General features: G+C 36.6%; 1 non-coding gene across 1 annotated transcript; it reads right to left on the minus strand.

Moving 5' to 3' along the window:
• Positions 1-110,255: 110,255 nt before the first annotated feature.
• On the minus strand, positions 110,256-110,328 carry TRNAK-UUU (transfer RNA lysine (anticodon UUU)). The gene has a single exon. It is a non-coding gene; the product is annotated as a tRNA-Lys (tRNA).
• Between the last annotated feature and the right edge of the window lie 33,851 nt (positions 110,329-144,179).

Raw genomic sequence — 144,179 nt, forward strand, 5'->3', positions numbered from 1 at the left:
GATGAAGTCTCGCCTTCCTTGCTTCTAATGGGCATTCTAACTGTACTTGTTCCAAGACAAATTTGTCCATTCTTCTGGCAGTCACAGTATATTCAAAGCTCTTGCCTACACCATAATTCAAAGGCTTCAGTTCTTCAGTCTTCCTTACTCATTGTCCAGTTTTCACATGTACATGAGGCAATTGAAAACACCATGGCTTGAAGGAACCATCCCCGAAGACAACTCATCAGACATGAAAGGGACTGGACAGTGGGTGGGAGAAAGATGCTGATGAAGAGTGAGCTAATTATATTAGGTGGACACTTGAGATTGTGTTGGCATCTCCTGTCTGGAGGGGGGATGGGAGGATAGAGAGAGTGGGAAGCTGGCAAAATTGTCACGAAAGGAGAGACTGGAAGGGCTGACTCATTAGGGGGAGAGCAAGTGGGAGTACGGAGTAAGATGTATGTAAACTTATATGTGACAGACTGACTTGAATTGTAAACGTTCACTTGAAGCTCAATAAAAGTTAATAATAATAATTAAAAAAAAACACCATGGCTTGAGCCAGATGCATCTTAGTCCTTAAAGTAACATCTTTTTTTTTTTTTAAACACTTTAAAGAGGTCTTTTGCAGCAGATTAGTTCAATGCAATGCTCATTTGATTTCTTGACTACTGCTTCCATGAGTGTTGATTGTGGGTCCAAGTAAAATGAAATCCTTGACAACTTGAATTTTTTCTCCATTTATCACAGTGTTGCTTGTTGATCCAATTGTGAGGATTTTTGTTTTCTTTATGTTGACGTCCACTTGACTTCAGCAATGATATCCCTTGTTCCATGTCCTCTTATGAATCCAGCTTGAATTTCTAGCAGTACTCTGTCCATGTACAACTGCAACTACTTTTGAATGAAGTCATGGGTTGAATTGTGTCCTACAAAAATATATGTCTGTGGGCAGGACTAAGATGGTGGAATAGAAAGACACATCCGGGAAGCCCTCTCACAACAAAGACCTGAGAAAACAAGTGAAATGAGTATATTTATGACAAGCTAGGAGCCCTGAACATCAAAGGCAAAGTTAGAAAACAAACTGAGTGGCAGGAGGCAGAAGAGATGGTTCAGAAGCAGAGAGGAGTCACTGGACCTGAATCACCAGGAGCCTTCAGGCACCATTCTTGGGAGCAGCTGCAGTGGGCCGATGCTAGCATTCAGCCACAGCTTCTTCATGGAGAAGTAGCCAGCCACACAGCCTACTCACACCTCTGGAACCAGAGAAGAATGGGACTCCAGGAAAAAGCTAAGGACTTGAGTATATTTTACCACACTCACCACCTCCAGACCAGTTTCAGTGGCTATTGATTTCCCTGGGCCTGAGATAGGCCCTGTTGAGCACCTAGAGCCATCTTTCAGGCCTTCAAGAAGACGTAAATCCACAATTGAGGGAAAAGAAAATTTGCCAGCTCCGCTAACCAGGGGAGCTCAGGACAGAAGCAGATCTTGGCCAGGCATAAATGGTCCATAGGCTTTGAGTAACTTTCCTCCCTGCATGGACCTGTATGGGCCTAATTCAGGAGAATAGGCCCCTGCTGGCAGACTACATCTGTTTCAGCTATGCAGTGGGTATTTGATGTTTGACACCACTTTACGTATTAAACAGGGTCCTCACCTACCCACATCAGGGGCCTAAGGACTGGTGACTCCACTCAGATCACCCAGCACCCGGAACAGGGGTCCAGGGATAACTGGTACCTCCCATTCCTTACAACCAAAAACATTGGGTGCCCATGGTCCATCTGCAGAACTCACTCACCTGTACGATCTAGGGAAAAGAGACATGCTTTCCTCAGAGACACTTGGGGGATGATTCTCAGTCTCCTGCCTTGTTCAGAGCCTGACCCCCTGCTGCAACCAGATACCAGTACCTACATAAATCACCCCTACCCCTCTAAGACTGTAGGACAAAGCCTGTACCACACACATGATGATTAGCTACCCGGACACCTGAGCTGAATTCATACAAGAAAAGTGAATGGACTCCTAGACTGATATACCTGATAACAGCTCCAGCCATCTGGGGACAGGATGTCAGAGCTCCAAAGGTGAAAATAACCAAGCTAGCTCACTCAAGCAACCCATTTGAGCATATCAAAAGAAAACAAAGCAAGAATCTATGACACAGTAAGCAAACATAAAATAAACTAATACAATAACTTATATATGGCTCAGAGACAACAGTTAATATCAAGTCACATAAAGAAACAGACCATGATTGCTTAAACAAGCTCTCAGAACAAAGAATCAAGGGATCTTCTAGGTGAAAGTGCCTTCCTGGAAATACCAGAGGCAGAATACAAAGGATTAACATACAGAACCCTTTGAGACATCAGGAAGGAAATCAGACAATATGCAGGACAAGCCAAGGAACACACAGATAAAGCAGTTGAAGAAATTAAAAAGATTATTCAGGAACATAATGAAAAAATTAATAAGCTGGAAAAATCCATAGTCAGACAGCAATCAGAATTCAGAAGATTAACAATAAAATTACAGAAGTAGACAACACAATAGAAAGTCAGAGAAGCAGAATTGAACAAGTGGAAGGCAGAATTTGTGAACTTGAAGATAAACCACTTGGTACCAATATATTTAAAGAAAAATCAGATAAAAGAATTTTAAAAAATGAAGAAACCTTAAGAATCATGTGGGACTCTATCAAGGGAAATGACCTACGAGTGACTGGGGTACCAGGACAGAGAGGGATAACAGAAAATACAGAGAGAATTGTTGAAGATTTGTTAGCTAAATAGTTCCCTGATACAGTGAAAGATGAGAAGATATTTACCCAAGATGCTCATCAAACTCTACATAAGGTAGATTTTAAAAGAAAGTCATCAAAACATATTGTAATCAAACTTGCCAAAACCAAAGATAAAGAGAAAATTTTAAGAGTGGCTAGGGATAAATGAAAAGTCACCTACAAAGGAGAGCCAATAAGAATAAGCCTGGACTACTCAGCAGAAACCATGCTGGCAAGAAGGCAATGTGATGACTTATATAAAAAATTGAAAGAAAAAAATTACCAGCCAAGAATCATATATCCAGCAAAAATGGCTCTCAAATATGAAGGTGAAATTACCACATTTCAAGGTAAACAGAAGTTTAGGGAATTTGTAAAAACCAAACCAAAACTACAAGAAATACTAGAGGGTGTTCTCTGGTTAGAAAATCAATAATATCAGGTATCAACCCAAGACTAGAACACTGGACAGAGCAATCAGATGCCAACCCAGACAGGGAAATCACAAAAATAAATCAAGATAAAAAAATGCTTGAAATAGGGAAAGTACGATGTTATTATGTAAAACAAGACAACATTAAAACAGTAAAGAGCGACTAAGAAATGTTGTCACAGATCTTTCATATGCAGAGGAAGACAAGTTGATACAAAGAAATTAAAGTTAGGTTTAAATTTAGAAAAATAGGAGTAAATATTAAAGTAACCACAAAGAAGACAAACTATCCTACACATCAAAATAAAGTACAAGAAAAAAAATAGAGACTCAGCAGAAACAAAAACAACAAATATGAGGAAAAGGCAATGTATAAACCACTAAGCACAAAAAATTAAGTGGGAAAAGAAACCATTAACAAAACACAAAAAAAAGACAACAAAATGATAGCACTAAATTCATACCTATCTGTAATTACTCTGAATGTAGATGGACTAAATGCACCAATAAAGAGACAGAGAGTGGCGGAATGAATTCCAAAAACATGAACCATCTATATGCTGCCTACAAGAGGCACACCTTAGACTTAAGGACACAAACTAAAACTAAAAAGATGGAAAAAAAAATATACCAAGCAAACAATAATCAAAAAAGAGCAGGAGTGGCAATATTAATTTCTGACAAAATGGACTTTAAAGTTAAATTTGTCTTAAAGGATAAGGAAGAACACTATATAATGATTAAAGGGACAATATACCTGGGGGGATATAACCATTTTAAATATTTATGAACCCAATGACAGGGCTGCAAAATACATAAAATAAACTATCAGCACTGAAAAGTGAGAAAGACAGCTCCACAATAATAGGAGGAGACTTCAACACACCACTTTCAGTGAAGGACAGGACATTCACAAAGAAACTAAATAAAGACAGAGAAAGAAGATCTAAATGCCACATTCAACCATCTTGACATCAAAGACATATACAGAACACTCCACCCAGCAGTAGCCATGTATATTTTCTTTTCTAGTGCACATGAACCATTCTCTAGAATAGATCACATATTACGTTATAAAGCAAGCCTTACCAGAATCCAAAGCATCAAAATATTACAAAGCATCTTCTCTAGTCATAAGGCCATAAATAGAAACGAATAAAACAAAAATCAGGGAAAAAATCAACACTTGGAAACTGAACAATATCCTGCTTAAAAAAGACTGGATTATAGAAGACATTACAGATGAAGTAAAGAAATTCATTGAATCCAATGAGAATGAAAACATTTCCTATCAGAATCTCTGGGACATAGCGAAAGCAGTGCTCAGAGGTCAATTTATATCAATAAGTGCACACATACAAGAAGAAGAAAGGCCAAATTAAAGAATTATACATACAACTTCAAAAAATAGAAAAAGAGCAAAAACAACAAAAAAAACCCTCAAGCACCAGAGGAAAGAAAATTAAAAAAATTAGAGCAGAAGTAAATGAAATAGAAAACAGAAAAACAATTGAAAGAATTAACAAGACCAAGAGCTGCTTCTTTGAAAAAATTAACAAAATTGATAAGCCATTTGCCAAAGTGACAAAAGAAAAAGAGGAGAGGAAACAAATAACCCAAATAAGGAATGAGATGGGCAATATTACAACAGACCCAAATGAAATTAAAAGAATCATATCGGATTATTATAAAAAATTGTACTCTAACAAATTTGAAAAACTAGAAGAAATGGATGAATTCCTAGAAGCACACTACCTACCTAAACTAACACAAACAGAGATAGAACTAAACAGATCCATAACAAAAGAAAAGATTCAAATGGTAATCAAAAATTTCCCAACAAAAAAGCCCTGGCCTGGATGGCTTCACTGCAGAGTTGTATCAAACTTTCAGAGAAGAGTTAACACCACTGCTGCTAAAGGTATTTAACAGCATAGAAAAGGAGGGAATACTCCCAACCTCACTCTATGAAGCCAGCAAATCCTTGATACCAAAACCAGGTAAAAAAAAAAAAAAAAAAAAAAGGTAAAGACACCACAAAAAAAAGATTACAGACCTATATCCCTCATGAACTTAGATGCAAAAATCCTCAACAAAATTCAAGCCAATAGAGTTCAGCAAAACATCAAAAAAATAATTCACCATGCCCAAGTGGGATTTATATCAGGTATGCAGGGATAGTTCAACATTAGAAAAACAATTGATGTAATCCATCATATAAATAAGACAAAAGACAAGAATCACATGATTGTACCAATTGATGCAGAAAAGGAATTTGACAAAGTTCAACACCCATTCATGATAAAAACTCTCAGGGAATAGGAATAGAAGGAAAATTCCTCAACATAATAAAGGGCATTTGTACAAAGCCAATAGCCAACATCATCCTAAATATAGAGACTGAAAGCATTCCCCTTGAGATTGGGAACCAGACCAGGATGCCCTTTATCACCGCTCTTATTCAACATTGTGCTGGGGGTCCTAGCCAGAGCAATTAGGCTAGATAAAGGAAAAAAGGGCATCCAGACTAGCAAGAAAGAAGTAAAAGTACTTCTATTTGCAAATGACATGATCTTATACACAGAAAACCCTAAGGAATCCTCAAGAAAACTGCTGAAACTAATAGAAGTGTGCAGCAGAGTATCAGGATACAAGATAAATGTACAAAAATCAGTTGGATTCCTCTACACCAACAAAAAACATTGAAGAGGGAATCACCAAATTAATACCATTTACAGTAGCCCTCAAGAAGATAAAATACTTAGGAATAAATCTTACCAGAGATGTAAAAGACCTATACAAAGAAAACTACAAAGCAATTTTGCAAGGAACCAAAAGAGATCTACATAAGTGGAAAAACATGCCTTGCTCATGGATACATACAATAGGAAGACTTAAAATTGTAAAAATGTCTATTCTACCAAAAGCAATCTATAGATTTAATGCAATTCTGATCCAAATTCCAAAGACATTGTTTAATGAGATGGAGAAACAGATCACCAATTTCATGTGGAAGGTAAAGAGGCCCCAGATAAATAAAGCACTACTGAAAAAAAAGAACAAAGTGGGAGGCCTCAGTCTACCTGATTTTAGAACCTATTATACTGCCACAGTAGTCAAAACAGCATGGTACCGGTGCAACAACAGATACGTAGACCGATGAAACAGAATTGAGAATCCAGACATACATACAACCACATATGAGCAGTTGATATTTGACAAAGGCCCCAAATCAGTTAAATGGGGAAAAGACAGTCTTTTTTACAAATGGTGCTGGCATAACTGGATATCTATCTGCGAAAAAATGAAACAAGACCCATACCTCACAACATGCACAAAAACTAACTCAAAATGGATCAAAGACCTACATATAAAATCTACAACGATAAAGATCATGGAAGAAAAAATAGGGACAACGTTAGGAGCCCTAATACATGGCATAAACAGTATAGTAAACATTACTAACAATGCAGAAGAAAAACTAGGAGCTCCTAAAAATCAAACACTTATGCTCATCCAAAGACTTCAACAAAAGAGTAAAAAGATTACCTACAGACTGGGAAAAAGTTTTTAGCTATTACGTTTCCCATCAGCAACTGATCTCTGAAATCTACATGATACTGCAAATACTCAACTACAAAAAGACAAATAGCCCAATTAGAAAATGGGCAAAAGATATGAAAAAACACTTCACTAAAGAAGGCATTCAGGTAGTTAACAGATGCATGAGGAAATGCTCATGATCATTAGCCATTATAGAAATGTAAATTAAAACTACAATGAGATTCCTTCTCACTCCAACAAGGCTGGCATTAATCAAAAATAATAATACTAATAAATGTTGGAGAGTCTGTGGAGAGTGGAACACTTATACACTGCTGCTGGGAATGTAAAATGATACAACCACTTTGGATATCGATTTGCTGCTTCCTTAAAAAGTTAGAAATAGAACTACCATATGATCCAGCAATCCCACTCCTCGGAATATATCCTAGAGAAATAAGAGCCTTTACACAAAGAGATACATGCACACCCATGTTTATTGCAGCACTGTTTACAATAGCAGAGGGGTGGAAGCAACCAAGGTGCCCATCAAAGGATGAATGGAGAAATAAATTATGGTATATTCACACAATGGGATACTACGCATCGATAAAGAACAGTGATGAATCTGTGAAACATTTCATAACATGGAGGAATCTGGAAGGCATTGCGCTGAGTGAAATTAGTCAGTTGCAAGAGGACAAAGATAAGACCACTATTATAAGAACTTGAGAAATAGTTTAAACAGAGAAGAAAATATTCTTTGATGGTTACGAGAAGGGGGAGGGAAGGAGGGTGGGAGAGAGGTATTCACTAATTAGATAGTAGATAAGAACTATGTTAGGTGAAGGGAAAGACAACACACAGTTTAGGAGAGGTCAACACAACTGGACTAAACCAAAAGCAAAGAAGTTTCCTGAATAAACTGAATGTTTCTAAGGCCAGGGTAGCAGGGAAGGGGATTTGGGGACCATGGTTTCAGGGACATCTGAGTCAATTGGCATAATAAAATCTACTAAGAAAACATTCTGCATCCCACTTTGGAGAGCGGTGTCTGAGGTCTTAAACGCTAGCAAGCAGCCATCTAAGATGCATCAATTGGTCTCAACCCACCTGGATCAAAGGAGAATGAAGAACACCAAGGACACAAGGTAATTACAAGCCCAAGAGACAGAAAGGGCCACATGAACCAGAGACTACATCATCCTGAGACCAGAAGAACTAGATGTTGCCCGGCTACAACCGATGACTGCCCTGACAGGTAACACAGCAGAGAACCCCTGAGGGAGCAGGAGAGCAGTGGGATGTAGATCCCACATTCTCGTAACAAGACCAGACTTAATGGTCTGACCGAGACTAGAAGGACCCCGGTGGTCACGGTCCCCACACCTTCTGTTAGCCCAAGACAGGAACTATTCCCAAAGCCAACTCTTCAGACAGGGATTGGGCTGGACAATGGGATAGAAAAAGATGCTGGTGAAGAATGAGCTTCTTGGATCAAGTAGACACCTGAGACTATGTTGGCATCTCCCATCTGGAGGGGAGATGAGAGGGCAGAGGGGGTCAGAAGCTGGTGGAATGGACAGGAAAAGAGAGAGTGGAGGGAAGAAGCGGGCTACCTCATTAGGGGGAGTGCACTTAGGAGTATGTGGCAAGGTGTATATAAATATTTGTATGAGAGACTGACTTGATTTGTAAACTTTCAGTTAAAGCACAATAAAAATTCAAAAGAAAAAAAAAATATATGTGTCAACTTGGTTAGGCCATGATTCCCAGTATTGTGTGGTCATCTTTCATTTTGTGATTGATATACTTTTCCTATACATTATAAATCCTAATCTCTCCCTGCAGTTAACGAGGCAAGTCTGGGTTATGTTGAAGAGGTTTAGGGTGGGATATAACACCCTTGCTCGGGTCACACCCCTGATCCAATGTAAAGGGAGCTCCCTAGGGTTTGGCCTGTACCACCTCTTATCTTAAAAGAGATGAAAGGAAAGAGGAGGCACTGGGTGGGGAAGGCTGGGGAGTAAAGGGGAGGGGGACCTCACACCACCAAGAAAGCAGAACCAGGTGCAGAATGTGTTCTTTTTCCTGAGGTTTCTGCATGGAGAAGCTCCTTGACCAGGTGAAGACTGATGACAAGAACCTTCCTCCGGCGCCAACAGAGAGAGAGAGAAAAGCTTCCCCTGGAGCTGATGCCCTGAAATTGGACTTCTAGCCTACTAGGCTCTGAGAGAATAAATGTTTGTTTGTTAAAGCCATCCACTTGTGGTATTTCTCTTTTAGCACCACTAGATGACTAAGACAAATTGCTCTTCAGCAAAATTTTACTTGTGTGTGACATTTGTATATAGCATATTTTTAGTCTTTTGAGTTCTGTAACTTACATTATCTTCTTTGATCTTCCAATGATATTATGAGGTAGCTTTTTTAGATGATTTCTAACGTGGAAAATATTCAAAGTGACATAAGAGTAAGTGATACAGTTCAGACTTGAAGTCAGAATTTTTAACTTGAAGTCTTTCCTTAATCTATGTTAAACATTAAAAAAAACCAAACCCACTGCCTTTGAGTCGATTCCTGACTCATAGCAACCCTAGAGAACAGAGTAGAACTCCCCCGTAGAGTTTCCAAGGAGCACCTGCTGGATTTGAACTGCTGACCTTTTATTAGCAGCCATAGCACTTAACCACTATACCACCAGGGTTTCCATTAGATAGCTAAATTCCTCTCTGGTTTGAGAATCACAGTCATTGTCTTTTTATTACGTTAAACAAGAAGGTGTTTCTAATAGCTCCTAAGGAACCAAAGTAAAAGCGGATTGGATTTTAATTTGTCTCTATCAGCTTGTAAGACATTAGCATATGCACATACAGATATTTAAAAATAATTAAAAGAGCATAGACTGAAATTTCATTTATCTTAGGATGCAAGTTGTCAGGATTTTAGCAATAAATATTGCTTGATTTTTTTTTAATGTGTTGAAGTTTGTCTTTTAATACTTATGCATTTTTCTTGCTTCTCTTTGTATTCCCATTTTCATAGGACCTTTGGTTGGCATAAACATTAGAGATAGTGGTTCAGTCGAAGTCTTGAAATTAGATCAAATGTAGACACATTTTCTTTTTTCAACTTTCAAATAGATGATCCTGTTCTGAGCTCAATTTCTGCTGATACTCCTTGTTTGCCAATATCTGGAGGTTGCTTAACTGAAGCTTGAATGATACTTGTACATGCTTAAAACTTCTTGCTTCACACTTGACTAGTTTCATTTATGCATCTTACTTATTACAAGAGTTCGTTGTACAATAAATATTGAGAAAACTAATTGCTACCCTAGAAAATTATAGGACTTTAGGGCCTGTGAAACTTCATCTTGTTCATTGCATAAGAAACATACAAATAAAAATCAGTGATATGTAACATGTTTATTAAAGTTTACTATTTCCTGAAAAGATTGTTAGTTTTAAAAAAACTCTATCAAAATTTGAGGGAAAGTCAGTTATCTAAGAATATTTTTTTTTTCTGTGATATCTCCAGTTCAAAACATATCCTTGAAGTCACTGTTTCAAGATGTGATGAAAGTGAAAAAAAATCCTGTCTACTGACTAGAAAAAAAAAAAAGGACACATATATAACCATTGTTATAAAATTGTTAAACTAAATGAAAAGCCATAGCTCTTAACCACTACTCCACCAGGGCTCCTTTCTATTGCTAGACATGGAAAAAAGGCTATAAAAATTAGAAAATTCACCTTAAATACTGAAGATATTATTCCTACTAAGTGCAACTTGTTAAGAATAATGTGTATTAAAATAGAAGTGATTTTGAAGTATTAATTCTGTCATTGAGTAGCTGGTGAAGAAATGTAATGAAAAAGACTACAAAGAATACATAAGTTTAAAAAAAAATTGTAACTCTCAGATTTTAGCCTGATATGTACACAACTTGGAAGCCATTAATTCCGTTCTCGGAACAAGGAAAAAACTTAACAAACTAAAAATCAACAACTCTTCATAGATCCATTGGAAAATTGAGGTCACGCAGCAAGCCACCACCCTGACAACTGTAGAGACAGGTGACTACAGAGAATAGAGCTTCCAGGGAGTGGAAGCCACTGTGGGAGCCGGGAACAAACACTTAAATGGTAATTGACTAATTACCAGAGAGGGAGTGGGGATTAGCTTCAGAGATAAAACTCCTAGCAGCCCAGCATTAGTAGGACTACCACACTTTGATGACTTTACCTCTAGGAGCACCACCAGGTTCTCACAGTAAAGGTCAGAGAAAAAGCCATTCATGTTTTCAGCAGGGTGGGGTGAAAAGTAACCATTTTTAAGTACACTCAGAGTCCTTTATTCTCCTTAACAAAGGCCTGTGCTCAAGGGAAACTATTTTGCCAGACCCCAGCCAAACAAGTAGAAGGGAAATACTCAAATCCAACCCCTTCTTGCCTCCCTGTCTTACCTAAATCAGGACAGAGGGGTATTGAGAAGCACTTGAAGGTCACAGCTCAAGCATGCAAGCCCATTAAAAGACTGACAATTAATTTTAGGATTATAGATTGCTCCCTATCCTCCCTTACCTTACCATCACATGAATAGGAATCCCATATAAGAAGAGGGGATTACAGCTAAAAGAACTGCAAGCCTCAGACCCAATTTAAGAGGGAGTCTCAATGGAAATACAAAAACAAGGGAGACAAAAATAGGAACACTACAGGAAATCATATCCTTTGATACTACAGCTACAACAAGCAGTAAACACAGTTTAACTCTCAGCCAGATAAATATGAAATGTCACATTCAAGTTCTATTTGCCTCATTTCTTTTTATCCAATACATTACATCCAGATTTCAACAAAAAAAATTCAAGGTGTGCTAAAAGGCACGAAACACAGTCCGAAGAGACAAAACAAGAATCAGAATCAGATATCACAGAGATTTGGAGTTTTCAGGTTGGGAATTTAAAATAACTATGATTAATATACTAAAGAACCTGATGGAAAAAAGTGGACAACATGAAAGAACAGATGGTAATGTAAGCAAATACATGGAAATTCTAAGAAAGAATCAGAAGGAAAGGCTATACATAAAAAGGCTGTAACAGAAATAATGAATTTCTTTGATGGGCTCATCAATAAACTGGGCATGGCTGAGAAATGTCTTGAAGAAAAGTCAAGAGAAGCTATCCAAGGTGAAGAACAAGGAGGGAAAAAAAATTAAAAAATAGGTTATCCAAAAATGTGGTGCAATTACAAAGGTGTAATGGCTGTATGAGAAAGAAAGAAAGGAACAAAAGAAATACTTGAAGTAATAATGTCTGAGAATATTCAAAAAATTAATGACAGACACCAAATCATAAATGCAAGAGAGTCAGGGGATGCCAAACAGGGAAATGCTAAAATATCTGCACCTAGGTATATCGTATTCCAATTGCAGCAAAAACAGTGACGTTGAATAAATATTGAAAGAAACCAGAGTGGGGTGGAGGGGACACCTTCAATATATAGAACATGGATAAGAATTACATCAGGCTTTTCTTCAAAAACCATATAAGTAAGGAGAAAATAGAGTGAAATAAAGTGTTAAAAGAAAAGAGAACCCAGCAACCTAGAATCCTCTACCCAGTGAAATTATTCTTCAAAAGAGAAAGAGATGTAAAGATATTCTCAGACAAATAAAAACTGAGAAAATTCATTACTAACAGACCTGTCTTGCAGGAAATGTATAAAGAAATTCTTCAGAGAAAAGAAAAATGATATAGCTCAAAAATTCAGCTTTACATAAAGGAAATTCAACTTTACATTAAAGGAAGAATAAATGAAGGTAAAATAAAATATTTTCTTACTCTTATCTACTCTAACAGGTAACCATTTCTTTAAAATAATAATAGAAAACAATGTGTTGGTTGATTATAGCTTATAGATAAGTGTAATAAATGACTTCAATGTTATAAGAGACAGAAGAAAAGTATCAGGAATATTATTTTATAAGGTACATGTGTACCTGTGAAAGGGAATAGTGTCATTACAATACTTTGTCTTCTCGAGCTGCCCATTAAAATCTTTTGTTCAACTCTTCACTTCATCATCTCTTCCTTTTGCTTTAGCTAGAATGTTGAGTAGTTAAAGCAAATGGAAGAAATGATGAACAAGAAAAGCTGAACAAAAGATTTCAAAGGCTGTCTTGAGGAGACAAAGTAAAGTATTGTAATGAAATGTGCAAAGACCTGCAGGTATAAAACCAAAAGGGAAGAACATGCTCAGCATTTCTCAAGCTGAAAGAACTAAAGAAAAAATTCAAGCCTTGAGTTGCAGTATTGAAGGATTCTGTGGGCTAAGGATTGAACGACACAGGAAGCACCAAAAAAAGATGAAAGGAATACATAGAGTTACTGCAACAAAAGGAATTTGTTGACATTCAACAATTTCACGAGATAGCATATGATCAAGAACCAATGAAGGAAGAAGCCCAAGCTGTACTGAAGGCATCGTTGAAAACAAGGTTCAGGAATTAATGGTATGCCAATTGAGATGTTTCAACAAACGAATGCAAAGCTGGAAGTGGTTACTCATCTATGTCCAGAATTTCGGTAGTTACCTAGCCAACTGACTGGAAAAGATCCAAATCTGTGCCCATTCCAAAGAAAGGTGGTTCAACAGAATGCAGAAACTAACAAATGATATCATTAATATCACACACAAGTAAAATTTTGCTGAACATCATTCAAAAACTGTTGCAACAGTACATAGACAGGGAGCTGCCAGAAATTCAAGCCGAATTCAGAAGAAGGCATGGAATGAGGGGATATATCATTGCTGATGTCGGACGGATCTTGGCTGAAAGCAGAGAACACCAGAAAGATGTTTACCTGTCTTTTATTGACTAAGCAAGGATGGCTAGACTTTGCCTCACATATTTTGGACATGTTATCAGGAGGGAACCGTCCCTAGAGAAGGTCATCATGCTTGGTAAAGCAGAGGATCAGCAAAAAGAGGAAAACTCTCAAAGAGATCAACTGATACAGTGGCTGCAACAATGGCCTCCGATATAGCAATAATTGTGAGGATGGCGAGGAATCAGGCAGTGTTTCGTTCTGTTGCACATAGGCTCAGTACGAGTTGGAAATGACTCCATGGCACCTAACAACAGCCACATGCCACACATCTAGGAAATGTCAAAGCTCAGATTTGAACACACCACTGATTGTCACCATGCCCCCTTAAACAAAATTTATTGTGATGAAATATATATAACAGAACACTTGCTGTTTGAAATATTTTTATGTGTATAGTACAATGACATTAGTTACATTCACCATGTTGCGCAGGAAAAAATAAAAAAGATGCTAGACATCTTGTGTAATTAGGAAATTGAAAATTAAAAAAAAAAAATGAGGTCACATTACTTACCTATTAGTACAGCTAGTGTGGTTGCCATAGAGTTGAATTTACCTCTTGATTACCCCATGTGCGTCAGAGTGGAACTGTGCACCATCGGATTTTGAGTGGTTGATTTTTTGGAAGTAGATCACCAGGCTTTTCTCCCAAAATGTCTTTGGATGGGCTCGAGCCTCTAATCTTTCAGTTAGCAGCTGTCTTAGTCATCTAGTTCTGCTATAACAGAAATGCCACAAGGGGATGTCTTTACCAGAAATTTCTTTTCTCACAGTTTAGGTTGCCAGAAGTCCAAATTCAGGGTGCCAGCTCTAGTGAAACAAGTTCTCTGATGGTTTTGAAGGAAGGTCCTTGTCTCCTTTCAGCGACTGTTGGCTGGGTGTTCCTTGGAGATCTCCATATGTTTTTGGCACAACATGTAACAATTCAGTATCAGAAAAGACTCAGAATATAGTCCTTCAATCAGGACAGCTTCTCAGCTATGCCTACAGGCAGGCCTTTCTCTCTCTCTGCCCTTGGCACCAGGATACTCCAGCACAGCCCAACCTCTGTCCTGCTCAGGGAAGTGTTAGAAAGCAATTCAAAACCACCAATAAGTTCCCAGGGGTAACCCACTCTGACAGAAAGCCTCAGTTCAAAGGTGCTCAGCTCTCTAGCTCCATGGGTCAGCAAGCCTAGCTCCACCAACAAATGCCTGGGAGCACCCCACTCTGCCACCAAGTCTCCTGTCTGAAAGCGCATTCTCATTCTGTGGGTTGGACAACCACTCCATATCCTGCTAGTCTCCTGGTTCTTCTGCTGCTGGTTCTCTGCTGCCATTTTTTGCCACTTTGTGCTGGCTCTGATGTTACAGCTTTCTGTCTCCTGGGTCTAGAAGGTTCTCGGCACAGGGATCCTGGTTCCAAAGGATGCGCTCTGCTCCAAGCTCTGCTTTCTTGGTGGTGGTGAGGTGCTCTGTTTCTGCTTGATTCTCTCTCCTTGTATCTCTTATAAGATAAAAAGTGTGACTCAACTAAAGATGTGACTTGGGTAAGGCTGTGATTCAAGATGCACACCACACTAATCCTGTCTCATTAACATATAGAGGTTTAATATTTACACCATATAAAATGGAGGATAATTACACAATACCACAAAAGGGAGGAAAAATTATACAATACTGGAAATCACGGCATAGGCAAGTTGACACATAATTTGGTGGGACGCAATTCAATTCATAACATAAGTCAACTATGTTAATGACAATTTACATCACCCAGGGACTCCACATACCTTTTAGAAACTAAAATCCAAAACACAAACATCAAATGCTGGTGAGGATGTGAGCAAACAGGAACTCTCATTCATTGCTTGTGGAAATGCAAAATGGTACATCCCGTTTTGAAGACATTTTTGCAATTTCTTACAAAGTTAAACCTAGCCTTATCATACAATCCAGCAACCACAATCTTAGCTATTAAACAAATGTATTGGAAACTTATTTCCACACAAAAACCTGCTCATGAATGTTTATAGCATGTTTATTCATAATTGCCAAACCTGGAAGCAACCAAGACGTCCTTCAAAAAGTGAATGCATAAACAAACTCTGGTATATCCATATAATTGAATATTATTTAGTGATTACAAGAAATGAGCAATGGAGCCACAAAAATGTATGGAGGAACCTTAAATGCATATTGCTATGTGAAAGAAGCTTCTCTGAAAAGGCTACAGGCTGTATGAATCCAACTGTATGATATTCAGGAATTGGCAAAACAATTAGAAAAAAATTCATTGCTGTCAAGTAGATTCCAACTAATATAAATCCTATATGACAGAGTAGAATTGCCCCGTAGAGTTTCCTAGGCTGTAACTTTCACGGGAGCAGATCACCAGGTCTTTTCTCCCAAGAAGCCACTGGTGGGTTTGAACCACTAAATTTTAGGTTTTTAGCCAAGTTCTTAACCACTGTACCACCATGACTCTTGGCAAAATTATTGAGACAGTAAAATCATCAGTGGTTGCCAGGAATTTGGGGGTGATGGGGTGAATAGGTAGAGCACAGGGGTTTTTTAAAGCAGTGTTATTTGTTGATTTGAGTCTCCTAAAAATATGTGTTCAAGTTCTGATCCCCTGTATCTGTGAATGTGACCTTATTTGAGAAGGACAGATTTACAAATGTAATTGGTTAATTAATATGAACTCAAAAAAAAAAATTTTTTTTTTACATACTCCTAAGCCTATATGACTGTTGTTCTTATAAGAAGGGAAGAGACAGAGAGAAAAACAGATGCAGGGGGAAGATAGCCATGTGAAGACAGAGGCAGATATTGGAGTATTGCTTTCACAAGTCATGGAACTCTTGGGGCTAACAGAAGCTGGAAGAAAACAAGAATGAATCTTCCCCTAGACCCTTCAGAAAGGAGTGTGGCCCTATGGACACCCTGAATTTGCAATTCTATCCTCAAGAATTGTGAGATAATAAATTTCTGTTGTTTTAAGCCACCCACTTTGTGGCATTTTGTTACAGAAGTCATAGGAAACTAATGTAGAAAATGAAACTTTTCTGTGTGATGCTCTAATGGTTGTTACATGACATTATGCTTTTGTGAAAACCGTTAGAACTGGACAATGGACAAGGCAAAGAGTGAATCCTAACGTAAATTATGGACTTTAGCTAATAACATGGTATCGATATTGTTTCACCATTTGTAATAACTGTACTGCAGGGATGCAAGGTGTCACTAAAGGGGAAACTGGGGAAGGCGCGGGGGAAGAAGAGATATATGGGAATTCTGCATTTCTGCACAATTTTTCTGTAAACTTAAAATTGCTCTAAAAATGAATTCTATTAGTTATTTCTTAATTTCAGTAATCTCTTAGTATTTCTTATGGTTTGAAATTTTTATCTAAAAGAGGAAAAAATGTATTTAGTTTCTGAAAGGAGACAGGGATCATTTAATGGTGCCTCAGTGAAATTAATACTAAAAGAACAAGAGCTTTCTATTAATGGACAAGAAGATACACATACAACAATAAAACCAGCATATATATATACTATACATGTATGTATATATATACATTTTCATACCTGTTACCCATTGCCATTGAGTCGATTCCCATTCATACCAACCCTATAGGACAGAGTAGAACTGCCCTATAGAGTTTCCAAGCACCTGGTGGATTCAAACTGCTGACATTTTGGTTAGCTGCCAGAGCACTTAACCACTATACCACCAGAGTTTCCACATTTTATCACAGACTTAAATATTTAAGGAGATAGATTAGATTATTTGCCAATGCTTTATCTATCAGAGTTTTAAAATATGCCTGTATATAGCTTCAAGTAACTTTCAAAAAAAAAAAAAAGGCAAAGGTATGATCAGCCTCTTAAAAACCTGTATTTTAGAAGCTGAGAGTCTTCTTCTACTCTGATTTTTGGGGTGCAGGTGGGGTATCATGGATGTTATTAAGGTACCTCTTAAAGGTAGGGTTTTCAAATCTGAGTTGTAATAGTGTTTACTATATCTTGGTAATGAGAAAGAGAATAAAATCATCTAGGAGTTCAAGCACTCTTTTATTTCTATTTCTCTATGTTTTGCTAGAAAAGGCTCTTGTAAAATGGCATTTTAGTTAGTGTTGAACAGTATTGGTTTTGGATTTAGAAAATGTTAGTAGAATTAAAGACTGTATCTTTATTTGTAAGAAAGGAATAATAACCTTCAAGTAATTGTGAAAATCCAGTGTCTGTGAAGAAATTGTTATGGTATTATATCAGTCAGAGTGCACCCAGGAAAACAGGAAATCTTCTTAAAATATGTAAAATAGAAAGAGCTGGTCACATTGGTAATGGAAGAGCCAGAAAGCTGAACTGGGGATGGTGAAATATTAGCAACAACAGGAAGATAATACAAGCTCAAAGTGACTTATAAAGTTGTTGGTGTTGACACTGGTCTCTAGGAACATAGGTGAACCAAAGGCTGTTGGAACCACTGAAGGCCTGTGTAGTCAGAGCTGTAGCAGAGGGAATGTAGGAACTACCAGAGACTGGAGGATAAATATCCTGGCTTCTCCCTTAGTCCCACCCTCAAGTGTTTCATTGTTGCTTCCTACGGCATAACCCAGCCACAAGTGAGCCGCCAGAAGAACCTGAAAAATGTGGCCTAGGGTTTGTCCCCTGTTGTATAGATCATAGAACCAAAAAGGTAAAGAACGAATTTGAGAAAACACACACACACTGGACTGGCTCATGGGTCACATAATATATGCTTTGTAAATGGCATATCTCTAACATCTTCCATTACTTAATCTAACCTCATTTACTTTCAAAATATTTATATATTCTCGTACATTCCAAAAAGTATATTCTTTGGTATGTTAGTTCCATAGAATGTTAATAGATTTAACATTAAGAAAAACATTTTTCTTCAAACAAGTGAGTTTAATAAAGTTAAATAGGATTCTCTACTCCAGAACTTTTCAGGATTTAATGTGTATTATGACTCTTGAAGTTTATTTGATATTTAGTCTCCCAAGCTTGTTTGAACTAAGAATCCTTTGTCCCAGGCAGAATATTTTTGTGGAACTGGAATTTTTCCTCTTTCTCTTATAAATCCCACTAAATTTATGCAATTCAGGACTTCTTTGCTTATGTTGATGCTACTCTTGAAATGGACCACAACTGAAAAGACAGAAAATAAATACTAGGATCAGAAAATAATTTAAAATCATATTCAAATTTTCAAATTCTCAAAGTAGTCACTGGTGTTCAATATCACTGTTTCAAAACAACTATAACTGACAAACTCGCATAAATTGTCCCTGGAATCATTGTGGGTACCAGAAAGTCAGATTTTGGTGTGAACTATTTTTACATAGGCAGATTTGAGTAGAAAGGAATCTGACATCTTATTGTTCCCATCTTATCACTTTCCAGTACTCCTCCGGAATTCCTCCCTTATCTTCATGCTCACCATTCTCCAAGGATTTTCCCTGTCCTAGTGACTTTGCATGCAGCACTCTCTCTGTTGGAATGTCAGGACATCCCTTTCTTTTCCACCTACCACAAGCCAAATAGTACTTGAATGTTCAATTCAGATGCCACTAGCTTTGTGAAATCTGTCCAGATGTCCTTTCATGCTAAACTAATTGCTCTTTCCCTTCAGTCGTGATTGTATTTGCTATGTTTCTCTATTATAGCAATGACCATAAAGATGGCACAGGACCAGGCAACATTTAGTTCTATTATACATAAAGTCATCATGAGTTGGAGCTGATTTGATGGCAACTAACAACATTATGCCACTTATCATATTGCATCATAGTTAGCTAAATAATTGTTTGCCTCCTCTGATACAGTGTAAAATCCTAAAGTTAGAAGTTACATTTTATGTTTGCCTGTGTCCTCAGTTCATGGCATAGTAACCAAACCTTTGTAGCCACTCAATGAATATTTATTAATTTGAGTACAAGTTTGGCTCATAAAAGTACACAAATAAAGAGAAAATAGTTTGTGAATTATTATTATGCTGTATTTTCTGAGAAACTACCTGACTTATGTAATTCACATTCTATGCGAAGGCATAACCTTGTCTGTACATCCTATTAAAATATTATTCCATGCGCAAACTCCTTTAGCCCTCAATATCCACTAAGCAAATTTGTTATGCTCCCCAGTACTTCTATTTTGGTATTCATCTAAGTATTTCCTCTCCTGTGTACAAATGGATAGCCCTTTATTTTACCCCCAAGGCATATTCAAGCTTGAAAAAAGCAGTAGTAATCCAAAAAGAGAAGTGTACGCTGTTCATTCCAGCAAACCATGACTATCAAAGAGAATGCCAAAGGGCATTATTCATTAAAAAATGAATTAACAAGGCTTTCTGCAATTTTGCAGCAGATTTTTCTTTTACAGAAGACTAAAAGAATGCATGATGCAGTGGATTCAAAAGCAAAAAATACATTCGGGCAACTATTCAAATGCAAATTTGCCTATGCTGAGTGTTCAGGTGACAGCCCAGGTGTTTATGTATTGTCTATCTTTGCAACAGTGAAGCACTCAGACAATCTAATTAGGTTATTAAAATTATCTGTTTGAGAGAGACTAGATTTCCCTGAAAAGCTTCTGTGTAAAGCTATTTTTGAATGGCAGAGGAAGGTGTACCAGGATCTTTTAGGTGAAGGGCAGTCCCACAAAAAAACAAAAAAATAACAATAATAATAATAAAATAAGAACAAACCAAAACGAATCAAAATTGGCAAAACAAAAACAAAAATACCAGGGAGATTATTAGGTCAAGCATTATGAACAATTTTTATATGATTATTTAATTGTGAGTTCAGATCGTCTCACATTAGCATACGCTACATTATGTTTCAAATTTATGAATCTCCTTTACTACACTTAGCAGTTTGAAACATTCTTATATTACCAACTCATGTGGTCTATCTTGTATAGCCCTTCCATTCTCCCTTCATTAGTTTTTAGTAGTTCATTGTTTGTCACTGCATATAATCACCTCTATTACAAACATCTCTAGAAATTTTAATGGTGTCAACAGAGTGGAACCACAATTTTATAAGGGATGGACACTGCCTGCCACCTGAATATCAGAGACTGTGAGTTACCATGAAACCTTAGTAAACTAATAAAAAAAAAAAAAAACCTTCCATATATTCCGCTAGGAGGCATGTCTAGTGACTTGACCCTGAGGTACTCAGCTGAATGAGCTTCGAATACAGTTTTACTCCTGTTACGATGGACCACTGGCTCAACCACACTTAAGGAATGTCTTCTCATATTCATCTCTTAATATTGCACAAACTGTGTGAGAGACAATATTGACCAACTGATACGTTATACTTAATTATTACAATGAAGATGCTTTATTTTGTTTCCAACCTAGGCAATGATGCATGCCAATAAGCAATGGACTGCCTGATCAGGTTTAAAGAGTCAGGAACAAGTGGAAGGAAAAAGCACCATATATTTAATCTAATGGAATTTGGAGAATGACAAGAATATAATATTTAGTGTGTTCTGTGCTTCCTTTTTCTTATTTTTTATGAGAAGAGACATATTGTAAAAAATATTTGTGTAAAACAAGTCTAAAACTAACCTTTTACTTGTTTATATGAGCTTGGTAGAATTATTTTGGCCTAGCTACATATACATATAGAATGACAGGAAAATTTGGAATTTATGGGTGTGAATGTAAGTGAAATAATTTTTGTGTGATTTATGCAAATTTTGGAGTAAATTGAATTCTGGATCAATATTTCTATTAAAAAATATGTATAATTTCAATAATTCCCATAGTAGGAGGCTGACATTTGCCATTGCACAATCTGCTCAAAAAATATTTCTTAAGTAGATGAGATTAAGCAAGACTGAATAATAAAAATATTAGCTTACTTAAGAAATATTCTTAACCTATGGGTAATCTTCATGCTGATATTCAAAACAAATTTCTTCAATATGGCCCAGTCTGTTCCTTCAGGCTTATCTCAGTTAGGAAACTGCATCTATTTTCTGTGCCTTAACCAACAGAGAGTACTTGGAATTTTCTGGACAAAGCATACATTTAATTACCTTTGTCATTTTGACCTTGCTATTTCTACATACCCTCTTTGCCATGTACTAGACAATATAGGATTGTTTATGTTTCAAGACATTTCAAAGGTTTATGCTTTCATTATGAAAAATGAAGGAAGCTTTTATATTTATTAATGGCATAAAAGTGTTATACCATTATAGCGATCAGCAGAGCTGGAAGGAAAAATGATAACCATTTTTATGTCTCACACACCCCAAGAAGAGATGAACCTCTACAATTAATGCTAGATGTTAGCTCCAAGTGTGTAGGAATCCGTTTTCTTCACTGATATTTACCAAGAGCGTAGAATTGTGCCTGACACATAATAGATTCTGAAACGCTTGAGGAATGAAAAAAGGAAGGACTCTCATTGCACTATTAAATGTACATACATATTTTGTTTTATATCCCAAAAGAGTTACTCTTGATATAGTGTTGCAAAAAGTCTATTCCTTTTCTTCCCAGAGTATTCCTCAAAGTATTCTATCAACAATATATAGCCTGAGAAGAAAATACGCAAAATATAAAAGAGGTTAATTGTAATATAGTTTGTAATTTAAAAAAATGGAAACAACATATGCATTCTTCCAAGGAGGAAATGATAAAAGAACAATGGTTTAATGATAAAGTCGAACACATTTTATCCATACAGAATTACATTGATTAAACCAGACTTCAGGAGAATCAATGTGGATAAATTCCCAAAACATAACATTGAAACAATATAGGAAAGTTATAAATCTAATTGTATTATAAAACATAGAAAAGCCAAATTCATTGCCTTCGAGCCATCTAGCTAATTCTGACTCACAGTGACCCTATCCGACAGGTTAGAAATGTCCCGTAGAGTTTCCAAGGAGCAGCTGGTGGATTCAAACTTGGACCTTTTGGTTAGCAGCAGAGCTCTTAACAACTACGCCACTAGGACTCCACTACAGAAATATACATATATAAATTTCTAAAACACATAAGGCAAGAGAATATAGAAATTTTAGATATATAATGACAAAAACTAAATGATATAATCAAATTCAGGGTAGTGGAAACTGAGGAAGGAGGATTCTATAAGGAGTGGAAGCCAGGACTTTAGTTTTTTTGTGTTAAATTTTGCATCAAGATAGAAATGTGCACAAACACACACACGCAGACAAAGAGAGGAAAAGCTGAAGCAATTATGCAGAATTGTTAATATCTATTTAAACTTTTAATGGGTGTATTGATATCTATTATTTTATTTTCAACTGCTTTTTCTGTAGTTCAACCCTAATGACAATGAGGAGCACATTGTACAACGTTCATCAAAGAAGCCTATTTATCGTCCTCAATTATAGTTTAAAAAGACTGTTTAACTACTGAGAAGATACAGTTAAGGAACCATCAAATCTTTTAGAAGCTCTATTATGTAAAAATAAAAGTAATATGCTGATTATCCATATTAGAAAGGTAATTATCAAATGATTCACAAAAGCAGCATAGAAGCATCTCCTTACTGCAGTCGGAAGTCTGCATTTTGGATCATTAACTATTTTCACCAGTTGAAGGGGAAAGGATCTTAAGATATAGTCAAGAAAAATCATGATAAAATGTAAGCAAAATATTTATATATTAATAATGAAATAAAATATTTAAATAATGTGATTTAAAATTAATTTGATGTTTATATATCCAGACTGCGTCTACTCCCAAATATCAATGCCTTTTTTTTTTTAACTGATAGGAATCTTGCTTAAGAGCTATAATTTAAACTATTTATTAAAAAAAAAAAAGTACTTAATAACAGAGATGGGAACATATTTAAAATTTTTAAAAAAATCTATTAGAAATTAGCATTTTCCATATATCACAAAAATGGTTACAGTATAGTAAAATAACTTCTCTATGACTAGAATAAATATCTGTAGTAACTCCAATATAAAATCCTAAACAGTAGTCTTTATTTTATTTACTATTTTGTAGCTTACTTTTTAAAGTATATTTTGAGATAGCAGAGCTGTATTCTTAAAAAAAAAATAGAGTACATGGCACAAGCTAATTTGTGTGACTCTGGAAGAAATTAGGTTCTTCAAGGAAACAAGATGAGTTAGCTCAATCCTCAAAAAAGATCACCAGATGTTTGACTTTATGTCCCCTGCATTATGCAAGAATAAAATCTGTGCAAATTCCCCAGATGACATGAGATCTTCAGACATTCAAGAATTGTGTAGTAAGACTCCAGTAAGTCTAAGATCCAGTCCATTTCTGTTCTCCTGAAATATACAGGGAAAGACATACCACCAAATCTGATTCTCCAACAATCTGACTTTCTCACTCCATATTCAGTTGCTTCAAGTTGGGTAAAAGGAATAACAGAACCATCAAAGATTATGTATCAATAATTTTTTTTATCCCTTCTTCATATTATGGTGTTTTTTTTTCTTTCTTTTTAAAGTTGTTTTAATATTTAAATTTTGAACTTATGCTCTCTCAGAATCCATTGAAAGATAATCTTTGTCACCCAAATGGATGATCTGACACATTATTTAACCTACGGTTTGTTGTTTATATTACGGAATTAATGACAGTACCCACCTCAAGTTATTTATTTATTCATGAACACTAAAACCAAAAACCAAACCCAGTGCCGTCGAGTTGCGTCCAACTCACAGCGACCCTATAGGACAGAGTGGAACTGCCCCACAGAGTTTCCAAGGAGCGCCTGATGGATTTGAACTGCCGACCGTTTGATTAGCAGCCGTAGCACTTAACCACTATGCCACCAGGGTTTCCTCATGAATACTACATGGTTAATATTTGTAAAATGCTTGGAAAAGTGCCTGTCACAGGGTAAAGCCTAAATTAATGTGTGCTGTTTACACAGATGAGAGGAGTGATGAGAATGTGTATCAACTTTTACAGCAAATGATGTTCAAAGTCTATTCTGTTAAGTAATATCTCAGAAAACTGAAACAGAGCAACATTTTCAAGGCTACACTCCATCGCTTCTGGAAGGTTTATGATTATTCAGTAGTGACGGATGGCAAAAATCCCAACTTCCTTCCCTATTTGACTCTATATTATATATACAGGTTAGTTAGTAATCTCCTGGCAGACACATGAAATTTTACCATTTATATAAAATGCCTTCATTTAATATTATTTTAAAATATAAATGTACCTGAAACTGGTATCACAAATTATTACTTCATAGAGAGTTGCTATGAGTCAGAATCCACTCAATAACAATGGATCTTTTTTTTTTTTTAATGTAAAGGAGTTTATGTAATATTTTTTTTTTTCTTTAAAATGTAGGATCTCACCATCTGTGAGATGTGCAATGACAGATAAAATAAAGAAAATGTTGTAAATTGAGACCTGGATGTTGCAAAAGAAAAAATGATTTTACAGTTTTATCAAGGAGTTTCGTCTTTCAAATTGCCCATGCAGTCAAGTCTACAAGAATGAGAAATAATGTTCCAAGCTCTGTGATCTATTGCTTAGTTTCACTGGGTGTTGGTTCCTCAAGGTCCATGACAAACACCATGAGGGAAATTGTTGAGCAGGAGTGGCTATTTGAAAACGAGTGCCAGGCTCTACTTCATACCCATCATTGGCCAAATCAAGCAGTTGGCAGAAACAAGTTGGATAACATATTTTTCTACCCCTTTTTTCCTCAGCCTCTAAATTATAACATTTTCTATATTGGACAACTTCACACACAAGTGATTTTTGATGAAGAAAAAATCTTCAAAATTGGCATATTAATTTATTATGATGTATGAATAAGAATTCTTGCAGTGAAAAAGATGTATGTCTGTGAGCAAATTAGGATTTCTTGTGGTTTTAGTATCCTTATGTATAAAATGGGAGGATAGAATGATATCGCAGGGTTCGTGTGAGTTCTGAAATTTTGATGATCCTGTGAGTCATTTTCTTATTGTTCACCTTTCAAGCAGAGCCCACAATGGCCTTAGAGATGGTCTAGAGTGTCAAGTTTTTCTTTCAAGAACCAGAGGTCACTACCATTGACATCAATAGAAATTGTCTGTGTCACCTGCATTGCTCAAATATCACATCTTCTGAATGATTCCAAGAACAGAAGGAACAGTTTGACGTGAACAAGAGGGTAAATGCTTGTGCCATAATTCTCAGACACCTGTCACAAAAACTGGAGACAGAGTTCATTGCAATCAGGGATGATTTCTGCAAAGGAATAATAAAGAGTTAGAAAAGCTGTCAGCAAAAGTGGTTTTGAATAAAGGAGAACCATAGAGGAAAGAGAGAAATATTATTTTGAAAATCTGACATTTTTTTCCTCCTGAAATTCCAGTTTATATTGGATGATTTTGTAGTTTACTTTGTTACATGTAGGCAGAATAATGAAAGCTATAATGTCAAGGACAAAAGAGAGGTACACATAAGACTGACATATCGTCATCATCATCAATTATATTGTTGAAAGCTTACAGGATGTATTACACTATGCTATGAATAATGAGCTCTTTTCTCCCCAGCTTAACTTGGAAAGTATTTCCCTGTTTCAGAAGAAAGAAAACTCTCAATCTATTTTCATTCCTGAGTATGTATTCCCTCAGATTATGGTGAATATAGCCTGAAAGTGACCTATGAGCCTAAGAAACACAGAGGTATATTTCTTTTTTCTCCCCGAGTGGTTATTTTGTGATATATGATTTTCTCCCTCCCTGTATATTGTGAATACAAGAAATCGTGACAAAGACCTATACAGATAACTTCCTTTCCCTTCTACGTGTGTAGGGCTTCTAGACTTGGATTTATAAAAACTCTACCCTGATATTTATGGCATGATATTTGTTATGGATTGAATTGTGTCCCCCCAAAATGCATGTCAACTTGGCTAGGCCACAATTCCCAGTATTGTGTGATTGTCGACCTTTTCGTCATATGACGTGATTTTCCTATGTGTTATAAATCCTACCTCTACAATGTTAATGAGGTGGAACTAGATGCAGTTATGTTAATGAGGCAGGATTCAATCTACAAGATTAGGTTGTGTCTTCAGTCAATCTCTTGCGATAAAAGGGAGAAACAAGCAGAGAGCTGGGCGGACCTCATACCACAAAGAAAGAAGGACTGGTATCATAGTGTGTCCTCTGAACCTGGGGTCCCTGTGCTTAGAAGCTCCTTGATCAGGAAAGATTGATGATAAGGACCTTCCTCTTGAGCCAACAGAGAGAGAAAGCCTTCCTCTGGAGCTGGCACCCTGAATTCAGATTTTTAGCCTCCTAAACTATTTAAACTATTAGAGAATAAATTGCTGTTTGTTAAAACCATTCGCTTGTGGTATTTCTATTACAGCAGCACTAGATAACTAAGATGATATCATATCAGTGATTCTGGTGTGAGTGAAAATCATCTCCAATTGTCAGTTAATCAATACTCATATTTCCACTCAGATTTATAGCTGAATCATAATGAGTAGAATAGTATAGGGGAGTACTTCAAAACTATGCTAGATTTAGAAGTTAGACATTGATTTAAATATTGTCCTTTCCATATACTATGAGCATTGGACAAGTTAGTTAACTCTTCAAACTTTATTTCTTTTTCTGGGGTATAAAGAGAACAATTTCTTCCACACAGGATCCTTATTAAGTAAAAAATTAGGTGAGACCATAAAGCTAAAATCGTCAAAACATAGGTAGTACCACTTGCATGATAGTAGTAGTTACACTTCATTGAGTAACTATTATGTGTCAGGAACTATACTTTGTAAGCTTCATTTAATTTACCTTCCTATTTAATTTTTAATTTGCTACCCCAAATGTATGATATATAGGTTGAGAGTCCCCATCTTATATGTGCTTGGCAAATATTAGATATTATTTTTAATGAGAACCTGCAATTTCTCACAAAATAAGTAATTGATTAGTTAGAGCTACTAAAACACTAAGAATATGTTCAGTCTGTCTAGTATTAACAATGTCAGAGATTGTTAACAAATTACTAAGCACTTTGGCCAAATCAATGACAAAAATGCATTGATTCTCTTCCAAGGTAACTCATAATAAGAACACAGCCTTTATGCAATTTTAGGGCTGAGATTCACGTTATTTTTGTTCTCCAAATGAATGTAAGCAAAGAATTTTGTTTGTAGTAATTCTGGGTTCTTAATGCATCCAGAAACCTGATAGAAGCAAAAAGCTATCTTCTCCAGGGAAATCCTTAAACCAGGCCTCAGAAGTTTCCAAAGATAAACTTTTATCAGTTACTAACTACAAGACAAAACACAAAGCATATAAAAAAAACAAGACACAATGATTGCCAGCAGAAAAATAAACAGGATGAGATTTCAAAATATTTTTGAACTATTAAACAATGAAAAAGGAAGACAAAAGAAGAATTGATGCATTTAAATTATAGGGTTGGGGAAGAATATTGAATATACCATGGACTTCTAGGAAAAATGAACAAATTTGTCTTAGAAGAAGTACAGCCAGAATGCTCCGTAGAAGCAAGGATCTTGAGACTTGTCTCACTTACTTTGTACATGTTATCAGGAGGGACTAGTCCCTGGAGAATGACATGCTTGGTAAAGTAGAACCTGTTGCCATGGAGTCAATTCCAACTCGTAGCAACTGTACAGGACAGAGTGGACCTGTCCCATAGAGTTTCCAAGGAGTACCTGTTGGATTCCAACTTCCTATCTTTTGGTTAGCAGCCATAGCACTTAGCCACTATGCCATCAGGGTTTCCTGGTAGAGGGACAGCAAAAAAGAGGAAGACTTTCAAGGAGATGGATTGACACAGTGGCTGCAACAAAGAACTCCAACATAGCAACAATTGTGAGGATGGTACAGAGCTGGACAGTGTTTCATTCTGTTATACATAGGGTCACTATGAGTTGGAACTGGCTCAATGGCACCTAACAGGAACAATAACAACAACAACTAGGCATGTTTAATAATTTTAATACACCTAAAGAAATAAAAAGAGGAGATTGAAACACAACAGGAGTGGGAAAAAAAAAAAAAGCTCTGAAAAGACCACATGGAAGTTGTAGAGCAAAAAAAAAAAAATCTAAAAGTAATATAAAATTTAAAATAAAAACTAGATTAAATAAAAATTAGATAAATCAAAGAGAGTAAAATTAGTCATCTAAAAGACAGACCTTAAGAAACATGAGAAAAAAAGATGAAAAGTATTGGTAGGTTTTAAAAACAATAGTTATGAGAATATAATTAATAGATAGTAAACCAATTTATAGAATTGGTGAAAGACATGATTTCTTTTATTCACTATTCAATACTAAGCAGGTTAACTAAAAATAAATTTACATCTAGATATCTAGTAGTGAAATTGCAAGAAAAAAGGTAAATAAATACCATACTTACATCAGAAACAGAAGACCAATTATCTACAAAGAAAGATATTTAAACTGACAGGCATCTTCTTGACATCAACAGGGGAAATTAAAAGTCAGTGGAATAATATCTCTAGTACTTGGGGGGAAATAACTGTAGATTTTGAATGGTGTAATAGTGAAACTATCCTTTAGAATAATGAATAAATTAAAAAAAAAAGTAAATAAACACAGTCTGAGTTACTCTTATTAGGAGTGCATTTCTTAAAACTGTTTTAATGATACCAAAAAGGTGGTCTAATACACACACACACACAAAAAAAAAAAAAAAATAGTAAGAGAACAAAGTGGTAAACATTCCTTTCTGGGTAACCTGAGCAAAATCTAAGCAAATTTGCATACATTACCCAAAATCCAGTACTGTTGAGTCGATTCCAACTCATACTTTATATAAAACAAAATAAAAAATCTCTAACATGTAGACTCAAGAGAAAATGATAACAAACTAGAAAATAATAGAATGTAAGGTAGGAAGAGGAGAAAGCATTCAGAGATAAAACACCACAAGATTTTTGTGTTCCTTCTGAGAAATAAGATATTGATTGAGAGGAATTTCTTCTGCCTAGAATTTAGAAGGCTAGAAATAGCATCACTCCAAACCTAACAACAAGAAAAAGCTCTCTGAAACCATCAAAGGGCTGAAATCACAGAACAACCAAGTATCTTGAAATCTAAGACCCTCCAAGAAGACAGCAGGCAGGCATAAGCATTGAGTACCAGATATAATATAAGGGGGTAATAAGAATTCAGCTAATTTTTTTTTTTTTTTTTTACAAATTGCTAAATCTAAGTGTAGGCTACAGTGAAAAACAGGAACTATGTGAGCCACATATACAAGAGGAGTTCACATCTACTTGAAAAACCTTCTGCACAGACCTCCCTCAAGTACTTATGAGAAAGTTTGGGAATAGGACAGGACACACGGGAAGGCTTCCCTTGGTGATATAGTCCTGGAGGATACATTAGGCACCAATTCAGGCAAGGGGTTAATTCTCACTGAAATCCTTTGTCCCAACATGGAAAATAAATAAAAGGTCTCTGGTCCTGGAAAGGGGCAGAAAACTTATTGTTCCCAAGGCACAAGGGAAGGTCCATTGCATATGGAGAATGGTAAAAGAAAAATTCCTGACCTTTTAAGGGAAGAAAACAGTCCTATGTGGAATCCTGTGTCAATGCCACTGAAGATATTTTATTATGGAGAGGGTAAGGAAGAGAAGGAAACTGTTTGCCACACATAACCCAACAATGACACCAATCAGAGTTTAGATTTCAAGGAGAGGAGGAGAAGGGCCACTAAAAACACAGAAAGAGAATCACAGGGTATGCCTATGACTTAGACTGTTTAAAAAAAAAAAAAAAAGCACTATGCCCTGCAACACCAGACAAGCAACAACAGTGGAGAGGAACCCTTGGACCCCTGAAGAAGCAGATGCACAGAGAAAGCAAGATGCTGAGTGTGGAGCTGGAGCACTGAGTAAAGCCCTCTGGCACCCCAGCTGCTAATAATGTAAGCCTACGACTAGAGGAATTTGAAGCTGATGGTACACTTAAGAGAACCATAACAGGACCAAAATCCAAATGCAGGTAAATTCCTAAGCAGATTGACTGAGCCCTCCTAAACACAAATGATCTAGTACAAGAAGTGGGCCCATCTTCAGGTATAAATATCATTTACCTTGGTCTCTACTGTTCCAGTCACTGTATATGATATCTGGTAAAGAATTATGAGACAAAAAAGAGCAAGGAAAAACAACACTATATCAAGAATCAAATCAATCAACAGATCCAGACTCAGAGATGGCTGAAATATCAGCACTATCAGACAGAGAATTAAAAAAAAAAAAAAGTTTAACATTTTTTATGTTAAAACTTGTGGAAAAAAACTGGTAACTAAATAGGAAATTGCAGAAGAAAGATGGAAACTATAAAGAAGAGTAAAATGGCACTTTTTGAAATAACAACATGTTAACAGGGACAAGGAATGCCTTTGATAGATTCACTAATAGACTTGATACAGCCAAGGAAAGAATTAGTGACCTTGAACAGAGATCAAAAGAAATTACCAATACTAAAACACACTAACACACAGACAAAAAGAATGAAAAATAGAACAGAAGAATCAAGAAAGGAGGGGAGAAGTCAAACTGTCTAAAATATGTATAAAAAGAATTCTAGAAGAAGAGGGAGAATGTGAGACAGAAAAAATAATACTGGAAGAGATAATAGCTAAGAATTTCTCCAAAATAATCTATTAAACCACAGATCCTAGAAGTTTATTGAATCTACAAATGGATTAACCTCTCTTCCTTAAAATTGATAACTAAAGATGGACACCAACATACACTTGTACACATGCAGCACTAGACACATCATATTCAAACTTCTGAAAATCAAATGTGAAGAGAAAAATTTTGAAGGCAGACAGAGGAAAAAAAAAAGCAAAGTCAAAAACAGGAAAGGGTGTAGAATTAAAGCAGACTTCTGATCAGAAACTATGCAAGCCAAAAGACAATGTATGACATACATTAAGTACTGAGAAAAATATTTTTAAAATTTTAAGTTTGGAATTATATACCCAGCAAAAATAAAAAAAGTAAAATGGGTATAGGCTTGAGGAATTTTGATACACTTTATAATAAGAGCCTAGATTGCCTTGATGAGATTTTTGGTAGAACTATGGACATTAAGGACAATTTTAATGAGGTTTCAGAAAGAACTGAGAGCTGTAGGGAAAGCAACAGAATGTTGGTAGAAATGTGGACATTGAATCTACTTCTGGTGAGACTTTAAAAGAAAATGATGAACATGTTTTAAGACACTAGAGGAAAAGTGATCCTTGTAATAAAGTGTCAAAAAATGTGTCTCACAGAGGAGAATCGGAGAAAAGAAGATTTAAATTTGGTTTTAGATAAGTCTTTTTCTAAGGAACAAGAATATTTCACATGGATTAATGACAACTCAACCAAGTTAACCAGAATATGGAACTACAAGGAAGCTGAGATGGATACCCCAGCAAATAACAATCAATGAGTTTAACTAGGTAGAAATGCTAGTTATCCAGAAGGCTAGATGAAACTGCCCTGGTTTCATAAGAACTATGGCTGTTACTCTAATATTCTCTATTAAAGACATAGCTAACAATTTATATTTACATAATTTTACAGGACTTCAGAGGATATTTAGTGGCATAGAGAGTTAGAAACAAAATGTTAAAAGAAATTCAAAGAAGAGAGGACAGTAAGTGATAAGAATTGAAAAGAAAAGCCTACTTAAGACCTTCATCAGTAAGTACTTCAACTCCTCTTCACTTTCTCAAGGAAGATTGTGTCATATGCATATCGTAGGTTGTTAATGAGCCTTCGTCTAATTCTAATGTCTCATTCTTCTTCATACAGCCCAGTTTCTCTGATTATCTACTCAGCATACAGATTGAATAAGTATGTTGAAAGGATAAAACGCTGACCCCCACCTTTCCTGATTTTAACCCATGCAGTATGCCCTTGTTCTGTTCAAACAAATTCCTCTTGGTCTATGTACAGGGTCTCATGAGCATAATTAAGTGCTCCATAAATCCCATTCTTCACAGTGTTATTCATAATTTGGTATGATCCACAAAGTTGAATGCCGTTGCATAGTCAATAAAACACAGGTAAACATCTTTCTGGTGTTTTCTGGTTTCAGTCAGGATCTATCTGACATCAGCAATGATATCCCTGGTTCCACATCCTCTTCTGAATCCGGCTTGAACTTCTCTGGCAGTTCCCTGTTGAGGTACAGCTGCAACCACTTTTGAATGCTCTTCAGCAAAATTTTACTGGCATGTGATATTAATGATATTGTTCAATAACTTCTGCATTCTGTTGGATCAGTTTTCTTTGATATGGGCACAAATATGAATGTCTTCCAGTTGGTTAGTCAGGATGCTGTCTTTCAAATTTCTTGACATAGACAAGTGAGCACCTCGACTGCTTCATCCCTTTGTCGAAACATCTCAGTTGGTACTCTGTCAATTGCTGGGCCTTTGTTTTTCATCATTCCCTTCAGCAGAGCTCAGAATTCTTTTTTTAGTATCATCAATTCTTGATCATATGCTACCTCCTGAAATGGCTGAATGTCAACAAACTTTTTTTTTGGTACATTGACTCTTTGTATTCCTTCTATCTTCTTTTGATGCTTTCTCTGTTGTTCAATATTTTCTGTGTAGAATACTTCAGTATTGCATTTTTTCTTCAGTTCTTTCGCATTTTTTCTTTCAGTTTTTCAGTTCTTTCAGCTTGAGAAATACCAAGCACGTCTTCTCTTTTGGTTTTCTAACTCTAGGTCTTTGCAGATTTCTTTGTAATCCTGTACTTTGTCTTTTTGAGCTACCCTTTGAAATCTTCTGTTCTACAGACTACATCCATTTTGGTCTTTTCTTTCTTCACTATCTTTTCAATGACCTTTTGCATTCTTCATGTATGATGTCCTTGGTATCATTCCACAACTTGTCTGGTAGTAATTGCATACCATATAACAAACAACAGAGTACTTGTAAGCACCAGACATTCATGAAATATTTTTGAAGTAGGTACTAGGAGAAAAAAATTTAAAAAAGAATTAATTAATGACATAAATATTACCTGTGGAAGACAATGTAATATTTGTCTCTTTTAAAATGATCTAGACTCGACGGCACTAGGGCTAGGTAGATAGCTTTGCTGTGATTTTCATTTTTTTTGTTGCTTTTCTCAGCTTTTTAAATGACTAATGCAATATCACTTTCACAGTCTGATTAAAATATTTATTGCTGTTAGGAAGACAAAATAATGTATTGGAACATATTATTTCTTATAGGGGTAAATGTGTTACTTATCCTTAATAATTACATTCTTTCTTATAATTCAAGCTTATAGAATTATGGTCACAGAATTTTTTTTATTTAATCAGTTTAACAAAAAACAGATGGTCAGTGAAATTGTCAGTCAAGCCAGCTGCTTTCTTAATTTGGTGAGTCGATTCCATTAAAATGGCCGTTCTACTACACAATTATTCATAGCATTACATTTGTAGCTGTAATCATAACAACTTAAAGCAAAAAAATTTACAGAATTTCAAGAATGAATGACTCTTTCTATATGAATGTAAAGTAATATTCTATTTACTTCTGATAAGACATTAATGAGTTCCTTTTTATATTACTGAGCTACCATATCTGCTATGATTCTGGTTGATGCATAATAGAGTACAATTTAATTCAATGCTCTTGGTTCTTGAAAGATAATTGTCAAAGCATAATATTATTCCAACGATTTTGAAGAGATAAATAATACATAGAATTTTAAATCAAGATAAAAAAAATGGCTTACATAGGCAGTTACTCTGCCTCAGTTAAATCAGTATTGCAGGCTCAGAAATTTGTGCTTGTGTGGATTGATGCCTCTTCAGATAAATGATCTAAGATGTCAGGAGAAACATTAGAGGGTCGTAGTTGTCAAGGAAAATGTGCCTGTGATTGCTCTCACACTGAGATCCTTGTTCATCTTTCTTATTGAAACAGTTTCTGAAGACCACCGACAAAAAACCAGTTATAGATAAGAATTCATAAAATCAAGAGAATTCTCCTTGGGTGCAACCACGTGGAAGGGGCTGTCTATGATATGAGTCGGTGAGAAGAAAATATCAGTGAGTGTACTTACACAGTACTTCTCCAAATGTTCTTGTAAAACACATCATGATGTCTCTACTCCTGGAGAAAAAGAGCAGTTGTGGAATAAAGACTTGCTCTTTCTATAACCAGACACCCATTTTCGCCTGAAATTTGGAATGCGAAAATGAAACAGATGGACTTTCCTGACCACTCTAGCTCCCTGTAGAGATGAGGAGATAATTATTTATCCTTTCATACTACTGTGTCCATTTTACCCAGGGCAAATTTGAAAACTCTTAGCTTTAAGGCTACTAGGGTTTTTTGTTCTATCGTTTGTTGCTGGTTATTATTATTATTTTTTTAATGAGCCTTACATTCGCTTTGCATTAAGCCAATTAGAAATGTGGAAAAATACATCACAAGTGATTAAATATTTTAGGTGTATTTCATAGCTTGGTTGTTATCCAAACTTATTAATGAACTTTTTTTATATATATAATTTGTTAACTGTGGTTTATTCTAGCAAGTTACTCTAAGTTTTATAAAAATTTGAATTTTTATGGAAAATATATTATCGATTCCTAAAAGCAATTTAAGTCAAAGATTAAATTAATTTGATCACTCAACCTATATTTATTGAATGTGCACAATGAACCAGGCACTATCTTAATTAAGACAAATGCCCTGTCCCCAGAAGCTTAATTACTGTGAAAAATTGATAAATGAACATATAATTGTAATATATTGTTATAAGCCTATTATCCTTATAGTAAAATGTTATTCAGAAGAGAGAGTAGCTAACTGCTTCAGGGAAAAAAGAAAAATCCAATAATGGGTTGTTGGGTGAACATAAGTCATGAGAATTCAAATAAATCTTAAAGAATATATGAAAGTTATCTTGAGGAAGACTAGAAATAGCATCCCATGGAAAAACTATCGTGAAGAGATAAGTAATAGATAGAGAGATAATAGATAGATGATAGATAGACAGACAAATGGATAGATGAATTTAGAAAAGAGGCTGCAAAGAGCAAGCTGTCCATGTTTAAGATGTTTAAGGTCATACAGCCAGTGGTACACTGGTGACTCCCTAAGTGATATGGTTTAGTCCAAAGCCCTTGAACTTCCCACTGAGAACTTGTTGTTATTCTTAATTGTCATGAAGTAGATTCTGACCCCATGTGGGTGTGTTTTGGGTGAAGGTAGAAGAGAAGACAAAAACCAGGAAATGATTTACAATTATTTTCTAGAAAATAGAAACTAATAGATATCTGACCAAGAAAATGGCGTAATCTGTTTTTCACTGGTTTGTTTTTTAGGCTGATGCTATAAACATCTAGGAGAGAAGAGAAAGAAGCAAAACCAACATTTAGGAGACGACATGAGATGATCATAACTGGAACAGAGAACTTGTGGTCATTATAGAAAGCAGAATATAAATTTTAGTGAATTTTCTGAGGTGCCCTTGAAAGAATTTAGTCATCTGTGTGATCTGGGGTGGTTGGGTGTCATAAGTTTGACTCAAAGAGGATCTGTGGGCACCATGGATTGTCTGTCAGGTGTGGCACGTGGAAGTGAGACTTACACAGGAAGACCAGAAAACAAATAGAATTTAGTACTCACAGTTCCCAGAGAGGAAACTACAGAGGAGATTTTATTCAGGGCCACACAGGAAGTTGCACCCAGGAACAAGGCAAAAAGCTGGGGCTCTAGGAGAATGTTTATGTATGGCAAGCAGAATGGGATTAGCTAGATTTTATGAGCTCCAAATGTTTCTTCATTACGTTTTCTATGCTGCTTTTCTGACTCTTTGAGGAGAGATATTTTTGTGTCTTTCAATCTTTATTCTATAATTTAGCATACTGCATATGAAATAGAATATATTCAATTTGTTGTGAATGAAATTTATTTATGTAAATAAATAAAGTTCATGAATGAGTGGCTTCAAAAATTAAATGGCAGTGATGTCATTATCTAAGATTAGGAGTAAAAACTGGTTGTGGGGGACATAGCTATTTATTTTTGTATGTGTTGAATTTATTTGAATATCAAAATAAATACTTCAGGTGGGGCCAAGATGGCAGAGTGGTCAGATGCTTCCAGTGGTCCCTCTTACAACAAAGACACGAAAAAACAAATGAATCAGTTATATATAATGATCTAGGAGCCCTGAACATCAAACACAAAGTTGAGGACTTGGACTCAGTGGCAAGGGGACAGAGAGATGGTTCAGAAGCAGTGAGGAGTTGCCAGACCTGACCCCGTGGGAACCAGCACCCTGCAAGCATGATCAGCTGGTATTTGCAGTGAGGTAAGCATTGGCATTCAATGCATTTTCCACATCAGGAGAGAACGAGTGACAGAGAGTCTATTCAAGCCTCCAGAGCAAGTGAAAAGTGGCACTCAATGGGCAAAAGATAAGTACATGTGTCTAACCTACCATGGATCAAAAAACACCCCGTTTGGGAAGAACCTCTCTCCCATTTACCTGCTCCCTTCCCTCTCTGCACCAGTCCTGGGCCTGCTTCAGTGATTGTCGCTTCCCCTGGGCTGGAAGTAGGACCTGTCATGTGTCCTAAACCATTCTCCCAGATGTGGAGAGGGAACAAATTGACAAACAGGAAAAAAATAACCTGTCAGCTCCCCTAAGCCAGGAACTCAGGGCAGGTACAGCTCCTCTGCCTAGGTACAGACATAAGGGGTCCACGGACTTTGCATACCTTTCATCCCTGCATAGACCTGTGTGGGCCCATTTCAACAGCAAAGGCCCTCATTAGCACAGTATAACAGTGTATATACTTGAAGCCTAACTTTGCTGTATGAGCTACATGGTGGAGTGGCAGGCTCATGATACTGTTCTGCCCATTAAGCAAGGTCCTCACCTACCCACATCAGGGGCCTAACGACTGGTGGCTCCACCCATGCCACCTAGCCACTGGTGACAGGGGTCCAAAAATAGGTGGTACCTCCCAGTCATTACAGTCAACAGCACTGAGTGCTCACAGTTCAGCTATGAAACCCACCCACCTACACAATCTAAGGAACAGGGACGTATTTTCCTCCCAGGAACTCAGGAGCAGCTGTCAACCCCAAGTGTTGCTCAGCACATGACTTCCTACTGTAGCCAGATACCTGTGCCTACTCCAGGCAACACTTCCCATCTAGGACTGTAGGTGAGAGCCTGCACCACACACTTGGTGACTGACTACCTAGAAACCTGAGCTGAATCCATGAAAGAATAGTGAATGGACTCCTGGGCTCACATACCTAGTAACAGTTCAAACCACCTGGTGACAGGATGTTAGCACTTCAAGGGTATGAATAATAAAACTAGCTCACACAAGCAGCCCATCTGGGCATATCACAGCAAAACAAAACTAGAAGCTAAGATACAGTAAGTAAACATAAAATAAATAAATATAATAACATATTGATGGCTCAGAGACAACCATTAATATTTAATCACGTAAAGAAGCAGACTATGATGGCTTCAGCAAGTTCCCAAAACAAAGAATCAAGAAATCTTCTGGAGGAAGATAATTTCCTGGATGTAGAATACAAAAGATTAATATACAGAACTCTTCAAGAGATCATGAAAGATGCAGTAAAGCCAAGGATCACACAGACAAAGCAATAGAGGAACTTAAGATTACAGAAAAGCACAGTGACAAATTTAACAGGCTGCAAGAATCCATAGAGAGACAGCAAATAGAAATCCAGAAGATTAACAACAAAATATCAGAATTAGACAACACTCAATAGAAAGTCCTAGGAGCAGAATTGAGGCAATGGGAGTCAGAATTAGTGAGATGTAAGATAAAGTGTTTGACACCAACTTTTGAGAAAAAAAGCAGATAAAAGAATTTTAAAAAATGAAGAAACCCTAAAAATTTTATGGGACTCTATCAAGATGAATAGCTTACAAGTGATTGGAGCACAAGAACAGGGGAGCTAATAGGAATACAGAGAGAGTTCCTGAAGATTTGTCAGCAGAAAACTTCCCTGATATCATGAAAGATGGGAAGATATCTATCCAAGATGCTCAACGAACCCTGTAATGGATTAAATTGTGTCCTTCCAAAATATGTGTCAACTTGGTTAGGCCATGTGTGGTTGTCCTCCATTTTGTGAGTTTCCTATATGTTATAAATCATAATCTCTGCCTGTGGTTAAAGATGATTAGGGTAACACCCTTCCTCAGGCTGCATCCCTGATCCAATGTGAAAGGATTTTCCCTGGGGTGTGGTCTGCACCACCTTTCATCTCTCAAGAGATAAAAGGAAAGGGAAGCAAGCAGAGAGTTGGGGACCTCATACCACCAAGGAAGCAGAACCAGGAACAGAGTATGTCCTTTGTACCTGAGAAGCTCCTTGACAAGGGAAGATTGAGGACAAGGACCTTCCTCCAGAGCCAACAAAGAGAGAAAGCCTTTCCCCGGAGCTGACACCCTGATTTTGGACTTGTAACCTACTAGATTGTGAGAAAATAAATTTCTCTTTGTTAAAGCCATCCACTTGTGGTACTTCTGTCATAGCAGTACTGGATAACTAAGAAAGAATTTAGATAACTAACACAGAATTTGATACTGAGAGACTGGGGTGTTGCTCTAACATACCTAAAATGTGGAAGCGGTTTTAAAACTGTGAATGGAAAGAGTTGCTGCAATGGCAGAGGACCAGCAGCAGCAGAGAACCAATGGCAGCAGAACCAGGAGACCAGCACCAGACAGCGCTGGAGCTGACCCACACAGTGAGAGAGATGAGTGTTGGGTGCAGGAGGCTTCCTGGTGGGGTGGGGTGCCTCCAGGCACTTATTGGCAGAGATACTTAGCTTTGGAACACTTGCCCCAGCAGGGTAGATGTGGTTATGAGGCCCGAGGAGCCAAGAGACCAAGAAACCAGGAAACAAGAAACCAGGAAGCTGAAGAGACAAGGAACACAAGAAGCTGAACTGCCTCAGTATCAAAAGGTATGGCCATGACCTCAGGGTTTTCAAAGTGTGGAGCCATGGCCTCTGGTATTTCTAAGGTTGGAGTTGCCACTCAGATAGGCTAGGAGACTGATGTGCATAAAGCCTTTGGAGCAGAGTTACTGTCCCAGTGGGCCTGGAAGAAGGGGCTGAAGCCCAGGGCCAAGGGGCCTCCAATAAGAATCCAGAGAATGTGGCTAATACCTAGGGGCTGGAGGGCAGGGTTATTGTGTAAATTGCTTGAGAAAACAGAGGATTATTTTCAAAGTTTTGAGGGCTAATGTAATGTGTTCTGCTGACTTGCTTGGTACCTGTTATCCCTTCTTTTCTCCAATTTCCACCATTTGTAGAGGAAATGTCTAGCTTGTGCCTGTTCTGCCATTGTACCTTTGAAAGCAGGTAACTAGTGTTCCAGATTTCACAGATGGAGAGGAATTTTTGCATTTTGGACTTGGGAGTTAAGACTTTTGCTATGACATGATGGGGTGAATATGTATTGCATGTTGCAAGGATGTGAATTTTGGAGGGCCAAAGGGTAAAGTGTAATGGATGGATTGTGTCCCCCCAAAATATATGTCAACTTGGTTAGGCCGTGTGTGGTTGTCCTCCATTTTGTGGTTTTCGTATGTATTATAAATCTTAATCTCTGCTTGTGGTTAAAGAGTATTGGGGTGGGATGTAACACCCTTGCTCAGGCCACATCCATGGTCCAGTGTAAAAGGATTTTCCCTGGGGTATGGTCTGAACCACCTTTTATCTCTTAAGATATAAAAGGAAAAGGAAGCAAGAAGAGAGTTGGGGACCTTATACCACTAAGAAAGCAGCACAAGGAGCAGAGTGCATCCTTTGGACATGGGGTCCCAGGGCCTGAGAATCTCCTTGACCAGGGGAAGTTTGAGGACAAGGACCTTCCTCTAGAGCTGAGAGAGAGAGAAAGCATTTCCCTGGAGCTGACACCCTGAATTTGGACTTGTAATCTACTAGACCGTGAGAAAATAAATTTCTCTTTGCTAAAGCCATCTACTTGTGGTATTTCTGTTATAGCAGCCCTGGATAACTAAGACAAACCCCACACAAGTTAGATCCCAGAAGAAAGTCACCAAGACATGTTATAAGCAAATTTGCCAAAAACCAAAGATAAAGAGGGAATTTTAAGAGCAGCTATGGATATAAAAAGTCGTCTACAAAGGAGAGTCAATAAGACTAAGCTTGAACTGCTCAGCAGAAACCTTGCAGGCAAGAAGGCAATGGGATGACATATATGAAGCCTTGAAGGAAAAAAAAAAAAATTGCCAGCTAAGACTTATATACCCAGCAAAACTGCCTCTCAAATATGATGGTGAAATTAAGGTATTTCCAGATAAACAGAAGTTTAGAGAATTTGCATAAACCAAACCAAAAATACAAGAAATACTAAAGTGAGTCCTCTAGTTAGGATACCAGTAACATCAGATAATAACCCAATACTAGAATGTGGAACAGAGTAACCAGGTGTGAACCCAGATAAAGAAGTCACAAAAAGAAATTAAAGCTAAAATGCTGAAAATAGGACACAGATATATCAATCAGTAAAAGATCACAAAATTTAAAACAAAAAAGGACAAAAAATGTAGTCACATAGATCTTTCACATGAAGAAGAAGTCAAGGAGATATAAAGAAATAAAGAATGATTTACACTTAGATAAACAGAGGTAAATATTAAGGTAACCACAAAGGAAACTACACACCAAAATAAAAAACATAAAGACTCAGCAAATATAAAAGCAACAACACTGAAAAAGAAGAAAAGAAAATACGTAAAGGAAGGACACTATGTAATGATTAAAGGGACAATATACCAGGAGGATATAACCGTATTAAATATTTATGCACCCAAGGACAGGGCTTCAAGATACATAAACTCCGACAGCATTGAAAAGTGAGATAGACAGCTCCACAGTAATAGTAAGAGACTTCAACACACCACATCCAGAAAGAAGCTCAATAAAGACATGGAAGATCTAAATACCACAATCAACCAACTTGACCTCATAGACATATACAGCACGCTCCACCCAAAAAACAGCAGCCAAATATACTTTTTTTCCAACGCACTTGGAACATTCTCCAGAATAGACCACAGATTAGGCCATAAAGCAGCTTTAACAGAATTCAAAGCATCAAAATATTACAATATGACCATAAATCCATACAAGTAGAAATCAATAACAGAAAAAGCAAGGAAAAAAAATCAAACACATATAAACTGAACAACACCTTGCTCAAAACCTACTGGGTTATAGAAGAAATTAAGGATGGAAGAAAGAAATTCACAGAATCAAATGAGAATGAAAACACATCTTACCAGAACCTTTGGAACACAGCAAACACAGTGCACAGAGGTCAATTTATAGCAATAAATGCAGACCTCCAAAAAGAAGAAAGGGCCAAAATCAAAGCATTAACCCTACAGCTCGAACAAATTGAGAGAGAGCAGAAAAGGAAGTCCTTGGACACCAGAGGAAAGCAAATAAAACATAGAGCAGAATTAAATGAAATAGAAAACAGAAAAACAATTGAAAGAGTTAACAAGACAAATAGTGGGTTCTTTGAAAAGATCAACACAATCAATAAACTATTGGCTAAGCTGACGAAAGAAAAACAGGAGAGGAAACAAATAACCTGAATAAGAAATGAATTGGGCGATATCACAACAGACCCAACTGAAATTAAAAGAATCGTAACAGAATACTATGAAAAACCATACTCTAACAAATTTGAAAACCTAGAGGAAATGAACAAATTTCTAGAAACACTCTACCTACCTAAACTAACACAAACAGAGGTAGAACAACTAAACAAACCTGTAACAAAAGAAAAGATTGAAAAGCTAATTTAAAAACCCCCAACAAAAAATCCCTGACCCTGACGGTTTCACTGGAGAATTCTACCAAACTTTTAGAAAAGTGTTAAAACCACTAGTACCAAAGGTATTTCAGAGTGTAGGAAAGGATAGAATACTCCCAAACTCATTCTGTGAACCCAACATAACGATGATACAAAAATCAGGTAAACACACTACAAAGAAAGAAAATTACAGACCAATATTCCTCATGGGTATAGAAGCAAAAATCCTCAACAATATTCTAGCCAATAGAATTCAACAATATATCAAAAAAAATAAATAAATAAAAATTCACCATGACCAAGTGGGATTTATACTAGTTATGCAGGGATGATGGTTCAACATTAGAAAAACAATCAGTGTAATCCATCACATAAATAAAACAAAAGACAAGAACCACATGATCTTATCAATTGATGCAGAAAAGGCATTTGACCAAGTTCAACACTCATTCATGATAAAAACTCTCAGCAAAATGGGAACAGAAAGAAAATTTCTCAACATACTAAAGTGCACTTATACAAAGCCAATAGCCAATATCATCCTAAATGGAGAGAGTCTGAAAAGCATTCCCCTTGAGAACAGGAACCAGACAAGGATGTCCTTTATCACCACTCTTGCTCAACATTGTGCTGGAGGTCCTAGTCAGAGTAATTAGGCTAGAAAAAGAAATAAAGGGCATCCTAATTCGATAGCACTATTTTTTTTTTTTTTAACTGGTAAGGAAGGAGTAAAAGTATCTCTATTTGCAGATGATATGATCTTAAACCCCAAAGAATCCACAAGAAAACTATTGGAACTAATAGAAGAGTTCAAAAAAATATCAGGATACAAGACAAACATACAAAAATCAGTTGGATTCCTCTACACCAACAGAGAGAATGTCAAAGAGGAAATCGTTAAATCAATACAATTTACTATAGCCCCCCAAGAAGATAAAATACTTAGGAATAAATCTAACCAGGGACATAAGAAACCAATTCAAAGAAAACTACAAGACACTACAGCAAGAAACAAAGAGACCTACATAAGTGGAAAAACATCTTGTTCATGGATAGGAAGACTCAACATTGTGAAAATGTCTGTTCTGCCCCAAGCAATCTCCAGATACAATGCAATCCTGATCCAAATCCCAAAGGCATTTTTTAATGAGATGGGGAAACAAATCACCAACTTTTATATGGAAAGGGAAGAGGCCCTGGATAAATAAAGTATTATTGAAGAAGAACAACATGGGAGGCCTCACATTACCTGATTTTAGAACCTATATACAGCCACAGTAGTCAAAACAGCCCGGTACTTGTCCAACAACAGACACATAGACCAATGGAACAGAATTTAGAATCTAGACATAAATTCCTCCACCTATAAGCAGTTGATATTTGACAATAGTCCAAAGTCCATTAAGTGGGGAAAAGACAATCTCTTTAACAAATGGTGCTGGCATAACTGGATATCCCTCTGCAAAAAAAAATGAAAGAAGACCCATACCTCACACCATGCACAAAAACTAACTCAAAATGGATCAAAGATCTAAATGTAAAATCTAAAATGATAAAGATCTTGGGAGAAAAAATCAGGACAATGCTCGGAGGCCTAATACATGACATAAACAGAATACAAACATTACTAACAATGCATAAACACCAGAAGAGAAACCAGATAACTGGGAGCTCCTAAAAATCAAACAGTTAGGTTCACCAAAAGACTACATTGAAAGAGTAAAAAGACATCCTACAGACTGGGAAAAAATATTTGGCTATGACAAATCCAATCAACAACTAATCTCTAAAATCTACAATATTCTGCAAAATCACAACATTGAAAAGACAAATAACCCAATTAAAAAATGGGCAAAGGTTATGAACAGGCACTTCACCAAGAAAGACATCCAGGAGGCTACCAGATACATGAGGAAATGTTCACGACCATTAGCCATTAGAGAAATGGAAGCAAAAACTTCATTGAGATACCATCTCACTCCAACAAGGCTAGCATTAATCTATAATAATAATAAATGTTGGAGAGGTTGCAGAGAGACTGGAACACTTACACACTGTCAGTGGGACTGGAAAATGGTACTCTGAAAATCAATTTGACGCTTCCTTAAAAAGCTGGAAAGAGAAGTACCGTACAATTCAGCAATCCCACTCTTTGGAATATATCCTAGAGAAATAAGAGCCCCCATACAAGTAGATATATGCACATCCATGTTCCCTGGAGCACTGTTCACAATAGCAAAAAGACGGAAACTTAGATGCCTATCAATGTTCGAATGGATAAACAAATTATGGTAAATTCACACAATGGAGTACTAAGCAAAGATAATGAACAAAGATGAATCTGGGAAACATCTCATAACATGGATAAATGTGGAAGGCATTATGCTGAGTGAAATTAGTCAATCAAAAAGGACAAATATTGTATAAAAGTCCGCTATTATAAGAACTCAAGAAAAGGCTTAAACACAGAAGAAAACATTCTTTGATGTTTATGAGGGTGGGGAGGGAGGAAGAGGGGTATTCACTAACTAGTTGGTAAACAAAAATTACCTTAGGTGAAGGAAAGAACAATACAGGAGAAATCAGCACAACTGGACTAAACCAAAAGCTAGGAAGTTTCCTGAGTACAACCAAACACTTTGAAGGACAGAGTAGCAGGGTGGGGGTCTAGGGACCATGGTTTCAGGGAACATCTAGGTCGATTGGCATAACAAAGCTTACTGAGAAAATGTTCTGTATCCCATTTTGGTGAATGGCATCTGGAGTCTTAAAAGCTATCAAGCAACCATCTAAGATACATCAATTGATCCCAACCTACATGGAGCAAAAGAGAATGAAGGACACCAAAGACACAAGGAAAATATGGGCTACATAAAACAGAGACTCCATCAGCCTGAGGCCAGAAGAACTAGATGGTGCCTGGCTACCACCAATGACCACCCTGACAGGGAACACAACAGAAAGTTCTTTGTAGAGCAGAAGAAAAGTGGGGTTCAGAGCTCAAATTCTGGTAAAAGGACCAGACTTAATAGTCTAACTGAGACTGGAGGGACCACAGAAGAGGCCCCCAGACTGACTGTTAGCCCAGAACTGAAACCATTCCAGAAGCCAACTCTTCAGACAAAGATTAGACTGGTCTGTAAGACATAAAGTGATACTCTTGAAGAGAGTGCTTCTTACCTCAAGTAGATACAGGAGACCAAATGGGCAGCTCCTGTCCAGAGGCGAGATGAGAAGGCAGAAAAGAACAGGAGCTGCTTGAATGGACACGGGAAATTCGCGTTGGAAGGGAGGAGTGTGCTGTCACTTGTAGGGAGAGCAACTGGGGTTGCATAGCAGTGTGTGTATAAATTTTTGTATGAGAGGCTGGCTTGAACTGTAAACTTTCACTTAAAACACAATAAAAAAAGAAAAAAATAAATCAAACACATAGTTGGGAATATCACTCTGGAGATTCAGAAAGGATTTAGAATGAGCACATAGATTTGGAAATCACCCATTTTAAGACAGTATTTAAATTCATGTGAATTAAATAAAATAACAAAGGGAGAACACATAAATCAACAAAATAGGAGAGCTATCAGCATTAGTTGGAATTGACTTGATGGTGGCTGGTTGATCACAACCTGAGAAAATCGGTACAATGAGATGGATAAAAGAGAAGATCCAGGAATTTAGAATGATGAACAGCAGTAAGTGAGACAAAGAAGGAGAATCAGGAAAGAATGTTGTCACGGAAGACAAGGTAAAAACAAAAAGAGATTCAGGAAAGAATATGTACTGTGACTTAAGGACAAAATATAGATACATGGATAGGTAGATAAATCCAAACCAAAAAAAAAAAAAAAATCAAATCCATTGCTGTCATGTCGATTCCAACTCCTAGCAGCTCTATAGAGAAAAACTGCCCCATAGGGTTTCCAAGAAGCGGCTGGTGGATTTGAACTGCCAACCTTTTGGTTAGCAGCTGAGCTCTTAACCACTATGCCACCAGGGCTCCAGATAGATAGATAGATATACCTCCTGTTATCAAAGAGCAGTGGAAGACATAAGAAAGCAAGGAATAAACCACAACACAATGTCAGAAGTTTTTATATAGTGATAGACAAATAATTTGAAGACAGACATTTACCAACTAGGTGGGTCATAGAAAACATTATCAAAGATGTGCTAAAGAATGACCAACAATTGTCCATGTAAATCTGGAAGTTTAAGCAGTGAAAGCCCTATGTGGAAAGACTAGAAATAAGAAAACCTGAGTTTAAGGACCCACAGATAATTCAGAATGAATGAATCTTTTTGTTTAAGAGAGGTGGTGGGTAGTGGAGAGGCTGAAAAATGAACAGAAGCCATGTTATGAAGAACCTTTTATGCTATGTTAGGGAATTTGGCTTTTGTCCTAACAGTTATGAGGAAATATTGGGAGATTTTATGCAGACTGGATAGAATCGCCATATTTTCGTTTTATACATACCAATATGTCATAATCATGAGAATTGAAAAAAAAAATGGAGGCAGGTCCCTACTTTAGGAGACTGGCTCATCTCTCAAGATATGAAATTGTGAGTTTTTGAACTAAACTGTTTAAGCATATGTAAAATAGTTTTTTCTATTTAAGCAGTACCAGCTTGTGAAGTCAAGGAAGAGAAAAGAAGCTGAAAGATTTTAAGGATTACTATAAAGCCAATAGCCCTGGTTGAGCAATGATTAAGAGCTACGGCTCCTAACCCAAAGATCAATAGCTCAGAACCAGCAGCCGCTCCTTGGAAACCCTATGGGGCAGTTCTACTCTGTCTGATAGGGCCGATATGAGTTGGAATCAACTCATAGGCAACGGGATTGGTTTTTGATATAGGTGTAGAGCCTATGAAAAATTCAATACCCTGGAGCTTGGGGCTTTGAGCCAAGCTGCGCCTCCTTTGTAAATAACTATTCTACTGTTGAGAAACAGCTTTTGGCTTGCTATTGGATCCTGATTGAGAATCTTAAATCTTTTAAACTGGGCCTTCTTTATGAACTGGGTATTAGCTAATTCATAAAGTTATAAACATCCCATCATCACGTAAAAGTAATATGTACAGGCAAGGATCACTTTGCATTATTCTGCTATGCACAAATTTCAGCTACTACTTCTTTCCAAATCTGTCTATGAATGGGCATTGTGCATCTGTTATTAAGTTCATGCACAGACAGCAAATCATTTTTTTTATGGGTTCCTTGTTTCTCAGTGTTAAATCTAAGTGACAATTTACAAAAATGGATAACTGAAAGAGGAAATGGCCAACAAGAGTGAAAGTGTGGCAAAGGAACAAAAAGTAGTAACATTGGAAAATGAAATTTGAGTCAAACGTAAATGGAGTTATAGAAGAAATAGCTGAATGCTGACATTGGTGCTGTTGGAGAGGTTCTAGATATGCTGCAGTGGACCACAGTGAAGGTGAACTTATAGATATAAGTAAGGAACATGATGAAAAGGATGGTGGTGTCCTTGAGGAAGTCCCACATTAAAGCAAATCTCAGATATGTTTTACAACATTGATAAAATGTCAGAAGCTGATACAAACTCAGAAAGGGGAATGACTATCAAGACATAAAAAAGATGTTCACTTCACATTGTAAGTTATAAGACAAGAAGGCAAGCACTATTCAACCTATTCTTGGTGAGTTTTTGCACAGAAATAAAATGCTTTAGTTATCACTGTTGTTAATATTTTAAATTACATTGTTGTTGTTGTTAGGTGCCATCCAGTCTCTTCTGACTAATAGTAAACCCATGTACAGCAGAACAAAACCCTGCCAGGTCATGTGCCATCCTCACAATCATTGCTATCTTTGAGTGTACTGTTGCAGCCACTGTGTCAATCCATCTTGTTGAGGGTCTTCCTCTTTTTTGCTGACCCTCTACTTTACCAAGCATGACATCCTTCTCCAGGGACTGATCCCTCCTGATAACATGTCCAAAGTCTGTGAGACAAATTCTCACCATCCTTGCTTCTAAGTAGCATTCTGGCTGTACTTCCAAGGCAGATTTGTTCATTCTTCTGTCAGTCCATGGTATATTCAATATTCTTCGCCAATGCCATAATTCAAATACATCAATTCTTCTTTGATATTCCTTATTTATTGTCTAGTTTTTGCATGCACATGAGGCAATTGAAAATACCATGGCTTGGGTCAGGTGCCCCCTAGTCCTCAAGGTGACACTTTTGTTTTGTAACACTTTGTAAAGTGTTACAAAGCAAATTACAGCATAATAAAAAAAATTAGTTTTACTCTTTTTTTTTTTTTTTAATTCCCTGTACACTTATAACTAACAGCAAGGAAGTTTTTAATGTTCTGGCAAAAATTTAAAGGTCACCAAATAATCATAACTTTTCAGTTTGATGGTATTAGCTTCAAATCGTTTTTACTGTACTGCACTACTATGCAAAGATCACAGTCTTCAGGAATAAAGTTTTGTCACTCCACCAGGTAAGCAACTTCAAGCAGCTGACGTTGCTTCAAAAGCAACATGAAATAAACAATGGAAGAATGGAGTTACAAACAACTATGGCCTCAGGGACAGTTAGAAAGTGTGGACTACAGCAACATATATCCAAAACCCAAACCCACTGCCTTTGAGCCGATTCCGACTCATAGCAACCCTATAGCAACATATATGTATTGTTAAATTCTTATTTTTCCTCCCCTTCCCCCCTCTTTTTTTAAAATTTTCATAAAGTTAATGCTGATGTTGGTTACCTTTGATTAGTTTGGGGGTTACAAAATGTTTAATTGCGATTGTGACTAAGCGATTGTGACTAAACAGGAGTTAGCTGAATACAGAGACTGATGTGACTTTGCATCTATCCTCCCTGGAAGTGAAAGATGGTGTCTTTATACAAGCAATAGTTGCATCATAAAGCACATTATTTTATTGTTATTGAATAAAATATAAAGTATAAAGAAGTGATGTGATTGAAAGAACTGGAGTAAATACATACTGAGTATTTGTGTGGGTTTATGGACTTTTTTTTTTTTTTTAATCTCTGTTCTGATTTTCTACTCTGCAAAACTATTGCATGGAATGGGCATGGAGAGTAATACTTTACTCCATTAGTAATGTGAATGACTTCATCTTTCTTTCTTTTGCTCCCCCAACTTTTCAAAACAATCTTGCCTCTACTTCCTCAACTTTTCCCAACAGCTTGGGCTCTGCTCTGTATTTGAAGGAGCTGGAATCCCACAAACCACATTTTTCAAGGTCTTTGCCAACTGGTTCCTGGTTCTATTCTGCCAATGGGAGGCTCTAACAAGAGATAAGAAATGTCAAAAGCAGGGAAACGTGATCCTGTATTTTTTCTTTGGGGTTTTGGAGAAGACTGTGGCATCTATGGTATAAGATTCCAAGTTTCCATTAAAGCAGCTCAGCAAATCTTGGCAGCAGGAGGAGAGGCTGGGGTCTCAGGCTCCAACAAAGCAAGTCTCAAATGCACTGGGTTTCTGGACTCTTTCTCAAATTTTTTCCCTTGTGCTCCTCCTCCATTATTTATCCAAGTAACTTAACTGTCCTATGTGTTTCCCTTCAACATTTTATTAATAATTTGTGTTTATAATTTTCTGTACTTGAAAGAGATACAGTGTTTTCCATTTTCTTGATAAAACAGGGCGAGAATTTCTTGAATATGGGACTTTGGGTATAGGAAAGATTTAATGATTGCAATAATCTTCTAGTTTAACAGATGTCTAAGTAGTGAATAATAGACTTATAAATGGAGGTGTTGTGTAATCTAGAATGTAAAATGCTGCCAATATTTCAAGTGGACTGAAGACTATAAGGAATCATTGCATTTGATAATTAGGTACTCGCTTTCTTTTTTTTTAGTATAGTTCACCTGAATTACCTTTATTATTAATTCAGTGTTCTTATTTTAAGAGGAAATCCTGAATTCAGTCATCGAGATTCTTGATATTTGTAAAATAAATTTGGGTAATATCTTTGCAAAATATAAACACAAATTAGTAGAAAAAGAAGTTGTGGGTCGCTCATAATTATATTATGGTGAAAGGAAGATATTTATAAGTACAGTAGTATCTTAACATCTTGCAGAATCTTATACATGTGCATATACATGTTTGTGTGCATCTATATATGTATTTATACATACATATATATATATATATACACATCCAACTACCGTAGAGTTGTTTCTGACTCTTGGCAACCTTATGTGTTTCAGAGTAGAACTGTGCTCCACAGGGTTTTCAGTAGATGATTTTTTGGTATTCTATAGCCAGGCCTTTCTTCTTATATATCTATTTATGCTGGTGATGGTAAATGCAGAAAAATAAGTAATGTTTGAAAGCATAAGTGAGAGGGAATAAACAAGAAGGGGAGAATCAAGATGCCAGCAGAAGGAGCAGGAGATTAATGGCCAATTCCTAAAGGAGAAAAGGACTAAGTGCAGTGATGGAGCCACTAACGTTGGCAAAGAAGAGGGTTACTCATTACTAGGAACTTCATGGAAAAGGGGAAGCAGAGATAGGATTCAAATGGGAGGTGGTGGGCTTAAAAGTTCATAAGAGATTAATTAAATCTCCCCATAAGAGATTAAATTAAATCAAATTTCTGTCCACACAAAACACTCAACTCAATCCTTATTGAAAAACAAGGGCAGAATAAATTGAAGTTAGAAAAGCATACATGAGAGTGAGAATGTTTGGGTTAAAAATCAAATGCAGTGACATTGAGAAGATTGAAGTTTCTAGGCCAAATAAATGAATCAGCTTTCACAAACTTTCTCAGTCATATATAAATAACGTATATGAATCTGGCTTTCATTAATTGGGGGCCGTATTCCTATATAACTCATTGCTGCAGAGTCGATTTCAACTAAGAGCAAACCTATAGGACAGAGTAGAACTGACTCGTAGAGTTTCCAAGGAGTGGCTGGTTGATTCCAACCTATCTTTTGATTAGCAGCCAAGCTCTTAACTGCTACATCATCAGGGCTCTTAGATTTTGTGTGTGTGTGTTCCTATATGCTCCTATACTGGACAGTGGTGGTATAGTGGTTAAGAGCTACAGCTGCTAACCAAAAGGTCAGCAGTTTGAATCTACCAGGCTCTCCTTGGAAACCCTATGGGGCAGTTCTACTCTGCCCTATAGGGTCGCTATAAGTTGGAATCGACTCAGTGGTGACGGGTTTGGTTATGGTTTGGTATATGCTCTTGTATGTCATATTATGTGTAATCTACATCATTTATCTACCGTATCCTAGTTTAGTTGTGCTTTCCAATAGGCAGGATAAAAGTTGTTAAGCATACGTTGTTGTGTATAACATTTTATAGAAGAACAATATTTTTTAAGTCTATCTTGTTCGTGTATATATACATAAGCCACACAATTGTAATTAAATTTAAAAGCATTTTTTAAATAATTTTTATTGTGCTTTAAGTGCAAGTTTACAAATCAAGGCAGTCTCTCACACAAAAACTTATATACACCTTGCTACATATATCCAATTACTCTCCCCCTAATAAGAAAGCCCACTCTGTCCCTCCACTCTCTCTTTTCGTGTCCACTCCACCAGCTTCTAACCCCCTCCAGCCTCTCATCTCTCCTCCAGGCAGGAGATGCCAACACAGCCTCAAGTGTCCACCTGATCCAAGAAGCTCACTCCTCACCAGCATCCCTCTCCAACCCATTGTCCAGTCCAAACCATGTCTGAAGAGTTGGCTTCGGGAATGGTTCCTGTCCTGGGACAACAGATCTGAGGGCCATGGCCACCGGGGTCCTTCTAGTCTGAGTCAGACCATTAAGTCTGATCTTTTGTGAGAATTTGGGGTCTGCTTCCCACTGCTTTCCTGCTCCCTCAGGGGTTCTCTGTTGTATTCCCTGTCAAGGCAGTCATCGGGTGTAGCCTGGCACCATCTAGTTCTTCTGGTCTAAGGACGATGTAGTCTCTGGTTCATGTGGCCCTTTCTGTCTCTTGGGCTCGTAATTGCCTTGTGTCCTTGGTGTTCTTCACTCTCCTTTGATCCAGGTGGGTTGAGACCAATTGATGCATCTTAGATGGCTGGTTGCTAGTGTTTAAGACCCCAGATGCCACTCTTCAAAGTGGGATGCAGAATGTTTTCTTAATAGATTTTATTATGCCAATTGACTTAGATGTCCCATGAAACCATGGTCCCCAAATCCCTGCTCCTGGCCTTTGAAGCATTCAGTTTATTCAGGAAACTTCTTTGCTTTTTGTTTAGTCCAGTTGTGCTGACCTCCCCTGTATTGTGTGTTGTCTTTCCCTTCACCTAAAGTAGTTCTAAAAGTATTTTTTAATGGTATGAGAGCAGTAGGTTGACAATCCATAGATTGAAAGTGCAGTTCCTGCTTGTCCTTATAAAGCTTTATGCAAATTATTTACTGTATTACTATCTTATTACTGCTAAAACAAATTACTACGAACTTCCAAAAACCGAACGAAACCCATTGCTGTCAAATCCATTCTGACTCATAGCTACCCCTGTAGGCCAGACGACAAACTTGTTGTTGTTAGATGCTGGCAAGTCAATTCCGACCCATAGAGACCTTATGCACAACACAACAAAACAGTCCTGGTTCTTCTCCATCCTCACAATTGCTGCTATGCTTGTGCGTATTGTTGCAGCCATATGTCAATCCATCTCATTGAGGGTCTTTCTCTTTTTCTCTGACCCTCTACTTTACCAAGCATGATGTCCTTCTCCAGAGACTGAGCCCTCCTGATAATATGTCCAAAATATGTGAGACATATTCTCGCCACCCTTGCTTCTTAGGAGTATTCTTGTTGTACTTCTTCCAAGATAGATTTGTTCATTCTTTTGGAAGTCCATGGTATATTCAATATTCTTCGCCAACACCACAATTCAAAGCCATCAGTTCTTCTTCAGTCTTCCTTATTCATTGTCCAGCTTTCCATGCATATTGAAAACACCATGGCTTGGGTCAGGTGCACCTTAGTCCTCAGGGTGACATCTTCGCTTTTCAACACTTTAAAGAGATCATTTGCAGCAGATTTGCTGAATGCAAATCGTCTTTTGATTTCTTGACTACTGCTTCCATGAGTGTTGATTGTGGATCCAAGTAAAATGAAATCCTTGACAACTTCAATCTTTTCTCCATTCATCACGATGTTACTTATTGGTCCAGTTGTGAGGATTTTTGTTTTCTTTATGTTGAGGTGTAATCCATACTGAAAGCTGTGGTCTTTGATCTTCATCAGTATGTGCTTCAAGTCCTTTTCACTTTCAGCAAGCAAGGTTGCATCATTTGAATATTGCAGGTTGTTAATGAGTCTTGCCCCAATCCTGATGCCCCATTCTTCTTCATGTAGTCCAGCTTCTTGGATTATTTGTTCAGCATACAAGTTGAATAGGTATGGTGAAAGGATAAAACTCTGACGCATGTCTTTCCTGACTTTAAACCATGCAGTATCCCCTTGTTCTGTTTGAACGACTGCTTCTTGATCCATGTACAGATTCCTCATGAGCACAATTAAGTGTTCTAGGATTCTCATCCTCCACAATGTTATGCACAATTTGTTATGATCCACACAGTTGAATGCCTTAGCATAGTCAATAAAACACAGGTAAACATCTTTCTGGTATTCTCTTCTTTCAGCCAGGATCCATCTGACATCAGCAATGATATCCCTGGTTCCACATCCTCTTCTAAATCTGGCTTGAATTTCTGGCAGTTCCCTGTGGATATACTGCTGCAGCTGCTTTTGAATGATCTTCAGCAAAATTTTGCTTGCATGTGATATTAATGATATTATTCTGTAATTTCTGCTTTTTGTTGGATCACCTTTCTTGGGGATAGGCATGAATCCCCAAAGACCACAAACTTAGTGGCTTAAATTACCACTAATTTATTATCTTACATATCTGGAGGTCAGAAGTCTGAAATGAGTTTCACTGGGCTAAAATCAAAATGTTCGTAGGACTGCATTCCTTCTTGTGGCTCTAGAGAAAAATCTATTCCCTTGCCTTTTCTGCTTCTTGAGACTGCCTGCATTCCTCAGCTTATACCCTCTTTTTCCATCTGCAAAGCCATCAATGACTGGTCGAGTCTTTCTCACAGGGCATCATTTTAACACTGACTCTTCTGGTTTTTCTCTTTCACTTATAAAGGACCCCTTTGATTACATTGGGTCCATTTGAATAAACAAAGATAATCTCCCCATTTCAAGATCTTTTACTTAGAAACCTCTGCAAAGTTTCTTTTGACTTCTAAGACAACCTATTTAAGGTTCCAGGAATTAGGATGTGGACATCTTTAAGTAGCATTAGTCTGTCTACAACATAAAAGTTCTCTGAACCTCTTTTTCCTCATCTGATAAAGTGGTATAAGCACATCAAAAGACATTAAGAATAAAATCACACATATACACACATACAAGATATTGAGGATATCGTCGATACCCAGTATTGAGGCCATTGTCTTAATCAGAAAATGTATTAAAACTTTAAGTTCTTACTTGGTTTTCCTTGGCCTTAGATTCCGCTAGGCAAAAGAGTTACTCCTTTTATTAAGAAGTCAAATCTCGGCTATAGCTTTGAAGAATTACAAGCATAAGGAAATATGAGCAACACACAAGGTCTGATGATCTCTAGACCATGAGTAATAGTCTTCATTCTCCATGAGGTGTAAACTGGTTGAGAAAGTTTCAGGCTGTGAATCATATTGTTCAATTGTGCATCAGTCATTCAAGAAGACTGGATTATAACAAAACATGCCATTGTAATTAGAAATGACAGAGGATGTTACTTTTTCCTCTTTATCTCCCCCTCCATTTCACTGTCTATAAGCAAACAGATACACAAAAAAAATTTACTATCTTTCAAGAATCCTTGTGAAAACAATCCCCAACATATTATGTAAAGTTCCCATGATTACTGGAATAATTGTTTAGAAATTTGAAATGTTTGACTAAATAATTTCAAAGGTGACAAAAATATAGTTGTCAGTTCACAGATAACGATTGCTTCAAATAACAACTAATCTTGACATTTTCTACAGCCTTTGAACATTTCACATTTAAGAATAATTGTAATATTAATAGAGGCTTACAATGTTCCAAGAATATAAATCAATCAACCATTTATTTATTTTAACCACAACAAGAGGAGGGAATTACTATTATTATTAGCATTTTACCAATGAAGAAATTGAAGCCGCAGATGTTAGGAAACTTGCTCACGATCTCACGTTATTCAGTGAAAGATCCAGAACTACATACAGCACATGTAGTCTAGCTTCAGACACGTGCTCTTAACAGCCTCTCCGTTGTTGCATAAATAACAGGGCGAAGGAAGATCACATGGTGCCCTATCTTAGTCTTGATTTATGATTCATATCAGTGTACTTCATTACTTTGTCTTGATAGTTAGATAAATAAGGTAGAGAATATTAACCACTGCTTTTTTGCACATTATTAGTAGACCAAAGGATAGAATTTGACTGTGAAATATCTGACTGTCCTCAATTTTCTAAATGACTTCAGAATAAACTTAGCATATATTGACTAACTGGAGGAGATCAATAGCAACTTTATAGTGCAGATTACACCATTCAACAACCCATGTTACATCAATATCTGCAAAAGAGTAAGGCAATGCTGTATACTATCTCAAAATTGTTCCGCCACAATCCTGGAACTGCTCTTTAACCAAATCGGCTGGGAACATGGAGTCAGCAGAGTTAGTAAATGGCTAACAAAATCTCCATCAGTAGATAACTTCGTGTAATATGCTGATGACACAGCAAAATTAGGAAAATAAATCCCACGCTAAAGCACAAGGTTCATGAAATTAGATTAAAAACTAAAATCCAAATAAATGCTTTGTCTGGGTAAGCTTGAAGAAATTGAACACAGATGTTTCTTTCTAACATTCTCTAATGATTCATAAAAATAAAATTAAGGAAAAATATTTAAAAACACTGAGTCAAGGTGAATACAAGAAGAAATGACAGTAGATGAGTAACGTTAATAAAATTAGCAACAGGCTATCAGTACCTGATTTGGAAAAGCAGAGAAGCCAAATCTAAGTGTATAGGGTTAAGAGTAGCACAGATCTTAGAAAAATGTTAGAATGTTTGGGAAAACTGGGGTGGGGGAGGGGAATCAGGTACAGAGAAAACTAGACAAATGAAAATAAGGGAATCATTAAAAAAAAAAAAATGCAACACCCAGGATAAAGATACTAGGCTTGAAGGCTAAGGACCATCTTCATCAATGTGTATAACATGATGCATAAAAACAATGTTCTATATCCTACTTTGGCAAGTAGCATCTGGGGTCTTAAAAGCTTGAGAGCAGCTAAGATACAAATAGTGGTCTCTTCCCATCTGGAGTAAAGTGAAGAAAACCAAAGATTCAAAGGACCAATTTGTCCAAAGGGCTAACAGGCCACGTATGCCTTAGCCTACATGACCCTAAGGTCCGAAGAATTAGATGGTGCCCGGCTACCACTAATGACCCCTCTGACCAGGATCCCAGTAGAGGGTACCAGATAGAACAGGAAAAAAATATAGAACAAAAAATCAAATTCATAAAAGAAGACAAGACTTACTGGCCTGAGAGAGACTGGAAGAATTCTCAAGAGCATGGCCCTAAGACACTCTTCTGACTTGGAACTGCAGCCATTCCCAGAAACTACCTTTCAGCCAAGCAATAGACAAGCCTATAAAATAAACAATAACACTCTAAAAGAACATGCTTCATAAAAAAAAGACGAAACAATTATACGAGACCAAAAGGGCAACATTTGCCCCAAAGTAAAGACAAGAAGGCAGAAAACCAAAGAAACCAAACCCATTGCCATCAAGTTGATTCTGACCCATAGCAACTCTATAAAACAGAGTACTTGTGCCCCTTAGGGTTTCCAAGGTGTTGCTGGTGGATCTGGACTGCCAACCTTTTGGTTAGCAGCTGAACACTTAACCGCTGAGTCACCAGGGCTCCAGGAAGAGGTAGGAAAACCAGAGAAAAAGAAATGAGGAACACAGGGTGAAAATAGGAAGAGTGTTGATATAGTATGGGAATTGCAACCAGTATCATGGAACACTTTGTGTACAATCTGTTGAATGAGAATTTAACTTGTTTTTTATACTTTCATCAAATACACAATAAAATATTAAAAAAAAAGAAGAGGAACAAAAGCTGTGATTGAAATTAAATGCTCAGTTTCAACTGATTATATCTTATAGAACCAGCTGAAAATAATAATCTTTATGCTTTAATGAATATTTTAAAGACAGTCTGAATTCCAGGAGCAAATAAATAAATCCTGCTTCTTTCCATTAAAAAAAAAAATATATATATATATATATATATAACTCCACCCACCGCCATCGAGTCGATTCCAACTCATACCGACCCTATAGGACAGTGTAGAACTGCCTCATAGAGTTTCCAAGGAGAGCCTGGAGGATTAGAACTGCGGACCTCTTGGTTAGCAGCCATAGCACTTAACCACTACACCACCAGGGTGACCCCATATATATATATATGCGTGTGTGTGTGCGTGTGTATATATATGCAAGAGCGAAAAAGGAAATTACAGTACAGTGCATGGATCATCTACAAAAAATGTTCACGTAATCATAATGATATAAAGATAGATGTGAACTTAAACAAAATGTGAAGTACAGGCAGTTCCCAGGTTATGAACATCCAACTTATGTACAACCTGTACTTACGAACCAACTCCCATAAGGCCTATTATACGTACCATGGTTCTTAATTAATACATCAGTTTTTGGAGAAGCTTTGTGCACAGCCCCATCCTGCCTTGCTCCGCAGCTTGACTTGCCCCAGATCCCTGACCCTTAGGGCTTCAGTCCTGACCTCCAACCTTCAGCCAGGCCTGGCCTCCTCCCCTCTGCGCCTATCCGTGGCCCACATCCACTCTGATAGGGCTGACTCTTCAACCCACCATTCCTGTGCCTTAGGCATTTGTTGCTCCAGGTGTTCCAAGGGACCCCATGGCTGAAGTCTCCGGGCTCACCGGGCTTGTGGTGGACCATCATCTTCATTTTATAGTCCTTTTTTATTGTTCTTTATTGTGTTCTATAGTGTACTACAGAATACCTATTTAAGACAAAAGTAGACAGTAATTAGAAGAACAAAAGATAAGACATGGACAACAAATGGCAAAATGACAAGAGGCCAAAGGTAGGAGTTTACAGTGATTCATGTGCATCAGGAAACATTGGTGGTATATTGGTTAAGAGCTACGGCTGCTAACCAAAAGGCTGGCAGTTGGGATCCACCAGGCACTCCTTGGAAACCCTGTGGGGAATTTTTACTCTGTCCTATAAGGCCGCTATGAGTCATAATCCATTCAATAGCAAACTAATGGGTTTTCATGTGCATCAATTCAATGTTTGTCTTAGTATGTAGTAAATAGAATAGTGCTTTTCTATGCATAAGAAACAATACAGAAACATTCATGCTCCCAACCTGGTCTGCACCTTGGGGCCTGTTGCCCCTGCAGCAGCAGCAGCCACTGCTTTTACTGCTTCTCCCTTCCCAGCCTGGTGAAAGGACAGGAAAGAAGATGGTGGCCCACCACAGACCACTCCACAGATTCTGTAAGCCCCAAGACTCCAGCCACAGGGTCCCTTGGAACCCTGGTGGTGTAGTGGTTAAGACCTACGGCTGCTAACCAAAAGGTCAACAGTTCGAATCCACCAGGTGCTCCTTGGATTATGTCAAGAGTATATCAGTTTTTCAAAGCCCCTATGGATATTTCATTCTCCAGTTTTCTTTTTAAGTTTGGTATTGGTTTTACAATTGTTTCCCTCAGCCACTGTCTACTGCCACAAGCATCTACAAGGTTAAATAATTGCCTCTAATTGTTTTTGGAAAATGACCCTGGAAAAGGCTGTTCATATTGAATGAGCTCCAAGTCAGGTAAAATAAATAAATACACTGATGCTAGCAATGTTTTGAAGGAAATACCAGACAGTTCACATAATGACAACTCTCTGGGAATGGAGCTGTGAATAATTTCTAACTCTATTCTACTCCCTCCAGTAGCTGGCAATTTGTTGATTTTTACCTTGGTTATGCGATGTTGGTTTTCAAGGCCATTGGAGAGTTGGGGAGGAGGGATGGAATTGTTTTTATTGTTAGTTGTCATTTAGTTGGCTCTGATGCATGGTGACTTTATGTATAACAGAGCAAAACGATGCCTGCTTCTGCACCATCCTCACAAGTGTTGGTATATTTGAGCCCACTGTTGCAGCTATTGTGTTAATCCATCCCATGGAGGGTTTTCCTCATTTTTGGTGACCCTTTCCTTTCCCAAACATGACGCCCTTTTCTAAGGATTGGTCTTTCCTGATGACATGTCCAAAGTACCATTATCACTTTTAAGAAGGATTCTGGCTATACTTCCTCCAAGATGGATTTGCTCATTCTTCTGGCTGTCCACAGAGCATGGTATATTCAACATTTTTTTGCCAACACCACAATTCGAATGCATCAATTCTTCTTTGAACTTTATTTTCCATTACCCAGCTTTCCCACACATATGTGGCAACCGAAAATACCGCAGGTTAGTCAGGTGCACCTTAATAATCTTTGATTTTTAATGTTTTAAAGAGGTATTTTACAGCAGATTTTCCCAATGCAATATGGCCTTAGATTTCTTGATTGCTCCTTCTGTTGGCACTGATTGTTCATCCGAATAGAATGAAATCCTTGATAAAGTCAAATTCTTTGCTATTTTTCAGATGAGTTGTGAGAATTTTCTCTTTTTTTATGCTCAGGGTAATCTATATTTAAGGCTGTAGTCTTTGACTTTCATCAGTAAGTGCTTCAAATTGTCTTCATTTTCGGCAAGCAAGGTGTGTCATCTGTATATCACAGGTTGTTAATGAGTCTTCCTCCATTCCTGATTTTATATTTTTATTTATATAGTCCAGTTTCTTGGATTTGTTTACTATAAAAAAATTTTTTTTTTTTTATAGTATAAAATAGTATAGACAAGGTAAAAGGATACAACCATGCCACACATCTTTTCTGATTTTAAGCCAAGTTGTACCCCCTTTTGAGAAAAGGAAGGAGTAAAAGAAAAAAACAAAAAAAAAGCTATGTAACTATTACTTTGACAAGCAAATTATTTTGTGGGCTGCAATTGATTATAAGCTAAATCCACAAAATCAGTAAAAGGTCACAAGTGTATGCATATCAGCAATTAGTGAGGTGACCAACTTTTTGATTAGAACGAGATATTTTCTAGGGAAAGGTAACAAAAAAACAAACCTGTTTCCTTTGAGTCAATTTTGACTCATGGTGATGCCACGTATTGCAGAGTGAAATGGCTCTAGGGGGGTTTTCTCGGCTGTAGTCTTCGTAAGGAGCCCTGAAGGCACAGTAGGTAAGAACTCAGCTGCTAACCAAAAGGTCAGCAGTTCAAACTCACCAGCCATCTTTACGGAAGGAGATCATCTTGTTTTGTGCTTGCAGCATTACTGGATGCGTTTGAATCACCAGCATCACTGGATGGGTTTGACTCACCAACCTTTAAGTTGATGGTCGAGTGGAAACCATTTGTGCCACCTTGACACCTGAGGGGGGAAGATAGGTTTCAAAAACACCTTGCATAGATATTTTTTAGTCATTTTCAATAATTTAGATACATTAAATATATAATAAAAGTATTTCTTGAGAACAGACTATGTATTAACACTACGTTGAAGTTATAAAAAATATGACCCACATGGTCCAAGGAAGACTACTAATGAATTTTATATATAATTACATAAAATTTATATGTATATATATTAATGTAAAACTACACAAGACATAGATATATAATAAATTTGATGAACTACAAAATAAAATGTAATATAAAATATATATGTTAAATATACATAAATTAAAGGTTGTTGTTGTTAGGTGTCATCGAGTCAAGTTGTTGTGCATAGCTAACCTATGTACAACAGAACAAAACACTGCCCAGCCCTATGCCATCCTTAAAATCATTGTTATGCTGGAGCCGATTGTTGCAGCCACTGTGACAATCCAACTCTTTAAGGGTCTCCTTCTTTTCCGCTGACCCTGTACTTTACCAAGCATGATGTCCTTCTCCAGGGACTGATACTCCTGACAACAGGTTCAAAGCATGTAAGACATAGTCTCTCCATTCTTGCTTTTAAGGAGCATTCTGGTTGTACTTGTTCCAAGACAGGTTTGTTTGTTCTTTTGGCAGTCTATGGTATATTCGATATTCTTCACAGATACCACAATTCAAAGGCATCAATTCTTTGGTCTTCCTCATTCATTGACCAGGTTTCACATGCATATGAAAAAAAAAAAAATTATTTTTATTTTTTTTTTTATATGAGGCGAATGAAAATACCATGGCTTGGGTCATGCGCACCTTAGACTTCAAGGTGACATCTTTGCTTTTCAACACTTTAAAGCGATCCTTTGCAGCAGATTTGCCCAATGCAATGCGTCTTTTGATTTCTTGACTGCTGCTTCCACGGGTGTTGATTGTGGATCCAAGTAAAATGAAATCCTTGACAACCTCAATCTTTTCTCCATTTATCCTGATGCTGTTTATTGGTCTAGTTGTGATGAATTTTGTTTTCTTTATGTTGAGGTGTAATCCAGCCTAAAGACTGTGATCTTTGATCTTCATCAGTAAGTGCTTCAAGTCCTCTTCACTTTCAGCAAGCAAGGTTGTGTCATCTGCATAATGCAGGTTGTTAATGAGTCTTCCTCCAATCCTGATGCCCTGTTCTTCTTCATATAGTCCAGCTTTTCATATTATTTGCTCAGCATACAGATTGAATAGGTATGGTGAAAGGACCTGACGCACACCTTTCTTGACTTTAAACCACTCAGTATCCCCTTGTTCTGTCCAAACAACTGTGTCTTGATCTATGTACAGGTTCCTCATGAGCACAATTAAGTGTTCAGGAATTCCCATTCTTCACAATGTTATCCATAATTTGTTATGATCCACACAGTAAAATGCCTTTGCATAGTCAATAATAAACAGATAAACATCCTTCTGGTATCCTTTGCTTGCAGCCAGGAACCATCTGACATCAGCAATAATATGCTTGGTTCCACGTCCTCTTCTGAATCCTGCCTGAATTCCTGGTTGTTCCATGTGGATATACTGCTACAGCTGCTTTTGAATGATCTTCAGCAAAATTTTGCTTGCATGTGATATTAATATAAATTAAATATATGTGATATCTATATTGTATAAAATAAATGTATACATAAACACACCTTGTATATACATATATATGTATATAAATATACTATTTAAGTTACCGTCGAGGGAACGGAGGCCCTCCGTACTCAATGGGTCCTTGTCTTTCTCTTGTAAGAATACAGAGAGGAGACAATTTTGGGATCAGCTCCAGCAGATTTATTTTACTTGTGACTAGTAAAAGGAGTGAGTGGGGGCTTATGCCTGTCCAAAAGACTGACTAGAAAAGGGAAGCAAGAATAGGGCTTTTATGGGCTCTGTGTAGACAATAGAGTAATGAGTATTTAGTGGGTTTCTTTCAAGGGGCGTTACTTCTCAGAATGGCAGTGCATGCTAATCAGGTTGCCCGCATCTGAAATCCAAGATGGAACCTGCTGATATTCAAGATGGAGTCCTCTCAGCAGCCCATGGCATCATTTATTATGTGATATAGCACAAGCACACTGATCTTTGCCAGCGCATCATCATCTTCAGTGGGCTAAGGAAGGTTAAACAGCAGTCACACTTTGTTCTTCTACACATATGGAGCCTGTAAAGGGGTAAGGGACTAGAAAAACGCTAAGAATGAGATAGTAATTCAAGGGTTGTTTAAATCTTATCTCATGTTGACAGGGTGTGGTTCCTGTTTGCCCAGCTTCTAGATGGTAATCTTTTAACAGCTCTTTTTTTTTTCTGCCAGCCCAGTTAACCCTATCTGTCTCATTTATTTGAAAAGTGGCTAGTTTTTTAATAATACTCAATAAATGAGAGGTCAAAATTGAGATCTTTAGCTTGGCTATTTCACTTTTTTTTTACTTTGAGTACCTGGAGTGCTGAAACTTTTATTGTTGTTTGCATTTGAGATATGTTTGTGTTTTGAAAAATCATGCATATTCTTTACAGAAAAGAATTTTAAAATTTGATAACTTCTGATACACATTTCTATATGAGAAAGGTAAATCGAAGACAAAGGTTAACAAATGACTTTTCTTGAATCATTCAGTTATTTATATTAAAAAAAAAACTATCCTGAGTCATCTTTTTAGGTCACCCAAGTAATGAAAAAGATGACTGTGAACAAATTTCTACCCTTGGGGATCTCATCAGGAGGTGGGGCATGAATATAGATAAAATATGACATTATAAGTGCAAACAGTGAGGTATAAAGTGCTAAGAAGTATCAGGTCAGTTTCAACTGGGCAGAATCTCAAGAAGTATCGAGTCTAAACTAGATTTCAACTCAAATTTGAATAAAGAGTTAAATCTTAACAGGCAGAGCAATAGAAATAACATTTTAAAAGAAGGAATAAGAGAAGAAGGGAGAAAATGCGAACACAGGTTAGTTGTGGCATGGGCTGACTAGAACATTAGTCCACACAAAGAGAATTTAAAGATAATTGCTGAAATGTTTGTGAACGCCAAACTGAAAGGACCTTGAAAGCCGTAGCAAACAATTTAAAATTCATAACATAATAATTTATGTGATTACTACTTTAATAATGAGTAAATTTTATCCTGCATTCTTGAGAAAGTTTTGTTGGGTTGATGGCATTCATGATTTCAGTCCTTTACCTCTTCCTGGAGCCATGCCCTTTGCTGTATAATTTTTGTGTGTCACCGTTTGAATTCCCTGGAAAGTAGACTCTGGGGTGAAGATTACCGACAGGAAGTGAATTAGGGATGTTCTTGGGCTCAAAAATCTGTGGAAGGGAAGGGAATGGAGCAAGAGAGGGCAGAGGGAGAAGTCAGACTGCAATGCAGTATCTATGGAAGCCTCAGCTGTCTTTAGAGAAAGATCTGAAAACAGAATTACTATTCAAAATTGTTCCCAGTTGTGGTAAAGGGGGAGACCTTGATACTACTGTCAACCTCTCATTGAATACCAGCTGCCCTGGAAAGGAGGCATGATCTTTGGTGAGACAACTGCTAAACTGGCTAACACTTGAGGGTGACTGCCAGCACCACACATTGTCCTCTCACTTGGATTCTGGGCTCAGTTATATGATATGATTGGGCCAATAGTGTGTTAGTAAATCTGAAAAAAAAAAAAAAAAGTTTTAGAAAGCACTTGAGTAATTGAGCTTCTCTTCTTATTCCTCCTTCTTTGCAATGAACCTGGAAGCATGCCTGGACTTGCATGCTGGAGCTAGAACTAGAAAAGAGAAAGGAGAAGAGGAGCCAAGTTCCCCAAGCCATTCTAGCTAAGGCCATCCCATATTAGGGGTAAACCCAGCAGACATGTGATTGAGCTAAAATCTACAGAGTCACCTACAGGACCCTCAGCAGTTGATGAAGATTGGTGAGTGAGCCAGCCCAGTCAGATGCAAAATATAGATATGTGAGCTAAATCAGTGTTTATTGTTTTGTGCCACTGAGACTTTTTTTTGTTACTCAGCCTTATCATTGCATTAAATAGTTGTTAATATACTAGTTAAGTACATATTATTATGATAATAAACTTCATATTTTAAAACACATTTTTTTATTTCAAGATTTATGTATGGAATAAGTTTATGCCTTATACATCATTTCAAAGGGAGTCTCCTTGAGAAGTAATATTACGCAATAATGGAGCTGTGGATAATTGACAATGGCAGATAGGGGCATTAAGTATACTTGTTCAACCATGAGATCTGTACTGCAAAATTACAGCTGCTCTATATTTCCTTTTTTATAAATCTCTAAGAAATATATACTTCAACAAGCAGTTAAATGTAAATCATAGCACATAGGAGGAAAAATTTATTTCTTAAGATTTCTACATTTTGGCTTGATAAAGAAGCAGCAAGTTAGTCAATCAATTCACAGGCCATCACTTTATATTTTACACTGAATGTCTTTAAATTTTCTGAAACAATTAGATATTAGGCTTTCTAGACACTTAATTAAATCAACTATTAAGTAGAAAAATTGTATTATTCCAGTTTTTATTTTTTAATTAGAATGTCAGATTTGCTTATTCTTGATTGTGTGACATGTATGATAAAACCATGACAAGGGTCTTAGTTTGAAAATGTATTCATATATTAGTTTCATAATTCAATATAGATCACTAAAGAAAAATCAGTCAACACCTATCTATCACCCTTTCATATTTGTATAATAAATACTGATTGGTTGTACCTATGATTATATTACTTTTTCCTTACTAAATTCCATTATCGTTGTTAGGTGCCATTGAGTTGACTTTACCTTATGGCAACCCCATGTGATGGAGTAGACCTGCCTTATAGGGTTTTCTAGACTATAATCTTTACGGAAGCCTATCACCAGTTCTTTCTTCCAAGGAGTCTCTGTGTGGGTTCAAACTGTCAACCTTTCATTTAGCAGCTGAGTGCTTAACTGTTGTGCCACCAGAGGAAGAATCATTTGTCTTGTCAGTTTCAGTGGTGGATCAAATAACCTGTTTATTTATGAGTCCTTTTATAGCTTACCAAAATTATAAAACAACATTCTGTTTATTCTTCAGGTTACTGATTTTAAATTATGACTATCTTTAATGAAATTAACCAACAGGTTTTCATTCAGGTAATGAGGTATTAATATTTCAAAGCATTATTTATAACATAAAAATAGAATTTTTTATCCAAATAGAATCGTGGGAATTTCTTCTTAATAGTACCTCTTTTTCTTTTCATCCAACCCGTTCAACTTCATATTAGAAGTTGCAATTTCTTTAAATCTCTGTGTTTATGTAAACCTGAGGCATCGATTTTAAGAGATGTGAGAAAACTAAATTTCTTTAACGTAAAGGTTTCACTTAGCCCCAATTCTCTAAGTTTAATAGAGTCTGCTGTTGTAAACTATATTTTGGAACTTTTTGAGGATAATGATTGTGGTAATGATTACAATCATGATCTTTTAGCAAAAGGTATAATATAATTGACAATTATACCAAATGAAGAGTTCTTATTGCCCTATATAACAAAAAGAAATATCCAGCTGTTGTAATTTCTTTAAAATAAAAAAAGGGTAATTGTTCAGTCACTTAATAGTGTCAAAAGGTCAAAAAACACTTTTTCTTAAGGCATTGGTTTTAAAAAGCTGAACAAGTTAGAATTTTCTAAGCAATGGCAGATATATTATAAAAACAGTTAAAATACCTGAGTTTGTCACCTGGCTTTGATGTTTACTGGGATAACTTAATTTGGTAAGTATTTTTTCATTCTCTGTAAGATACAAAATAAATAAATAAAAATTAAAAAAAAAAAACTACCTCCAAGAATTATGGTCATAATTAATATCTATAAAAGTATTTGATAAACTACAAAATGCAATCAAATACATATTTAAAAAATATTTGAGTAATATTGTAGGCAATTGATATTTCTTAGCTGCCTTTGTTGTGATAGGAAAACTTTCATTTTAGGTTTGACTATGAAATTTACACAACACTGTGTTTAGAGAATTTTAAAGAATGATGCCATTAAAGAAGTCCAAAATTTCTAGCCCTAGATAATCTGGACCTCCTCCTGCTTTTCCTTCCTTTCTTATGCCACTCATGTGGCTTTAGTCATGTTCTTGAGTCCACTGAGCTCAGTCCTAGCCCCAGCTTTTTACATTTTCTGTGTGTAAGCAACTACTCTTTCATTCCTCAAGTTCTAGCTTGAAACATCTTGAAGAAGGCTTCTCTTTTAACTTCATATAAATATCTTCTACGATTTTATGTTTCTTTTTCACAGCCCCACTTTTTTCTCTCACACCACTGGTCATGGTTCACACTTATTTCCATCTTTTTCATTACCTGTTTAACTCTTCCACTGGATTCACACATTTATTGTTGCAGTGTCCACTTATTGTGCATTATCAGCCACTAGTATATCATTTAGCAAATAAGAAATGTTTATTAAATATTTAGAGAATGAATAAAAAAAATAAGGAAAGAAGGAAGGATTAAATGAAGGAATAAATAAGGATGAAGAAATAGAACATCGTCCAAAGATAGCACTAAGTCAAACAACTGTAATGTTTCCAAAACTGTTCTTTTCCAGAAAACTATTCATAGAGTTTTGTAGTATAAAAAAGAAAGATTTATGCCAAAACAGGATAATTTTACCTGAATCAAAAGAAAGAGATTGAAAGGATAAATTGATCTCAGACATGGTACTTCTGTAATCTCTTTTGGGGGAACCTATTGTAAATTCCCCTAACATTTATTCCAGTATTCACCTACTCCAACTCACCTATTTGAATCCATCCACACAAACAATTCTGCAACAACATCAAAATCACTATTTACTTCAAACTAATCCTACAATGTTATCATGATCAATAACTTTACTCATGCCCTTGTGCTCTTTAAACCCAGTTTGGATTCATTGGTTTGTCTTTATGTACACACTTTCTCCACTTAACGTTCTCATGAAAGACACAGCTCTAGTTAAGCCCAACTCTCCGCTTACTCTGTGCTTGTTCTCTGTAGCTCAATATTGTTGAGGAAAAGCCTACAACCATGCAGACAATTCTCAATTCTGATTCACAAAATTGGTAGCCATGTGTCTTAAATAGAGCTTTAATACTGGTCAGCAATATTACAGAACTTCCTCAGTATGTATGTTTTCCATCTTCCTTAAAAGATTTTTTCATATGTCTTTGCCTCTCCTCAAACTCATAAACCATTTCTTCCATCTTTATTCTCAGATGACAACCTTGTCTCGTATTTTATTAAGTGGGAAAAAAAAAAAAAAATCAGACTTAAAGTCCTTCGTTCTGTACCACAAAAACTATATATCTGAATCTGTTACTGTAGTCTCTACCTTTCTTCTTTTCCCACTGGTAAGATACTATTGGTAATTCCCCATACTTCTATTAAAACCTGACTTTCTACTTATTCTATGTATCTCAACTCTTTTCATGTCATCATGGATTTGGTTCTGAAAGTTTTTTCATTCTTTTCTGCATTTCCAACTTTCCTTCTCTTCTGGACAGTTTCATCAACATAGAAAGAGCATCAAATTCCCTGTTCGTTATAAACATCCTTTGACTTCATGCCCCCCTCCAGATATCATCTCATTCTTCTACTCTTCTTCACAGGTGAACTTATAGAAAATTTGTTTACAGCTATTTCCTTACGTCCTGTATTAGCTTTCAACTAGGGAAGCACAACCAGTAAGCCAGAAGTGTGCGTGAGTATGTATGTGTGTGTGTTTGTGTATTTGCTATGCGGAATCGGCTTACTCAATTGTGGAATTTGATTCAGCTGTTTCTGTATAACTATTGCCTTATGTCTAATGGCTGAAACTTGAAATCCACAGGCCAGGCAGTTAGGAAGGGAAGTCTGGAACCCAAAAGCATGACCTAGAACTCTGATAGACAAACTGAAACCTGTGCCATTTCTTGTTAACTCTGTCCTTGGTGACAAGGGTAACCTGCAGAAACTAAGGCCCTTTGTCACAGAGGTAAACATATTTACCTGATCTGAGAAGCTGAAGAAGAATCTAGGGAAAAATAGAGCTCGCAGGCCCACCTTCTGTTTCACATCAATGGGGTGAGTTAGCAGATCCATAAACAGTATGTGAAATACAAAATGGCCTCTGCTTCTCTTCTGCCTTTCAAATCTCCCAGGAATTTTCTTTGTGGCTCACTCCTGGGGAAACATACAATAAAGGAATGTCTGGAAAATACAGTTCAGCCTAGCTAGATTGACGCTTTATAAAGACATCGTATTTCCCAATCCACATTCTACATCCAACTTTAGTACAAGTATGTGTCTCTACTAGCTCTACTCTGAGGTTGATTTTGGTTCTAATTTTACTAGACCTCATGGCAGCTTTTTTCATGATTTTTGATTTAAGTAAGTAATTAAAACTGAAAAATTGGAAGGAGTCCAGGAATTAGGTTTCTTTGTGATATTGGTAAACTCCCTCCCTATGGAAAGAGGAATGACTGCCCAGAGAGAAATGTTCCACCAATGGTGCCAGAAATTATGCTTCTCATCCAAGATAAGCCAAGAAGGAATGTGGGTTTTTTTTTTTTTTCCATCTTCCCAGAAATGCACCAGGATAATGCATAAGCATATTCTAGAGATGCAAGACAGTTAATACATTATACTGCCTGGTAGAAATTCAAATACTAGACAATCCTGAGAGCTGCTTCTAATAGACAATGGGTTGTGACTAAAGCCAAAGTTAAATATCTTCATTAAAATCAATACATAGATAAATTCATGCTAAAACTCCTATTCAGATGTTGCTAACTGTTGGTATAAAATTATTTATCCTAAGTTTTCTAGATAATATTTTAAAAATTAGCTAAGAAAATGAGAGAAATGGAGTAAATTGAATTTTTAAAGGAGTTCTATAAAAAATATATATATATATGTATATATATGGATACTTTTAAAGAATTATCCTCTAAAGGAAGGCAATAAAAAGCTAGCATTTCTACACCAAACAACATTTAACTAAGAATGTATAAAATATCCCACTCAAATTACTTCTCTGTTTAGAAGTGTCGTTTTACCCTATATCCTTCTATATTCTTTGAATTAAGGAATCATATGTTATTTTTGCAATTAAAAAATAATTAATCTCACTTCTAGAAAAATATAAGTCAAAGGGCAAAAGTAACAAAAAATGCATAAAACTAAATTGTGTTTGTGTGTTTGCATTTGTGTGTGTGTGAGTACTTGCAATGGGTTACAATGCAGACAAAAAAATACAGTAGATATTTACTTATATTGACCTGGAAAGAAGTTATAATATATTCAGTGCTGGCCAGTATGTACAGCATTTTCCCATTTTATATAAAAATTGCACATGACATTAAAATTTCAGCATAAGTGTTGCAAAAAGTCATAAAAAATAACTGACGTTACTTTAAATTTAATAGATTATAGTTTTGTTAGATATCATCAAGTCAGTTCTGATTCATAGTGACCCTCTGGACAACAGAAGGAAACACTGCCCGGCCTTGCACCAACCTCACAATCATTGCTATGTTTGAGTCCATTGTTGTAGCCACTGTGTCTTCTTCTTTTTTGCTGACCCTCCACTTTACCAAGCCTAATGTCCTTCTCCGGGAAGGGTCCCGCCTGTCCAAAGTAAGCAAGATGAAGTCTCACCATCCTCGCTTCTAAGGAACATTCTGGTTGTACGCCCTCCAAGACAGATTTGTTCGTTTTTCTGGCAGTCCATGGTATATTCTATGTTCTTCTTCAACACCGTAACTCAAATGCATCAATTCTTCTTTGGCCTTCATTATTCATTGTCCAGCTTTCACATGCTTATGAGGCAATTGAAAATACCATGGCTTGAGTCAGGCACACTCTAATCTTCAAGATGACATCTTTGTTTTTTAACACCTTAAAGGGATCGTTTCCAGCAGATTTGCCCAATGCAATGCATCATTTGATTTCTTGACTACTACATCCATTGGCATTGATTATGGAGCCAAAATGAAATCCTTGACAACTTCAGTATTTTTTCTGTTTATCATGATGTAGCTGATTATAATAGTAAATGACAAATTTTATATTTATATAATTCACAATGCAAACAATTTCTATTAAAAGTTTCTGGTTATAATTTAAAAATAAACTGAACAAAACACAGCCCTGATTTAAAGGAAGCCTAGGAATTGTTTTTTGTTTTCCACTTGGATTGTACAAACTTATTTGACTCACTGGAGAACCTCAAAGGAAAGCGAGAAGGGCATACATTCAAAAACTTGAGGGAAAACCATCCTACATAAGTTCGGTACTAAAGAGCTTGGTTGTGAAACTGGCTCCTGGTACAATATGTAGCCAACCTGAACTTTCCCTCAGTTACTCCTACCACTCCTACTGTCACTACATGTGAGTGCCGATGTGGCTTAAGGAAGAAAAGTACTGCTATGATGTAAGAACTGCTTCTGAATAAGGCATGACTTGTTGGGGGTCATCCTGGAGTGTGTCTGCCACAAGCAGTAATATCCGCAATGGTCAATACAGCATAAGGAGGGTAGTATCTGCAGGCATATGTTGTAACTATATGGCCCAGTGAGTTAGGGCATCCCTAGCGCCACACAAACATACCTATTATTCAATCACCACTGAGACTCCTAGCAGGTGAATGACCTTCTCTGCTGAAATCTAGCAGAGACTAGGGCTTATTAAAATAACACGTAAAATAATCCTGAGACTCCTGGGAATGTTAAGGAGGGAGAGAACAACCAAGATTGGATTTCATTATCTATCTGTATATCTTTATATCCATCTCTGTCTCTATCTATCTATATGTATATATGTCAGATGGATCTTGGCTGAAAGCAGAGAACACCAGAAAGGTGTTTACCTGTGTTTTATCGACTATGCAAAAGCATTCAACTGTGTTTATCATAAGAAATATGGATAACATTGCAAAGAACAGGAATTCCAGGACACTTAATTGTGCTCATGATGAGCCTGTTTATGGACCAAGAGGCAGTCATTCAAACAGAAAAAGGGGATACTGCGTGGTTTAAAATCAGGAAAGATGGCGTCATGGTTGTACCCTTTCACCATACTTATTTGGTCTCTATGCTGAGCAAATAATCTGAGAAGGTGGGATACGTGAAGAACTGGGCATCAGGATTGGAGGAAGACTCATTAACAAACTGCGATATGCAGATGACACAACCTGACTTACTTAAAGCAAAGAGGACTTGAAGCACTTACTGATGAAGATCACAGACTGTAGCTTTTAGTAGGGATTACACCTCAACATCAAGAAAACAAAAATTCTCATAACTAGGCCAGTAAGTAACATCCTGATAATGGAGAAAAGACTGAAGTTGTCAACAATTTCATTTTACTTGGATCCACAATCAACATCCATGGAAACAAAAGAATCAAACAACACATTGCATTGGGCAAATCTACTGCAAAAGATATCTTTAAAATGTTAAAAAGCAAAGATAACACCTTGAGGACTAAGGAGCGCCTGACCCAAGCTGCGATATACTCAATCACCAATCACCTCATATGTATGCGAAAGCTGGACAATGAATAAGGAAGACCAAAGAAGAATTGATGCCTTTGAATTATGATATTGGTGAAGAATATTGAATATACCATTGGACTGCAAGAACGACAAGCAAATCTGTCTTGGAAAAAGTATAGCCAGAGTGCTCCTTAGAAGCCAGGGTGGAGAGATTTTGTCCCATATACTTTGGACATTTTATCAGAAGGGACCAGTCCCTGGAGAAGGACATAATGCTTGGTAAAGTAGAAAGTCAGCAAAAAAGAGGGAAACCCTCAATGAGAAAGATTTAAACAGTGCAGCAACAATGTGCTCAAGTAAAGCAACATTTGTGAGGATGGTTCAGGACTAGGCAGTTTCCTTCTGTTTTTCACAAGGTCACTGTGAGTTTGAACCAACTAGTTGGTACTTAACAACTGCAACAACAAAAGGACCAAAGATTTTGTTTGTTTTCATAACCTATGAAAGAGGATGCTAGTAAAGAAGAACATTAAAGTGATGATCCAGTGGTATTTAAGTAAATTATAGCCCTTAAATATATATCACTCAGTTGCTCAAATGAGTTCACATCAATTAGAAATTGACTTAAGAATTTCTTGCTATGTACCAAGCACTTTGCATGCAGTATGTGTGTAACTATGCTAAGCAGTTTACATAACCTACATAATCTTTATAGAAACCTAGTAAGGTATGTTTAGAGTTTTAAGTAAAGTGTCCTACATTACTGTGCTAGAAACGGCAGATTCCACATTCAAACACAGGTCTCTCCGTTTTGTTCCAATTTTCATTATTTTTTCATGAATCCTACTAATGTACATGGAAAATATTGAAACTTTTTTTGTTAGATATTTGTTAGGAATATGCATATTGTTTGATTCATGAATCTCTTAGATAGCCCTCTGTTACCACATGACCTCAACTCGAGAAAATCAGTATCATTAGAAACAAGTCTTAGTAAAATTTGGGTTTATAATATCTATTTCATTATTTATTGTGTAGCATCTTTGCATATGTGATATATCATTCAGTAAAAATAAAGCAGTTTACACTCATAAAGAGCATGTTGTTTTCCACACCAGATGTAATTGTTTCCATTGAAGAAAATGTGGAATCGACCTATGACTTACTCTTTGAAATTTCTTCCCTGAGCATTTCCTTAAAAAAAAGAAAAAAAACAAGCCAGTCGCTATCTAGTCTATTCCAACTCATGGCAGCCATACGTATGCAAAGTAGAACTCAGTTCCTTAGGGTTTTCAAGACCTTTCAGAAGCAGATTGCCAGATCTTTCTTTTGAGGCATCTCTGGGCAAATTTAAACAACCAGCCTTTTTCTTAGCAGTTGAGCCCAAGGATGACTATTTCCTTAGGAATCCAGATATTCCAAGATATATGTGTTACTACTTTTGTGCTCTCTCCTATGCTGAATTTTGCATATTTGATGCAAACCTATATTATTCTTTATTATATTATAATATCACGAAAAATAATTTAACATAGAGACATAGAATCCCAGAATTGCCAGGAATCTTAGAAATCATCTCATGTAAATCTTTCATTTTATACAAGAAAGGGAAAATGAGTCTGATTATGTAACTCAAGAAATTTATGACAATAGGAGAAAAAAGAAATGGATGAGTCATACTTCAGCAAGAAGCAGCATTTCTTGGTTAAGACCCTGACTTTGGAATTGGAAAGATGTGAGTTCAAGTCCCGGGTCTAATATGTGGCATCTGTATCACCTTGAACAACTTATTTAACCACTTTTTTTTTTTTTTTGCCTCAGCTTTCTTTCTCAAAGGGTTGCAAAGTATTTAAAATAATGCTTTACACATAGTAGGCAGTCTATAACTGATAACTCCCGGCTTAATTTAATGAATTAATTATAGAAAAAATTATTGTATTAATTATAGGCAATGGAAAATAAATTGTGCTATATAATTTTCATTTGCCTTTCAGATCCCATCAGATATTTCCATTCTGCTAGTCATTCCAACAGTCTTGTAGTAGCTTTTACAATTTTTTCCTTGTTTGATTACATCCTCTTTGCAGTCATTTATCCCTCCAGGGATTGACAGAATACCAATTGAGATGTTTCAACAAATGGATGCAGTGCTGGAGGTACTCATTCATCTATGCCAAGAAATTTGGAGGACAGCTACCTGGCCAATCGACTGGGAAAGATCCATATTTATGTCTATTCCAAAGATCCAACAGAATGTGGAAATTATTGAACAATATCATTATTATCACATTCGAGTAATATTTTGCTGAAGAATGTTCAAAAGCAGTTGCACCAGTACATCGACAGGAAACTGCCAGAAATTCAAGTCGGATTCAGAAGAGGACATGGAACAAGGGATATCATTACTAATGCTAGACAGATCATGGCTGAAAGTAGAGAATACCAGAAAAGATGTTTACCTGTGTTTTATTGACTATCCACAGGTATTCCACAATGTGGATAATAACAAATTATGGAAAATATTTCAAAGAATGGGAATTCCAGAACACTTAACTGTGCTCATGCGGAACCTGTACTTAGACCAAGAGGCAGTTGTTTGGAAAGAACAAGGGGATTCTGCGTGGTTTAAAGTCAGGAAATGTGTATGTCAGAGTTATGTCCTTTCACCATACTTATTCAATCTGTATGCTGAGCAAATAATCTAAGAAGCTGGACTCTGTGAAGAAGAACGGGGCATCAGGATTGGAGTCATCATGAATAATCTGTGTTATGCGGATGATACAACTTTGCTTACTGAAAGTGAAGAGGAATTGATGCACTTACTGATGAAGATCAAAGACCACAGCCTTCAGTATGGAAGGCTACACTTCAACATAAAGAAAATAAAAATTCTCACAACTGGAGCAGTAAGCAACATCATGATAAATGGAGAAAATATTGAAGTTATCACGTGTTTCATTTTACTTGGATTCACAATCAATGCCCGTGGAAGCAGCAGCCAAGAAATCAAAAGACACATTGCATTGGGCAAATCTACTTCAAAAGATCTTTTTAGAGTGTTAAAAAGCAAAATGTCACTTTGAGGAATAAGGTGTGCCTGACCCAAGCCATGCCATGGAGCCCTAGTGGCACAGTGATTAACAGCTCAGCTGCTAAACAGAAGGTCGGCAGTTCATGTCCACCAGCCACTCCTTGGAAACCTATTGGGGCAGTTCTACTCTGTCCTATAAGGTGGCTAGGGGTTGGAATCAAGTTGACGGCAACCGGTTTGACCCAAGCCATGGTGTTTTCAATTGCGTCATATGAATGTGAAAACTGGACAATGAATAAGGAAGACCAAAGAATAATTGATGTCTTTGAATTACTGTGTTGGTGAAGAATATTGAATATACCATGGGCTGTCAGAAGAATTAACAAATCTGTGTTGGAAGAAGTACAGCTGGAGCACTCATCAGAAGCTAGGATCGTGAGTGGAAATACTTTGGACATGATATCATGAGGGACCAGTCCCTGGAGAAGGACATCATGCTTAGTAGAGTAGAAGGTCAGCAAAAAAGAGGAAGACGCTCAATGGGATGGATTGACACAGTGGTTGCAACAATAACAATTGATAGGCTGGTGTAGAGCCCTGCAGTGTTTCCTTCTGTTGCACATAGGGTCACTATGAGTCGGAACTGACTCCACCATACCTAACAGCAATCCCTCCTTTTTAAAATCTTTAGTAGGCAATTCCTGTTTGTCAGGCATTTTTCTATGTACTGTGGATATATATAAGGATGAAACTTTGGAGATTCATCCTATGTCACCTTCCTCTTTCTCCCAGCAAGTAGAAGTTTATGGTATAACATAGCAGGCTTTTTAGCCTTCTGGATTCTTGTTGGGTTAATCAGTGAGAAGTACTAGCAGCATCTTAATGGTAGTAGAAGCACAAAATGAGTGTGTTTACTCCCCTAGCTTCATTCTTGCAGAACCCCAGGTTAGCTGCATTCCAATGACTTCTCTCTCACCCCTACAGGCTCCTACATGGTAACTGGTCACCACTTTGCTTTACTGTCCTATACTGATTTTCAGTAACCCTGCACACACTTTTAATATGATCCCTTACATACCCTATTTGAGTGTGCCATCTGTTTTCTGCATAGACCCTGTTTTATTGTTGTTGTAGTTAGGTGTGTTGATATGGTTCCTACTCATAGAAACCCCATGCACAACAGAACGAAACACTGCCCAGTCCTGTGCCATCCTCACAATTGTTGCTATGCTAGTGCCCATTGTTGCATACACTGTGTCAGTCCATCTCGTTGAGGGTCTTCCTCTTTTTTGCTGACCTGCTACTTTACCCAGCATGATGTCCTCCTGATAACATATCTAAAGTATGTGAGACGTATTCTCGCCATCCTTGCTTCTAAGGAGCTAACTGGTTGTACTTTTTCCAAGACAGATTTGTTCCTTCTTTCAGCATTGCACTGTATACTCAATATTCTTGGCCAACACCACAATTCAAAGGTGTTAATTCTTCTTTGGTCTTCCTTACTCATTGTCCAGCTTTCACATGCAAATGAGGTGGTTGAAAATACCATGGCTTGGGTCAGGCACACTTTAGTCCTCAAGGTGATATCCTTGCTTTTCAACACTCTTAAGAGGTCTTTTGCAGCAGATTGGCCCAATCCAGAGTGTCTTTTGATTTCTTGACTGCTGCTTCCATGGGTGTTGATTGTGGATCCAAGTAAAATGAAACCCTTGACAACCTCAATCTCTTCTCTGTTTATCTTGATATTGCCTGTTGTTCTCTTTACATTGAGGTGTAATCCATACTGAAGGCTGTGATCTTTGATCTTCATCAAGTCCTTTTCACTTTCAGCAAGCAAGGTTGTCTCATCTGCATATCGTATGTTGCTAATGAGTCTTCCTCCAATCCTGATGCCTCATTCTTTTTCATATAGTCCAGCTTCTCGGATTATTTGCTCAACATACAGATTGAGTAGGTAAGGTGAAAGAATACAACCTTGACACACACCATTCCCGACTTTAAACCATACAGTATCCCCTTGTTCTGTTGGAATGACTGCCCTTTGATTCCTCATGAGCACAATTAAGTGTTCTGGAATTCCCATTCTCCGCAATATTCCAAATGTGGAAGTTGAATTGTCTTCTAGGCCATGAGACTGCTGTTAATCAGGCAAACTCTGGGAACCTAGGATACAAGGGGTCAGAGGAACTCAAATTAGAACTGACGACATCCATTTTTTTTTTTTTTTTTTGCCTTTCCACAGTTGTCTACATATATAGAGCTTTAAGCTGTTACGTGGGGAATGAGAACATGCTTTATTTACTTTGGTATCCCACACTGCTTTGTATTTTTTAAACTTAAATGCTAAAACCAATTATGCTAACCTATGCATTTCACACTTAGTTTGCTAGACTCCCTTCTTCACTTACTCATTAAATCAAGATACGTTATATTATCTTTTAATAACTTTCTCTTGTTTGATTGCATACTATTTACAGTCATTCATTCACATTGGCAGTCTGGTTCTGAAAAGATTCACAGCCTTGGAAACCCTGTAGGGCAGTTCTATTCTGTTCTATAGGGTCACTAAGAGCTGGAATTTGATTAAAAGGCAATGGGTGTTTTGGATTATATATAGACAAGGACAAAACATGGACGCGTACATCCTAGAAGAAGAAGAGTATCTTAGTTTTCTTGTGCTTCTGTAACAAAAATAAAACAAGTGGGTGATTTTAATCAAATATTTTAATATTGAATTGTATATTCTTTATTGGCTTGTTAGCTAAACTCTTTATTTGTGTTTAGTGGCTCTTCTCATAATTACAATATTAATCCTGAAATTGTCACAGAATACCTTGACTTGATATTACATCATTCCACTCACAATATTACAATAATTTTACAATATTAATCTTACAGTAATATACTTCCTTTTGCCTTTCTCAGTCCTTTGTATTGGTGCTGTCATATATTTAATTTTTCATGTCGTATAAACCTCAAAATCGGGTGGGTATAAACCTCAAAATGCACTGTTATTACTTTCGCTCTAAACAATTGTAATTTGAAAAAATCAAGAAGTGTGAAAAAAAATCTTTCATATTTCTGCACATATTTACCACATCCAGCACTCGTCCACTCACCGTTTAGTAGATGCAAGGTTTCTTCTGATATCATTTCTCTTCAGATGACTACCTTCAATTAGTATTTCTTGGAGGGAGCAGTTCTGATGGTGACAAATTTCCTGAGGCTTTTTTTTTTTTTTAATCTAAAAATATTTTATTTCATCTTTGTTTTTGAAAGATATTTTTACTGACTATAGAATTCTAGGTTGGTCATTCTATTGCTTCCTGCATATATATATATATATATATTTTTTTTTTTTTTACTAAGAAATTGGCAGTCATTCATTTTGTAATCCCTCTATATGTAATCTTTTTTCCCTGGCTGCTTTTGAGTTTTTTCCTTATCTTTGTTTGGGGAATTTTGTTATAATTTATTTAACTCTGGATATATTCATGTTTTTCTGGTTTGGCATCCATTGTTCTGGAACTTGCGTATTGATATATTAATAAAATTTGGAATATTTTAGCTATTATTTTTTCAAATTTTTTTTTTGGTGTAATCTCTTTCACTTTCCTTTACTCTTCAAATTACGTATGTGTTACGCTGCTTAATATTATTCACAAGACACTGAGGTTCTGCTTTTGTTCCTGCTTCAGTTTCTATAGCTTCTATTGACCTATTTTCAGGACTATTGATTTTTTTTTTTCCTGTTGTGTTCAATACACAGTTTGGAAAATGAAGTGATTTTCTTTTTTCATCTCAGATGATGTATTTTTCAGCTATAGAATTTCCATTTGGCTATTTTTATATTTTTTCTTTCTTTACTTCCATGCCACATCTCTTCATATATTATGTCCATGCTTTCCTTTAAATCATTAAAATATTTGCAATAGCTGTTTTAAAGTGCTTGTCTACTAATTACAACATGTATCTAGTTGTATTTAATATATTTTTTTAATCCTCTCCTTTCGGTTAGATGTCACATTTACCTACCTTTTCATACCCAGGAATATTTTATTGTTTGCTGGACATTGTAAAAGCATTTAGAGTTTTGAGATTCCTAATTTTGGTGTTTTCTATTAAGGATTATTGAACTTAGCTCTAGAAGTCGGTTCATATGTGGTGCACCACCTTGATACTAACCACATTTGGTTTTAAACTTTGCCTGGCTGAGTGTAGAGCCATCCTCTTTTATTCCCGAGAAGTGGTCTTCCTGAGGTTTCATCCTAAATTCTTCAGTTGAATTTTTTCAGCTGAAATACTGGAGTTTTCTTTCAGTGCTCTCAAGTCTGGTGGGTCATAAGTCTAATATCTTTAATAATATTTCTTCCAGAATCTCTTTTCCTTTCACAGTCCACAAATATTTCCGTTCTGCCTGGATTATCAGAATCTTGTGCTAGCATGTGCAGTTTAATATTTGGCCTAAGACTCCAGGGAGACTACAAAAATTGCTGTGGCTCATTGTCTGTGCAGCTACTTTCTTTCTGCTACCCTTTCCTGTAAATTTCATCAGCTTTAGCAGCTGTAAACATCAATCTTTGCTTCCTTTGCCAAGCAATACCATGGCTTTCTGAGTTCTACTTTCTTTGCTTTGGTTTCAAATGGGCCCCCATGCAGAAAGCCAGAAAAAGATACAGCTTACCTCATATACTTCCCTTTTTTCAAGACTCTCAGTCCTAGGCTGTCTTTTGTCCAATGACTGAAAATATATTTTGTCCAGTTTTATAGTTGCTTTCATCACCTGGTTAAACTTGATATCCATCATGAGGTAAATTAGAAGTCTTCAGTTAATACTTTTAAAACAACTGGGGTTACATTATGAAGGCTTTATTTATATAAGATACAAAAATTTAAATATGAAATTGTTATACTTATTCCACTTGAATTCAGGTTACTTTGGTGGAAAATGAACACTTTTAAGAAACTTTCAAACAATTGTATTCCATTACTATGTGGTGATACCTTTGTTAATTTAACTTGTAGTAATTTTATGCTACTAGGAAATACAATATAAAGGTCATGTTGATCAACACTGTCATTGGTGCCTTATACTTTTGTTTTTCCATATTCTAATTGAGTTTTGAAGTTCAGAAGGACAGTCAAAATCAATTATAATCTCCTTTATGATTTGGGTACAATTATGCTTTTCTGTTTTGTTTGTTTTTTTGTTGTTAAGTAATATTGACCTCCATTTTGTAGGACATATCTCCTCGCTTTGATTTTTTTCCCTAACATTCATTTTACATGAATTCCATATAAAGATGAAAAATAAAAAAGTAAGCTAGCCTTCCCAAGGTAAAAAAAATCATTTAATAAATATGAAACCAAAATTTATTTTAATATAATTAGGATTTTATATGTTGTTGCTGCTGTTGTGTGCCAACTAGTCGTTTCTGACTCATAGGGACCCCATGCACAACAGAAGGAAACACTGCCCAGTCCTGCCCATCTGCAGAATTTTTGCTATGTTTGAGCCCATTGTTGCAGCCACTGTGTCAATCCATCTCCTTGAGGGTCTTCCTCTTTTCCGCTAACCTGTACTTTACCAAGCATGATGTCCTTCTCCAGAGACTGATCCCTCCTAATGACGTGTCCAAAGTATGTAAGATGCAGTCTCACCATCCTTGTTTCTAAGGAGCATTCTGGTTGTACTCTTTCCAAGACAGATTTGTTCCTTCTTTTGGCATTGTACTGTATATTCAATATTCTTTGCCAATGCCACAATTTAAAGGCATCAATCTTCTTTGGTCTTCCTTATTCATTGTCCAGCTTTCACATTTATATGAAGCAATTGAAAATACCTTGGCTTGGGTCAGGTGCACCTTAGTCCTCAAGGTGACATCCTTGCTTTTCAACACTTTGAAGAGGCCCTTTGCAGCAGATTTGCCCAATGTAATGTGTCTTTTGATTTCTCGACTGCTTCTTCCATGGGTGTTGATTGTGGATCTCAGTAAAATGAAATCCTTGACAATTTCAATCTTTTCTTCCTTTATCATGATGTGGCTTATTGGTCCAGTTGTAAGGGTTTTTGTTTTCTTTATGTTGAGGTGTAATGCATTCTGAAGGCTGTGGTCTTTGATCTTCATCAGTAAGGGCTTCAAGTCCTCTTCATTTTGAGCAAGCTAGGCTGTGTCATCTGCATAAAACAGGATGTTAATGAGTCTTCCTCCAATCCTCATGCCCCATTCTTCTTCATATAGTCCAGCTATTGGGATTATTCCCTCAGCATACAGAATGAATAGGTATGGTGAAAGGATACCGCCCTGATGAACACCTTTCCAGACTTTAAGCCAGGAAGTATTTTTCTTGTTCCGTTTTAACGACTGCCTCTTGAATCATGTACAGATTCCTCAAGAGCACAATTAAGCGTTCTGGAATTCCTATTCTCTGCAATGTTTTCCATAGTTTGTTATGATCCATATAGTTGAATACCTTAGCATAGTCTATAAAACAGAGGAAACATCTTTCTGGTATTTTCTGCTTTCAGCCAGGATCCATCTGACATGAGCAATGATATCCCTGATTTGAAGCCGTCTTCTAAATCTGGCTTGAATTTCTGGCAGTTGCCCGTCAATATACTGCTCCAACCACTTTTTTTTTTTTTTTAATTAACTTCTATTGAGCTTCAAGTGAAGGTTTACAAATCAAGTCAGACTGTCACATATAAGTTTACATACATCTTACTCAGTACACCCACTTGCTCTCCCCCTAATGAGTCAGCCCTTCCAGTCTCTCCTTTCATGACATTTTTGCCAGCTTCCAACTCTCTCTATCCTCCCATCCCCCCTCCAGACAGGAGATGCCAACACAGTCTCAAGTGTCCGCCTGATATAATTAACTCGCTCTTCATCAGCATCTCTCTCCTACCCACTGTCCAGTCCCTTTCCTGTCTGATGAGTTGTCTTCGGGCATGGTTCCTGTCCTGTGCCAACAGAAGGTTTGGGGACCATGACCGCCGGTATTCCTCTAGTCTCAGTCAGACCATTAAGTATGGTCTTTTTATGAGAATTTGGGCTCTGCATCCCACTGATCTCCTGCTCCCTCAGGGGTTCTCTATTGTGCTCCCTGTCAGGGCAGTCATCGATTGTGGCCGGGCACCAACTAGTTCTCCTGGTCTCAGGATGATTTAGGTCTCTGGTTCATGTGGCCCTTTCTGTCTCTTGGGCTCTTAGTTATCGTGTGACCTTGGTGTTCTTCATTCTCCTTTGATCCAGGTGGGTTGAGAACAATTGATGCATCTTAGATGGCCGCTTGTTAGCATTTAAGACCCCATACACCACATTTCAAAGTGGGATGCAGAATGTTTTCATAATAGAATTATTTTGCCAATTGATTAGAAGTCCCCTTAAACCATGGTCCCCAAACCCCCGCCCTTGCTCCACTGACCTTTGAAGCATTCATTTTATCCCGGAAACTTCTTTGCTTTTGGTCCAGTCCAATTGAGCTGACCTTCCATGTATTGAGTGTTGTCATTCCCTTCACCTAAAGCAGTTCTTATCTACTAATTCATCAGTAAAAAACCCTCTCCTTCCCTCCCTGCCTCCTCCCCTCGTAACCACAAAAGTATGTGTTCTTCTCAGGTTTACTATTTCTCAAGATCTGATAATAGTGGTCTTATACAATATTTGTCCTTTTGCCTCTGACTAATTTCGCTGAGCATAATGCCTTCCAGGTTCCTCCACGTTATGAAATGTTTCACAGATTCGTCACTGTTCTTTATCGATGCGTAGTATTCCATTGTGTGAATATACCACAATTTATTTACCCATTCATCCGTTGATGGACACCTTGGTTGCTTCCAGCTTTTTGCTATTGTAAACAGAGCTACAATAAACGTGGGTGTGCATACATCTGTTCTTGTGAAGGCTCTTATTTCTCTAGGGTATATTCCGAGGAGTTGGATTTTTTGGTTGTATGGTAGTTCTATTTCTAACTTTTTAAGAAAACGCCAGATAGATTTCCAAAGTGGTTGTACCATTTGACATTCCCACCAGCAGTGTATAAGAGTTCCAATCTCTCCACAGCCTCTCCAACAATTATTATTTTGTGTTTTTTGGATTAATGCCAGCCTTGTTGGAGTGAGACGGAATCACATCGTGGTTTTAATTTGCATTTCTCTAACGGCTAATGATCGAGAGCATTTTCTCATGTATCTATTAGCTGCCGAATATCTTCTTTAGTGAAGTGTGTGTTCATATCCTTTGCCCACTTCTTAATTGGGTTGTTTGTCTTTTTGTGGTTGAGTTTTGACAGAATCATATAGATTTTAGAGATCGGGCGCTGGTCGGAGATGTCATAGCTGAAAATTCTTTCCCATTCTGTAGGTGGTCTTTTTACTCTTTTGATGAAGTCTTTAGATGAGCATAGGTGTTTGATTTTTAGGAGCTCCCAGTTATCTGGTTTCTCTTCATCATTTTTGGTAACGTTTTGTATTCTGTTTATGCCTTGTATTAGGGCTCCTAAGGTTGTCCCTATTTTTTCTTCCATGATCTTTATCGTTTTAGTCTTTATGTTTAGGTCTTTGATCCACTTGGAGTTAGTTTTTGTGCATGGTATGAGGTATAGGTCCTGTTTCATTTTTTTGCAAACGGATATCCAGTTATGCCAGCACCATTTGTTAAAAAGACTATCTTTTCCTCAATTAACTGACACTGGGCCTATGTCAAATATCAGCTGCTCATATGTGGATGGATTTATATCTGGGTTCTCAATTCTGTTCCATTGGTCTATGTGTCTGTTGTACCAATATCAGGCTGTTTTGACTACTGTGGCTGTATAATAGGTTCTGAAATCAGGTAGAGTGAGGCCTCCTACTTTCTTCTTCTTTTTCAGTAATGCTTTGCTTATCCGAGGCTTCTTTCTCTTCCACATGAAGTTGGTGATTTGTTTCTCTATCACATTAAAACATGACATCGGAATTTGGATTGGAAGTGCATTGTACGTATAGATGGCTTTTGGTAGAATAGACATTTTTACTATGTTAAGTCTTCCTATCCATGAGCAAGGTATGTTTTTGCACTTAAGTATGTCCTTTTGAATTTCTTGTAGTAGAGCTTTGTAGTTTTCTTTGTATAGGTCTTTTACATCCTTGGTAAGATTTATTCCTAAGTATTTTATCTTCTTGGGGGCTACTGTGAAAGGTATTGATTTGGTTATTTCCTCTTCGATGTTCTTTTTGTTGATGTAGAGGAATCCAAGTGATTTTTGTATGTTCATTTTATAAACTGAGACTCTGTCAAACTCTTCTATTAGTTTGGGAATTCATCCATTTCTTCTAGGTTTGCAAATTTGTTAGAGTACAATTTTTTCTATTAGTTTCAGTAGTTTTCTGGAGGATTCCTTGGGATTTTCTGTGTATAAGATCATGTCATCTGCAAATAGAGATAATTTTACTTCCTCCTTGCCAATCCGGATGCCCTTTATTTCTTCGTCTAGCCTAATTGCTCTGGCTAGGACTTCTAGCACAGTGCTGAATAAGAGCGGTCATAAAGGGCATCCTTGTCTGGTTCCTGTTCTCAAGGGAAATGCTTTCCGGTTCTCTCCATTTAGAGTGATGTTGGCTGTTGGCTTTGCATAAAAAAAAAAAAAAAAAACTTTTTTTTTTTTAGTTTCCCTTTGTTATGTTGAGGAATTTTCCTTCAATTCCTATTTTGGTAAGAGTTTTTATCATGAATGGGTTTTGGACTTTATCAAATGCCTTTTCTGCATCAATTGATAAGATCATGTGGTTTTTGTCTTTTCTTTTATTTATGTGGTGGATTACATTAATGGTTTTTCTAATATTAAACCAGCCTTGCATACCTGGTATAAATCCCACTTGATCTTGGTGAATTATTTTTTTGATATGTTGTTGAATTCTATTGGCTAGAATTTTGTTGAGGGTTTTTGCATCTATGTTCATGAGGGATATAGGTCTGTAATTTTCTTTTTTTGTAATGTCTTTAAAAATTTTTTTCTTTTTTTGTTTACCTGGTTTTGGTATCAGGGAGATGGTGGCTTCATAGAATGAGTTGGGTAGTTTTCCGTCATTTTCTATGCTTTGAAATACCTTTAGTAGTAGTGGTGTTAACTCTTCTCTGAAAGTTTGGTAGAAATCTGCCGTGAAGCCATCCGGGCCAGGGCTTTTTTTTGTTGGGAGTTTTTTGATTACCGTTTCAATCTCTTTTTTTGTTATGGGTCTATTTAGTTGTTCTACTTCTGAATGTGTTAGTTTAGGTAGGTAGTGTTTTTCCAGGAATTCATCCATTTCTTCTAGGTTTGCAAATTTGTTAGAGTACAATTTTTTGTAATAATCTGATATGATTCTCTTAATTTCAGTTGGGTCTGTTGTGATTGGCCCCTCTCGTGTCTTATTCGGGTTATTTGTTTCCGTTCCTGTATTTCTTTACTCAGTCTGGCCAATGGGTTATCAATTTTGTTAATTTTTTCAATGAACCAGCTTTTGGCTTTGTTAATTCTTTCAATTGTTTTTGTGTTCCCTAATTCATTTAATTCAGCTCTAATTTTGATTTTTTGTTTTCTTCTGGTGCCTGATGGATTCTTTTGTTGCTCACTTTCCATTTGTTCAAGTTGTAGGGACAGTTCTCTGATTTTGGCTCTTTCTTCTTTTTGTATGTGTGCATTTATCGATATAAATTGGCCTCTGAGCACTGCTTTTGCTGTGTCCCAGAGGTTTTGATAGGAAGTATTTTCATTCTCGTTGCATTCTATGAAATTCCTTATTCCCTCCTTGATGTCTTCTATAACCCAGTCTTTTTTCAGGAGGGTATCGCTCAGTTTCCAAGTATTTGATTTCTTTTCCCTAGTTTTTCTGTTATTGATTCCTAGTTTTATTGCCTTGTGGTCTGAGAAGATGCTTTGTAATATTTCGATGTTTTGGACTCTGCAAAGGTTTGTTTTATGACCTCATATGTGGTCTATTCTAGAGAATGTTCCATGTGCACTAGAAAAAAAAGTATACTTTGCAGCAGTTGGGTGGAGAGTTCTGTATAAGTCAATGAGGTCAAGTTGGTTGGTTGTTGTAGTTAGGTCTTCCGTGTCTCTATTGAGCTTCTTACTGGATGTCCTGTCCTTCTCCGAAAGTGGTGTGTTGAAGTCTCCTACTATAAATGTGGAGGTGTCTATCTCACTTTTCAGTTCTGTTAAAATTTGATTTATGTATCTTGCAGCCCTGTCATTGGGTGCATAAATATTTAATATGGTTATGTCTTCCTGATCAATTGTCCCTTTTATCATTATGTAGTGTCCTTCTTTATCCTTTGTGGTGGATTTAAGTCTAAAGTCTATTTTGTCAGAAATTAATATTGCTACTCCTCTTCTTTTTTGCTTATTGTTTGCTTGATATATTTTTTTTCCATCCTTTGAGTTTTAGTTTGTTTGTGTCTCTAAGTCTAAGGTGTGTCTCTTGTAGGCAGCATATAGACGGATCGTGTTTCTTTATCCAGTCCGAGAATCTCTGTCTCTTTATTGGTGCATTTAGTCCATTTACATTCAGCGTAATTATAGATAAATAAGTGTTTAGTGTTGTCATTTTGATGCTTTTTTATGTGTGTTGTTGACCATTTCATTTTTCCACTTACTTTTTTGTGCTGAGACATTTTTCTTAGTAAATTGTGAGATCCTCATTTTCGTAGTGTTTTACCTTATGTTTGTTGAGTCGTTACGTTTTTCTTGGCTTTCATCTTGAGTTATGGAGTTGTTATACCTCTTTGTGGTTACCTTAATATTTACCCCTATTTTTCTAAGTAAAAACCTAACTTGTATTGTTCTATATCGCCTTGTATCACTCTCCATATGGCAGTTCTATGCCACCTGTATTTAGTCCCTCTTTTTGATTTTTGTGATCTTTTACATATTGACTTCAATGATTCCCTGTTATGAGCATTTTTTTTTTAATTAATCTTAATTTGCTCTTGTGATTTCCCTATTTGAGTTGATATCAGGATGTTCTGTTTTGTGACCTTGTGTTGTGCTGATATCTGATATTATTGGTTTTCTGACCCAACAATATCCTTTAGTATTTCTTGTAGCTTTGGTTTGGTTTTTGCAAATTCTCTAAGCTTGTGTTTATCTGTAAATATCTTAATTTCGCCTTCATATTTCAGAGAGAGTTTTGCTGGATATATGATCCTTGGCTGGCAGTTTTTCTCCTTCAGTGCTCTGTATATGTCATCCCATTCCCTTCTTGCCTGCATGGTTTCTGCTGAGTAGTCTAAACTTATTCTTATTCATTCTCCCTTGAAGGAGACCTTCCTTTTCTCCCTGGCTGCTTTTAAAATTTTCTCTTTATCTTTGGTTTTGGCAAGTTTGATGATAATATGTCTTGGTGTTTTTCTTTTTGGATCAGTCTTAAATGGGGTTCGATGAGCATCTTGGATAGATATCCTTTTGTTTTTCATGATGTCAGGGAAGTTTTCTGTCAGCAGACCTTCAACTATTTTCTCTGTGTTTTCTGTCTTCACTCCCTGTTCTGGGACTCCAATCACACGCAAGTTATCCTTCTTGATAGAGTCCCACATGATTCTTAGGGTTTCTTCATTTTTTTTAATTCTTTTATCTGATTTTCTTTCAGCTATGTTGGTGTTAATTCCCTGGTCCTCCAGATGTCCCAGTCTGCATTCTAATTGCTCGAGTCTGCTCCTCTGACTTCCTTTTGCTTTGTCTAATTCTGTAATTTTATTGTTAATCTTTTGGATTTCTACATGCTGTCTTTCTATGGATTCTTGCAACTTATTAATTTTTCCACTATGTTCTTGATTAATCTTTTTGAGTTCTTCAACTGTTTTATCAGTGTTTTCCTTGACTTTTTCTGCAGTTTGCCTTATTTCGTTTCTGATGTCTTGAAGCATTCTGTAAATTAGTTTTTTGAATTCTGTATCTGATAATTCCAGGATTGTATCTTCATTTGGGAAATATTTTGATTCTTTTGTTTGGGGAGTTGTAGAAGCTGTCATGGTCTGCTTCTTTATGTGGTTTGATATCGTCTGCTATCTCTGAGCCATCACTAAGACATAGTAGTGGTTCATTCTGTAATTGCTCGCTGAGTCTTGTTTTGTTCTCTTTCAATATACGTGGATGGGCTACTAGATTGTGCTGTCTTGTTTGTTGTAGCCCTTGACTTACTTATGACCTATTACTAGCTGGTTTGGGTTGTTGCCAGATATATATGCCTGAGTCTATTCACTATTCTTGAGTAGAATCTGATTTTGGGTCATCAAGTGTGTGCTACACCCTAACACCTATCCACCTTGAGAAGTAGTGGTGATAGTTGTGTGCACCAGATTCTATTAGCAGCTGGGGCTCACCCTCCAGGGGGGGCAGGATGCTGACAGGGTTGCCCCAAGTGTCAGTGAGGTAGGTGTGTCTCTATTCCTGTAGCACCTTGGTGGGAGGGCACTGCAGCTGTACCTTAGGCCCCCACTGCAAGTACCTCTACTGATTGGTAGATGTCACCCTCCTTAGACCCCTAAGGCAAGAGGCTAGGTGGTCTGGGGGGAGCTTCAGCCCTCAGTTCCCTGTTGTGGGTCAGTTAGGGCTCTGTTGAATAAGCAGAGATATCAGACCTGGGAAACTTGTTTTTCCAGAAAATCTGCTAAAAAAAAAATGCATTCAGATCCCTATCAGAACTGCCTTTGGATTATAACCACCACCTTGTTCCCTGTAAGGATGAAAGTCCGAGATTTGGATCATATATGCTTGGCTGTAGCTGGTTCTGTGTTTTAAGTCCAATTAGGGATGGAGTTTTGGTCCCTGGGTTTTTTGTGGTTCCTTCTCTCAGGCCAGAAGAATGGGTTAGGAAAAGACCAAAAAAAAAAAAAAAAGGGGGGGAAGCAAAGCCGCCGCAAAGCTGGAGCCATTCTCCCTCTAGCTCAGGAAATTCCAATGTTAATGAAGCCGACTGGGAAGGGTGGGGGAGGATTCAGAGAAATAGGAGAGTAGCACCTTGGAATATAGCCAAAGTTGCTTATCTTACTTGGAATGACTATTTTATCTGAGATTCCCGAGGGGCGTGTCGCCTATGTGTGCTGGCTGTGTGGAGATTGCCCCTGAGGGTCTGGCCCGCTGAAGCCGTGGTCAGATCCTCTGCTGCCAGTCCAACGCCCAGTGTCAAGGTTCCCCTGCTGGGACGCTGCACTCCCAGCTCCAAAATCATTCACTGCCTCCCGGGGACTTCTTGTCCCTCTAGCCGCATCCCCGTCTGCCCCCGCGGACCGGCTGGGCCCCCTACCGGGGTTAGTTCAGGGGAGTAGGGCTGCGCCCCGTGCTTGCGCCATGTCAGTGCCCAGTCAAAAGCCAGGCGCCAAGGTTCCCTGGCTGGGACGCTGCACTCCCAGCTCCAAAACCAGTCACTGCATCCCGGGGACTTCTCCCACCGGCTGCGTCACCAAGCCACCTGTGCGGACGGGCTGGGCCCCCTCCCAGGGTGAGTTCAGGGGGGTAGGGCTGCGCCCCTTGTTTGCGCCGTCAGCTCCCCTGGGCCCAGACCTAAGCCCAGCGCCAAGGTTACCTGACTGGGACGCTGGGCTCCAGGCTCTGAAAACAGTCGCTGCCTCCCCATATTTGTTCGTTCTCCGTCTCTAAATCTGTGTTTGTTGTTCAGCGTTCGTAGATTGTTATGTATGTGATCGATTCACTTGTTTTTCCAAGTCTTTGTTGCAAGAGGGATCCGAGGTAGCATCTACCTAGTCCGCCATCTTGGCCCCGCCTCCTGCAACCACTTTTGAATGATATTCAGCAAAATCTTGCTTGCATGTGATATAAATGACATTGTTCGATAATTTCTGCATTTGCCTGGATCCCCTTTTTTGGGAATAGGCATGAATATGGATCTCTTCTAGTCCATTGGCCAGGTAGCTGTCTTCCAAATTTCTTTCAGCACTTCCAATGCTGCATCCATTTGTTGAAGCTTTTCAGTTGGTAATCGGTCAATTCTTGGAGCCTTGTTTTTTTGCCAGTACCTTCAGTGCAGCTTGGACATCTTCAGTACCTTTGGTTCCTGATCATATGCTACCTCTTGAAATGGTTGAATGTCAACCAACTCTTTTTGGTATAGTGACTCTGTGTATTCCTTCCATCTTCTTCATATGATTCCTGCGTTGCTTATATTTTCCCCATAGATTCCTTCAGTACTACAATTTGAGGGTTGAATTTTTTCTTCAGTTCTTTCAGCTTGAGAAATGCTGAGCCTGTTTTTCCCTTTTGGTTTACTATCTACAGCTCTTTGCACATGTCATCATAATACTTTACTTTGTCTCCTCGAGCCACCCTTCAAAATCTTCTGCTCAGCTCTTTCACTTCATCATTTTTTCCTCTTGCTTTAGCTGCTTGATTTTCAGGAGCAAGTTTCAGAGTCTCTTCTGACATCCATTTAGGTCTTTTCTTTCTCTCCTGTCTTTTTAGTGACCTCTTGCTTTCTTCAAGTATGATGTCCTTGATGTCATTTCAGAAATTGTCTTGTGTTTGGTCATTAGTTTTCAGTGAGTCAAATCTATTCTTGAGATGATCTCTAAGTTCAGGTGGCATATACTCAAGGTCATAGTTCAGCACTTGTGGACTTGTCCTAATTTTCTTCAGTTTCAACTTGAATTTACATATGAGTAATTGATGATCTGATCTGAAGTTGGTCCCTGGCCTTGTTCTGACTGATGATATTGAGCTTTTCCTTCATCTCTTTCTACATATGTAGTCGATTTGATTCCTGTGTATTCCATCTGGAAAGTTCATGTATATAGTCACAGTTTATGTTGGTGAAAAAGGTATTTGCAGTGAAGAAGTAGTTGGTCCTGCAAAATTCAATCATGCAATCTTTGGCGTCATTTCTATCACCAATGCTATATTTTCTGAGTACTGATCTTTCTTCTTTGTTTCCTACTTTTACATTCCAATCATCAGTAATTATTGGTGCATCCTGATTACATGTTTGATCAATTCCAGTCTGCAGAAGTTGATAAATATCTTAAATTTCTTCATCTTTGGGTCTTAGTAGATGGTGCATAAATTTGAAAAATAGTCATATTAACTAGTCTTCCATGTAGGCATACGTATATTATCCTATCACTGACAGAGTTGTGCTTCAGGATAGAGCTTCAAATGGTTTTTTTTTGACAATGAATGCAATGCCATTCCTCTTCAAATTGTCATTCCAAGCAGAGTAGACCACAAGATTGTCCAATTCAAAATGACCAATACCAGTCCATTTCAATTCACTAATGCCTAGGATATCAATATTTATTAATTCCACTTCACTTTTGACAATTTCCAATTTTCCTAGATTCATATTTTGTACACTCCAGGTTCTGATTATTAATGGATGTTTGAAGGTGTTTCTTCTCATTTTGAGTCATGCCACATCAGCAGATGAAGGTCCTGAAAGCTTTACTCCATCTACATCATTAAGATGGATTCTACTTTGAGGAGGCAGCTCTTTCCCAGTCCTCTTTTCAGTGCCTTGCGACCTCAGGGGCTTATCTTCTAGCACTATATTAGGCAATGTTCTGCTGCTATTCATAAGGTTTTCAGTGGCTAATCATTTTCAGAGGTAGATGCCAGTCTGTCTTAGCCTGGAAGCTCAGTTGAAACCTGTCTGCCAGGGGTGACCCTGCTGGTATTTGAAAACCAGTGACATAGCTTCCAGCATCACAGGAGCACACAAACCCCCAGAGTATGACAAACTGACAGAAGTATGGCTTTTGTATACCTTTTATTTTTTTAATATGTCTAGGTTTTTTAGCTTAACTTTAATATAAAATAACAGCTTTCGTATACCGCTGTTTATTTTGAAGTTGATCTAAATACCTCGACTTATTTGGAAAAAAAATTAAAATGATACCCCATATCATTCCTTTTTTTAAGTGAGGAAATACACTTAGATTTTTAATTACAGAATTTAAGAGTCAAAGTAATGATAAGATTTTAATTGCTGGAAGATGATTTATTGGCATATAGCTAGCACCTCGTCATCTTCTTTATAATGTTTAAACCTCAAATTTCTAGAACAATCCTTGAGTGGGGAATTAATTGGGAAGTACATCTGAAGGCAATTAAAATCTTTTTATAGTTCCCTGTACTTATACATTTATAATCAGCACCATGAAATTGTGCAATTATTTTTTCTCAATTTGTCTTTAGGTACATCGGTATGGATTTTTCATGTAGATTATTTATTAATTCAACAAATATTTATTGGATGCTCACTGTATGACATGCATGCTAAGCAACACTCATGTAAAGATGAATAAGATGCTGTCTTTGTCCTCAAGGAACTCAACATAGTAGGGAAAGCAGTCATAAATACTCATTTATAATAGAGTGTTATAGTTAAAGAAATAGCTGAATAAACTGCAATGTAAGGGTACAGAAAAAATCCCATATCCATATCTCACGTTTTAATTCAGCAACATTCATGGCAAGCTAGTGCACTGTCTGACATGGCTATCGCCTGTCAGACAGTACAGTAGATATCCTATTACAGTGACAAGGATATTGACCTTGGACCTTAAAACAGATTTGGTATTCAGCTCTACTATTTCTTAGTTGATGAATCATGGGAAGATAACTTAATTGTTTTGAGATTATCTTTCTTCATCTGTACAATGAGAATATTAATACCTAATTTTTTAATTTATTGTAAAGGTTAACTTAGATAATAAATGGGTTAAAATCTATAAAACTTTAGAAAAGCACAAGATTACTATATTTTAATGTCACTATTTTCCCATTTCATAGTCACACCACCTCTGTACTTGTTGTAAAATATAACACATATAAATGAGTACATAAAGCAAAGTTGTACAAACATTCATACAATCTCCACCCAAGTCAAACCACGTCGCCAGAATTCCAGAAGCACTTCTCATGATACTCAACTCATGATCTACCTCTGAAAGTATCCACTATGCTAAGCTTTATTTTAAACCCTTACTTGTTCTTTAAATATTTTTACCAACATAACATGTATCCCTAAAACCTGTTTTAGTATGATTTCTAACTTTACATACATAGAATCACACTGGATGTACATTTTTTGTGTCTGACAGTGTATTTTGTTCAATAATATGTTAATAAGATTCACATATATTTTTACAAACAGCTGAGGATTATTTTCTTGTATTGCAGTTTAGTTTTCCATGATATGAATGTTGCTCAATTCACTTAGCCATTCAACAGCAAATGCACACTTCAGCTGCATCCAGATTTGAATATTGTGAGTTCATACCAATTTCCCAATTCCAATTCAGTCCCACTGGGTTCATTCCAGTTTTCTCCATTTTTATAGTTCTAGCTGCCTTCTCTGACAGTGAGAAGGCTTGCTCCCATTATCCTTAAAAAACTTGCTTTTATGATCAAATTCCTTTTATACAGCTAACCTACTATGACCAGTGACACTCACCACGTATGAATATCCTTCTTATTTTACTTGGGTTCCAACACCACAACCTGGTCCACAATGGCAAATGGAAGCCTACTCTACTTTAGCTTCTATGCCCCTTGGCTGTCCACCTTCTCTTTCATGTGCTCTCTGTCACTCTGCTTGGGCTCTTGTACCTACCTTTAGGCAACAGAACTCCCATCATCTGTACTCATCTATCATCTTTGGCTTCATTTGGTGGCTTTTGGACAGAATTTTTAAGAACAAAAGACGAGGGAAGGGAAAGGAAAGAAAGGAAAAGGAAAAAAAAGTGTGGACCATGTATATGTGGATCATAAGAAATTATGGATAACATTGTGAAGAATGGGAATTCCAGAACATTTAATTGTGCTCATGAGGAACCTATACATAGATCAAGAGGCAGTCGTTAGGACAGAATAAGGGAATACTGAGTGGTTTAAAATCAGGAAAGGTGTATGTAAGGATTGTATCCTTTCACCATACCTATTCAATGTGTGTGTGCTGAGCAGATAACCCAAGAACCTGGACTATATGAAGAAATAATGGAAATAATGTTCAAGTTAGTGAAGCATGCTAAGATTATGATTAACATGCCAACACCTGGCTGGAATGATGTACAACACAAGTTTATAAAATGATGAGAAAGCATACATTATAATTTGGTGAGAATTTTTCCTTTTCAGCAAAATTAAATTTTAACCTAGTGCATTGGATTTATCAAGTTGTATCATTTTTATATATGTAATCTTTTTACATCTTCTGTTAGTGTGTGTTGTGTGTGCACGCACATGCATATACATGCACACATGCAAACTTAACATGATATTGAAACCTGAAATTAGCAGATAAGAAAGAATTAAACAGAGCTAAAGATTGTAGATGCTTCATTTCCCAATACACAATGAGGTAAACAAAAAAACTAAAATAAAAATGTCCCATGTGTACCAACATCAAACACATGAGAAGAAGAGAAGAGAGAAAGGGAGTGATGTCAAAGAGGTGGAAACGTACCTATCAAGAAAGAAACAAAAGATTCTGAGTCCAGACTATATGGCCTCCTCCCACCAAATGGCACTGAAGAAATCAGGTGAATGGATTCAATCATGAGAATTTTTACTTCAGGCAGTCCTCGGGTTATGAATGAGATCTGTTCCTGAGTGTATCTTTAAGAATTTGTAGGTAAGTCAGAATGGGTTCATACAGGTCTTATTCAGCCTTACTTTAGTGCAACAAAACACTTGAAGCTTTTTCAATAATTTAAAAGCTGCGCATGCAGCAAGTGAAGGTGATTGTGATGAAGAATTTGTTTCAAGTAGGAGTTGGTTCAATAGTTTCAAAGTGAGGGCAAATTTACATAACATTAAAAGGCAAGTATGAGTTGCCCCTAAACCAGATGTTTGCAACCCCAGCAGTGGCTGTGATGTCTTCCCAGTTCAAAGTTGATTGCAATGAAGGGGAGTGAGTTATGAGTAGGCCAATGTGGGAAATGTAGGGCAAAAACTATACACATAAATAGTGCTGCATGCCACCATTGTGTCAGGGAACATACTAGAATGAATCACTCTAGTCATGCTGTTTTTCAGGCATTTTTAAGGATTGGAAAAGTGAGCAGATGCTCATGATACTGAAATAGAACCTTGTTTCAATGGAATAGACCGTGGTGTGGGTGTGGGTGTGGGTGTGGGTGTGGGTGTGGGTGTGGGTGTGGGTGTGGGTGTGGGTGTGGGTGTGGGTGTGGGTGTGGGTGTGCATGCATGGGTGTGGGTGTGGGTGTGCATGCATGCGTGCACGTGTGTGTGTGCATGTGTGTGTGTGTGTATTTAATAGCCTCTATATATAGAAAGAACTAGCAGAGAAAGGTAGGCAGGGCCATAGCAATAACTAACCTCAGCAATAAGGCAATTCTATAGAGTACCTCTTGAATTTTAAGAAGTACACTCAGCCCAAGCCAAACTCTTCCTCTCTGCAACTCCTGTGATTTTAGGACATACTGTTTAGGTTATGGAAAATTAACTAAAACACAGCGCTCAGCCATAATACAACCCTCCTAAGAAAGATGAATTTCCTCCATTTAATAGTTTCCATTTTCAGTAACGTTTAAAGTATGACTTTAAAAAAAAAAAAAACCTGTCTATTTGTTGCTCCATCCATCTATCTATCCATCCATCCACCCATCCGTTCATCCATTTATCCAGCCAGCCAGCCAGTCAGCCAGCAGATATCCAGCCAGTCGTTCTTCTCTGTCTATATATAGATGCATAGAGAAATGTAATGTCTGTAATGCTGTTCATTAAATGGTAACAGTACATTTACCTCAAAGATATATTTGAGTAATCCATTATTTTCTTTGACTTCTTATGCATTTTATAATTTAATCACTATTAAAAATAAAAACAGACAAAAAAAAAATAGAGAGGGAGAGCTCCATCTCCTCCCTCACAAAGTGCAACTGAGAAATAGGGTTCCTGAATATGATTCCGAAAATGCTGCATTTCCATACTTTTTAAAAGAGTGCAAGATAGATGAGAATTTTTATTTCTAGTAGCAAACCTAGTAGGGAGTCCCTGGTAGGTGCAAATGGTTAAGCACTTGACCACTAGCAGAAGGTTGTTGGTTCGAACCCATCCAAAGGAGCCTGGGAAGACAAGCATGATCTGCTTCTGGAAGGTCACAGCTTTGAAAACCCTATGGAGCAGTTTGATCATTTTCAGACTGGAATCTGCTGCAAACAACCTCTTTAAAGTGTTCAAAAGCAAATATGTCACTTTGAGGACTAAGGTGAGTCTGACCCAAGCCATGGTATTTTCTATTGTCTCATATGCATGGGAAAGCCAGATAATAGATAAGGAAGATCAATGAAGAATTGACACCTTTGAATTATGGCATTGGAAAAGAATAACGAATATACTATGGACTACCAGAAGAACAAATATATATGCCTTAGAAGAAGTACAGCCAGAATGCTCCTTAGAAGCAAGGATGGCTGGCGAGACTTCATCTTCCATACTTTAGACATTTTATCAGGAGGGATCATTTCTAGAGAAGGACATCATGCTTGGTAAAGTAGAGGGTCAGTGAAAAAGAGGAAAACCCTCAAGGAGATGCAGCGACACACTGGCTGCAACAATGGGCTCAAATACAGCAACAATTGTGAAGATGGTGCAGGACAGGGTAGCGTTTCATTCTGTTGTTCATAGTGTTGCTATAAGTCAGAACAAGCTTGACGGCACCTGACAACAACATGGAGTAGTTCTACTCTGCACACATGGAGTTAACATGAGTTGGAATTAACCCCATAGCAACCTGCTGTTGTTGTTATTTGCCTTCCAGTCTATTCTGACTCATAGTGACAACACACCTAGTGGAAGCAAAGAAGTGGGAGTTTGAAAATCTGATTAACAGAAAAGTATTCTTTGCTAAACTAATTCGATTATTTGTAACCTTCAAGTTTTTTTATTGTAGTTATTCTCTCCTTCTCTCTCTTTTTAATCTTATTTTCTCTTCTGCTCTTAGTCAAGCTTCATTTCTAATATAAGCGAAGCATTTGTGCTAAGATGGATATGTTGTTTGCACCCCTGCTGGTTTGTAGGATTCTGTGTGTGTGTGAGTGTTTGTGAAGGAGAGGGATAGAGGAGACAAAATAAATCAAGCTGCTGTCTAGAAGTGTTTTGAAAACAATGGAAATTTACATTTATAAATCGGTATCTTTCAGCACAATTATAGGTGACAAAAAGAAAACTTCCTAAGGCACATGAATTAAGACTTGTTTTAACTAGATTCTTTTAAAATTTATTTTTCATTCCCCATTCCATAACAACCAACAAACATGTTAATGTTATTAGATTTTATAAGATTATTCAACAACTTTTCACTGTGATTCTTCTGTGTGGAAATCTACTTTTAGCATTCTCTCCAAACTTCCTTCTGTCTTGGAAACAGACGCTATGCCTCTCAACCAAAGTAAAGTTCAATATTACCAATAATTCCATATTAGCAGGTATTTCATTTTGAATGCCTGTAGTCCATCCTTAAAACAAATATTCTGACTCTTTAGTTCTTTAGGTAACAACCTTTATATAGAGGACATCTGCTTCACCTATATCAACAAAGTCAGATTCTAAACCAAAATGTATAATTCTAATGATGCGTTATTACTGTGTACTGTGAAAAAATTAATATTTACATTTTAAAATTTAAAATTCCTATCTGCATTTTGAAGTTTAAAATTCTTTTTTTTTTTTTAGTGGGTATCTGCATTTTGAAGTTTAAAATTCCTATATTAGTCTGTCGGAGGACATTAGTAAACAAAGTAAAATTATAATAACAAAGAATAGGTTTAAGTATTTTTGGACTACCGAATTCTATAAAAAACAAAGTATTTTTGAAGACTTCAGTCGTGCCACATTGATGTAACTTCACCATTTTGTGGGCTGACTCTAGAGCTTTGTATATTCCTTCAAGCCTGTATATCAAGATATTAACCCATACTGCTTTGGTAAATCCAAATTCTGTGCCTACTAAAGAAAAAACAATGGTGGTTCCTGGGCTCTTAAATACTGGTTCTAGCCAGTACTTTTATTTTGAATCTGTAGTGAGGAAAAATACAATTAGTTGTTAGTTGTCACTTTTGATGAACTCAACTGTCCAGAAATTTCCAATAAGCAGTAAAAAGTGCCAAAAAATGGTTTTGTAAATTTTTGTTTCTGATGATTTACTTTCCTAGAAACAATGTACAGTAAGTCATCCAACGCAGAAAAATTGTCAATGCTGCAGAGTGCGACTGTATCAACAAAAGGAGTGTTAGTGATAGAAGGGAAACAAAGCTTATGTCCAACCGTATTATACGTGTCAGGGTCTTGGTTGAGTGATTTTTAATAGAGGTTGAAAGAGAGCTAGTTCTCTCCTACCCTTTTTCATAATACTGCCTCTCAACTTCAAAACCTTCCAAATCTTGAAAGCTTAACAATAACGTAAATTACATTTCTTGACCTCCATTCTATTTTATAGCTTCAAATTATATGTAGATAGATGAAAAAAAAAAAAAAAACTTCCATCAAAAGAAACAAGTTTAGAACTTTGAGTTAATTACAATCTTTTGCTTTTCAGCAATAATTCTGATTTTAAACTAAAGGACAAATTGAAGCCTAAAATAAATAGATTGTATAAAATATACAACAAATTACTTACAAATAAAAAAAAGTGTGCAATTAAATGACTTGTTTTGAATCCCCATGTGAACAAATCCCATATGTTGATGGTACACCACCAAATGCTGTTACTAAATGAAAATTGAGAACAGAGAGCACATAAAGTAGGTTCTATTAGGAAAAAAAAAAGAAAATGTTTCTTATTTATCCCAGAAAATAGGGCTATATAATCTCAGTTTGTGCTCCTGGACAACTGATTGTGTCAATACTTTAGAGTTTACACAGTTCTTAAATGATGTGCAGAGCATTAACTATTTTGTATAAATTTCTAATATTTTATAAATTTCATGAATTAAGAAATATATTCTGAAAAACAATAATTTGTGTACACCTGAAGGAATCAATTGATTTTGTTGTTGTTGTAGTTAGTATAGCACAGATTCTTGGAGATAATTGACTATTACTTTTTACCCATACTGTGATTAGGGATGCAAGACAAATACAAATTATATTAAATAATGGGGGGTTACTTATTGCAATTTCAGGACTCTTCTGAATGGTTTGTCATGATTTTCCTTAATATTGAGATTTTAAAAGTGCTCTTAATTTGGAAACACTTATAAGACATTACAAAACATATTTCATATTTAATGATTGTTATAAAACCATTGCTGTCAAGTTGATTCTGACTCATAATGACTCTATAAGACACAGTAGAACTGCCCCATAGGATTTTCAAGGAGCAATTGGTGGATTTGAATCGGCGACTTTTGTTTAACAGGTGAACGCTTAACCACTGGACCACCAGGGCTCCAAAGATTGCTATAGACCTGGGCTTTTCCAACTAATATATAGTGCCTACTAGGATACAGTTAACTGGTGATGTGTGACAATAAGGCATCAATTCTCAAAATAAATACAAAGTTTCTTTCTGGATAGGATACAGTTAACTGGTGATGTGTGACAATAAGGCATCAATTTTCAAAATAAATACAAAGTTTCTTTCTGGATGGCAAAGTTTAGTCTATGGTGATTTACATTAGTTTTTATATTAAAATCAGATTGATATGACTTCTATTTGAAAATATTTGCATGCTTTGTAAAGTAAAACTTGTAATTTCAAAGAAATGTTTTGTTTTCCAAAGCTGCTTAGGATATGTCTCCAGGCTCCTGGAGGTAACCATTCATTATATGGTGTCATAAGAACTGCTTTGATAGAATTATTTAAGAAACACTGTAATATAATAATCCAGGGTCCCAGAAGCCTTAGAGTATAGAGTAAAACTTCCTTTAAACATTGAACCATTACAAAAACCTTGCATATTTTTACATTAAAAGTAGATATTGGCAGAACTTCCATGGAAGATAGCAGTATTTCATCTAACCTCTACATTTTCATGAAAATGAACCTTACATAAAATTGGAGTAAAACTGCATATGTGATGAAAACTAGGAAAACCTGTTATATGCACCATATAAGAACAGCATTGAAAAAAATATAAAGGTCAGTCGTTTGTTTCTTATCTTATGAAATAGAACCTTATTAAGTAGAGGAGGTGGACAAAAAGTGGAAGAAGGCTGAGTAAGGTGCCCGGTGGCTGGAAAATCCTGGTAGGAGGAAGCACACACAACGCTGGACCGTGAAAGCTGTGTGAACGGCCATGCCAAACAAAGGAAGACATTATTTTTTGCACAGAGGTGAAGCTGTTTGGTGTGACTGCCTGCAAACCTGTTGTCCTCCATACTTCATCAAGGCCAGACATGGAATATACAGTAGATCTCAAATGCCAAGCACAATGTTGGGAAATGCCCAGGCCACATTTTAGCTCAGGGGAAAGCATCCTATGACTGATATACAATGTTTGCTGTTAGCACAAGCATGGGAAATGGCATTAAGTGGTCCATGTATTTTATAACTTTGGCATAGATTATTTGATTTCTAAACTGGTTATCAAAATTTAATATATTGTTTAAGCTTTATCTCATGGCCATACTTTTGTAGGGTACTTTGTTTATCCGTTCAGGACTGTTTGAGACTTTCTCTTTCTGTCTAATGATTTCTTTTTAATGTACACCATATTGTACCGGGTTTGTGTTGGGTATATTGTACCAAGGACCATTGGTGGCACAGTGGTTAAACAATTGGCTGCTAACTGAAAGGACAGTGGCTCAAACCCACCAAAGACCTCTCCATAGGAGAAAGATGTGACAGTCTGTTTCCATAATGATTACAGCCTTTCTATTCTGTCCTGTAGGGTCACTATGAGTGGGAATGACTCGAAAGCAATAGGCTTTTTATATACTCATTGCTGTGAATTTATTATTATTATTTTACTTGGCACTTAATGGGACATTTAATCTGAGAATCTGGATCATCTGTTTGGGAAAATTGTCAGCTATTTTCAATTTGAATATTGCTTCTTCTCCATTCTCCTTATTCTCTTTCTGGAGACCTTGTTCAATTTTTTTTTTTCTTTTGTAGCTTCACATTCTTAACTCCATGGCTCTTATTTTTTATATATTTTTGTCTTTCTATACTTTACCAGTAAATTCCCTCTGTTCTATCTCCCAGTATGCTAATTTTCTCAAGTATAGCTTCAAAAGTGTCAAAATAAGGTGCTGAAAATATTTATTTCAGCAGCAATATAGTTTCATTTCTATTATTTTAATAATTAAAGATAGTGTACAATGTATACCTTGCCTTTGGGAATGAGGTTACGCCTGTTAATTCTCCTCTGACTCCCTCATGTAGAATACATTGAACTTACTGTGTGTTAATGGAGCAGTTATACACACACATACACTCTCAGTGTGAGTAATCCAAATGAACAAACTATTCTGAGGAGGTAATTTCATATAACAATTACAGAATTCAGGTTATCATATCTATTGTTGTTTTAGGTGCCATCGAGTTGATTCTGATTCATACCAACCCTATAGGACAGAGTAGAACTGTCTTATAGAGTTTCCAAGGAGCACCTGGTGGATTTGAACTGTTGACCTTTTGGTTAGCAGCTGAGCGCTTAACCACTATGTCATATCTACAGTTGTTGTTGTTAGGTGCCGTCAAGTCAGTTCTGTCTCATAGATACCCTATGCACAACAGAATGAAACACTGCCCGGTCCTGCACCATCCTTACAATCGTTGTTATGCTTGAGCTCATTGTTGCAGTCACTGTGTCAATCCACCTCGTTGAGGGTCTTCCGCTTTTCAGCTGACCCGGTACTCTGCCAAGCATGATGTCCTTCTCCAGGGACTGATCCCTCCTGACAACACGTCCAAAGTATGTAAGATGCAGTCTCGCCATCCTTGCCTCTAAGTGGTATTCTGGCCATACTTCTTCCAAGAGAGATTTGTTTGTTCTTTTGGAGCGGAATAATATCTACAGTGTTGGGAAATAATCATTACCGGCATAAGGTTTTCCCCTTCTCTGACTTGTTGGCTGGGCTTCAAAAGAGTAGTAGATCCTCAAGAAAATCAGTTCTTTATGACCAATTTGTCTACAAACAATGCCTGTCTTAATTTTATCTCTTTTCTTCTTTCTGTCTTTTGTGACATCTTGCATACAAGAATAGAATTGGACTCTACAGGATTAGGTTGTATCTTGAGCCAATCTCTTCTGAGATATAAAAGAGAGAATTGATCATAGAGGAGAGGGTCCTCATTACCACAAAGTAAGAAGAGCCAGGAGCAAAGCATGTTCTCTGAATCCAGGGTCCCTGTGTTGAGAAGCTCCTAGACTGTGGTAAGATAGGTGAAAAGGACCTCCTCCCAGTGCCAACAGAGAGAGAAAGCATTCCCCTGCAGCTGGCACCTTGAATTCAAACTTCTGGCCTCCTCAACTGTGATAGAGTAAGTACCCTTCCTCCTAAGGAGGATTCTTGCTGTACTTCTTCCAAGACAGACTTGTTTGTTTTTCTGGCAGTTCATGGTATATTCAATATTCTTTGCCAACACCATAATTCAAAGACACCAATTCTTCTTTGGTCTTCTTTATTCATTGTCCAGCTTTCACATGCATACCAGGTGTTTGCAAACACCTTAATCATTAAAGTGACATTGTAGCTTTGTAAAGGATACAATACAGAAACTCTAGTTTTCCACGTATAGAATGGAAAAAAAAAAGATTATTTTTATACTTTTTCCACTGTTAAAAGTAGTTCTTATTAGGAAACAATCTAGTAAGCTAATTTGATAGTGCTTCTACAAAGACTCTTTAATATCTTGCATTTAAGTAGAAAAATTAGAAGTAAAGCAAACACAAAGTAATTACTAATTGTCAAAATTTGCCCTTTTCAACAAAGTAATGATCCTTAAGGCAGTACAATTTTTTTCACTCTATGCATATTTATTAAAAAGAATTTTCTAAAACTAAGTAATTACTCAAACTGGAAAAGAAAAATATGTAATAGGCATTTGAGATTGCCATTCACTAATTTCACCTCTGAAGAGTTCAAAACGGATCAGAGGAATATTTCATTTGACAGTGAAAATGAAATGAACAAATTTATATCATCAGTGACATAATAGGGTAGCCATCCGCAATGAGGCAGAGAATATTTGTTGGGAAGTTATTATGGATGAGTACTGGGGAAGTGTTCAATCTATGCTTATATCAACAACTCTTCACAATTATCACATTGAAAAGTCTCCAGGTGGTCTATTTCTTTTCACTGTTTATTTATAAATTCACCCATTCATAAATTATTTATTAAGTACTTTAGAAGGATCCTGGCAGTGTTTTAAACACTGGGGATATAAGATATACTGTGCAAAATCAGGAACAGAAAGGAGAGTATTTGTTAAAACAGTAATCTATACTTCTGAATTCTGCCCTTGTTTACCCTTGTTTACAATTCCTAATTTTACTAAAATATTTAAAATTTATCTTTACTTTGTTGAACAGAGTTGTTTGTTTTATACATAGTATACATATTCTTCAAACATGTTGTAAATTCTTACTGCCTATCTAAATGATAGAAATAAATAATGGCTACTAACCAAGAGGCTGGCAGTTCAAATCCGCCAGGTGCTCCTTGGAAACTCTGTGGTGCAGTTCTGCTCTGTCTTATAGGGTCGCTATGAGTCGGAATCAACTTGACGACATAGATTTTGGATCTAAATAATGTCCAGGGTTTCATTTTCCTGATACATCTTTTTGGAAATATTCTGTTCTTCCTCCAGAGTGAGTTGACTGTGCTGAGCCCCTACAATAGGTTTCCTGGTGAAGACTAGAGATAATAGTGTCCAAGGCAAAGTTCAACTGGAGTTATGGTTTATCACAATATGACCTGTTATATGTCTCTCTTCCTACTCTAATGACAAAGGTATATTCCTCTATAATTAGCTTATTTGTGATGGGTTCTCAGAATCTATCTGTATTTGCTCCTGCTTCTGTTCATACCAAACTCTCTAACTATAATGTCCTACGTATTAAAAATTTCTTCTTTCTTTTTAAATTTCAAATCACAGTTATGAAATAGCTATCTTCTTTCACCTACCACAATAGGAAGCAAACCCTAGAAACACCTTTTATTCACATAATTTCAAACGTGGTTACAATTAACATGGTTACTGTTACTTATTTTGCCATAGATCATAGATTCATTTTTAAATAGTTATCATGCCAACACTTCAATATAGTTTATTTTACTAGGAAGTGGTGGCATCTATTTATTTTGTTTTTTTCTCTGTGGGATGATTAGCATAAAAGAGACACGAAAATTTATCTCAGAGATAATACTTTATGGACTACATTTTATTCATATGAGCTAACACTCTTAAATTGTATGTCTTACTCAAGGGTCAGTAGGAAATACTTCATATAAAATTATAAGCGCACTTTTAGCATCCTTGAGATTGATCGAGTCATAAATATACAAGGGAACTCAATTCATAAAACATCACTGGACTGTCAAGTTGAATCTATAAGGGTTCAAACCATAACTCTATTTGTGCTAACTAGGTCTGTCTATGATAACCAATGCTTTTCTAGCATGGTTTTCAGGAAAACTCAAAATGTTTCAACACTGCAGAAGAAATAACTCAAAACATACAATATAAATGTTTAATAATTAAAAGTTTGGGTTTTTGTTTGGAGCATAATGTTATTTTTATAAATTGTGTAAATATTCTATGTTCTATATTTATATAAAGTATATACTATATTTTAAACCTCACTAAAATCCTGCAACATTTTTTTTTTTTTAAATCCTGCAACATAGGCAAACCAGGTATTCAGTAATGTTAAAATATTTTACAAAGGCACTTAATTAGCAGCAGAGCCTGTTAGCTCTTAATGTAGGGCCATCTTTAATGTAACAAACTTCTATTAAAATCTGGTATGATGCAATGTTCATTTACAAATCATATCATATCTTGTAACAACAACAAAAAAAACAAGCCACTTGCCATTGAGTTGATTCCAACTCATAACAACCCTATAGGAGAAAGGAGAACTGCTCCATAGAGTTTCCAAGAGCACCTGGTGGATTCAAACTGGTGACCTTTTGGTTAGCAGCCATATATTTTAATGCAGTATAGTATAAAATAGTAATAGTACGTAAAGCTCAACCCATTTGAAGGATAGCATTCCTACAGCTGGGAAAGAACAGCTTTCCAGCATTCAGAAAGTTAGAAGATCAGGGATGTGACAGAGAACACCGTAAGAATCTTAAATCTCTCCCTGTGAGCCTCAGGAGCAGATTAACCTACCTGATTCTATGAAATGACAGGAGAATAACAGCTGGGTTGTTTTGGGCAGCTCGTGTTCACTTTTTATGACTGCTAGGAGGAAAAGAAAGGATTGTTTGCTTTTTAGGTAGAAAACGGATCTCTAAAGTAGCTCTCAGGTAGCTAAAAAAATATTACTACACTTTTTATCTAACTGGAATTCCCAGGCCTTGATATAGCCAATGCTCTCCCAAGTAACCAAACCCAAAACATACAACATTAGTTCTAAGTAAATCAAATTGACAAGTCACAAATCATCTGAGACTGCATCAATGAGAATATTGTTAATATATCTAATAAACCATAACCAACGATCACTAATTTTATTAAAAATTAAAGATATTTTTGCATCAGTAATACAATCTTAGAAAAATGTCTTTGGTTTTATCATCTTATATCCATCATTTGCTCATTTAAATATTAATATCTGAAGCTGTGCTAAAAGAGGCAGTCCCAGGAATGCTAGTCTTATATTAAACAAGGCTGGATCAAGTTTATTCACTAGAATAATCAAATGCATGTGCAAAAATCCCCCCAAGCTATAGGTGTATGAGTAAAGAAGACATATTAGTTTAATATATCAAAACATACGACATAACATGGGGATTCCAAATTAAATGAAGATTTTTTTACATACTGCTAAATATTATAAATGGGATAAGAGATATGGGCTTGCCATTTTTTTTTCAAGATGATGATAAATGAGGAAAGATTATTCTTGGAATCTGCCTATACTATCCAAACAAGAACATCATCCTCTTGATTGATATGTTGACTTTTCTATAATGAATGATTGATGCCTACTGATTTATTGCTCTAGAGAAATTATGTTTGATAGCCTAAAATAATATCAGGCAGTGCCTTAAATACCATACATACCTTATGCATACTCCCACAGAGTAAAGATCAAAATAGCAACAGTTCAATGAAAAATGTTATACCACAGATTATGCATACTTTCACATAGCTAAAGCACATATATATCATGGAATCTATGCAGCTTAAATCCAACATGTCAACTTGAGAATGAAGTATTTTGTGTTCAAAACTTAAGAAGTACAAATACCAAATAGAAATTCATATTTTAGAATGTATATTCCTTCAAACGCCTGCTAAATATATTTTAAAAATAATTTGAAGTGGAAGTAATGGAATATTTGCAAACCATACATTTACAAAGAAAATTTATAAGATGTTAAATAAAATGTTTAAATTCTTGTCTTAGTAACATGTCTATTGAAATGATTCTTAAATTTGGTATGACAGAGAAACACTTAAGAAGCTTGTTAAAAATACAAATGTCTAGGTCTAATATCCAGAGTTAGTGATTATGTTTGAAATAGGATTTAGCAATAAGAATGTCAGGTTTTTTTTGGTGCCATTTATCCACAAATCAAACTTTGAAGAAACCTGCCACTGATAATATATCTTCATGGAAAATGTTTATTTGACTAAGTAAAAATAAATTTAGATACTAAGATTCAACCTTGATATCCTTTCCATTGTTTGAGAAAAATAGGAGTAGAATCTTGGTTGGATCTTTTTCAGAAAGATAGGTTAAACTCAGCAGGATCTTCATCCTACTCCAAAGACTAAGTTGTTGTGATCAACTTAGAAAGATACGGAAAAAAAGTTAAAGAGATAGCAAAGAGGAAAACTACCATCTGTGTCTTCCTCCACAAAGAAACAAATCAGAAAATACATGAACAAAATGAAATGAAAACAGTAACAAACAAACAAAAGTATCCAGTAACCCCAGTGCCGTTGAGTCGAATCAGGACTCTTATAATTAAAACCAGAATTAAACAAACCCCGGTGGCATAGTGGTTAAGTGCTATGGCTGCTAACCAAGAGGTCAGCAGTTTGAATCCGCCAGGCGCGCCTTGGAAACTCTTTGGGGCAGTTCTACTCTCTCCTATAGGGTCTCTATAAGTTGGAATCGACTCGATGGCAGTGGGTTTTTTGGTAAGAAGGAATGATTTCAGGTACCTGAACAGTAAGCCACTCATGTCCATTCAAAGCCAGGAGGCAGATACTAGACTTCCTTTAAAGCCAGTTCTAAGTGAACCAGATCAGTAAGTTGCAATTCTCTGAAGCTATTTAAAAGGAAAATTTACAAAATGTGTGAGAAAATGAGAATCAACTTTTCTGGGTCTGCCTCAGCTGTACTAAGCAGAATCTAATTTCAGCCTAAATTCTGCTGATTCAATAATCAGGTGTGTACGGACAAAAGTGGTAGATATGAGGGTCAGTTCCAGTTACATTATGTGATGTCCTTTTTTTTCCATGGAACTAACTCATTAAAAGAGAAAGGGTAATCAAGGCTCAGAAGTTTGAGCCATGAACAGCAGCTCAATGCTGAAGGAGAGGTACACGGAATACCATGAGTATATTGTGGAGTCAGAATTCCAAGGAAGCGCCCATGGAAATTGTCAATGAAGCCCATTTTTCATTAATTTTTTACTATTTGTTCCACATATGTCAGGCATCATTCTAGACACTAGCATGGCATTAGAAATAAAACCAAAGTTCCTACCGTGATAAAACTTGTATGAGTGGGCAGGAGGACACATATGAGTTTATCTATCTATCCATCCATCCATCCATCATCCATCATCCATCATCCATCATCTATCTACCTATTATCTATCTATCTATCTATCTATCTATCTATCTATCTATCTATCTATCATCTATCATCTACCTATCATCTACCTATCTATCAATCTATCAATCTATCTATCTATCTATCTATCTATCATCTATCTATCATCTATCTATCATCTATCAATCTATCTACCTATATACCTATCACCTATCTCTCTGTCTATCATCTATCGAGACCATTTCTATGAAAGAAAAATATAAAGCAAGGTTAGAGAATAGACACCAAGATAAATGATTAGTGTAAGGTTGAGCTGTGATGCCTTTGTGAATAGGGCTTAAATTAAAGTGTTGTTGTTACTTGCCATTGAGTAGATTCCAACTCAAGGCTACCCCATGCGTGCAGAGTTGAATGCTAAGTAAGGTTTTCAAGAATGTGACTTTTCAGAAGCAGATCTCCCAGGCACCTCTGAGTAGGTTTGAAGAGCCAACCTTTCAATTAGTAGTCCAAAGCTAAACCATTTGTGCCACCCAGGGACTCAAATTAAGGTGAGTATGACTTAACTGAACTTTCTATAGACAGCCAAGTACCAGATCATAAAGGAGGTTTTAGACAACTGCAGAGAATTTTGATTTTGACCTAAGTGGGATGAGCAGGCTGACTCTGTAGAAGGCAAGAGTTAGTGTCAAAATAAGATCAAATCATATGTTACTATATAGCATATGATTAAATGCAGGAAGAGATATTGAGACCTCTTGGTAGAAAGTAAATAAGCACAGTGTTTAAAAATTTGGTCTCTGGGACCATAGTCTCTAGATTACTGTTCTGAATTCAATATACTCATTAACTCTAAAATTTAGGCATGTTACTTAAATTTTATTTACATTTAGTGTGCCTCAGTTACTCCATCTATGAAGTTAGGATAAAAATGGTTTATTCTAAAGAATAAACCACTCAGTTTACAAGAAATATTACTTATTTACTTATTAAAATTTGTTCCTAAATCCAATTATTTATATTTTGAAGAAGACCACATACAAAAACATCAAGTTTGACTCTGGCTTGTGACTTTATTCACCTCTATAAAAGTTTGTACGTTCAACTATGGTAAGATATCTCAGGGGATTCTCCATCCCTTGTAGGTAAATCTAAGGATTTGGCCACAGCAGGCAGTTCTCTCAGTTTCAACATAAAAACACATTAGATAAACAAATGTTGATAACAACACCTTTCACACCATCCAAAATGTGGAAACAATCCAAATATCCATGTATGGATGAATTAATAAACAAAATGTGGTATACCCCTAAAATGGAATATTAATAAGCCGTAAAAAGGAATGAAGTTCTGATACATGCTACAATGTGGATAAACCTAGAAAACATTATGGTAAGTGAAATTAAAAAAAAAAATGCTGTGGAGTCAATTTGGACTCATAGCGAACCTATAGGAAAGAGTAGAGCTACCTTATCGGGTTTTCAAGGCTAGAAATCTTTATGGAAGTAGACTGCCACCTCTTTAGGTTAGCAACTAAGTGCTTTAACCACTGCACCACCAGGGATCCTACAAAACTAGCATACATAACCTGAACAGGGACTTGAACCCTGGACCCTCAGATTAAAAGCCTGACATTCTATCAACTGAAATATCCAGGCGACAGACCTAAACTGAACCCTTTGCCGTAGAATCAGTCCAGACTCATAGTGCCCTTATAGGAAAAAACAGAGCTGCTGCCCCTTAGGAGTTCTACAGAACTGCTGGTGGTTAGCAGTTGAACTTTTAACCACTGTGCCACCAGCGCTCCTATAAGTAAAATAGCTGACACAAATGGTCACATATTGTATGATTCCATTTATATGAAGTGTCCACAACGGGTAAATTCACAGAGACAGAAAGCAGAGTAATGGTTGCCAAGGGCAAGGGAAAGTGGAGTCTGGGGAGGGAGTGATTGTTTAATGGGTCTGAGATTTTTGGGGAAGTGGGTAATTGTGAATGATGAGTTTGAAAAGGAGACAGTAAGGACCACGGGTAGGGTAATTTTGTGAAAGAGTGCTTATAAAGTTTGAGGACCTGTGAAATTAATGTCTTCAAATTATCCATGCCAGTGCACTCCCTGGAATATCAGAGGTATGTGTCAATCCAAAGAGCACTGCTTTAAAAGCACATCTCTTTGTATCTTCTCTATCTCCAAAATAAGAGTGCCTGGGAGACTGAATAATTTTATAGTAACAACTTTATATACTTTTTTTCTATTTTCTGTAACAAACTTACAAAGATCTTGTAGTTTGTCCATACCACATTTATAAATGAAAGTGTTTGTCTTGTCATAGTTAAATTCCTTGGAGTAATATTATGTTAATTCGATTTATCAACTACCGTAATGCTGCAGTTTAATTCAGTTAAACATATATTTGGGGGGTCATCTGTTGCAGCTTAGGGGCTACCCGCTCTTTGACTTCTTGTACATGTTTATTTATATTAAAAACATTACATGAACAATTACTACGCGATGGCATTGTAATGAATTGGTTACACAAACCTGAACTAGCTTCCCTCATGGAGCACTCAGCCTAGCGGTTCAATCTTTTGCAGACGTGTGTCTAGAGGTAACTTCCTTGCCCACAGACCTAATGATCTCATTCTCACACATTCTATCTAATAGTATGAAATACAACACCATCCCACAAAGAACATGGAGAGTTTCAACCACTGCATTAAGTACACTATACAAATGAGCTTTGAAAGAGATATCAATAAGGTGACAAATTAAGAAGCTCCTGTCTCTCAACAGAAATACCAAAAAAACAAGCAGAAACTGTCAGAACTAACCTTATCAGAACTCTGATAAACAAAGATTCACTGCAAGGAAGCAAACACTGAATCAAGAAAAGGGAAATATCAAAGACATGGAAAAACTCTCTGCTTTATTTACTGGACTATGTCTAATTCCCTTTCTAACCCACCAACCAAACTGAAGTGGCAGCCCTCATTTACGGCATGCTACCTTGGATCCTTGTTCCTGAGGGAGCAGAGTAGACCTTATTCAAAATTTTTGTGTTTGTCTTCTCAAAACTGCTGGGCGTCTACCTAAAGGATTGAAACGAAGTGCTAGGCTCTGTATTATACACCTCAAATGCATGTTATTGTTTTTGTGAGGTGCCATCAAGTCAGTTCCAACTTGTACAACAGAAGGAAACCAGGTTCTGCCCCAATCTCACAATTGTTGTAATGCTTGAGCCCATTGTTGCAACCACTATGTCAATCCATCTCATTGAGGGTCTTCCTCTTTTTCGCTGATCTTCTACCTTACCAAGCATGATGTCCTTCTCCAGGGACTAGTGCCTCCTGATAATGTGTCCACAGCATGTGAAATGAAGTATTGCCATCTTTGCTTCTAAGGAGTATTCTGGCTGTACTTCTTCCAAGACCAATTTGTTCATTCTTCTGGCAGTCCATAATATATTCAATATTCTTTGCCAACAACACAATTCAAAGGTATCAATTCTTTGGTTTTCTTTATCCATTGTCCAGCTTTCACATACATATGAGGCAACTGAAAACACCATTGCTTGAGTCAGGTACTTCTTAGTCCTTAAAGTGACATCTTTGCTTTTTAACACTTTAAAGAGGTCTTTTGCAACATATATGCCCCATGCAATGCATAGTTTGATTTTTTGACTGCAGCTTCCATAGGCAATGATTGTGGAATGAAGTAAAATGAAATCCTTGGCAACATCAATCTTTTCTCCCTTTACCATGATGTTGCTTATTGGTCCAGTTGTGAGGATTTTGTTTTGTTTATGTTGAAGTGTTATCCACACTGAAGACTGTGGTCTTTGATTTTTATCAGTGCTTCAAGTCTTCTTCACTTCCAGCAAGTAAGGTGGTGTCTTTGGCATAATGCAGGTTGTTAATAAGTCTTCCTCCAATCCTGATGCCCTATTCATCCTCATACAGTCCAGCTTCTCATATTATTTGCTCGGCATACAGATTCAACAAGTATTTTGAAAAGATACAACCCTGACGCACACTTTTCCTGACTTTAAACAACTCAGTATCCCCTTGTTCTATGGAAATGACTGCCTCTTGTTCTATGTACAAGTTCATCATGAGCACAGTTAAGTGTCTTGCAATTCCCATTCTTTGCAATGTTATCCATAATTTGTTATGATCCACACAGTAGCATGCCTTTGCATAGTCAATAAAACAAGTAAACATCTTTTGGGTATTCTCTGATTTCGGCCATTATCCACCTAACATCAGTAATGAAATCTCTTGTTCTATGTCCTATTCTGAATCCACCTTGAATTTCTGGCAGTTTCCTGTAGATGTACTGCTGCAGCCTTTTTTGAATGATCTTTGACAAAATTTTACTTAGGTGTGATATTAATGATATTGTTGCATAACTTCCATATTTTATTGGATCACCTTTCTTTGGAATGGGTACAAATATGGATCTCTTCCAGTCAGTTTGCCAGGTAGCTGTTTTCCAAATGTCTTTCACAGACTAGTTAGCACCTCCGGCAGTGTAAACATTTGGTGAAACACCTTGATTGATATTCTGTCAATTCCTGGAGCCTTGTATTTTTGTCAATGCCTTCAGGGAAGCTTGGACTTCTTCCTTCAGTACTGCTGGTTCTTGGTCATACGCTACCCCCTGAAATGGATGATTGTCAACCAATTCTTTTTGGTGTGGTGACTAGTGTAATCCTTCCATCTTCTTTTGATGCTTCCTGTATCTTTTAACATTTTCCCCATAGAATACTTCTATGTTGCAACTTGAGGCTTGAATTTTTTCTTCAGTTCTTTCAGCTTGAGAAAGGCTGAGCATGTTCTTCCCTTTTAATTTTCCATCTCCAGGTCTTTGCACACGTCATTAAAATATTTTACTTTGTCTTCTCGAGCTGCCCTTCAAAATTTTCTCTTCAGCTCTTTTACTTCATCATTTCATCCTTTCACTTTAGCTACTCTACTTTCAAGAGCAACTTTCAGAGTCACTTCTAATATCCCTCTTGGTCTTCTCTCTCTTTTTGTCTTTTTAAAGACCTCTTTCTTTCTTTATGAATGGTGTCCTTGATGTCATTCCACAATTCAACTTGTCTGATCTACGGTCATTAATGCTTAATGAGTAAAATCTATTCTTGTGATGGTCACTAAATTCAGGTAAGATATACTCAGAGTCGTACTTTGGATCTTGTGGTCTTGTTCTAATTTTCTTCAACTTCAACTTGAACTTGCATATGAGCAATTGATGGTCTGTTCCACAATCAGCCCCTGGCCTTTTTCTGGCTGATGATATTGAGCTTTTCCATCATCTCTTTCCTCAGATGTAACCAATTTGATTCCTGTGTATTCCATCTGGTGAGGCCCACATGCATAATCACCTTTTATGCTGTTGAAAAAAGGTATTTGCAATGAAGAAGTTGTTGGTCTTGCAAAATTCTATTATGTGATCTCCAGAGTTGTTTCCATCACCAAGGCCATATTTTGCAACTACAGAGTCTTCGTTTCCTACTTTTGCATTCCAGTGCCTATTGATTGCATGTTTGATCATTTTTGGGCTTCAGAAGTTAGTAAAAAAATTCAATTTCTTCATCTTTGGCCTTATTGGTTGGTGTGTAAATTTGAATAATAGTCATATTAACTGGTCTTCCTTGTAGGCATATGAATATTATCCTATCACTGATAGCATTGTACTTCCAGATATTGAAATGTTCTTTTTGACAATGAATGCAATGCCATTCCTCTTCAAGTTCTCATTCCTGACAAAGCAGACCATATGATCGTCTGATTCAAAATAGCCAGTACCAGTCCATTTCAGCTCACTAATGCCTAGGATATGGATGTGTATGCATTTTATTTCATTTTTGATGACTTCCAATTTTCCGAGATTCATACACATTCCAGGTTCCGGTTATCAGTGGATGTTTGCAGCTGATCTTCTCATTTTGAGTCATGCTACCTCAGCAAATGAAGATCGCAGAAGCTTGAGTCCATCGACATCATTAACGCTGACTCAATTTGAGGAGGTAGCTTTTCCTCAGTCATATTTTGAGTACCTGCAAACCTGAGGTTCTTATCTTATGGCACTATATCAGACAATGTTCCGCTGCTATTCATGAGGTTTTCCTTAGCCAATTTTTTCAGACATAGACTTCCAGGTCCTTCTTCCTAGTCTGTCTTAGTCTGCAAGCTCCCTTGAAACCTGTGCACCAAGGGTGAACCAACCTGCTGGAACTTGAATGACCAGTGGCAAAGTTTCCAGTATCACAGCAGCAGGAAAACCATCACAGCAAGACAAACTGACAAACATGCGGTGGTTGGGATGCATACAAAGCATAAAAACAGAATTGCTTGAAACACTGTAAGGCAAACAAAAAACTTATACACTTGGGATGAAAGAGTGCAACTGACATATACAACAGAACGCTTAAGGCCAAATAGGAAAAGCTGAGGGGAGTGCTGTTTTGGGAATTTTGGACTTCCCAAAGCATTCTTTTATATGGGAAGATTTAGAAAGCCACTCACATGCTCAGGACAAGATACATGCTCAGAAAAATCCTGAGAAATCCTACACTTTCACCTCAGGCTGATTTCTAGTTTCATTGTAAGCCTCGTTAACCTTTAGCGTGACCCAGAACAGAGTCAATCTGGAATAACTGCAAGAAGTATTTTTTTTATTATTTATCATTTGTTTATTTTCATTTTTGTGGATTTTTTTTCTTTTTAACTCATGTAATTCAAGGAAATCTCTGTGAGAACACTAACTGAATACAAACTAAAGCAACGTAATTACAATGAACACACATGTCAAGGAATCTAGTCTTCATGAATATACTTTGGAAAATCACTAAACCAACAAACTAATACAGCCTTAAACAATTAAAAAAAAAAAAAGAGTAAACCCTGAAGAAGTGGTATAACCTGATTACCAGAGTTTCCATATTATAAAGTTTAAATGTTTATTTTCCATGAAAAAACCACAAGGACTACAGAGAAACAGAAAAGGATGTCTCATTCAAAGTAACACCATAAAGCAACATGAACAATACATTTGGTAACCGTATACTTGGTAAGGTTTAATATCCAGAATATAAAAACAACTCCTATAACTCAACAACAAAAAAGACAAACAACCCACTTTGGAAAAATGAGCAAAGGATATGAATAGAAAATTCTCCAACAAAGACATACAAAATTGCGAATAAGATTGTGAAAAGATGCTCAACGTCATTAGTCATTAGGGAAATGAAATTAAGCCTGCAATGAAATACCACTTCACCCCAATAGGATGGCTATTAGCAAAAAATCAAAAAATAAAAAGTGTTGGTGAGGACTCGTAGAAATTGAAATATTCATGCATTGCTGGTGGGAATTCAAAATCGTGCAGCCACTGTGGAAAACAGTTTGAAAATTTCTCAAAAAGTTCAACATGGAGCTACCATAGGGCCAACACTTCCATTTTTAGGTATACATGCAAAATATTTGACAGCGGGGGCTCAAACAGATGTGTGTACATTTTTATTGCAGCATTATTCACAATAGCTAAAATTTGGGGAAAAAACACATATCCATCAACAAATTAATGCATAAACAAAATGTGGTAATATACAACAAAATGTTTTTTAGTCATCAAAAGAATGAAATTCTAACACTTGCTGCAACATTACACAGAGCAAAGTAAGCCAGGCACTAAAGGACACATATTGTATGATTCCACTCTTATTATATATCTCTTGTTGGTAGTTGTTGTTAATCAGCAAATCCATAGTGACAGATACTAGACTAGAGTTTACTGGAAACTGCGCAAACAGGGGAGCCCTGGTGGCTCAGTGGTTAAGAGCTTAGCTGCTAAGCAAAAGGTCAGCAGTTTGAATCCACCAGCGGCCCCTTGGGAGCCCTAAGGGGCAGATTTATAGGATCTGTCCTATAGGATCACTGGAAACCCTGGTGGTGTAGTGGTTAAGTGCTATGGCTGCTAACCAAAAGGTTGGCAGTTCAAATCTGCCAGGTGCTCCTTGGAAACTCTATGGGGCAGTTCTACTCTGCCCTATAGGGTCGCTATGAGTCGGAATTGACTCGATGGCAGTGGGTTTGGTTTTTTTGGTTATATGATCACTATGAGTCAGAATCTACTAGACTGCAAAGGATTTGTTTTTGTTGTTGTTTTTATTGTTGGGCAAAGAGGAGAACGGGGAGTTATTGCTTAGTGGTTATAAAATTTTTGCTTGCAGTGATGGAGAATTTTTGGGAATAGATGGAGATGGTTCACAACACTGCAAAAGTAATTAATGCCATTGAATTGCCTACTTAAAAGTGGTTAAAGTGGAACTTGTATATGTTTTTCCACAATAAAACATTTTTTAAATGTGATAACATTTTCTATAATCCTACTAATGTATTAGATATTAAGCTAAACTCTTAATTCAAGCTACCTGACTTAATACTCAAAATACATCTATAAAGTATATATCAATTTTCTCATTTTCAGTATGAAAGGACTGTATACTGGCGAGGTTAAATAACTTATATAAGATTCCATATGTATTCAGTAATAAGTTCAGGTCCATTTGACTAAAGATTCCAGCTTGTTGCCACCACCGATTCCAGTCCTCCAATGCAAAATCTTCCACAAAGGAACTCCTGTTTATAATGTTCTGCACTTTCTACTCCAGGATACTATTGCATTAGTTTACTGTGGCTAGAATACTTATTTTACATATGAACCCCAAATCTGGCCCAAATGTATTATGCTTTTCCTTTTAAAACTAGGATAAAACCCCACCTCCTAGATGAACTCATTCCATATTGTCTTCTCTCCCTTAGGCACTTGATATGTTAGACAAAAACAGGTGTAGCATGTATCACACCCATTTATCAATCCAGTTTCCAATACGAGGAACTGTGAATCCATTTCATTCATTATAATTATGAGTACCCTTTTACTTAATGTCATCATTTTACATACCTTCTACTTACAAAAATGTCCTTGTGTTCTTTAGCACGATTTTTTAGAATCCTTCCCTTCTATTTCAATCTGTTTTTTCTGTGTGCATCCTTCATTAGTTTCAAAATGATATGCTTTTTTCTATTTATTTGATAGAATATAAATATTTTAAAAGGCATATTTAACTGAATAATATTTAAAATTACCTAATACATCTATTCCCCGCCTGTAATAAAAGGATTACAGACTCCTATATTCTCCAAGGCAGTGCTCTTTAGATACCTTTACTTTTGCTCTAATCAAAATAATAAAAAAATCAATAAAAAATGATGAATTAAAAAATAATAAAGTAACAATAAAAATAATAACTATTAAAAATAACCAAAATTAGGTTTACCAAATATTTTACTTATCTTTTTTACCCTTGCTTTTTGTGCTTCAATACTTCCTTTTGTCTTTAATTTTATTCTTGCTGATGGACATTCCACTATGGTTTATTCAGTTAGAATCCATAAGTAATAAATTCTCTTACTGTATGTAAATCTGAAAACTTAGCCTTCCTTTCAATGAAAGCTTAGTACTTTGTAGAGTTCTGGGTTGACTCATTACACCCACTCTTCACTTACTGCCAGGGTTAAGTTCCAAAGACTCGGTCTTTACGTGAAAATCGGCTTTAGGCAAGTCCACTCCTCCTTTTTGTTCCAGTTCTTCTCCTTCTTTCCACTTGCTACAAACTCCTCCCCCGCCACCTCTTCTTCCTCACTTCTACTCCCTCGATTTCCTCCTCCCTCTGCTCTCAGGTGCACCAGGTAGAAAGCTAGTTGGAGAGCAAAGGCTGGTCACAGAGCACAGCCCTGAGGTGTTGGGGGGGCAACTGCACTAGAGCGACCCAAGAGCAGCCGGCAAAGGACTGGGCTGAAATTGCACGGGAACCCCGAGATGGGGGCGAGGGATGTTCCTGCGTGGCTGCTCCATTCCCAGAAAGGTTGCCAACCCTCAGGCCTCACCTCGCTGTCCTTTGCCACCTGGAGCTGGGAGCCACCACAAGCCCCTGGAAGCTGGGCACCTGCACGTGCCAGCAGGAGGTGAGTTAGAGGAGCTCAGGCCACTTCCTCTAAGTGGGCTCTGGCTCCTACGGAAGGAATTTCATGGAGGAGGGGATGAGACCATAAGTTACTGCACTGGGCGGCAGACACCAACCCTAATGACGCCACTGCAGCCAACGTTACTCTCTCTTGGCACCTCCGCGTTGGTTACTGCCGGAAGTGCACCCATAAAGCGCAAAATAGTTGGGTAGTAGATTTTTTACTATTGTCTTAAGTAAGGAGTAGGTGTATATATTCCAGATATCTCTGCCTTCTGTTGGTCCTGATAAGCCTGTAGTCAATCACAATCTCTCCTTTTTAGGGATTCTGTGTTTCGATCCTTGTAGTATTTTTTAATTACATTTAGTTTTGATATCCTCAATTTTTACTACCACACCTTGAGGCATGGATTTAGTTTTATTTCCCCTGTTTGAGATTAGAGGTAATTTTTTCAATCTGACAGTTTATACCTTTTCTCTACTGTAAAATGACTTCAGACATTGTATTTTTCAGTTGTGCCTCTTCTATTTTGTGTCTCCTTCTGGAATTCCTATTAAATGCAGTTCAGAACTTCTCTTTATCTACGCCTTATCTTCCTGTGTTGTATTCTGGTAATTTCCTTAGATTTTCATGGATCCTAATTCTTTATTTAGTTTTGCCAGTTCACTCTTTTGCTCGTGTAATATGCTTTTAAACGACTATGTTTTTCATTTCAATTTTTTTTTTTTGCTTTCAAATCTACCTGTTGTCTTTTCAGAATATCCTGTTTTTGTTTTGATTCAATTTTTTTTTTTATTTTAACAGACTTACTGTAAAATCTGTTCTCCATTCTGTTCTATCCATGAAGTCTCACTCTCTCTCGTGATGATTTTTTCCATCTGTTATTTTATGATATTAATCCTTTTCCTCAGAAGTTATTTATTTCATGGAGTTCCATTCCATAGACACTGGGTTATATAAGCATTTTGTGGGGGAAATTTTATGTTTAACTGTGCTGGAGCAGAGTTCTAGAGTACTAGTTCTAGGCTTTTTTTTTTTTTCTGAAATGTCAATCTCATGAATGTAGTGGCAATTTGGAAATGCCAACTATATCCACCTGAGGTTTAAAGATTTGTTTGCTTAGAGGTGAATCTACCTCAGTTCATTTTACCATGTTAACTGAGATCTCCTATCTGTATGTGTTTATTTTCTTCACTATGTCATCAACCCAAGTTATAGAAATATTTCATTTTCTTTTTGTGCTTTGCACATGATATGTACTCAATATGTTTACTTTTTTCAACTGAATTGATCAGTTAAAAACTGAAAATCATTCTACTTGCAGACAAAAGAAATTAATACCATGAAATGAAAGAATTTCTAAGAACATATTGTTCAAGTGGGAAATTTTGTCAACTAAATAACGTTCAAACACAGAAGGTTAAAATGACGATCAATGTCTCCAATATTTTTGTCAGTTTTTTTTTTCTTTTATACAAATAGAATATTTTATACAACATATCCTTGCATAAAAGCTTAAAAGTTAATCTATTTGCCAGGTATAATAGATTTGTTCTCTTAAGCCCTCATGCAAATATTTTTCCCCAAGAAAGCCATTATAGCACAGCACTTTTCTGTAATAACAAAATGATGGGCTTATATTGAGGAAAAAATAAAATTCCTGAAGAAGCAGTTTCATTGTAAGTAATTAATTATGAAACAGTTTTAAATGTTAATCTATGTACGAAACAATATCCAAAAATCAACCTTCTGTTACATTTGCCCTATTGTGCAATAATGCAAGATGTTAAAAGGAAACCAAGCTGTTGGTAATCAGGCTCTGTATAAAGGATGACATTTCTATGGTCTGGGTCATCCTAGAACACCTGCTATAATGTGCAGGACAGAAATATATCATAAAAATAATTTATGCTTTTGTATAATAAATGTGCAAACATTTAAGCAGATTTTTAGCAGGATAATAAGGCCTTTGCTGAAATTCCTTATGGGAAAGTCTATCCATCCAGAGAAGAACTAGATCCTTTGCCATGAAGATACAAAATAACAATTAATGACATTTATCTTCATAACAATAATTGGAGAGCTACTGGAAAATAAAATTATATCATATCAGAAACCTGAAATTTTGAAATGAACAGAGTATATTTTAGACCCAATCCAAGGGAGTTTAATTACAAAACTACTAGACTTGATATCAAAATAGGGTAGCTATTATTTGGGCTATAAAGGTAACTTAATAAGATACCAAGATACCTTCTTTAAAGAAAATAAGTGTTATGCTCTATGGACTATGGATGACTACAGTCATTTCCTTTAACTTAAAAAAAAGGGAAACACTTTCAAAGCTCTCCCTGTCCCTCTCTCACAATGCTTCATGTAAGTAGAAAATTAAAGCAATCCTCTAAGAGATAAACAGCATAGATTTGTATAAAATGAGGAACCATTTCTGGCTGTGACAAATGTCTTGGTATAGTGTCATAGCTCAGACTCCTGAATCAAATCATCATTGTTCAATTCCTTCCTACCACTCAGTAGCTAAGGACTTGGAGAAATTTTACATTTGCCCTTCAATTTTCATATCTGTGTCTATATATGTGTTTATATAGATATGTCATGCTCATAGGAATACTGGATAGATTCAATTGAAGGAGAGATTGAGATCAAGAGAAAAAAAGTGGAGTTGGGGGAGAAAAGACAAAAAGAGAAAGAGCATTTTTGACAATGCTTGGCCCAGAGAAATCACTCAAATATTTTACCAACTTGTTATTTTTTCTTCCAATTATTATTATTAGTAGTAGTAGCAATTGTCAAACAATATCATTAATATCATGCAAGTAAAAATTTGCTGAAAATAATTCAAATACAGTTTGCAGGAGTACATCCACAGAGAATTACCAGAAATTCAAGCTGGATTCAGAAGAAGACTTGGAATGAGAGATATCATTGCCAATATCAGGTGGATCTTGGCCCAAAGCAGAGAATATCAGAAAGATATTTACCTGTGTTTTATTGACTATGCAAAGGCATTTGAATGTGTGCATCATAACAAATTATGGATAACATTATGAATGGGAATTACAGAACACCTAATTTTGTTCATGAGGAACCTGTACATAGACCAAGAGGCAGTGTTAGAACAGATTTAAGTGGTTTAAAATCAGGAAAGTGTGCATCACGGTAGTATTATTTCACCATACTTATTTAATTTGTATTTTGAGCAAATAATCTGAGAAGCTTGTGTATATGAAGAAGAACTCGGTGTCAGGACTGGAGGAAGGCTCTTTAACAACCTATGCTATGCAGATGACACAGCCATGCTTGTTGAAAGTGAAGAAGACTTGAAGCACTTACTCATGAAGATCAAAGACTATAACCTTCAGTATGATTGCACGTCAACATAAAGAAAACAAAAGTCCTCACAACTGGACCAATAAGCAACATCATGATAATGGAGAAAATATTGAAGTTGTTGATCTGGCCTAACTAACTTCTTTGAATTTTAATTAGTGGGTTATTAATTTATAATTTTTATTCAACAAATGCTTATTGAGACTTATGTGCCAGTTCTGGCCTAATGCTAGAGATGATGACATATTGGAGACCAAAACATACTGGACACATCTGCCATCATAGAGCTTATATTCTTGGAATGAAGGTGGATAGACAAAAAATACACAAACACATGCACACACATATGTATTTATCTACATCACATATACACATATACATGATATTAATTATATATTATATATAATGTGTAATATCTGGAGCCTTGTTTTTTGCCAATTTTCTTTTCAATTGCCTCATGTGTATGTGAAAGCTGGAAAACCAAAAAAAAAAAGGAAGATGAAGGAAGAATGATGAGTTTGAGATTGGTGTTGGTGAAGAATATTGAATACACAGTGGACTGCCAAAATAAAGAACTAATCTGTTTAAAGAATAAATACAAATGGAATGTTACTTGAAGCAAGAATGGCAAGATTTAGACTCACTTACTTTAGACATGCCATCGGGAAAGACCAATCTCTAGTAGAAGACATCATGTTTAGTAGAGAGCCAATGAAAACAAGTGAAATCCAGAACGAGATGAAGTGACATAATAGCTGCAAAAACGGACTTGAACATATCAACAATCACGAAGAATGAACGCTGCAGGATCAGGCAATGTTTCATTCTGTTATACGTAAGGTTACCATGAGTTGGAACACACAGGATTATAACAAACAACATTTTGTATCTGTTATGGAATAAATTGTATCCCTCTTAAATGTATGTTGGAATCTTAACCCCTAAAGCTTTGATTGTAATTGTGTTTGGATCATGCCAAAGTAGGGATCATTTCTGAATTAGAAAAAGAGCTGATTAGACACAGTGATACACAAGAGTGGGAGCAGACAAATGCTATGTGAGGATTATCCACAAACCAAGGAAAGCCTGATACTACCTACAAGGAGGGAATTCTTATTGTGGAGACCATGATGTGGACTTTTAGCCTCCAGAATGGTGAAAAATAAGTTTCTGTTCTTTAAATCCATTCTACTTGTAGTATTTCTGTTATGGCAGCAGGAGGTAACTAAGACAATAACATACACACTCTCTCTCACACACACACATATATATATAATTTCTGAGAGTGATAAGTGTTATAAAGTACAAAATATCAAAGATAATTTGTCACACATAAAGAGAATGTTGGGAAGTGAGGAGGGAAATTAATAGTGTGGTAAGAGCAATTCTCTCTGTGGAAGTAATATTTGAAAAATGAACCAAATGAAATGAGACAACAAATCATGAGATGACATGAAATAAGAGTAGAAGCCTTAATCATGGTTCATGTTTGGCACATTAGTTCATAACACCAACCTTGTAATTTGGTTGAAATTGTTAAATATGGTTTTCATAGGGTTTCACATAATGTCTGCCACATAGTATGTGATACAGCACTCACTATGCAATAGTTACTGTGATGGATGGAAGTATGAGTCATATGACTGCCAATTTTGGGTGAAATAGAAATATTCAGAGAGAGAAATTCTCTAGTTGAGAGCAGCTGATGGCTCTGTAAAGACAAGAAAGCACTAAAAGGAAATAACAGGTGATTACAGGAGGCCAAAAAAGCCAAATAAAAATTAATCACTTTAGAGTCTCACCAAATGAAGGGGGTACAAATGTCCAGCTTCCTGAGGTTTTTAGGAGTAAACCTATTATGTCTTCGCTAAGTTAACTTCTACCATTCTGTCAGGCAGCCTCCTAATTAAATCTTGCATATGCCTAATATGTTAAAAAATGTAAATGGTATTAATGTTTTATGCCAGTTTAAGCATGTAAACATTTTATCTTTTCTTTTTTCATTCTCTTTTGCTATCTTTTTAAGTATTTAGAAAATAATCTAGAGCAGAGAATCTTGGCATCAATTTGTTAGGAGTAAGACTGAACAAATCAGAAAATGTGAAGTCAAATTGATTTACTTGTAAGTCTACAGAAGCAGGAGAAATCAAAGAATGAATTGCATTGGACAAATCTGTTCCAAAAGGCATCTTTTAAATTTTAGAAAGCAAAGATATCACTTTGGTGACTAAGGTGCTTCTAATCCAAGCTATAGTCTTTTCACTTGCCTCATATGCATGCAGAAGCTGGATAAATGAAAAACAAAGAAAAGGAATTGATGCATTCAAACTGTGGTGTTGGCAAAGAATTTTGAATATGTCGGGGACTACCAAAACAACAAACAAATTAGTCTTAGAAGAAACACAACCAGAATTTTCCTTAGAAATGAGGGTGGCATAGCTTCGACTTACTTACTTTGGCTACGTCATCAGGAAAGACCAATCACTAGAAAATGACATCGTGTTTGGTAGAGAGCCAATGAAAACGAGGAAACCCTCAATCAGGTAGATTGATGCAATAGCCCCAGCCACGGACTCAAACACACGAAGGATCGTGAAGATGGTACAAGACTGGATAATATTTCAATCTGTCGTTATACGTAATTTTGCCTTGAGATGAAGCTCACTCCACTAAAAACAAGTACCTGCAAATTAAAGCATTAATAAATTCACCTTCGTTCAAAAGTCATGTGTGTAATGCTTAAATATACAATGTACTCTTCATAACTCTGAAAGAGGGAGAAGGAGAGAAAAGGAAATACTTTTGTCCTAAAGGACTAACTATAAAAGTGGCATAAAATGGGTGATAGCAAAATCTACTGAAAGCAGTAGAGAGGTCCAAGACCTGTATAAATTCTGACAGAATTGATTCATTGAAAAGATAATATATCACTGAGAAGAAGATGAAAGAAAAAAATGAGAAGAGTCAAAGGGGCAAATGACATCCAATGACACTCTCTTGACAACTGGTGTCCAATGGACTGAATGTGTTGGCCAAGGACTTCAGTATGATAGACCACTGGTTCAGTCATTACTCCCTTAGCTTGCTGCTAATGACCCTCAATTATGAAAGTGTCTCCTAGCACCTATGATTCCATGTTAATTAAGATGCTTTTCATATGATCTGACTCATCACATAGGCTTGGCTATGAGGAGAGACTGTATGATCATGTTAATATGTATATATCATTCATGTGATTTTATATTTCTCATATGGATTAATAAAAAGTCATTCTGTTGTTTAACAGCCCCCGGGCTTGGATAATATAAATTTATCCTAAAAGATATTTCTGTTTTTCCATGTGTCAGGATATCTGCATCTGCATTATTGAGATCCATATCGGAAACACGCATAAATTTACCACAGATACAGTTCCCCTGTGAGGCTTTTTAGACAGCCAGCTGGCCTGTCCAGGAGATGCTCCACCTTGCCCAAATTCATTCTTCAGCACTTCTCCAGATGTATTTTTCTCCTCTGTGTATCATTGCCAAAATTACTTTCAAAGTTGGAAAGTTGCTTCCCTCATCTCTCAAAATTGTATTAGTTGTTTGGGGGCTTTAAAATCTTTTTAAAAGTAGCCCATTCTGTGGGAGAAAAGACCTGGCAATCTGCTCCAGTGAAGATGACAGCCTAGGAAATCCTATGGGGCTGTTCTATTTTGTCATATAGGGTCGCTATGAGTTAGAATCAACTCCATGGCACACAACAACAACCATCACTTACATATATATATAGAGAGAGAGAGAGAGCCCTGGTGGTGCAGCAGTTAATAGCTTGGCTGCTAACCAAGAAGTTGGCAGTTGGAATCCACCAGCTGCTCCTTGGAAATTCTATCAGGCAATTCTACTGTATCCCACAGGGTCCCTATGAGTCAGAATCAACTCGATGGCAGCAGGTTTGGTTTGGTTCTGTAGCACTTAACCACTAGGCCACTAGGGATCCTTGGTATATGTATGTATGTGTGTATGTGTGTGTATATCATATACATACATGTATGTATGTATGTATGTATGTTTGGCTACTAACCAAAAAGTCAGCAGTTCGAATCCACCAGCCACTACTTAGAAACCCTATTGGGCAGTTCTACTCTGTCCTATAGGGTCACTATGAGTTGGAATCGACTTCATTCTGGTGCTATTTCTCGTAAAACACATATTCACCATTAATATTCTTTTGTGTCAAATAATAATGAAAATAAAAATAATACAGTGTTCTTAAAAGAAAAATTGTTTACTTAATAGAAATAGGGTATAAGGTATCTCTTCTACAAAAAGGCAGGAATCATTTCCCCTCTGGGTGCTTGATGTTTGTGTCTAGCTACATGATTTTGTTCAGCACAGAGGGGCCAAAGGAATTGTGGGCAAAATAGGTGAGGGAGGTTTCACCTGGTTGAGCTTGGGCTTGTTTGTTTTAAATCTAAAAAATTGCCACTTAATAAAAGAAGGAGATAATATTGTTGAGCACAGCAGTTCTTCTGGTTTTCTTCAATGTCCTGCATGGCAAGTAAATAATTATCCTTTAGAAACTCCATACAAAATGAATTAGCCCAGCTCATAGATACAACCTGACACAAAAAGGAGGGTTAAATGGTCTAAGACCACAGTAAGCATCAGTGTCAGAACTGGCATTAAAAACTCAGGAGCATCTACTGACAAGCCTGGGACTAAAAAAATAAATAAATAAAACACGAGCCCATATCAGTCTTAACTGAATGACACTAGTTACATAGAGTACTTTAAACTAAAGGAATTTCTAGGCTAATTACAACCTCCAAATCAAAGGAAACCCATGTTTCCTTGTGACAGGGAAAGCAAAAATGATGTACAAAGTTACATTTAACATTTCTTCAGAACTGTTTTTAGGAGAATTTTTGTCTAAATAGATTTAAGCCACTAAAAATGGTATATACATATATATTTTATATCACCCAGTCATGCAGCATTATGCATTTTTCATGTTACGAGTATGAGTTATGAGCAGGAATACCAGCTTTTGTCTAAGTTGTAAAGGTAGTCTAGAAAAGGGTGATACAGGCCTAGGAGTAGTAGCTGAGGAACCTCTGGGTTAACATCCTACGCTAGGAGCCACTATAGGAGCTAAACTGATTTATATGCAGTCAGCTTGCTCATTAAGACCAAGTAATTGTGGAATATTAATCTCTTTATATATCCTAAGTCCCAGTGCTTGGGAGTCTCTGGGTGGTACAAATGGTTAATGTGCTTGAATGGTAACCAAAAAGCACCTTGGAAGAAAGGACTGGTAATTTACTGCCATAAAAATCAGCTATTGAAAACCCTATGGAGAACAGTTGTACTCTGACACACATGGGGTTACCATGAGTCAGAACTGACTCGTTGACAATTGGTTACATTAGCTAGTTCTATGACAGCATGGGACAATATGTTTAAAAAGTCAAATGTTGTTCCACTAGAAGATTCATAGCATGGCTTCGTCTCTACTCAGACACAGTTTAACACAGAGGACTGAGCAGTGTTCTTTCTCAGTTCCCCACAGACCACCTTGCTCATTTGGCACTAAGATTTTAATTTATAAACAGGGGCATTTGGCAGACTGACAACAAACAGCTCATGGCAGAGATTGTGGTACCAAGGAAAGCAGGAATACATTAGTAGAGGCCCAAATGAGAAGCATGAAGATGAGTAGGGCAGTGCCAATGCCCAGAGGGAGACCACAGCAAAGGTAGTGGCAGTTGGCAGGTGCAGACTTGTTTTCAAGAAAATGTGAGACACCCTCTGAAATACAAGGCAGGAGGATTTTGTTCAGCACTAACGTACTTCCATCTGCTCTAGAGGTAAGCTGCCAGTGCGTTCCCTTATCTGTTTACAGAATGGTGAATCTTAGGGAAATAAGTTACAGGTAGATTTAGTATAGCATCGCTGGTTTCCATATAACTATTCTGTAACATTTAGAAGTTAACTGCAAGAATATTCACTTCTCAAATTTAGGAAGTCCCTGTTAACATCAGTATGCTTATGACTTTAAATGTTCCATAGGTGTCAAGAACAAAATTCCTGTAATGTTCCTAAGTTAAAGAGACTCTCTGGTCAATAGGAATCTCTCAGGAAACTTCATGATGTTGTTGTAGGTTCCATCCAGTCTATTCCCACTCTTAGCGACCCTATGTACAACAGAATGAAATACTGCCTGGTCCTACGCCATCCTCCCAATTATTGTTATGCTTGAGCCCATTGTTGCAGCCACTGTGTCAGTCCATCTCACTGAGGGTCTTCCTCTTTTTCACTGGTGCTGTGCTTTACCAAACATGATGTCCTTCTCCAGGATATCTCCTGATGCTGTTTTTGTTAGGTGCCATCAAGTAAGTTGCAACTTACAGAGACCCTATGTGCAACAGAAACAGTGATAACATGTCCCAGGAATGTGAGACAAAGTCTTGCAATCCTTGCTTCTAAGAAGCATTCTGGCTATACTTCTTCAAGAAAAAATTTGTTCATTCTTCTGGCAGTCCATTCAATATTCTTCACTAGCACCACAATTCAAAGACATCAGTTCTTCATCAGTCTTCCTTATTCATTGTCCAGCTTTTGCATGCATATGAGATGATTGAAAACACCACGGCTTGGGTCAGACCCACCTTAGTCCTTAAAGTGACAGCTTTCTAAAACTTTAAAGAGGTCTTTTGCAGGAGATTTTCCCAATGTAATGTGTCATTTGATTCTTGACTGCTGCTTCCATGGGTGTTGATTGTGGATCGAAGCAAAATGAAATCCTTGACAACTTCAATCTTTTCTCCCTTTATCATGATGTTGCTTATTGGTTCAGTTGTGAGGATTTCTGTTTTCTTTATATTAATGTATAATACATACTGAAGGCTGTAGTCTTTGTTCTTCATCAGTAAGTGCTTCAAGTCCTTTTCACTTTCAGGAAGCAAGGCTGTATCATCTGTATATTGCAGGTTGTTGGTGAGTCTTTCTCCAATCCTGATCCCACATTCTTCACATAGTCCATACAGCTTGAATACAGACTGAATAAGCATACAGACTGAATAAGTGTAGCAAAAGGATACAACACTGACACTTTAGAGCTCACAATCATTTCCTTAGCAGAAAAGAGTCTTTCAACCCTGAAAAGATTTAGATTTAAGAATTAAAATGATGAAACAAGGGAAACTCATCTTTATTTACATTTTTTGTAAGGTAAATATTTCATTCATTTTGTGAGCTAAGCATTTTACAGACTTTGGGATAGAATTGTAAACAACAGAAAGTCCGTATCTTCATGGACCTTACAATCCAGAAGAGATGATGGGCAGTCATAAAAAAATGCATACTATTTATATGTATATATTGAATTTTATCAAATCTGAAATACCATCAGTTTTAATTATAAGATGTGTTATTTTGTACCATTAAGGGAATAAAAAAAAAAAAACTGCCAACTAAATTATGGTACAATGTTTTCTTATCATTTAGATATTATGTTTTGAAGATTTATTTGGGCAGATTTCATCAATTAACAGTCACACACAGAAAAAACACATGTAAGTAAAATCAAATAATGTTTTTTTAACACCTTTTTGTATTAATAATCAGGCTCTTCTCATTTGTGTTGTTGTCACCCCTTCCAGAAATGCATATTGCTATACCCTGTGTTATCAAGAATATTAGTGTTGTAGGATTTTTTAAAAATGCACTACATTTTTGCTCCCAAAATTTTCTTTGAAGCTACCAAAACTCATTCTGTAATTTTGATGTCAATAATTTTCAGTTTAGCATGTAAAAGGCAATCCCGTGCACAGGAATCAATAATAAAATATAACTCATCTTCTCTTGCCAGTATCTTTCTTCTTCAAGTATCATAAAGAAATCTATTGTTAATTTGCAAGGAAATATTGAGTTGCAGTAATTCCTCCTTTGAGTTATACTTGCTGCACTATCAAATTCATTCTACACTACTATGCCCATGCATTTCTCTATTGGCAACATCAGTTTTGTGTTAATGCCAAAGGTTTCAAAATGACAATTAAATCAAACATATTTAATGCCAAAATGCACATTATTTCACAATTTCAAAGTTTGCTTTAGATTGACAAGCCAATAAAGGTGGCAGAAAAGTAGTTCCTGAGAAGTAGACAAGAAGGCCAGTTTAGCCAAGAGAACAAAGGACTTTATTGTGTCAAAATGTACTGACATGTCGAGATAGAAGATATTTTTAAACATCTCATTTTCAGTGACAAAAGGCAATAATGAAATTAGAAGGGAAATGTTTTTGAGGAGTTGTAGCTATAGTATGCGAGTTGCAATGTGTTTGAGAAATAAATAACACAATAGAGTTAACAAGGGTAGACAGTTCCTGCATAAGTTTGGCTGTGGAGAGGAAAAGAATGTGGCAATAGCTTAGCTATAAGGGAAGATGGAATAGAAGGAATTACATTTTTAGAAAAGGGAGGCTTGAATACATCTTAAACATTATTAGTAAGGATGTAGTAAATTGGGAAAAGATGAAGACAAAACAAAAGGGATAATCAATATTGTACAGTGCCAGAGAAAGCACTAAACAATGGGCTCAGATTAAGCCGTTGTGAAATCTATTCTTTCGTTTAGGTATAGAGTAATAATTAAGGGCCCAGACTCTGGAACCAGGTTGCCTTTGTGTAAGCATCACTGCTTAGTTCTTTGCGTTCCTGAGCAAGTTACTAAACCATGCCCTGACTCAGTTCCCTCAGCTGCAAAATGAAGACAGATAATGGTACCTATGTCACAGGATTATTGTGAAGATTACATAATTTAATATTCTACAGCTCTTAGAATATTATTTAAGACATAGTAAGTGGTTATAAGACATTGCTATAATTATCATCATATTAAAAACATTTCAATTACTTACACTGAGAGAACTTGCCACTTCAAAGTAATGATTACTGTTTATAAAGTCATGGGATCAAACATGTGACTTCTGCAATTTCCTGCAATTTGTGGCACACCAGGTTTTTGATATTTTCAATTGACCTATGCTATTCTTCACCCTCACAAATGTATTAGATAATCTAAAAAAGAGAAAAGCAATTTAATAATCAGGCAACTCCAGTCCTCACTTTTGATCTTCTCTCCCTCTAGTAAATGTAAGCTTCAAAAAATGTCGTATTTGTTGTGGTTTATAAAGCTGGATTTCTGGTATTTCTCACATTAAATTGGACAAATTTATCATGTATTCATCTATTCGTTCAGAAAGAGCTTGGAGGAACAGTAGGAGCACATATTTGTCATAAGACACAACTAAGTTTGAATTGTATGGTTTGGTCACTTGGTAATTGTGTGATACGAGATACTAAAAGTTATTAAAGTTGCTGAAAACGCTTAACCTGTATTTTCCACTTATAAAACTAAAATGAAAAGTACTACCACAGAGAGTTTTTGTTAGCACTGTGGGACCACATGTAAATCCCCTAGTAGGGAACCTCACATTGTAAATACTCGGTAATGTTAACTGACATTATAAATGTTTTTATTACCTTATAAGCAGTAATTTGATAAATTAAAATGTACGTTAAAATAACATAATGAAATATTCTTATTGTATATACAAAGAAGTTAAGTAATATGATACTATTGTCAAATAATTGACCTATAATAAGTACTTGTAAAATAAAAGCAAAGTAGAAGTACTTAAAGTCACCACATAGAGAGGTCCCAGTGGCGTTCTGGACTCTAATCCGTTAGATATACTTTAAAAAATAAAAGCTCAGAAGGAAAAAAATAAAACAAAAGCTCATGGTACTGACTAATTTCAAAAATCGTTACGTGTCTGTGCTCTGAATGCAATTTTAATTAACTACGAAATAGAATAAAATTCAAAATTTGGAAATACCATGTTTTTATTTACCTTTTCTCATCTTCAAACAAAAAGTAAAACGTGCTTTTGTACTTTTTCCAAGCCTAATCACTATACATAGAAATAATCAACAATATTCAAATATAACTATTTTATGTACTTCTATTATCATAATAATGTAATGCCATTTGAAATGTTTACTATATTAATTTATTCAATTATCAAATGGAAACTCAATCATAGAACTAAATTTTAAGATACACAAAAGACATATAGCTCGGTGGACAAAATCTGAATTCTTGAAAAATAAGATGAACATTTTAAAAAACAGTATTTCAAAATTCCTTCTCAAATTTAAAAGGCTATGATTTCATACTAATTCAATTTTTCTTAAATTTCAAATTTATCTATTAAATGTTTTTTGCTTTTAATTTTCATACTGGATGACCTCAAAATTGAGTTTAAGTAATGCATAATAGTTAGCTTAGTTTTAACAGTACCATGAGAGATAAAGTAAATACTTCTTTTGCTGTATCTTTCTACTCTAAATTTTAGGTATGCATTTGCATTTTCTCAACAGTTTTAATTGACAAATCGATTCTCTTGATTGTTTACTACCTAACTCCTTTAGTATTTGTAGGCTTGAACTCATAGGACTGTAGGCCTAGAAAACACTGTTGAATAAATCGAGATCCAAAGAGGTAGAAATGTCTTTCTCAAAGTTATAATGAGCCTACAGTGGATATAGGATTAAACTTGATTCTTTAACTCTTATCCCAATATTCTATGCATTGTTCCCACATTACCCCTTGATATAATTTAACAATATCAGCAAATTTGGAAATGTCTTATTTGAATAAAAAATATTCTATGCTTTTAATTACATTTATTTTAATCCCTTTGTCATCAAGTCGATTATGACATACAGTGACCCTCATGGACAGAGAACTACTCCGCAGGGTTTCCACTGCTGTAAATATTTAATAAAACAGATTGCCACATCTTTTTCCCACAGAGACACTAGGTTCACACACTGAATTTTTGGTTAGCAGCTGAGCACTTAGCCACTGTACCACCAGGGATCCTTTAAAAAAAAATTATTTTGCTTTAAGTGAAAGTTTACAAATCAAGTCAGTCTCATAGAAAACGTATACACACCTTGCTATGTACTCCTAGCTGCTCTCCTCCTGATGAGACAGCACACTCCTCTCCACCGTGTATTCCCATGTCCATTCAACCAGCTCCTATCCCTCTCTGCCTTCTTATCTCGCCTCCAGGCAGGAGCTGCCCACAGTCTCATGCGTGTACTTGAGCCAATATTATCACTCTTCACCAGTATCGTTTTCTGTTTTATATTCCAGTCCAAGCCCTGTCTGAAGAGTTGGCTTCCCGAATGGTTCCACTCTTTGGCTAGCAGAAGGTCCAGAGACCATGACCTCTGGGATCCTTCCAGTCTCAGTCAGACCACTAAATCTGGTCTTTTTATGAGAATTTGAGGTCTTCATCTCACTGTTCTCCTCTTCCATCAGGGTTTCTCTATTGTGTTCCCTGTGAGGGCAGTCATCAGTGGTAGCCTGGCACTGTTTAGTTCTTCTGGGCTCAGGCTAATGTAGTCTCTGGTTTATGTGGCCCTTTCTGTCTCTTGGTCTTATAATTACCTTGTATCTTTGGCGTTCTTCATTCTCCTCTGTTCCAGGTGGGTTAAGACCAATTGGTGCATCTTAGATGGCTGCTTGCTAGCATTTAAAAACCCAGATGCCACTCACCAAAGTGGAATGCAGAACATTTTCTTAGTACATTTTATTATGGCAGTTGACCTAGACGTCCACTGAAACCATGGCTCCCAAACCCCCATCCCTGCTACTCTGGTCTTTGAAGCATTTGGTTGTATTCAGGAAACTTGTTTGCTTTTGGTTAAGTCCAGTTGTGCTGACCTCCCCTGTATTGTATATTGTCCTTCCCTTTACATAAGAAATTCTTATCTACTAAAAAAATTTTTTTAGTAATCATCAAAGAATATTTTCTTCTGTGTGTAAACCTTTTCTTGAGTCCTTATAATAGTGGTCTCATGCAATATTTATCCTTTTCTGACTGACTAATTTCACTCAGCATAATCCCTTCCAGATTCATTCATGTTATGAGATGTTTTGCAGATTTATCATTTTTATTTATTGTTGCTTGGTATTTCATTGTGTGAATATTCCATAATTTGTTTATCCATTTGTCCATTGATAAGCACCTAAGTTGTTTCCATCTTTTTGCTATTGTAAACAGTGCTGCAATTAATGTGGGTGTGCATATATCTGTTCATGTGTCGGCTCTTATTCCTCTAGGATATATTCCAAAGAGTGGTATTGCTGGATCGTATGGTAGTTCTATTTCTAGCTGTTTACAGAAGTGCCAAATCAATTTCTAAAGTGTTTGTACCATTTTACATTCCCACAGCAGCGTCAAAGTGTTCCAGTCTCTCCACAACCTTTCCAACATTTATTACTTTGTGTTTTTTGGATTAATGCCAGCCTTACTGGGGTGAGATGGTATCTCATTGTACTTTTGATTTGCATTTCTCTAATGGCTAATGATTGTGAGCATTTCCTCACGTTTCTGTTAGCCATCTGAATGTCCTCTTTGGTGAAGTGCCTGTTTGTGTCTTTTGCCCATTTTTTTAATTGGATTGTTTGTCTTTTTGTTGTTGAGGTTTTGCGGTATCTTGTAGATTTTAGAGATTTAGACGCTGATCAGATTTGTCATAGCAAAAATTTTTCTCCCTATCTGTAGGTTGTCTTTTCACTCTTTCAGTGAAGTCTTTAGGTGAGCATAAGTGTTTAATTTCAGGAGCTCCCAGTTGTCTAGCTTCTCTTCTGGTTTTTGTGCACAGTTAGTAATGTTTTGTATTCAGTTTATGACACGAATTAGGGTTCCTAGCATTGTCCTTGATTTTTCTTCCATGACATTGTTTTAGATTTTATATTTAGGACTTTGATGCATTTTGAGTTAGTTTTTGTGCATGGTGTGAGGTATGGTGTTGTTTCCATTTTTTTGCAGATGGATATCAGTTATGCCAGCACTATTTGTTAAAGTGGTTGTCCTTTCCCCATTTAAGGGACTTTGGGCCTTTGTCAAATATCAACTGCTCATAGGTGGATGAATTTACATATGATTTCTCAATTCTGCTCCATTTGTCTATGTGTCTGTTGTTTGTAGCAGTACCAGACTGTTTTGACCACTGTGGCAGTATAATAGGTTCTAAAATCAGGTAGTGTGAGACCTTGAGCTTTGGTCTTCTTCAGTAATGCTTTTCTTATCTGGGGCCTCTTTCCTTTCCAAATGAAGTTGGTGATTTGTTTCTCCATCTCATTAAGTAATGCCGTTGGAATTTGGATCAGGATTTTATTGTATTTATAGATTGCTTTTTTTTGGGTGGACTAGACATTTTCACAATGTTGAGTCTTCCTATCCATGAGCAAGGTATGTTTTTCTACTTATGTAGGTCTCTTTGGTTTCTTGCAGTAGTGTCTTGTAGTTTTCTTTGTATAGGTCTTTTATGTCTCTGATTAGATTTATTCCTATTTTATCTTCTTGGGAATTATTGTAAATGGTATTAATTTGGTGATATCCTCTTCGATGTTCTCTTTATTGGTGTACAGGAATCCAACTGATTCATGTATGTTTATCTTGTATCCTGATACTCTGCTGAACTGTTCTCTTAGTTTCAGTAGTTTCCTTGAGGATTCGTTAGAGTTTCCTGTGTATAAGATCAAGTCATCTGCAAATAGAGATACTTTTACTTCTTCCCTACTAATCTGGATGCCCTTTGTTTCTTTATCTAGCCTAAATTCTCTGGCTAGGACCTCCAGCACAATGTTGAAAAGGGCATCCTGGTCTGGTTCCCATTCTCAAGGGGAATGCTTTCAGACTCTCTCCATTTAGGATGATGTTGGCTGTTGGCTTTGTATAGATGCCCTTTATTATGTTGAGGAATGTTCCTTCTGTTCCTACTTTGCTTAGAGTTTTTGTCATGAATGGGTGTTGGACTTTGTCAAATGCCTTTTCTGCATCAATTGATAATCATGTGGTTCTTGCCTTTTACTTTAGTTATGTGATGGATTACATTGATTGTTTTTCTAATGTTGAACCATCCCTGCAAACCTGGTATGAATTCCACTTGGCAATGGTGAATTATTATTAATATTATTTTTTGTGATATGTTGTTGAATTCTATTGATTAAAATTTTGTAGAGAATTTTTGCATCCGTGTTCAAGAGGGATATTGGTCTGTAATTTTCTTTTTTTGTGGTGTCTTTAGCTGATTTTGGTGTCAGGGATATGCTGGCTTAATAGAATGAGTTTAGGAGCATGCCATCTTTTTCTATGCTCTGAAATTCCTTTAATAGTACTGGTGTTAACTCTTCTCTGAAAGTTTGGTGGAATTCTCCAGTGAAATCATCAGTGCCTGTGCTTTTTGTGTTGGGAGTTTTTAAATTACCTTTTCAATCTCTTTTTTTTGTTATGGATTTATTTAGTTGTTCTACCTCTGTTTGTGTTAGTTTAGGTAGGTAGTGTGTTTCTAGAAATTTGGCCATTTCCTCTAGGTTTTCAAATTTGTTAGAGTACAGTTTTTCATAGTATTCTGTTATGATTCGTTTAATTTCAGTTTGTTCTGTTGTGATATTGCCCATTTCATTTCTTATTTGAGTTATTTGCTTCCTTTCCTGTTTTTCTTTCGTCATGTTGGCCAATGGTTTATCAGTTTTATTGATCTTTGCAAAGAACCAGCTTTTGGTCTTGTTAACTCTTTCAATTGTATTTCTGTTCTCTATTTTATTTTATTTAATTCTGCTTTAATTTTTATTATCTGCTTTCTTCTGGTGCCTGAGGGTCTCTTTTTCTGTTTTCATTCTATTCATTCAAGTTTTTGGGTTAATTCTTTGATTCTGGCACTTTCTTCTTTTTGGATGTGTGCATTTATTGCTATAAATTGACTTCTGAGCAGTGGTGTTGTGTACCAAAGATTCTGGTAGGGTGTGTTTTCATTCTCATTTGATTCTGTGAATTTCTTTATTCTGTCCTTAATTTATTCTGTGACCCTGTAGTTTTTGAGCAATGTGTTGTTCAGTTTCCATGTGTTAAAGTTTTTTCCTTGTTTTCTCTGTTATTGATTTCTACTTTCTGGTTTATGGTCAGAAAAGATGATCCATAATATTTTGATACTTTGAATCCTGCTAAGCCTTGCTTTATGGCCTAATATGTGGTCTATTCTGGAGAATGTTCCCTGTGCACTAGAAAAGAAAGTGTACTTGGCTGCTGTTGGGTGGAGTATTCTGTATATGTCTATGAGGTCAAGTTGGTTGACTGTGGCATTTAGAATTTCTGTGTCATTATTGAACTTCTTTCTGGATGTCCTGTCCTTCACTGAAAGTGGTGTGTTAAAGTCTCCTACTATTATTGTGGAGCTGTCTGTTTCTCTTTTCAATGTTGTTAGAGTTTATTTTATGTATTTTGGAGCCTGTCGTTGGGTGTGTAAATATTTATTATGGTTATGTCCTCCTGGTGTTTTGACTTTTTAATCATTATATAGCTCCCTTCTGTACCCTTTGTGGTGGATTTCACTTTAAAGTCTATTTTGTCAGAAATTAATATTGCCACTCCTGCTCTTTTTTGATTGAAATTTTGCTTGATATATTTTTTTCTATCCTTTGAGTTTTAGTTTGCTTGTGTCTTTCAGTCTAAGGTATGTCTCTTGGAGACAACATATAAACAGATCATGCTTTTTTATCCATTCTGCTATTTTCTGTTTCTTTACTGGTGCATTTAATCTGTTTACATCCAGGGTAATTATTGATAGGTATGAGTTTGGTGCTGTCATTGTTATGTCTTTTTTTGTGTGTTGTTGACAGTTTCTTTGTTCCACTTAATTTTCTATGAGTTGTTTTTATTTATATATTTTCTTTTCATCTTTTTCATTGTTGCTGATTTTGTATATACTGAGTATGTTTTTCTTGTTCTTTATTTTGATATGTAGGATTGTTAGTTTCCTTTATGGTTACCTTAATATTTACCCCTATTTTTCTAAGTTTAAACCAATCTTTTATTTCTTAATATTGCCTCAACTTCCTCTGCATATGAAAGATCTACGACTACATTTTTTAATTCCTCTTTTTTGCTTTAATGTTGTCATCTTTTACATATTGACATCTTTATTTCCCTATTTTCAGCATTTTGGTTTTGATTTATTTTTGTGATTTCCCTATCTGGGTTGATATTTGGTTGTTTTGTACTCTGTTCTTGACTTGTGTTGTTACCCAATGTTCTTGATTTTCTAATCAGAGGACTCCCTTTAGTATTTCTTGTAATTTTAGTTTAATTTTGCAAATTGCCTAAAATTTTTATCTGGAAATGCCCTAATTTCACCATTATATTTGAGAGACAGTTTTGCTAGATATATAATTCTTGGCTGGCAATTTTTTTTTCCTTCAGTGCTTTATATATGTCATCCCATTGCCTTCTTGCATGCGTGGTTTCTGCTGAGTAGTCTAAGCTTAGTCTTATTGGCTCTCCATTGTAGATGACTTTTTGTTTATGCATTAATCTTAAAATTCTCTATTTTTGGTTTTGGCAAGTTTGATTATAATACGTCTTGGTGACTTTTTTGGGGGATCTACCTTGTGTGGAGTTCAGTGAGCATCTTGGATAGATATCTTCTTATCTTTCACGATATCAAGGAAGTTTTCTGCCAACAAATCTTCAACAATTTTCCCTGTATTTTCTGTTATTCCCCCGTTCTGGTACTCCAATCACTTATAGTTTAATCCTTCTTGGTAAAGTCCCACATAATTCTTAGGGTTTCTTCATTTTTTTTAATTCTTTTATCTGATTTTTCCTCAAATAAGTTGGTGTCAAGTGATTTATTTTCAGTCTCACTAATTCTGAATTCCATTGCCTCAATTCTGCTCCTCTGACTTTCTCTTGAGTTGTCCAGTTCTGAAATTTAGTTGTTAATCTTCTGGATTTCTGCTTATTGTCTCACTATGGATTCTTGCAGCCTGTTAAATATGTCATCGTGCTTTTCTGTAATCTTGTTAAGTTCCTCTGTTGGTTCGTCTGTGTGTTCCTTGGCTTGTTCTGAGTTTTGCCTAATCTTCCTGATCTCTTTAAGAGTTCTGTATATTAATCTTTTATATTCTGTCTCCAGTAATTCCAGGAAGTTCCCTTCCTCTGGAAGATTTCTTGATTCTTTGCTTTGGGAGCTTCCTGAAGCCATCATAGCCTGCCTCTTTGTGTGATTTTATACTGACAGTTGTATCCAAACCATCAATAAGTTTGTATATTTATTTATTTTATGTTTGCTTACTGTGTTCTAACTTCTTGTTCTGTTTTGTTGTGATATGCCCAAATAGGCTGGTAGTGTGGCTAGTTTTATTATTGTCGCCTGTGCAGCTTTCACATCCTGTCACCAGGTGGTTAGAGCTGTTACTAGGTATGTGAAACCAAGAGTCCATTTACTTTTCTTGTATGGATTCGGCTCAGGAATCCAGATAGTCAGTCACCAAGTGTGTGTGTTTCACACTCTTACCTACAGTCCTAGATTGACAGGGATGTTTGGAGTAGGCACAGGTATCTGGCTGCAATAGGGGATCACAAACTAAGCAAGGCAGGGGGCTGAAGACTTCTCCTGAGTATCTGAGAGGAAAGTGTGTCCCTGTTCCCTAGAGTACAGAGGTGGGTGGGTTTTGCAGCCAGGCTATGGGCACCCAGTACTGTTGGTTGTAAGTACTGGGAGGACTACTTATTCTTGGACCCTTGTTGCAGGTAGCTAGGTGGTGTGGATGAAGCCACCAGTCCTCAGGTCCCTGATGTGGGTAGGTGACAACCCTGCTTAATGGACAGAGCAGTGTCAAATGTCACAAACCTGCCACTCCACCATATAGCCAATACAGTGAAATTAGGCTTCAGGTATATACCCTGTTGTACTGTGCTAATGAGGGACTATGTTGTTGAAATGGGCCCACACAGGTATATGAAGAGGTGAAAGGCTTTCAAAGTCCATGGGTGCCTTATGCCTATGCCTAGGCAAAGGAGCTGTACTTGCCCTGAGTTCCCAGCTTAGGGGAGCTGGCAGATTATTTTTTCCTGTTTCTTAATATGTTCCCTCTCCCTGGCTGGAAGAATGGCTCATGGCATATGATGGGCCCAACTTGCGGCCCAGGGTAAGCGGCAATCAGTAATCTCTGAAGCTGGCCCAGGACCCAGTGCAGAGTAGGGAGGGAGCAGGGAGAGAGGTTCTTCCCCAAAAGGTTGTTTTTGATCCACGCAGTAGGTTAGACGCATGTACTTATCTTTTGCAGATTGAGGGCCGTTTCTGGCTGGTTCTTGTGGGTTGAGTAGACTTTCCGCTGCTTGGTCTCTCCTAATGTGGAAAATGCATGCCGAATGCCATTGCTTACCTCATTATGCTCGTCAGCCGATCTGGCCTGCAGGGTGCTGGTTCTCGCTGGGTCAGGTCTGGAAACTCCTCACTGTTCTGAACCATCTCTGCTTCCCTCTGGCACTCAGTCTGAATCTTCAACTTTGCTTTGATGTTCAGGGCTCCTAAAAAAAAAAAATTGCCATATATGATTGATTCACTTGTTTTTTCAGGTCTTTGTTATAAGAGGGACCACAGGAAGTGTCTGACTATTCTGCCATCTTGGTCCCACCTTCGAGAATAATTTTGACCAAAAAATAAACTGAATTTAATGAGTATTTTCAGTGATATCAAATTAACACCCTTCAATCTGCAGCATCCAAGTAAGAAAATTTGAACTTTTTCCCCATCTGTATGAAATTTAATTTCCTTCATTTTTAATTACCTCATGTCCCAAAAAAGCAAACATTAAAAAACAAAAAGTTTGTTTTTGTAACTCTTTAGCTGTATAAGAGATATGAACAATGTGAGAAAAAGAAAAGCGTTAGTTAATCTCATTCCTTGTCATCTATATGTTAAGAAATTTATAGATCTGTAATTTATATGTCAAAAATTTCATGGGTTTTAAGTGTATAGATCAATGATTAGTAGAACCTGCAGTTCAATATGGAATAGCAATAGCAAGAGCTGACATCTTACTTTTTTCCTGGTCTTAGGTGGAAAGTAGTCTTTTACCATTAAGTAGGTTTTTAGGTGTAAGTTCTTCATAGGTATGCTTTATGAGGTTGGGAAAGTTCTTTTCTATTCGTAATTTATTGAGATTTCTTACCATGACTGGGAGTTGGATTTTGTTAAATGGTTTTTCTGTATCTATTTAAGTTATCATGTGGTGCTTTACATTGATTTTCAAAAATTAAACTAACTTTACAGTCCTAAAATAAAACCCATTTGGTCATGATAGTTAACGGCTATTACATATTACTAGATTTAATTTTCTAATATAGTTTGAGAATTTTTTCAACTGTATTTATGAAGGATATTAGTCTGTGTCATGGATTGAATTATGTCCCCCCAAAATATATGTCAACTTGGATGGGCCATGATTTCCAGTATTGTGTGATTGTCCACCATTTTGTCATCTGATGTGATTTTTCTGTGTGTGGTAAATCCTGCCTCTATGATGTTAATGAAGCAGGATTAGAGGCAGTTATGTTAATGAGACAGGACTCAATCTACAAGATTATTTTTGTCTTGAATCAACCCATTTTGAGATATAAAAGAGAGAAGTGAGCAGAGACAGGTAGATCTCATACCACCAAAAACAAGAGTCAGGAGAAAAGCATGTCCTTTGGACAGGGGTTCCCTGTGCTGAAAAGCTACTCGACCAGGAAAGGCTGATGACAAGGACCTTCCCCCAGAGTCAACACAGAAAGAAAGCCTTCCCCTGGAGCTGGCACCTTGAGTTCGGACTTCCCGCCCCCTAGACTGTAAGAGGATAAATTTCTCTTTGTTAAAGCCAACCACTTATATTTCTATTATAGCAGCACTAGATAACTAGAACAGTCTGTGTTTGATTTATTGTTCATGTTGTTGTTGTTAGGTCTTTGACTTTTGTGTCAGGGTAAAATTGGCCTCATAAAATATATTAGAAAGTATCTCATCCTCCTCTATTTTCTGGAATAGTTTGTGAAGGATTGGCTTTATTTCTTTTTCAAGTATTTGATAGATTTCACCAGTGAAGTTATCTGTGCCTAGGATTTTCATTGTGAGAATTTTTAAATTATTGGTTCTTAATTGTATTCAAACTTATAGAGGGATATTTTCTCATATTTCAATTCCCCAAACCACCTAATATCATGGCTTTCATAACTTAAATATTAACAAAAGAATCAAAACTTTGAAAGAATAGTTCAAAGTATATTACAGTGAATAATTCAGGTATTTTATAGCTAAGAATTCTTGTATGTAACAAGTAAAGATTTGAAAGTACATTGGCCCCAATTATTAAGAAACTCAGTTGTAATTTAGTTAAAACTTCAGAAAGTATCTATTACATCATCCCATAATCCACTTTTAGTTCTGATAATGTACATCTATATTGAATTGTATTTATTTTGATTTGTTTTTATTCTTGTGTGTGTTATTGTTCATATTTTGCTGTATATATGTTCTGTATGTGTGCTCTGTGTGTGTGTGTGTATACTTTAACCATGAGCTATATATATTTTTTTATGACCATAAAGAGATGTGAAACCTAGAGATCCTCATCCATTCGACGACACACTTCATGTAAGTCTTCTGTTTCTCAACTGTGGTGTTCTTGTAATTGTTATTTGTAAAAATTATTTATCCGGTATTCCATAGTGTTTTCTTTCCCCTAGATATCTGACAGACATCCCCAATGGGATTTAATTGTAAGTCACTTGAGCCATGATAACTTTATTTTATAATACTTATGTCTCATATTATGAAAAAGAAATCACATATTTTTAAGGATGAATATGCCAAAAATGTTTCAAACATTAAAATTCCTGTAAAGTTATTAAAATGTAGGACTAACCCAGAAACCCAGCACTGCTGTATATTTATTACAAAAGATAAAAAATAAGCTTTATTATTTAACGTGTTACAAAGTCTATCAACAAAATGACACACGTGCTGTGCTAATATTCTCCTCATCAGTTTAGGACTTCTTTCCAACTTAATCCTTTGTGATAACTCATAAGCCATCTTCCTTATGGGCTACTTTGATAACATTAATCAACTCACCAAAATTGCAGTCTTCAGCATCAGGGCAAATCTCTTACGCTTGAACTCCAGCTTTACTAAATATGCTCTAACATGTAAATCTTAAATTGCTTGTAGCTTTGCTGTCTCTAGTTAAACTTTGTGAGCCACTACATTTGGCAAAATTATTTATTTTAACTCCTCAGATTTAAAGCTCCAAGAATTTATACTCTATACTATATATATTACTAGGGAAAAGGTTATGCATTCAAAATTACAAATATATATCTTTTGGTCTAACCAAACTCTAGGATTTGATTTCTCAACTGAAAACTTTTTACACAGACTTGTCCTTGGACCTATACTTCCAATTAGACCTCTGCTAGATCACAAGTAATTGAACAACAAAATAAGTCTCTGTACCACTTATTTGATGCTAATAATAAAAGCAATTTTGATTTCTTGAGTGCCAAGTATATTTTTATTGAACGAGCAGCATTGTTCAATGAATTTCATGTGCAACATTACAGTTAACTCTGTGATTTAGTTATTATATTCGTTTCATAGTAGATGAAGTAAGTCTTACCTAATGCAGCAGAGCTAGTAGTAACTAAGACAATCCCAACCAAAAAAGGAAAAAAACATAAACATTACCATCAAATTAATTCCAACTCATAGTGACCTTATAGAACAGAGTAGAACTGCCCCATAGGGTTCCCAATGCTGTAACCTTTATGAAAGCAGACTGTCACATCTTTCCCTGCAGAGCAGCTGGTGGGTTCAAACCGCTGATCTTTAGATTAGCAGCTGAGCTCTTCACCACTGTGCCAAATTCTATTTCCTTTCCACCACATTGTTCTTTTCTTTTCTCGAACTTTGATTTCCATGACAGGAAGCAAAAACTGGACTGAATTCTAAAAATGTAATGTAAATCTCAATTTGTTATAACTTCTTTAAGAAAGCTAGGATTTCTTAAATGATAGGCTGGGGAATGATGAAAACAACTTTCTTTGATATGTACTAAATTTTATGAATATATTAAATGGTACAGTACTTTCAGTTTGCCAAATTCTCACTGCCACCTTTTGAGGTAGAAATATTTAATTTGATTTTAAAGTTAAATAAACAGGCTCAGAAAGGTTAATT

Source organism: Loxodonta africana, chromosome 5 (genome assembly GCF_030014295.1).
Source record: "Loxodonta africana isolate mLoxAfr1 chromosome 5, mLoxAfr1.hap2, whole genome shotgun sequence".
NCBI classification, from domain to species: Eukaryota; Metazoa; Chordata; class Mammalia; order Proboscidea; family Elephantidae; genus Loxodonta; species Loxodonta africana.